The following is a 144,179-nucleotide window of genomic DNA, read 5'->3' on the forward strand; positions in this document are numbered from 1 at the left end:
CTTTGAGCAGTGTTTCTTCACCTTCTTCTAGGTTTGGTCTTTTTTATGGTGTCCCATATTTCCTGGATATTTTGTGTTAGGGATTTGTTGGACTTGAGGTTTTCTTTGGTTGATGAATGTATATCCTCTAGCGAGTCCTCAATAGCTGAGACTCTCTTCCATCTCATGAATTATATTGGTTGTACTCACATCTTTAGTTCCTGATCGTTTATCCAGCCTTTCCATTTCCCGAATCGCCTCATTCTGTGTTTTCTTTATTGTGTCTGTTTCAGCTTTCATGCTTTAAACTGTTTCACGAACTTCCTTCACTTGTTTGGATGTTTTTTCTTGGCTTTCTTTAAATTCTTTAAGAAATTTGTTTATTTCTTGAATTTTTTCGTTAGTCTTTTCCTCCATTTCCTGTAATTTTTTTTTTTTTTGCTTTTTCTTCTATTTCTTTAAGGGATTTTCTTGTTTCCTCTTTAAAGGTCTCTATCATCTTGCTGAGATAATTTTTGAGGTCCATCTCATCTTCATGCTCTGTGTTGGGCTTTTCAGATCTTGCTGGAGTGGAGTCCCTAGATTCTGGTGGTGTCATATTGGTCTTTCTGTTGTTGAGTGAAATCTTATTCTGTCTTCTTCCCATATCTTCTTCTAGTGGGTGCTGGTGGGGTCTCTCTATCTCCTCTTGTGACCCAGTGGTGTGTGCGGGCCAGGAACTCAATGTCCACAACTCTGGATGGTCTTGCCTCTCCTGATAGTCTCCTCACTTGTTGTGGATCGGTTGGCGGAAAGAGATGGAAGAGTGGGGTGTTTCCAGATTCAGGGAGCTCCTCCTTGTCTGTGCGTGTCTACCCCATGCAGGTGGGCGCAGGTCTGGGCAGGTCGGGTGAATGATGGTTTGGGCGGGATTTGGGTAAGGGCAGAGGCTCACTCACCTCGTTCCTGGGTCAGTCGGCGGAAAGGCTAGATGTGTTCTTATATGGTCGTCTTCCCATCTCTTCTTCCAGTGGGTGCAGGTGGTGTCACTTCCTTTCCTGGTGTGTATGGGTCCAGGGGTCTCTTCAGGTGGGTGCAATTTGGCTCCAATACTCTGATGGGTCTCATGGTGGGTGCAGGCAGGTCTGAGGCACTCCCTCTCCAGGTGGGTTAGAGAAGGACTGGAGCAGAGATGTCAGCAGACTCTGGGTTGCTTGGTCCTCAGGGGCCGAGTCGACCTGCCTGCAGAACCCTGGGCAGGATTTCCCAGAGTGGCCAGGTGGAAGTTGGGCCCAAGGCAGGGGCTGAAGCAGCTCACCTCTGCACTCTGTGGGGGCTGGAATAGCCCAGCAATCGCAGCAGAGTCAGGGTCCCTGGGTCTTCAGGGACCAATTCAGTCTGCCTGTAACCCACTTTTTAATTGGATTATTTGGTGCTTTGGTGACTAGCTTCTTGAGTTCTTTGTATATTTTGGAGATCAGCCCTCTGTCAGATGTGGGGTTGGTGAAGATCTTTTCCCATTATGTGGGCTGCTGTTTTTTCTTGTTGACTGTGTCCTTTGCCTTACAGAAGTTTCTCAGTTTCAGGAGGTCCCATTTATTAATTGTCTATCTCAGTGTCTGTGCTACTGGTGTAATGTTTAGGAAGTGGTCTCCTGTACCAATTCATTCAAGTGTACCTCCCACTTTCTCTTCTAAGAGGTTCCTTGTGGCTGGATTTATGTTGAGGTCTTTGATCCATTTGGACTTAAGTTTTGTCCATGGTGATAGACATGGATCTATCTGCAGTTAAAAGTACATTGTAATGGCTCGTGTTACCAACTTAACAGGCCCTAGGGTCACCATTGAGTCAAGATGCTGGACATGTCTGTGAGAATTATCTAGTTCAGGCTAACTGAGGTGAAGGGAAATCATAACTGTGGGCCACACCATCCCCATGTATAGGGTCCCAGACCAAACCAAGAGAAAGCCAGCTGGACATAAGCATCCAACACTCTACCTCCTGACTGTGGAGCAATGTGAGCAGCTGCCTCTTGCTCCTGTCCCCATACCTTCTGTATCCCCAGAACTAAAATTTGAAATTGTATCTTCCTTCAGTAGCTTTTGTCAGGTATTTCGTCAAAAGGAGCCGAGAAACTAAAACACACAGTAAATACATAAACCTGTGAAATAGCTATCACTGTATAAAAGTGTACTACACTTTTATACAACCAACAGTATGGTACATTTTCTAGCACCACAAACATGTAACTTGAGTTACAGTTTTAGGATGGCTAGAGGAATATTTTTCTCTCTATAGTAATCTGGTGGGACCATGATCATGTGTGACATGTTGATGACCAAAATATCATTATGTGGCATATGACTATAATACAGAGTTTAAGATTTCCATTTCTTGAGCTGGAGAGAAGGCTCAGTGGTTAAGTGCATGTGTCGTTCTTACAGGGTACCCAAGTGTGAGTCCAGTGCCCACATCAGGCAGCCCAGAACTGCCTAAATCTCTAGCTCCAGAGGATCTACAACTAGGCATATACATAATCTCACAAATAAATATTAATAAATATATTTTAAAGAGTTCCATTAATTATCCTAAAGGTGCACATTTGCTTAGGTTTACTTTAGTTTGCCCTGTTTCCTGCAATTCCTCAAATATGCGTGTGATTGTTTCCAGACCTCATATAATTTTCACTCCAAAGTCTGAAATGGAAACGACTCATAGTAGATGATGTAATCTGAGCTTGAATTGTTAGAGACTGTCAGAATGTCTCTCTCTATTTGGGAATAGTATTGCTTTCCACAACTGTTTAAACTTCTCCCACAAGTTGGAGTTACTATTTGTGTGGCGATTTCAATATGTATGGCCCCCATAGACTCATGTTTTCAATGCTTCGCCCATAGGGAGTGGCACTATTATGAAGTATGGCTTTGTTGGAGTGGGTGTAGTCTTGTAGTCTTGAAGTATGTCACCATGGGGACAGGCTGTGAGGTCTTACATGCTCAAGCTAGGCTGAGTGACAGTTTCCTTTTGCTGCCTGCAGATCAAAATGTAGAACGTTCATCTTCTTCTCCAGCACCATTTCCACCTGCATTCAGCCATGATGACAATGGACTAAACCTCTGAAACTATAATCCAGCCAAAATTAAATGTTTTCCTTTGTAAGAGTTGCCATGGTCATGGTGTCTTTCACAGCAATACAACTTAGTTAAATAAGACAATTTGTGACCCTGATTCAGTATATTCTTTTTAGGTTTGCAAAGCTTTATGTAGCTCTTCAGAATATTTATTTAGTGTAACCCTTACTTCAACACCCCCATCCTTGTTCCATATGAGATGAGGCTGATGGTCACTAACAGGGAGAAAGCAGATGAGGGGATTTTTTTTTTTGAGACAGGGTTTCTCTGTGGCTTTGGAGGCTGTCCTGGAACTCGCTCTGTAGACCAGGCTGGTCTCAAACTCACAGAGATCTGCCTGCCTCTGCGTCCCGAGTGCTGGGATTAAAGGCATGTGCCATCAATGCCTGGCTGAGGGGAATTTTTTAAACAAATATGTTTTACAACCTTTAGGGAAATTACATTTTTTCTGTAGAAAAAAGCACAGTAAAAGATAATTTCTAGTGAAAAATTTTTTTAATTTTTTATTAGAAACAAGTTTCTTTTACATGTCAATCCCAGTTCCCTCTCCCTCCCTTCCTCCCCTGCCCTCCCAACCCCTTTCTCCTCCCCAGGGAGGGATCAGCCTTCCATGGTGGATTTTCAAAGTCTGTCATATCATTTGGAGCAGGGTCTAGACCCTCCCTCCCCTGTGTGTCTAGGCTGAGACATTCCTCCATGTGGAGAGGGCTCCCAAAGTCCATTTGTATACTAGGGATAAATACTGATCTACTACCAGAGGACCCATAGATTGTCCAGACCTCCAAACTGACATCCTCCCTCAGGGGGTTTGGAATAGTCCTATACTGGTTTCCCAGCTATCAGTCTGGAGTCCATGAGTTCCCCCTTGTTCAGGTCAGCTGTTTCTGTGGGTTTCTCCAGTCTGGTTCTGACCCCTTTGCTCATCACTCTTCCCTCTCTGCAACTGCATTCCAGAATTCAGCTCAGTGTTTAGCTGTGGGTGTCTGCTTCTGCTTCCATCAGCTACTGGATGAAGGCTCTGGGATGGCATATAATGTAGTCATCAATCTCATTATCAGAGAAAGGCATTTAAGGTCACCTCTCAACCACTGCTTAGATTGTTATTTGGGGTCAAACTCATAGATCTCTGGACATTTCCTAGTGCCTGAATTCTCTTTAGACCTACAATGGCTTCCTCTATTGTGGTATCTCTTCTCTTGCTCACCTCAATTCTTCCCTTGACTAAATCTTCCTGCTGTCTCATGTCTTCCTCTCCCCTCCTTTTCTCCCCCTCTTTCTTGTAGCTCCCTTGCCCCTTTCCCCATGCTCCCAATTAGCTCAGGAGATCTTGTCCCTATCCCCTTCTCTGGGAGAACATGGGACTCTTAGGGTCCCCCTTGTTTCCTAGCTTCTCTGGCCGTCTGGATTTTAGGCTGGTACTTCTTTAGTCTATGTCTAACTGATTCAGTATTTTAAATGTGTTGTTTCCATTATTCAGAAAATTCCTATGAGAAATAATATCTCCATCTTATAGATGAGAGGAACACCTATCCAGAATAAAAGTGTTGCCAAATGTCAAAATCACAACAAATTTTCTTAAAGACTAGACTGGCTTTTATAGATGATTCTAAAATTGAGTAGTGACTCATTGTGTAATATAGGTGATACAATAAGCAGGGATGGAGGGGTGGACTCAATAAGCAGAACAAGGCTAAAGACAGTACAAACAGGAATATGACACCAACTGGTCACTGCAAAGTTACTTTCCAAACAGGTTTACAGTGGGGCTTATTCTTTATCATGTGAGCTAAACTAGCTCATTTTGGGGGCAGATGTTGGATGCTTTCAGTTTGGGGACTTTCAGCTTTAGCAGGAGGACCCTGTTTTTATCTGGTTCGTTGGAGTAGTTCAGTTCAAAGCAATGCTTCAATACATTTTAATATTGTGAACAGGAATTAACACCAGGTTCTTAACACCACAAACGCTGGCTTTTTCCCCATGTCAGCATATGCTTCCTTTGTTTCAAATGGAGCAAGACAGGGAGGGAGCTTGCTTTCTCTGTTAGTGCTAAGCCAGTATGAGAAGCTGCACATGGCTTACCCATGATTATCTCCTGGTTTCCAGCAGAATTTGAAAAGATCCATTATTTGTCCTCTCTTAGTTTTTTTTTTTTTTCAAGTCTAACCTCATTTGGGAGCTTTAGGTTCTTAACACCATTCTTTAGTGTTCATGTTACCTTTTTTTAATTATTCTTTGTATGCTATTGCTTTCTCCCAAGGTTTCTGTCACTTTCAATTAGTCAAGCAATTCCTCCTTGTTGGTCAGAGTCAGGTTCCCCAGGTGCTGTGCCAGTATGCTAAATCATAAGAAAGGCAAGTGAAAAACTTCATTTAAAAAAAAATTCCTCAAGGAAACTTTTAAAGGTGTCCAGTTATTTGAACTTTCTTCTCTGAGTATGGCATGGCTACAGGTATTGAAAAATTGCATATGCTGTAAGGTATGGAATCAACAATAAATTATTTTATGATTAATAGCATTGGCAGTAAATGTCTGAAACCAGATAGGCACATATCTTCCACATAAGCCCCAAGCTTCGTCTTGTCTAAATGTGCATTTTGGTTACTCTTATACTCACTTCTCAGCCCACAAGTTCACTAACAAACTAATAAACTCTAACAAACTGAAGGTATTTGCATATCACTTTTTGATTGTAATCTTAAGTCAGAAAGCAGGAGGTTTTGTGAGTATTTTTGAAGTAAAATATGTGTCAAAAAGTCTACAAAGTAAGATTAAAGTCATACCTCAGGACTTAATTAAGTTGAGAAAAATATTAACTGCCTGTGGTCTGCAATTTTATTTATTCCAGGGATTAAAGAGAGGATCTGATACACACTGGCCAAGTACCCTCCCACTGACCTACACCTTCAGTCCCATATCTGCCATTTTCTTTTGCTGAGGATCAAATGCAGGGTCTCAAATGTTCCCACCAAAAGCTCACTTGCTGACACATACACCTGCAGTCTCATGTTTACTAATGTTTTTATTCATGCTGGGGATCCAACACAGGATCTCATGCATGTTAACCAAGTGCTCTTCCAATGACCCCCACCTGTAGTCCTACTATTTCTGCTAGCTTCTCAGTAAAATCTAATGTCTTCCAATAGTGAACTCAGACAATAAATCAACGTTACTACTGTATTGGTGACTTTTTACCTATTAAAAAGTTACAAATATTTTCCTATTACAATATCATATGAGTCTCAAGATGCAACTGATCATTATTATTCCAAAATTTTACAATTACAGCCTCCATTGATTAACGCAGTAACTTAAAAGTACATGCCTACACTGAAAAAAATTTTTTTTGCTGTATCTCATATATATAATCTGATGTAGTATAGTTCATGTAGTTAAAAGCTCTACTCTGCTTGGTGGTGGCAGCGGTGCATACCTTTAATCCCAGCACTTGGGAGGCAGAGGCAGGCAGATCTCAATGAGTTCAAGGCCAGCCTGGTCTGCAGAGTGAGCTCTATGCCTTTAATCCCAAGGCAGAGAGGCAGCAGATCTCAGTGAGTTCAAGGCCAGCCTGGTCTACAGAGTGAGCTCCAGGACAGCCAGGACTGTTAAACCCTGTCTCAAAACAACAAAACAACATTGTTCTAAAGGGGCTCTCTAGACTTTATCAGACTATCCATGGCATGCACAAAAAGCTAAGAATGTATACTATACTTTCTGCTACTATGGCTGAGAACATATAGTCTGGTATCACATTGCTTGAATTTAAACTCTGCTCTGCTACATATGTTATAATTTTAACAAAGTTATTCATATTCTCTGGACATGGATTTTTTTCATATATAAAACAGATATACTAACCACTTAAAGATCTTTCCATAAAGATGTTACAGTTTGTCTAAAAAGTGTAACATAATGCCTGGCACATGTTATTTATAACATCTATGTAGATGATAATTTAGATCATGCTTATATTTATTATATATATATATTTTAAAACTGTAGTGTCACTGGCTATGATCTAGAATTGTATTATTTCAGTGACTAGTTTCAAATGAGTATTTATAAAATACTTCTGTGTAAGATACACAGAAGAGTAATTCAATGAAGAGCTATATACAGTCTATCTAATTTTAGGCCAGAAAATGCTATCTTAAGGATAACTAGGGGCAGGGGAGACAGATCAGTGGTTAAGAGTGCTGACTCTGCAAACAGTAGGACCAGTACCCACACAAACTGCCAGTCTTGGGAGCTTGCACCTGTAACCTCATCCATGGAGGTCAGTGATGGAAGAGGAAACAGGTAAAACCTGGCAGCTCAATGTTCAATAGCCTAGTCAATCTAATAGATATAATTGGATTCAGGAAGAGAACTTGCTCAAAGTTGGAGACCCATTGAGAAAGATACCCAGTGTCCTCTGGCTGTCCATTGCATGGGTGAGAATACACCCACATATGTGCATATACCATACATATGAGGAAAAAAGAAAGAATAAACCCATGATATCGAGTATTTTACTTTTTGTTGCTGTTCTTAAATTTTTAATTATTTATTTATTCCTTATTTATTTGGTTTTTCGAGACAGGGTTTCTCTGTGGCTTTGGAGGCTGTCCTGGAACTAGCACTTGTAGATCAGGTTAGTCTTGAATTCACAGAGATCCTCCTGCCTCTGCCTCTGGAGTGCTGGGATTAAAGGTGTGTGACTAATTTTACTAATGAGGCTCATCCATGTCCATACACTTGTTAATTTTCTCTATTGTTATATTCTACTGTATGAATATCCTCAACATATTTATCTACTTTCCTGTCAAATTTACAGTAGTATTATTTCTAATTTTTGCTGCTTTGTATGTGAATGTTCTTGTTCATCTTGTGGTACGTTTTTCCTGGGCCAGAGATACTGCTCATCTTCAACTTTATTAGTAATGTTAAATTGTTTTCAGAATTGCATCAGTGTCAGCTCCTATTAGAAATGTATAAATGTTCCAAAGATATTGCCAGTTTAAAATTCTTGCCTATTTAGAGTTATGAAATCAAATCCATATGGTTCAGGAACACTTTGGGTTTTGCTATCTACCTGTCTGAAATATTTCAAGTTACATTATGGTTTCATGTTTCATATTGTTGCCTATTCTGCTAATAAGTTTTCCAAGTTTTTGCAAAACTGGGTTCTCTTGTCATTGAAATAGCTTAAATCATACCCTTTTAGTGTTTCTTAATCATGAAATATAAAATCTTGATCAATTTTAATTTTTTAGACTTGTACTTATTATTCCTTATATTTTCATTGTTTATTCAGTTCCAGGCCAAGCCCTTTTTTCTTTCAATTTTTTATTGATTCTTTGTGGATTTCATATTACACATCCTGACCCCATTCATCTCCCTGGCCCTTTGTATCTGCCCTGTTTCCTTGCAACCACCCCCACAAAGTAATAAATTGAAATTTAAAAGAAAAAAAACTCATCATGGAAGTTGTATTGTGACACAGAGAGTCACACAGTATACCCTTTAGTCCATACATCTTTACTTGCAAGTGTTCATTGGAACGAGACATTGGTCTGATTTGAGGCCTTTGGCTTCTGCCACTCTATTGACACTGGGACTCCTCTTGGATATCCTGTTGTTGATTTGTGTCAAGGAGATCCTACAGCTTTGGATTTTCAGGACCAGCCCCTTCATGTGCTCTATCACATCACTGATGGAGTGGATGTTGGTGTGGGCCAACACATAGCCCTGGTTCTGGGCCTAGGTGGTGGCTGGGTTGGTCAGCTCACCAGCTCTCCTTCACCTTCACCAACATAGTAAGCTCTCCAGCACTGCTCCAGCTTGTTCACCCAGTGCACCAGACAGCAAGGGGTGGGCTAGTTCTGCTCTCAAGCCCTTTGGGCTGGCTCACCAGCACCCACACCACCAGGGCCAGCTCTGCTGTGTTGCCCAGGGGCCACTCTATTGAATGCTGGAGCAGGTGAGGGGCAGGACCAGCTTTCCAGCTCATGCTCTATAGGCCAGATCTCCTGCCTCTTGTGGGGGTGAAGGCATCTTTCCTTCTTCCATGCCACCACATGGCAGACAAGAGGGGACAGAGCCATCTCTCCCACTGTCGTGCCCTGTGGGCTGGCTTCCCCACCCCTCACCCCCATCAACAGGGTCAGCTCTACTGGATTGCCCAGGTTACTGGCCATTTCTACTATAAGGATAACTTCTGATCACATCTGGCCACTCCCAGTAGAAGAGTTTCAGATCAGAGTCAGTATTGATATAAATACTTTCTGTTGATATTTATACATATTTGAGAGCAATTCTCAAAGAGGACATTTTAAGTTATCACAAGTCCCAAACGGTAAGAGCCAAGACTTTTCTCATATGGCACTCCTTTGCCAAAAGGTCATTAAATTGTTATCAATCATCGCATCTCTCCTCCCTCCCGTTTTTTTTCATTCTATTTGAATCTTTGTCAAAAACCTCTGTCCATCTAAGAAATGGAAAAGGGGTAAAATCTTTTTAAAAAAATAAACAGGTAATCAATAGAAAATAGTTTTTATAGGATAAAAAGACTTGACATAGCTGTAAATGTAAACACACACACAAACTAATTACTAAAAATACTACTTTTTTGTAATGTTGTGGCAGAGGTAATCATGTGAAAGAAATTAAAGGATTTTAACCAAGGATTTTTAATCAATGTGCCATTCGGAAAATAAAGAGTATAGAATATGACAGACTATTAAAAGTGATGATAGAAAAACCTGACTGATTTCTTACTTTCACTCTGGCAGGAATGGATTCTATCCTGCTACTGATTCCTAGCTTACTGTCATAGGAGGAGATGTTTTGTGAACCTCAGTGAGGCTGCCAGGTTTAGGACAGCTAGAAGACCCACAGTGTCATAAATGAAAGAGTAAGACTTCACAGAATGTGATGTCACTTACAGGCTGGTAGCCACTCTCCTCCTCCACCTCTTCTGCCTCCCCAGACAGACCAGCAGACTACCCCAATCCCTCCATACTGCACTCAACCATCTGCAGTTGTTCTGGGTGGGGCCTGTCTATTTACAACCTTGTTTCTGTAGAGCAAAAACTGAACCCTTGGGGAAGTTCTGTATTGATCATCAGCAGAATCTACTTCACAAACTACGCCTCAAGGCCACTGGATTTGCAGCAGCTTCCGTCATTTCTTGTCTCTACTGCCTGTCACTCTGCTTACCATCCCCCACCCCATTAATGAATTTTGTTTCCGTTCCCAGCTAACTTCTTTAGGTGGCTCAGAACTGAGTCCCAGCGTCCTTGGGCCATTTAGAAGTTGAACATCATTACTTCCAGGTACTTTGTCAGGACGAAACCACATTATGGTAAAAGATATCTCATGGATAAGGGAAATATAAATTTCTGGATCAAGATGCTTTGTATAATTATTTCAAATTTGCCTCCAAGGTAATTCTCATCACAATAAAAAGGCAGAGCTTGCCCGTAGAGATGTTTGGGGGGGGGTCCCAAAACATATGTATGCATGTATATATGAGAATTTCACTTCTTTCCGTGTTATAATGCCTGTTTTGTTCATACTGGAATTAAGTAGGCAGGAAGTGTCCACAATGAATTTTCTTCTCGGTTTCTGTTCTTGGTAGATATCCCCTGGCTCCAGGTGGCATCTGTGGAGAGCTAAGAACTTCTAAATAAAAGTCAACCGACCTAAGTGAGGTCGGCACGACCTGGGATTTTACCTAGACTCCAGGGTACCGCGTAAGGAAAACGAAAGACAGGACGCTGGCTGAGCCTGGACAATTTCTGAGTTAGCTCAGCACGGATCCAGCCTGGGACGCTCGCTCTTCACCCTCACCAAGCCGACAGGGCGCGAGGTCGACTCCCACCCAGCCCATCGAACGCCTCAGACGCCACCGCACCGCCAGCCCAGCATACCTAGGAGCCCCACGGGCGCCACACTCCGCCCCGCCCACCTACCTGCGCGCCTGCGCCCTCGCGCTCTCAAGGTCAGCCCCGCCCCCCAGCCTAGCCTCGCACCCACGGAAGTAGCTGCAGAGGACGCCTTGCGTCTCCTCATCTCTGCGTGGCGTGGGGTCGCTGGCGGTAAGGAGAGGGAGGGACTTCCTGTCCCGCGCGGGCAGGACTTCCGGCAGAGCCGGAAGACCTTTTCCCTCGCGCTTTCTGCAGAACCTGGAGGGGAAACTGAGGACGCTCCCGGCGACTCCAGAGTGTCCGTCTCACGACCTCTTCTCGGCGTTATGGTGAGTCCTTCGGTGAGGAGCAGAGTGACAACCGTCAGGAGGAAAGGGCGGGGAGGTCAGTCTGAGAGGGGCCGGTTGGCGCCCCTGCTCTGAATGGAACCTGCTGGAGCGCTGGGGTGAACCGCACCCCACCTGCTCAGCGTGTGTGGCCGCCTTAGGGACCCGGCTCAGCCGAGGGACAGTGGGGTGCCGGAGGGGTGGGTCTGTCGGAGTATACTGAATAAGTAGCCTGCATTGCCTGTGGCCCCAGGTAGCCCCAGATGACCTTGCTGTCCGCTCATCACCATGGCCAGGAATTTACGGGTGTTGAAGTACCTTTTGAACCCTGCCTGTGTCTTTCTTGGAGACAAGCAACGCTAGGCACTTAAGATAAAATTGGTTTCTCCTAAAACTCCACTATTTCAGAACTGGAAATAATGTCACTTAAAAAAATAGCCAACTTGACTATCAACAGATTTAATCCGAAAGGAACGTTTGTAAAGTTATTGTATTGAGAAGAGAGCAATTTTTGCAGTAGGGAGACTAGCTTCAGTCATATTTGTAAGTGTCTCAAAAGTTAGGTAAGAAGGATTCCATGGAGAGGAGTGAATTTAAAAAGAACCTGGTTTGGGAAGGTAGGATTGAAAGCAGTATGATGGACAGCGAGCAGAGGGTATTTACTGTGAAATCAGTCATCCTGAGAGTTCCTGTGCTGTTTTAGGCTGAAAGTGGAATGAAGTTCAGGGACTTGTAGGAAGAAAATCTTAAACAACTTTAGTGAAGAAGCTGCGACTGATCACACAGTTCAGAAGTTGACTTATGGAAGGGCAAGGTTTAGCTTTATAGGAAAATGGGAGGAGGGCTAGTGGTTGTATAGGGGATGGTGATTGCAGGAAACTTTTCTGGTACATGTTTCCAGTAAAGTTGGACAATTAACCGTATGAAAGATTTCAAACATCATCTACAAGCACTTCTGCCTTCATTTGGTCATGTTATGTTGTCTTCTTTTTATGTACACTAGGCTGTCCTCCAGAAATCTGTCTGCCACTGCTTCTCAGAGTGTTGGGATCAGAGGCAAATGTCACCACTCTCCAATTTGGCCATGCCTGTTTTTTAGGGTCAGATATTGCTAGTTTTAGCTGTTGTGTGTGATGATGTTAGAGGGACTTATGAATTTGAGAATAAAAACTTTCAAACTCATCCAGTAGCGCTCTATCAGGTGACTTGTGTTTCTTTTAGTTTTTTTTTTTAATGTTTTGAACCTCTACATAATATGGCTTACATTCCTTAAGAGAGTTCTGTTTTTATTTGGCATAATGAAATTAAAGAAGAAATATTAGAACTGGAAGGAATCAAAATCTAGTCAACTTTTCCACCCCGTCAAATTTTACAGAAGGAAGAATGTGGAATCTAGAAACAGGCAATGATATACTTGAGGTGACAGCTAATGAACTTGGTCTCAGTTTCTTAAGTGTAAAGTAAGTTTTTGACTTAATGTAGAAAGTTGAAAATAGAATATCAGTAAAATTCTTCAATGCATTATAGTCACCGAGAAGTTGAATTAGAATGTGTTCCCTGCATTCTGAAGTCTGTAAAACAACTCTGGGAGCTCCAACAAAATAGGTATATTTCCAGCTAATCTCATGGTGATTCTCAGTGTCAGGCTGGGTAGTTAACTGTCTCCATTGAGACATTGGTCTTGTTTTTGAGTTACTGGACTGAAGTTGTTCACAGCTATGAAATTGATCATGTTTGTATTTGTAATTGCAGTCAGTGCTTGGAATCCTGAGGGAAAAAATGTCTAAGAATTGAATTTTGTGAGGATGGACTGAATTTAGGATGCAGCTTAGTTGAATTAGCAGTTTCTTTTAAGTTGCTAATCTTACAATGAGGACCATACGTGAACCCTGAAGACCCAGATTCTTCCTATTAGTTACACAAATTTGGTTAGATTACTCAACTCTTTAAGAAGTTCTAGATTTCTGACAAAAGTAGAAGAATTGGTCTTTGAGTCATCTTCTGATTCACATTCAATGACTTAGAACTCTGATACCTACATATTTCTGATTAAGATTTAATTTGGTTTCCTTAGCCCTATATTTTTGTTTGTTTTTGTTTTGTTTTGTTTTGTTTTTTTTGGTTTCGAGACAGGGTTTCTCTGTGTAGCTTTGGAGCCTATCCTGGCACTCACTCTGGAGACCAGGCTGGCCTCGAACTCACAGAGATCCACCTGCTTCTGCCTCCCAAGTGCTGGGATTAAAGGCGTGTGCCACCAACACCCGGCAAGCCCTATAGTTTCTTAAAAAAAAAAAAAAAAATCTCATCCTCTCTTTTTTTTTTTTTTATATTTTTATACATCATATGGGTAGTCTTAGAATCTTTGTCTTTATATTTGGCCAAGTATTTCTCTACTGTCTTATAAATGCTACCCCAGAATGGACATTAGTTTTATAATTGTTTAATTGGTTATAAATTTATCAGTTCAGGGAGCAAGAGTTCCCCGATGTTCAGGTCAACTGTTTCTGTGGGTTTCACCAGCCTGGTCTGGATGGACCCCTTTGCTCTTCACTTGTCCTTCCTGCATCTGGATTCCAGTTCAGTTCAGTGATAGTTGTGGGTATCTGCTTCTACTCCCACCAGCTGCTGGATGAGGGCTATCAGGTGGCATATAAGTCAGTCATCAATCTCATTATCAGGGGAGGGCATTTAAGGTAGCCTCTCCTCTTTTGCTTAGATTGTTAGCTGGTGTCATCTTTGTTGATCTCCAGACATTTCCCTAGTGCGTGATTTCTCTGTAAACCTAAAATGTGTCCCTCTATTATGGTATTTCCATTCTTGTTTTCTTCTGTTCTTCCCCTTACTCAATCTTTCTGCTCCCTCATGTCCTCCTCACCCCCTCCTCTTCTCCCCTTCTCATTATCCTAGCTCCCTCCCCTATCATTTGCTCTTTATATACCACTTGTCTTACTTTGTCTTCCATTGTTAGTAATATGGTACCATGGATTGTGTACATTGTGTAGAAAAGGGTTTGTGGTTTGCAGTTTTGGTCCAAGGTTGATGGATCTCATCTAGTGATGACTTTGCTGGCAGTGGTGAAGTGTTTCAGGTAATCATATGGCAAGAGATGGACGAGATTCCTTTGTGTGGGGGGTGAGTGCTTGGTGTGTGGTGTGTGTGAATGCATGCATACTCTCATTGCTTTTATTTTCCTATGATGACTTTTCTATGATGAACTCCTATGATGACTTTATCTGATTGTAATCATATCCCAATGGCAATGCCCTGAAACATGAGTTATGTTCAGTTTCTATTCTCTTAATGCAAGCTAACTCTAGCATGAATTTTAGTGAGGACAAACTATACTTTACCATCTGCTCTAGAATTATGTTTTAAAAAAAAAACAATTTTCAAGTCCTTGTGAAGTGGATGTTCTCTTTGTTTGCTTGAAATAACTATTTCCTTTGTTTAACCAGACACCTGCTTAAAAAAAAAAAATCCTATTATTTCAAATGATAACTGTTTACTCACTATTTTCAACATTAGTAGGTCAAGGGTATAACTTTTTTTTTTTGATTTTTTTGAGACAGAGCTTCTGTGTGGCTTTGGAGGCTGTCCTGGAACTTGCTCTTGTAGACCAGGCTGGCCTCAAGCTCACATAGATCTTCCTGCCTCTGCTGGGATTAAAGGTGTGTGCCACCACAGCCTGGCCTCTATTGCAGTTTTATGTCACATACTGAAAAAAAGAAGGCTTTTATTGTTTAAAAATTATTTTTATTTTGTGGGTATTAGTGCTTACCTGTGTGTGCGTGTGCGTGTTTGTTTGTTTGTTTGTTTGTTTGTATGTACCATTTGCGTGGCTGGTGCAGAGGCCAGAAGAGGGTGTTGATCCTCTGGAACTGCAGTAATATACACAGAGTCCATATGTGAGTGTTCTGAACCAGTCTATCCTCTGCAAGAGCAGCAGGTGCTTTAAACTTCTCAGCCATCTCCAGCTCCTTGGAGGTTAGGGTTTTCTTTAACACAATTAACTTTTTATTAACTAATTACTTTTTTATGTATATTGGTGTTTTGCCTGCATGTATGTGTGTGCAGTGCCTGAAGAAGCCATAGGCAGGGGACAGATCCTCTGGAACTGGAGTTACAGATGGCTGTTAGTAGTCACATATGTTCTGGGAATTGAATGAGGGTCCCCTGGAAAAACATCTATTGCTCTTACCAGCTAAGCCATCTCTCTGGCCCTTGAAGGTATTTTTTAAAGAGGGGCTTTAGATTAGCTTTGGATTTATGTGCATAAATTTCTGTTGTTCTACATGTCCTCTCCATTATCTATAACGTTCACCAGAGTGGTACATATCCTCATTATTTAAAAAATAATTTATCTTTACTCATTGAGAGTTTCATACAGTGGATTCGGTCATATTCACCCCTTTCCCCCAGCTCTTCTCCAGATCCACCTCCACCTCTCTATCTGCTCATTCCATGTTGTTTGTCTCCTTTTTTAAACCTACAAGTGGAGTCTGATTTGTGTTGTCCAGCTACTCTCTGGTGTGGGTCCTGCTGAAGCGTGTTGCTGACCTACTTCACCTTTAAAAAATATATAAAACTATTCATTTTACTTTTGGAATAGGTTCTGGCTATGTAGCTCACACTAGTCCTGAACTTCTGACTCTTCTGTCTCAGCCTCCACAATGTGGTGATTGTAGGCATGTGCCACTGTGCCCAACTCAGAGTGGTACATTTTGTACAGTTGATACATTGTAATCACCCAAATCTATATTCTGTATTAGGATTTTTTTTAAAAAAATGTTTGTTTGTTGTGTTTGTGTGTGTGAATGTAACACCTTAGCGTGTACATGGAGGTCAGAGACAACTTGTGGGAGTTGATTCTCTTCTTCCATAATATGGTTCAGGGGATGGAACTCAGTTTAACAGTTTTGATGGCAATGGCCAGCACCGGAATCTACTGAGCTATCTCACCAGCCCAGAACTCGTTTTTAATGTACTTTTTGTGGGTTTGGATGAATTCATCATTCTGTGTATTCATCATTGTTGTGTAAGATTATTTAAGTCCCATGAAAGTCTCTATGTTGCTCATACTCATACTTCTTCTTTCCCTTTCTCTAGCAACCACTGATATTTTTCACTGTAATCAAGGCTCTCCTGAATGTCACATAATTGGAACCAGGAAGTATTATAACCCTTGCAGAAATGGCTTCTACTCTGTAGTAACTATTTAAGATTTTTGCAGGTCTTCTAGACTTGATAGTTTTTTTGTTCCTTCCCTACCATCTCATTCCTGTATTCTGAGACAGACCCAGGACTTGTACTTGCCAGGCAAACACTCTGCCATTATGGTACTTGAATTTCAGGTATGTGTTGTGTGTCAAAACTTTTCCCAGGGAGACACAACATACATGTCTACTCATCCCAGATAGGAAGCTCATGACAGACCAAAGTATGGATATCACCAAAGTCCAACTTGGCGAGTTCTCTTGGGGTGACTTAGGGAATATGGGTGAGGGGTTACTTACAGGAGCAGAAATGACTCAAAGACAGCTGGATCACCAAGATCCACCCCCCCCCCACACACACACACAGCATGGGTAACCGCCCACAAAGCTGGGAACCAGGAGCACACTGCACAGCCTGCAGACAGCTCAACAGGATGGAGAGTGCCCTTTCCAGGTGCCTCAGTTGGTCTATACCTTTTCTAGGAATCGTGGCTAGCTTTTGCTTCTTCAGGCAGCTGTTGTAGTCTCAAGTCTTTACAGCTTGGCTGGTCTGAGTCTTCTAGGAAGCCTGGTGTCCTGCCTGAGGAGGACTGACTGTCTGCTTTTATTGCTTACTCAGACAGGGAGAGGCCTAGTGAATCTGGTTAGTTTCAGGGCTGCCATCTTTCCAGCCCCTGGTCTAGAAAGTCAGCTCCCTGGTCTAGAAAGTCAATGTCATACCCAAGGTCAACCAAGTTGTCTCCTATGTTATTTTAAGTTTTGTGTTTTACACCTATGATGTTCTAAGTAAATTTATGTATGAAAGTAAGCTTATGTCATTTTTCAGTGTGAATATTTATTTTAACATCATGTTTTGAAAATACTTTTCTTCTTTGTTTTACTGATACTATTCTCTGCCCAAGTTTAATTAACTAAATCTTGTGGGGTTACATTTGGTCTGTCTACCTTATTGTATTGATTAATTTGTCTTTTTGTCCGTACTGCACAGTTGATTACTCACTATAGCTGTATAGTAAGTCTTGAAATCTATTAATGTCAGTCTTCCAACTTTTATTTTCTTTAGTATTTTCTTTTCTATCCTAGCTGTTTTGCTTGTCTTTATAAATTTGGGGGATCAGTTTTTTAATTTATAGAATAATTTTTCACGATTTTGGAGATTTTTTATTTTTAATTATGTGTTGCTGTGTCTATGTATGCTTTAGTGAAGGTGCCCAAGGAGACTGGAGGGATTAGATACCTTTGTATAAAGTTAAAGGCACTTGTGGTCTGCCTGAAGTGAATTCTGGGAACCAAACTTTGGTCCTCCAGAAGAGCAGTACATATTCTTAACTACAGAGCCACCTCCCCAGCCCTTCTTCCCATGACTTTGCTTGGTAATATACTAATTGGTGTAGATAAGGCTGAAGAGGATCCATGTCATGATAATGTTGAGTCTTGCCTATCCATGACCATGGAGTGTCTTCCATTTATTTTGGTCTGTTTTAGACATGAGTCTTTTATCCTTATCAGGTCTTGCTCATATTTTCTCTTTGTTTTTAAGACAGGGAGGGTCTCACACATAGTCTTGGCTGGCCTGATGCTTGTTATGGAGATAAGGTTGATGTCCGGTTTGTGGTAATTTTCTTCCCACATTCTCTCCAATTGGAATTGGTGTGTGTCATCCTGTCTGGCTATATCTTCTTAGATAAATCTTTCACTTCATTTTGGATGCTGATATAAAAATGGTGTTGTGGGCCAGGAGAGGCAGAGGCAGGTGGATCTCTTTGAGTTTGAGGCCAGCCTGGTCTCCAGAGTGAGTGCCAGGATAGGCTCCAAAGCTACACAGAGAAACCCTGTCTCAAAAAACCAAAACAAACAAACAAACAAAAAAATGGTGTTGTGGGTTGATGCTGAAGAATAAGACTAGGCAAATGCTCCTCCACCATGATATCATTTCAGCAGTTGATGGCTCTTGCCATGTATTCTTAGCACTGTAAGGTTTTGGTTTGCAATGCTGAATGAAGGGCTTAACTATTGAGTTACAACCCTGTGTTTACCTTTTAAAGCAAATTCCACATTTTTATCTCTGTGATAAATAGGAGTCTTTAATAATCTCAGTTATCTGAAATATCTGCTTGTCCTCCACACCATGCTGTGCTCAACTGGTGTTTGTAATCTTTGTTTGCTGATTGCTGCTGTTGGCTCTTAATGCCATGATAGGCTCTGGAAAGCAATGTCACCTTCTGCTTTCTTCTCTGAAGGGATGTCATGCTTGAAGATTTTTTTTCCATCAAAGCCAAAACTCCATTAGCTTAACATATTTAAAGAGTTTTATTCTAAAGACTTCAACCATATTTATGATGATTAAAAGTGATTAATTACAAATGGTTCAGGCTTGTGGAGATGTCTGTGTATCTCATAGGACTTGATTTTTGTTTTTTACCACAGTTTCTTGCCTAGGCTAGCACAGAACACACTCTGTCCTTCATGGTGCCTCGAATTCTTGATCCCTCTGCCACAGCCTTTCAGGAGCTGTAATTATAGATGTATGCTACCACGTCCAGCTAAATTTTGCATTTATTGTGTTAAAGATTGACTTACGTTCTTTAAGACAAAAAAAAAGTAGAAGACTCAGCAACTGGATTTTGGAAGTAATTGTCAGCATATTTTTCTGATCATTAGAGACACAGAAAAAACCCTGACACATTTCACTATAATATAGATTATGACCTTAATTTTAAGACACTTATTTTTCAAGATTGAAACTATTTCCTACTGTAATCTTAATTAATGTTTATTGAGTGCATTCATTTTATTTTTTTATAATTTATCCATTAATCATTTTTACTAGAAGTGTTGGTGGTCATTGGACTTCTTATGTCTTCTTTGTCTCTCCCTCCAGCGTGGACTTCAGGCCATTCTGGGACTTAACTCTGTAAGCCAGGCTGGCCCTGAACCCACTGTCCTGATAAAAATCTCTCCAGGTGCTCAGGTTACAAATGTATTAACCCTCAAATAGGCAATTTTGTTTAAATTTTCCCCAGTGCTAAGTGATACTTCCAACTCTTTTCTCTTAATACCCACTAATTAGAAAAAAAACTGTATCATTCAAACAAACAAGAAACCCAAGTCATTTAAAGAGAGAATTGACTAAATTTCTGAGATAGACTTCGAAGTTTAGGCTTTGCTAAATCGTAAGTCTTTGGAGATCAATTGAATTTTTTAATGAGTTGTGAAAGGCATGCATTGCTGCATTGCAGGTTTAGCTTATAAGAAAATTGCCTTGTGTTTAGGCATTTTCTTGAAAATTTGTACTTTTTAAACATCAGTTTTATTAATTTTTAAGATATTTGTTGCTATTTTAAAATTATGTGTTTGTCGGTGTCTGTGTATGGATATGTTTCCATGAGTTTAGGTTTATAAAGAGGCTAAAAGTACTAGACGCCTTTGGACCTGGATAACAGGCCAGTGTGAGCTTCCTGAAAAGGCTCTGGGAACCTAAGGGAGGCCCTCTGCAAGAGCAGTTTACACTGGTTTTGTTTTGTTTTGTTTTGTTCCTGGCTCAATGCAGAAATAGCTCCTGTAATCAATTCTGGAGTATTGGGGATGGCCTGTGAGAAAGACTTGGCTGTTTATGGTTGTTTTATGTTGCTTTTAGCAGTATTGGAGTATGTAGAGGATTTCTTTTTTGGATTAAGTCTAAACTGTTCTTAATCTCTTGACCTCTTAAAGCAACTATTGACCTCTTAAGGCAACCATCTCAAAAGCCTCCCCGAGGGCTGCAGGTTATTCACCAGTGCCATTTTATCAGATTTTGCCTTTTAGGTTTCTAACCTTCCTTTTAATGACATTGATTTTTGGTGATAATCCTAGTGTTTATTTTGTGACTTATTTTTTTCACCTTCAGAGAACCTGCTGTTGGTGTTGGCTGTTTTTCAAGGACATCTTAAATACTGTCTGGTGCTTTATTTGGCTATTGATAAGCTCTTTCAAGTGTTTTTTTAATTCTCATAACATTTAAAGGTTATAATCCTAATCGTTTTTCTGATAGTGTACCTAAGCTTGTACACTTAGGCAGAGTTACAGAATTATCATCCTGTCAATACCTATGGCTTTTTTGTTTGTTTGTTTTTGACCCAAATTCTCATAATTTGGAGATACTCCACCCTTTTATAGCTTATATCCTCTGCCCATTCTTGATTTTTAGGAGCTAAATTGAAGCCTTTGGAAAAAAAAATCCAAGTTTTCAAAAATAACTACATGGTACCAGCAAAGTATATAGAATCTTGACCTCATTTTCCTGGACCAGGCTCATATTATCTGTAGCGACCACAGGGAACTGTGATGGACATGTAAAAGAAGCTTGTTTCTAATTTAAATAAAAAATGCAAAAAATCATTTTATTGTTACTTTAAAAACTATTTTTTAGACCAGTAGTAGTATTTGTTTTTATCCTAGGTCTCTGAGCTGTCTAGTGTCTGGTTCTTGGTCATCAAACAGTGTTGGTTGTGGGTTTTGTCTTGTGGAGGGGACCTTAAGTCAAATCAGACATTGGTTGGCTACTCCCGTGAGTTCTGTGTCACCATTGCCCTTGCACATTTTGCGGGCAGGACAGATTATAGGACAAAGGTTTTGTGGTGGTTGGTGTTTAGATTTTTCTTTTGATAGCCTGCTGAGTACCTTTCCATATGAAAGACACTAGAACATGGGGGGTGAAGACACTATTTAGGTTCTAGCCCACTTACTCCATGTTCTATCAATTGGCCCCTCAATCAGTTTGCAGAGAGCAACCCTTTTTTTTAGCAACAGCCTAGGTTGTTTCAGGATTTCCATGGGACCCTCTTGGCCAATTGAATGAAACCCAGTTCCATTACTGGAAGACTTGTTTGGTGACAAGAGATGGCCAGTAAGGACTCCATCACCCCATTATTAGGAAACCTTATTAGGATCCCCTTCATATGTTTTAGGGAGTTTCCACTGTAGCAGGTTTCTATACCATACCTCAAACACCCCTTAATTCTAGCTGTCTCTTCCCACATTCTCTTCCTCAATCCTAACTCCCTTCCCCTTCCCCACCATGTCCCCAGTCTACCCATATTTTCCCCTCCCAAGGAGATCCATTTGTCCCCTTTAGTCCCTTCCTCTATACTTATTGTCTCTGTGTTGCTTTTCATTTATTTAATGGCTAATATCCATTTATAAGTGAATACATAGCATATTTACCTTTCTGGATCTGGTTTACCTCACTAAGGATGATTTTTTTGTTGTTGTTGTTCCATTCATTTGCCCACAAAATTGTCTGATGCAATTTTTTTTTTAACAGCTTAGTAATACTTCATTGTGTAAATGTACCACATTTTTTTCTTTTTTCATTCTTCTGTACAGGGACATCTAGGTTGTTCCCAATCTCTCGTTATTATGAATAGAGCAGCAATGAATATGATTGAGTAGGTGTCTTAGTCATAGGATGGAGTATCCTTTGGGTATATGCCCAAAAGTGGTATATCTGGGTCTTGAGGTAGATGGAGTCCCATCTTTCTGAGGAACCAGAATATTCATTTCCATAGTGGCTGTGCAAGTTTGCACTCCCACCAGCACTGAAGTAGTGTTACCCTTATTCCATTTCCTTGCCAGCTTGAGCTGTCATTTGTGTTGTTGATTTTAGCTATTCTGACAGGTGTAATTTGATTTGCATTTCCTTGATAGCTAAGGTTGTTGAGCATTTAAGTGTTTCTCAGCCATTTGAGATTCCTCTACTGAGAATTCTCTGTTTAGATTTATATACCATTTTTAATTGTGTTGTTTTTTAATAATCAAACTTCTTCAGTTCTTTATATATTTTAGATATTTTCCTTCTATCAGAAATGGACTGGTAAAAGTGGACTGGTTAAAAAAAAAAGTTTTCCCATTCTGTAGACTGTTACTATGATGGAGTCCTTATAGATGCTTTTCAGTTTCATGAGGTCACATTTATTAATTGTGATCTTGGTGCTTGTGTTAACAGTGTTTTGTTCAGAAAGTCTTTTCCTGTGCTAGTGAATTCAAAGCTCTTCCCCACTTTCTCTTCTATCAGGTCCAGTGTACCTGGTTTTTTTTATTGAGGTGTTGAGTTCATTTGGAGGTGAATTTTGTGCAGGGATTTGGCCAGACATGCAGCCATCCAGTTTGACCAGCACTATTTTTTGAAGAGTTTGTCTTTTTGATAATGTGTGTTTCTGATTTCTTTATCAAAAATCAGGTGTCCTTAGATATGTAGGTTTATGTCTGGGACTTCAATTTAATTCCATTGATCAATGTGTCTGTTTTATGCCAATACAGTTTTTGTTACTATAGCTTTGTTGTATAACTTGAGGTCAGGAATGATTAGACCTCCCAGAATTCTTTTATTGCTCAGGATTGTTTTAACTATCCTGGGTTTTTGTGTTTTTCCATGTGAAGTTGACAATTGTCATTTCAAGATCTGTGAAGAATTGTTTGTATATGGACTTTTATGGGGATTGCATTGCATATGTAGATTGCTTTAGGTAGGATGGCCATTTTTACTATGTTAATCCATGAACACAGGAAATATTCCTATCTTCTGATATCTTCAGTTTCTTTCTCTAATGTCCTAAATATTTTATTATACAAGTCTTTCACTTGCTTGGTTAGAATTAGCTCCAAGTTATTTTGTTACTTGAGAGGCTCTTGTGAAAGATTGTTTCCCTGATTTCTTTCTCAGTCTGACGATTGTATATAGGAAGTCTACTGAATTTTGTGAACTAATTTTGTATCCAGCTACTTTCCTTAAAGTGCTGGAATTTTTAGGGTCACTTATGTATACTTTATATCATCTGCAAATAATGGTACTTTCTTTGACTTCCTCCTTTCCAATTTATAACCCCTTGATCTCCTGTAGTTGTCTTATTGTTTGTAAGTTAGGATATGCTATGTATTCATTTTCATTCTCAAAAAATCTTTAATTTCCTTATGTTTGCCTTGACCCATTTTTCATTCAGCGGAGAGTTGTTCAGTTTCCATGGGCTTGTAAGCTTTCTGTTGTCCCTGATGTTGATGTCCAGCTTTAATCTGTGAAGTAATACATAGATTACTTCAATTTTCTTGTATGTGTTGACATTTAACATATGTGAATATGTGGTCAATTTTGGGGAAAGTTCCATGAGATGTAGAGAAAAGGGTATATTCTTTTGTTATCTGCTAGCTCTAGGGTTTCTCTGTTTAGGTTTGTCTGGATGGCTGGTATTGAAGTCTCTCAGTCTCTGTCTGTGAGGGTCAGTATGTGATTTAAGCTGCAGTAGTTTCTTTTACAAGCATGGATGCCCAAAATGGTGAATAGATGTTAAGAATTTGAATGTCATCTTGGTATCTTGGTGCATGTTTCCTTTGAGTATGTAGTATGCTTCCCTATTTCTTCTGATTAGTTTTTGGTTTGAAGTCTGTTTTGTTGGATATTAAAATGGCTAGGCCAGCTTGCTTTTTAGGTCCATTTGCTTGGAATATTTTTCCTAACCCTTTACCTTGAAGCAATGTCTATCCTTGATGTTGTGGTATGTTTCTTGGATGCAGCAGTAAGATGGATCCTGTTTCTGCATCCATTTCCTTAGTCTTTGTCTCTTTATTGGGGAATTAAGACCAGTGACAGGGGTTGATTCCTGCTTTTTTTTTTTGTGGTGGTGTCAGGTGTGTGTGTGTGTGTGTGTGTGTGTGTGTGTGTGCACATACACTTCTCTTTTGATTCTGCTAGTGTGAGATTATTTATTCTCTGTGTTTTCATGATTGTAGTTACTTAACCTCTTTAGATTGAAATTTTCCTTCTATCACTTTCTGTAGGGCTGAGATATTGTTTAAATTTGCTTTTATCGTGGGATATCTTACTTTCTCCATCTATGGTGATTGAAAATTTTGCTGGATATAATAGTCTAGACTGGTGTCTGTAGTATCTTAGAGGCTGCAAGACTATCCAAGCCTCTGGCTTTTAGAGTCTCCATTGAGAAGTGGGGTGTAGTTTTAATAGATTTACCATTTTATGTTATTTGGTGTTTTTCCATTGCAGTTTTTAATCATCTTTCTTATGTACATTTAATGCTTTATTATGTGCCAAAGTGACTTTTTTTTTTCCTGGTCCAATCTGTTTGATGGTCTGTATGTTTCTTGTACCTTTTGGTTAGCAAATTTTCTTGTATGATTTTGATGAAAACATTTTTTGGACCTTTGAACTGTATTTCTTTTCCTTCCTATTATCCTTAGATTTGGCTTTTTCATAGTGTCCCAGGTTTCCTGAGTGTCTGCTGTCAGTTTTTTGGATTTTACATTTTCTCTGATGTATCCATTTCCTTTATCATATCTTTAATGCCTGAGATCCTCTCTTTGTCTCTAGTATTCTGTTTGTGAAACTTGCCTCCGTGGTTCCTGTTTCAATTCCTAAAATTTTCATTTCCAGAATTCCCTTAGTGTGTGCTTTCTTTCTTCTTTCCCTATCTTCAGTCCTTTGACAGTTTTATTCATTTCCTTTCACCCCTTGTGTTTTCTGGGTATCTTTAGGGGATTTATTAATTTCTCCTTCTGGACCTTTGTAATCTTCATACAGGTGGTTTTAAGTTTTTTCCTTGTGCTTCTGCTATGCTGGAATATTCAGGGCCTGCTGTGGTAGTATAGCTGGGCTATATTGTGCTGGCTATTATTGACTCTGATTTTACACTGGCATCTAGTTATCTGGGATGATTAGAGATCTGGATGCTGATTTCTGCATTTCTCATTGTTGGGTGGGTGTTTTGTTCCTTGGTTTCTGTTTTATTCTCTGGATTTTGGAGAGTATGGTGCCATGAGTGATGCCTGGTAGGAAATGCTCTATAAACATGATAGTTGTGGCCACTGGCAGTTCCAGGTAAAATGTTGTTTTTGGCTATTAGGAGGTGACACATAGGAATAGGCTAGAGGTCTGAGTGAGTCCACAGGAGGGAGGAGGGCAGGGTGTTCAACAAGTATGTGCTCATTTTGTCTCCTTGGGACTGGGGGAGATGGTGAAGCATGGTCAACACAGAGGGTCTACTGTGGCTCTGAGGATGAGACTGGGGGTTAGATCTAGAGGTGCAGAAGGAGAGGGGGAGATTTACAGACAGCCTCCCTGCTTTCTTGGCAGGAGTGGGCTGTGTGTTAACAGAGAGTGCCGGCTGGAGTTTTGGGGCCTGGGATAAAGCAGCAAGTGGGGAGAGGGAAGTTGGAAGAGGAAGGTCTTTGTGATCCATAGGAGATGTAGGCAGAGGAAGGCTGCAGCAGGTGATGTTACAGAGCTGGGGACAAGACTGGGGTATTGGATCTGTGGGACACAGGGAGAAAAGAGAATCTGCAGGCATCCTACCTGGTTTTCTGGCATGAGTGGTTTGTGCCTGCTGGAGTTGGGGGCTGGGATGCAGTTGAAGAAGAGAGGTTAGAAGGGATCCATAGGACATGGGAGCAGGGGACAAGCATGGTTGACACGGTGTCTGCTGCAGAGTTGGGGATGAGACTGGGGGATTGGATTTTAAGGGGAGGAGGGAGTGATGAAGGTTTTCAGTTTGCTTATCTGTTTCCCTGGCCCTGCTCAGCTGGTGTGTTCCCATTGAAAGCCTGCTGGTGTTAGAGGCTGGGATAATGGGATAAGTTGGAAGAAGGAAGGTTTTAGGAGAAGATCTTTGTGATCCATAGGGAATGGGGACAGAGAGAAAAGGCAGACCTCAGAAAGTGTTCTACTACAGAGATGGGGATGAGACTGGGGGATTGAAGCTGGGAAGAGGAATTGGTATGGAAATGATGTCAGCCTACATGTTGCCCTGACTGGAGCAACCTTTGAGTGGGTGCATTTTTAAACTTGTCAGACTAGGTCAAATGTCATTCCTTGAACCAGGCTTTCCCAGACCACCTTTGTAGGCTTAATTATTCCCTAAATTTGTAGGGTTACCATAACAGTAGATAATGACTTTATCTTACAATTTACCACACTTGTAGGTGATGGGGGGTGGGGTGGTTAGCATTTCCAGAATTGGATGAAATCAGCATACAATAAAAGAAATATCATATCCTTTCACATTGAACTTAGACATGGTTTGGTTCCTTGGCTTGCTAGTTCTAGAGTGTAGCCATATCAGTTGTATTTACATGTCAAAAGGAGTGGTGTTTCATTTTTTTTTATCTAAAGAGCAGGCAGGTTTGTGTTATCAGTTGGACGTCTAAGCCAAATAAAACATACTTATTCAGAACTATTTGGGGTTGAATATATTTTTCACACAACAAAGTTCTGTTGTGTATGCATTTTTCAGCAGTCTTAAACGTTGCCTGAGTGAGTGAAATGTCCTTCAGTGTTATTTGCTGCTTCTGTGCTAAATTCACCAAGCAGCCTGTACTTCTGGTTACTTGTATAACTCATACATTAAGACAGTAATTGAATGGATCCTTAGTAAAATTGATGCATACTAACTTACATTTCCCTGAAATTGAAGTCATAGCACTCTTCCAAACCTGATTTCAGTCAGTCTGTCTTAAGCAGATTGATTATCCTTACCATACCAGTAAACGTGCTTTCTGAAGACCAGGGCTTGTAGCCAGGTGCTGTTCTTAGGAAGCCTCTCAAGACCTGTCACCTACTTCCTGAGATTGCTTCAGCATACCACTTGTACCCACTGCCCACATGGAAACAGCTTGCCATACTGATGAACCTTTCTCAGCTGTATTCTGTTGTTGTTACCCTTTATGATCAACATACTTAGTTATGATCAACGTACTTAGTTTGATTTTTGTCTGGAGTAGTCTCTCTCCATTCATTCCTCCTGGTCTTAACTGCCCTTCTCTATTAGAGTTTCTCTTCGATTAAGCAGTTTACTAATGTGTCTAATTTTGTATATGCAGTGCTCATTGCCCTGTTTCTGACTGTTTAGACTTCCAAAGTGATGTTCTCACCAATCGGGAAATGAAAGTTAAATATTTCCTGTGTTAGATGCTTTGTTGCCATGACAGAATACCTGACAAAAACATTTTAAGAAAGGTTTATTTTGGTTTATAGTTTTAGAGGTGTCAGTCCAGGTCAGCTGCTCCCTTGTTGCAGAAGGAAGATAGAAAGGCAGAGGGGAAGAGGTGAGGAACAAGTTGTAACCCTAGAAACACACCCTCAAGGGACTTACTTCCTCTATTCAGTGCCCACCCACCTCTTAGTTCCAACCACTTCCCAGTATGACATCAAAGCATGCTCCATCAGTGAGTGCATTGTCCACTGAATTAAGTTTGAGCCTTCATTATCCAGTCAACCACCTGGAGATGAATCCTGCACTCAGCACATGACAGTTAACCACCCAGCACTCAGAGCAATATCATTTAGAACACTTTAGAGCACATAGTACAGCACATGATAGCTGGATGAATGAAATGGCTGTAAAGAATATATTCTCAAAACTTATAATGCGAGATTAGCATATAAGGGAACATTGAATAAGATTACATTTGGGCACAAATGATACGTGCCTGTGTTTCTGCTCTCATGTGCTGTACTATGTGCTCTGACTTTTCTCTCTGTGACAGTACAGGTACACAGACACAGACACTAAAGTAAGAGACAGTGCTGAACTGCTTCCTTCTTGAACTTTAGGTCCTCTTCTTGGATTTGGGCCAGTTGTCTTAGTGTTGCCGGGCTCTTCCTTGTTCATTCTTGGTATCCAGAAGAATTTTTCTTAACTGCTCATCATATCATATACCACTTTTCATGGTATTATAGCCTTAAGGTTAAATTTTAAATCTGATAGTCTCACCTTTCAATATCTGGTTTTGCCCTCTGTCTTTCTCTTAAAGCAGTTAGTAGTGCTAATTGACCAAACCACTGCCTCTTGAATAATGTTTAACCTTCCAAAGTGACCTTCCATAGTTTTGTTTTCAATTTCTCTTTCCTTTTCTTGTGTTATCATAGACTTCCTGTGGGCTTATCACTTTTGAATATAATATGTATCTCTCGTCTGAGTATGGGCTAACTGCTCATTAAAGGTCAACACAATGCACATTTCCCTGCTTCTGTAAAGCACCATGCACTAGCTTGTTCCCTAATATATGTTAATTAGGTGAACTCAATAGACTTTAGTAGAAAAATCATTACATTTGAAATTAGGTACCTGGGTTCTACTTGAGTCTATAACCAGGTAGTTGCCTGAATTTGGTCATTTAGATTCTGCTTCCCTTTGTTGATTGTCTAGAGAAGATTTGTTTAAATTCCGAAAGTGTCAGTTCTTAAGATTTTTATCAATCTAGGTTGAAATGATGTTTCCTGTTCTTTTGGAGTAAAAATGGTTTCTGCATGTTTAAGAAATCTGCCTCAGTATGTCTTGGTATCAGTCACTAAAATGTTTTAAACAGCTGAGAAAAAAAGGGGGAAGGTCGATGGGTAATAGCCTTTCTCTTTTTTTGTAAGGGAGATGATAATTGAAACCATTTGGGGTGATCTGAGTCCCAAGTTTATATGCAAATATGTCCTCTAATAGTAAACAATGTGTGTTTCCTTTCAATTTGTTTGTCAGCAGGAGAGCTAGTTTAATGAAACATAACAAAGTGTCAACTCCACTGAGGGTAACATAATTTTCAAAGCTTAAAATTTAAAATTAAAACATGGTTGTATTTTACTATTGAAGTTTTGTTTCCAGTGTTGACAAGCAGAAGAAACTACTGGTATTTGGTATATATTTTATTTATTTGAGAATTACTTAATTTTCATTGGTAGGATTTTTTAAACCTATTATTAATGACAAACCTTGAAATGATCATTCTTCTAAAATACTAAAAATGTAACTTTTTCTTGCTTTTCATGACCTTAGGTTATTAGACTTGGAAAGGTTCACCCCAAGGTATTATAGGCTTTACCCAAGTCTTGGATCCCTAAACTATTTTATAAGTTGATTTTCCCAGTTCCAATTGTCAAGGGAATCTGAACCTAGAGTCAGTGAATCCAGATAGAAACTGTTTGGCTAAGTTATTGTTTTGAAGCATTAATAAAACCATTAAGGCTTTGTGGTAACATGTTTGAGGTTCAACTGTGATAGTTGTTGTAGCTTCAGTGCATCAGTTTAAAAGTTTTATGTTGTGAAATTTGTTTAACTCCAGAGTTAAATTTATTTAAGTATCTTCTGTTAAAGAAATAATGAAAAATATTCAGGATATTTAAGAGACATTAAGATATTCAAATCTGAGAAGAATATTACAATTACTAATGTCTAAGTTAGTACTAGTAAAATAGTAAATTAGTAAAACAGTTCTCTAAAAATTAGAAATTTGACAGTATACTCCAGGTACTCTTCCTGTATGTGTATGAAAAGGAGTAGCTATGGTCAAATATTTTCCACAAATTTTAAAATAACCTTTTTATGTAGATTCCTGTTTTAGGGTAAAAGTTATGTTTCCATTTAGTGTGACATGTGTAGTCATCTAATAGTGACACATTCCAGTAAAGACTTGATTTCTCTTAGAAAGCTGAACTGTTATGGAATAATGTGTTTAGCACAGCAGGTAGATGAGGTTTTGGAAAGCTATTTTCAGCTTCATTTCAGAAGAGGAAAGTGACACAGTAAATTGAACATATTAGAGTTATGCTTTTGCCTTGCTCAGTTTTTAGTCGTACATGAATTAGAATACTGAGAGAACATACCAGCTTTTTTTTTTTTTATAGTATTTGCCTTTCTCAAGGTGAGTTTCTTAATTCTCTCTTGGCTCCATATTTGATCAGTCTCTGAATTTTTCAACATCATCTCTAGGATGCTTTTCTTCCCTGGGTACCAAAGGTACAGCATCATTATCTCCAAATCTTGATCATTGCATCTGTTTCTCTGAATCTTGTTGGATTATTTGTGCCTTACTTACATGGTCTACATCTTTAACAGTAAAGCTTTTAGCAGTATCTCACTATAGTTTGTGGTTTGAAGGAAGAAGAGCAATATCCTTCCCCAGTTTATCACATTCTATCATTTACATCTTCTAGATCAATCTTGCTGGAATAGCTTTTTATAGTGGTGACTTTTATATAATTCGACTAAAATATGGTTTTACAGTTGAGAACAGAAATGACTGAACTGTTAAATTGTCTTTGTGTCTGTGAGAGGCTGTACTGCTCACCTTGATGATGCTGGGCTACTGTCACTATTTCAGAGCCAGGATGAGTGAGACTCACTTTGTCTATACCACTTTACTAACTAAAAGTGCTTTGCCTTTTAAATCTATAATTTCAAATAAAGAAACCTTCTGGCATACTGTTAAAGAGTTTTCTGTGATTATATTCAGGGTATAGAGATTGCAGAACTGTTACAACTTATAGGAAAAAGAGTGGAAAATGTGAAATAAAATAATGTAACCTTGGATGTGAAATGAAATAAAAGATGCTCTATCTATAACCCAGTTGCCAGAATTTAAGACATTAAAATACCTAGAAATAAAGTTGTTGAGTGAGTTGTGTCAGGGATATATATATATCCCTGACACAACATTATGAGACAGGGAATCTCCAAAAATGCCCTTGAGTTCATTTTGTGCTGGCTGTCTGTTGCTGGGCATATAGCCTACCCTTAAGATAGTTTGTTTCCCCCCTTGAGAATCCCTTAGAGAAACCTAAATTTTTATTTGCAAGTGGTTATCACTTAGAGATTGCTTCTGGGTACCAGATAGGGCACGTGTCCACTCTCCTTTCATTTCTAGGACCCTGTCTGGTGTAGACCTGTGCAGGATCACTGCATGCTGCCTCATTCTCCGTGAGTTCATATATGCTTCCATCCTGTTGATGTATACGGACTTGTTTCTATGATGTCCTCCATTCCCCCTGGCTCCTGCACTCTTTATGCCTACCTTGTCTGCAGGGTTTTCTGAACCCTGAGAGAAAGGACTTCATGGAAATATACTGTTTAGGGCTGAATGTTCCAAGGTCTCTGTATAATGTCTGGCTGTGGGTCTCTGTGTTTGTTTCCATCTGCGGTAGGAGGAAGCTTCTCTGATGATGGTTGAACAAGGCACTGATCTATGTATATAACATGGTGTCATTAGGAGTCATTTTAATGCTATGTTCTCTTCCTAGAACAGTAGTATTTTATTTTCCCATAGGTCATTGGGCTATCTAGCCTCAGATTCTTGGTCACCCAGACAGTGCTGGGTAAGGTTTCCATCTCATGGAGTAAGCCTTAAGTCAAATCGGATATTGGTTGGTTGCCCGCACTACACTAACATATCATGTAGGCAGGACACCTTTGTAGATCAGAAGGTTTGTAGCTGGGTTGATGTTTTCATTTCCCCTTTAGTAGCATGAATAGTATCTTCTTTTACTAAAGATACTAGCTAGTATGTAGAAACCGATATGTAGGCAGCAGCTTGACTTCTCCATGTTCAGTGAGTTTTGTATGTGTTATCTTCAGTAATAGGGCCTTGTCATCAGCTTGCAGAAGTCAACCTGTAGTCTTGGCAATAGCCTCGGTTGTTTTCAATCACAATAGATGGAGAAAATAAGGCATTATACAATAAAACCAAATTTAAGCACTATCTATGCATCAAGCCCAACAGAAATTACTAGAAGGAAAAATTCCAACCTGAAGAGGTTAAACACACCCAACAAAACACTAGAAATAATAATCCTGGACCAACAAATCAAAGGGAAAGCACAATCACACAAATTAACAGGAAAAGACAGACACTGCTCATTGATACCTCTCAACACCAGTTGTCTCAATTTTTGAGTAAAACGACACAGATTAACACAATGAAAGCAAAAAACAGAATTCACCCTTCTACTGCATCCAAGAAACACACTTTAACATGAAGGATAGATATCACCCCAGAGTAAAAGGATAGAAAAAGATATTCCAAGCAGATGAATCTAAGCAGCAAAATGGTATAGCCATTTTAATATATGACAAAATAGACTTCAAACAAAAACCAACCAGAAGATACAGGGCAGGACACTACATATTCATTAAGGAAAAATCCACCAAGATGACTTTTATTTAAATTTGCACCAAACACAAGGGCACCCAAGTTAGTAGAAGAAACCCTACTACAGTTTAAATCACATATTAACCTTCACACACTGATTGATTCCCACTGAGAGTGGGAGATTTTACTACCTTGATCCCAACAGTTAGACAGATCATCCAAACTAACACTAAACAGAGAAATTCTGGAGTTAACAGACATTACAAACCAAATGAACCTGACATATTTACAGAACATTTCACACAACACAAGAGAATATACCTTCTCAGCACCTTATAGAATTTTCACCAAAATTGGCCAGATACCCTTAATTTATATAGAGTATTTATTTGGAATAAATTGTGGATGTTTATTTTACTTGTATTCCCATGCATGTGATAATAATTTGAAGAGAGAACTATGTGAGTGACATCTCATTCTGTGCATTAAGTTTAAACTAGGTATGTGGACTTGAATACCTAAATGCTACAAGAATGAGATATTTTATTGTTAAAGTTAATTTTCTTAAGCTACAATTTTCAAAATATATGGAGTTTTCCAGCAACATCCCCACACATTAATTTATTGTTAAATTTATTTGTTTCCTTTTTCACACAGGGTGTGATAGGTATACAGCTGGTTGTTACCATGGTGATGGCCAGTGTCATGCAGAAGATTATACCTCACTATTCTCTTGCTCGTTGGCTACTCTGTAATGGCAGGTAAGTAAGGGATAGGCTGATTATAATGGGCACTCCTTTGATTGTTTTGAGACGAGACTTCATGTAACCCGGGTTGGCCTAGAATTTACTATGTAATTAAGGTACCTTCAGTTCCCCACCTTTCTCTTTCTGCCTCCCAAGTACTAAAATTGTAAGCATATACCACCTCAACTGGACAATGCCTGGCACCTGTCTCCATTCAGCTTACACGGCTGAGTATCTTCCTCTAAGTACTAATTCAAATTTGTTTCTAAAATAACAACAGAGAATTGTAGTGATATTTTGTTTATGATCTAATGTGAGAAAATCTTGCTTTCTCTCGACATGGTGGTTTATTTGTATTGTGCAAGAGCAACTGGGCAAGGGATAAAAATTCAGTTCCTATTCCCATTCTTCCTTTTCTTTCTTCCATGTATTCTCTGGCCACTGAGAATATAATATAATAAAATCAGAAGAAAAGAAATTAGATGATAGAGTTACAGAAAAATTTATACACAGAAATATAAGTCATATGTGGTTAATGAAAGGTCAGTGATAAATTTGGTACCATTACTTCAATAGATGACCAAATGTTGACCATGTTCTTTTGTTTAGACCTTCTGAAATTTGAACACAATAGGTGGTTCTCTTAATAATAATTTCTTATGCAGCAAGACAACTAGACCTTTCATTTAGAAGCCTATTCTCTTAAAAAAAAATCAAATTTCCATCATCTAATTTAATTCCTGTTTTATTTGGTTTTGCTATGTTTCATACTTTTCTCTGTGTGGTAGTTAAATATAGAAAAATATTCAGATTTAAGAGTTTTTAATACTGCACATTTGTATGTATGCTGATGATGTGAAATAAAGTGTTTAAATGTATTTTAAATAAATAATGATGAAATTTTTTGATAAAATTGAGAAGCCCACGTACAGATATGTCATCTATGACTGTAATTTTGTTATGTAGGTTTAGTGTTGTTTACTTATTTTGTATTCCATATCATTAGTTCTAAGTAAATGACTTAAAACTAAACATATAAAACCTTAAAATATATAAAATAAAAAATATAAAATAAAGTTGTTAATATTAGAATAATGTGTTCTAAAGTTTTCTTTTTTGTGGTGCTGGGAATTGAACTAAGGGTATCAGGGTACTATTTATGCTAAGTGCTCTTGCTGAGCTACATCCTGTCACTCAAAGTTTGGTCCTTTACAAGAATGTGTCATATTTCACATTAACTTGTTATGTAAACAGATTGTATCTTGTATTGATACAGGCTGCCTTTAATGCTAAGGAAAGTTCTATTAATAGCCATATATTCTAGTAAATTACTTCTGTTAGTTCATATCCTTACTGTTTTTTTTTTGTTTTGTTTTAATATTGTCTACATTTGTAAAGTTTGATGCTGACATTTTGGACTCACTTCAGCTCTGTCAATCAATTCAGTAGAATAATATCATTGATTTTTATAACATTTAGAATAATTACTGTTTTGTTAACCTTCAGTGATATGAAACCATACTGTGTTAAAATTGAAAAACATTTAGATATTCTTAGTGGCTTATGTACTGTTAATCATAAATGATAGTTTTCATTGGAAGCCATTTGAGCAATTGAAAACTATTATAGAATGACTTGGAAATTACTGTGTTTAATAGAACTGTTTATCGAGATGTTTTTGTGGATGAATACATGTATAGATATCACTAATCAACAGTATGCTAAAGAACTTGGGTCCATTTTTTTCTTAGTTTTTGTGTATATCATCCTACTATTCAATTATTCCTTGATAATATAAATAAATCACGATTTTCTTAAAACTTAGGACTTCAGTTCATGTTAACTTATGTCCTGTATCTCTTTGTGTCTTTGCAGTGCAGTGGTTAATAGTTCAGCCAGTTTTCCAAAGGAGTCAGTACCTTCAAAGAATAAGCAACTGTATCTAACAAAACAAGCAGTTTTTAAAATTAACAAGACTTTTTTTTATTTGAATTAGAAACAAGATTGTTTTACATGTCAATCCCAGTTCCTTCTCCCTCCTCTCCTCCCCTACCACCACCACCACCACCAACTAAAACCCTACCTATCACATATCCTTTCTGCTCTCCAGGGAGGACGAGGCCTTCCATAGGGGTTAGAATTAACAAGTCTTTTAATATTAAAAGTTTATTATTCTTTAGTGTTCACTAAATAACGTTACTGTAATAGTTTTTGTTTGTTAAGGAAAAAAGCCTGTAAAGCCTTTAATGGTTTAATTCCATTAATATTAAAAGGTAATCCTTTGTATTTATGAAAAGCATACTGACAGGTTTTTTTTTTTTTTAAATCTAGTGTCTCATTTGGATACTCTGAGTGAATTTGGAAAAGAGATGCACTGGGACTGGTTATAACCTCCAGAATCCCAGTGCATATGAATTACTGTAGGTTTCCCTTCTGCCAGACAGGAATGGGAAATGGGGAAGCAGTGTGATAGGGCAACTCTGTTGTTTTTGCTTAAAATAGAAGTATTCAGATGGAGGTGGACCATGAACCCTGGTGGGTACATTAAACGTAGAGTTTTATTACAGGGCGGGAGAGCGAGAGGGGGACAGAGAGAAATGTAAAGAACAGAGCAGGGCAGAGAGTAAGGGAGAATTAGTGGTCGACCATCTGAAATAGAGAGGGGGGAGTAGGGAGGGAGAGAGGGAGGGAAAACAAAGAAAAGAGAATTAGTGGTTAACGGTGGGGTGGGGGGAGAGGTGAGGGCATATGCAGAGTTTCTAAGCAGTTATGAGTGACCTGATGTGGGATGTCACAGTGCTCGTCCCACCCATTGTTGGGGGCGGAGTCTGTCTCTTAAAGAGGTACAGGCAGGTCAGCATTAATACCTGAACCTTTCAAGCTCTTCAGGTGAACTCTTCACAAAATAGTGATTAAGGAATTCAGTTATCTTTTAAGTGGTGAAAGATGGGGATTCTAGTTGTCTTGCTTGTTGTGCTTTTTGTGTTCTTTCTATGACCTTAGAGTCTACTGTAAAATGCTGTGCTGGTTGGCAAATGAAAAGGGTGGATTGTGGATCAAGAGATTCTGAGGTATCAAGCTTGGAACTAGACTCATTCATTTTATAAGTTGGGGCTTTTAGACTACAGGTAGCTAAAGGTCAGAAGGAAGGGGCAATACTGTTTTCATTGTACCTCAGTAATAAAAACAAGATGGTATTAATTCCATTTTTTACATGTGGGCAAACAAGTTGGAAGTAGTTTTCTGCGATCCATATAATGAGAAATAAGCAGCTCCAAACCCAAGTCATAGTCTAGCAGTGGTTTTCCCCAAACCTGTGATTTGCTTTCCACTACAGTCCATCTCAGTCTGAAAACACTGAATGGAAGAGACTTCAGAATAAAGAGCTTATCTTTAAACTGGCACACCCACCATTCTGAGTAGCAAAATGAAACTGCACTTTGTTCCTCACTGGCCACACTACAGCTACCTGCCTGATAGGTCACTTAAGACTCGGGTCAGGGGAAGAGGTTTACTTGCTTGCTATCAGAGTGCTGCCTTCAAGTGTCTTTACACCACAGATCAGGTTGCCTAAGCCAATTTACCTCTCACTTCATCTGATCACCCAGGTGTTGTATGACTCGGCTCCATTACATACTTAGGAGAGTACAGTGAAATTATGAGGCAATATTAACAACTCTTATTATAGTATCTTGCTATAATTTGCTGCTTATTATTCATTGTTACTCTAATTTATAAATTAAATTTTACCAATAGGTATATATAAGAAAAAACATAGAATATTAAGGGTTTCAAGAGTACCCGCTAAGTGTTTTTGGTACGAAACACCAAGTATAAGGGGTGAACTCCTGTATTTGCTGGAGTAATAGCAGCTTCTCTTTTACTCTACATCTTGTCTTGGAACTGCCATATGTGAACAGAGTTTTAAATGTGATGTGTTTCTCTAACAGTGGAACTATGATTTCTGTTGGCAGTTGAGTAATTTCGGATTATCTTTGTTGCTTTCTTTTCACGCAGTACTTTTTCCTTTTAGAATGTGGTATATATGTAGTATATACTCACTGGTAGTTACTGCTAGTATATGATTTCTCTTCACTTACTGTGTTCTTAGTGTTATTCTTTGGCACCTAGCCATGTTATATTCTAAATCAAAAGGCACATCAACACTGATTTTGATTACAGAAGCATACTATGAAGTAAAGTTTAATTAGTATCTTACTGCTCATTCTGTACCTCTTACTTTGTCATTTGAAATTAAATTTATTCCATATCTTTTATGTTCCATCCTTCCAATCTATAGTAGGAGAATACATAGTGACCATTCAGAATCTAAAATTATCTAAAGTCTGAAACATTTTTAAACTTCTGTGTAATACCACAAGTAGACAGTTCTATACCTTATGTTCCAGGCAAAAGTGAAAGTGTATGTACATTAAAAACAATGTTTAAAATTGCCTCCAGGTTGTATGTATGTTAAAACAAACAAATTCTGTAATTACATTTGTATCCCAACCCCAGGATACCACTGGTATGCAAATATTCCAAAATCTGAATCCTAAAATCCATCTGGTTGGGTTGCAGGTTTCCTCAGCCATTGTTATCTGAAGTGTTAGTTATACTTTTTTAAAGATTACCAGACTTGGTTGAAGGGATTTCTCTTTTATGAGAAGCTGTGTCGTTTAGTAGTAGCATCTCTTAGGCTGGTATGCCATGAAGTATGCTGCTGAACCTGAAAACCAACTCTTCAGAGGCTGATGCTCTCTTAGACTTCCAGTTTTTACCTTTAGGGCAGTCCTAAGAAGTTGCTTGCTTTGTATAGTTAGAGTAAACAGCTTTCTCTAACCACTCACTTGAGCCAAAGAATTCTCTACTTTCTGTTGTATTAAAAGTTACTTTTTGTTTTGAAGTTTGCTTGGCCCTCTTTGCACAGAGGTAAGTGATAGGTTACAGTCTTCTTACATTTGAATAGTGGGTTTGCATGGACACAGAGTACTGCAGACTCATGGTAGTTTCTTTGCCACCTTGCTTGTTGCTCAGCTTTAACCTCATGCATGCATTTCTCTTTACATTTTCATTTTTCTAATTTCTCATTTTGGTTTGCTGCCTTCCTTCATATGTCCCTCAGCAGAAATATGTTTTGGGGACTCGTGAGATGGCTCAGTGGGTAAAAATGCTTGCCCCATAAACCAGAACTCCTCATAGTAGAAGAAAACTGACTCCCACATTTGTGCCCAGGCATGCATGCTCTTATGTACACACTCTCTCTGACTCTCTCTCTCTGTCTCTCTCTCTCTGTCTCTGTCTCTCTCTCACATCACACACATTAGTAATAGCTTAAAATTCAGTTATAATTTGATCAAATGTATTCTAATATTGTCTCATTCCATATTGAGTAAGTAGGGTGTTATAACAAACACCTCAATATTCAGTTGTTGGGATTCTTTTTGCCTGTTGTTGGTTGCATGTTGTCTGAGTCAACAATCTGGAAGTTCCTTTTTGTAAGAGTAACCAACTATTCAAATGCACAGTAGGTAGGACCTAAGACCTAAGGGAAATATTTAAATCTTCAGATACTGCCTTTATGGAATGTTTGAGTCCTTGCTTTCTGCCTTAATAACTTCCAGGTTTATGATATTCTTTGAAATATTTCAACAAATAGCAAAGGATTATTTATCCCCACCTAATATAGTTATGAACATTTAGAATAAAAACTGAAATTGCCATTAGTTACTGCCTTTGTCAGTTGGACTGCTCTAACAAAGTATCATTGACTTGTGTAAGTGGCTTGTGTAAGCAGAAACCGGTCTCTTCACAGTCCTGGAGCCTGGAATTCATGAGATCAGGATGCTAATGTGACCTGGTTCTTCTGAGTTTTTGCGAGTTTGCAGACTGCTGACTTCTCTGGGTATCTTCAACATGGCAGAAAGAGAAAACCAACTTTCTGATCTGTTTGAAAAGATCTTGGATCCAGTTCATTGAGACTCCTTTTTTTTTTTTTTTTTTTTTTTTTTTTCGGTTTTTCGAGACAGGGTTTCTCTGTATAGCTTTGGAGCCTATCCTGGCACTCGCTCTGGAGACCAAGCTGGCCTCGAACTCACAGAGATTCCCCTGCCTCTGCCTCCCGAGCGCTGGGATTAAAGGCGTGCGCCACCAATGCCTGGCCGAGACTCCATGTGTATGACCCACTTTCCTCCAAAAAGCCCATATCCAGATATTATCACACAGGTTACTAGACTTCAGCAGAAGAGTTTGGAGAGACACAAACATTCTATTTTTAGTAGTGTGTATTATGCCCTGAAATAAAGTTTTGCATAATTATATGATAAAACTATCATAGCTTGCTCTGTTAATACTGTTTTTGTATAGTTATTCATGGTCATTTCCATTTAAAATTTCTAAAGAGGTTTGATGTAAATGACCCAGCTACTTAAATTTTTATAGCCAAGTCCAGACCAATAATTCTACAGTTTCTCCTACTTGATTTTCAGTGTTACTGAATAGTTATAGTGGTCAGATCTTTTATGTAAGTGTCTGATGGGAGAATGACCATTATAAACTTGATTCAGTAATTTAGTAAAGTACAACAGCAGCTTAGCTTTAATATTGTCTGGAATATTGCTACTAATATAAACTCAACATAAGTGGGGAAAAAAAAACACGGAGTACTCAACCAAGCTAACTACTAGCAAATGCACTGAAATTAATATATTTAAACGTGAGAGGTTCAGGTCTTAGTGACAGCCTTTTTTAATTTTTTTTCCTATTATTTAAATTAGAAACAAGCTTGTTTTACATGTCAATCTGAGTTCACTCTCCCTTTTCCTCCTCCCCTGTCTCCCCCCACCAGTCCCCATCCCAGCTCCTTTCTGCTCCCCAGGAAGGGTGAGGCCTTTCATGGGGGAATCTTCAAAGTCTGTCATGTCATTTGGAGTAGGGCCTACGCTCTTCCCATGTGTCTAGGCTGAGAGACTATCCATCTATGTGGAATGGGCTGCCTTTTTAATGTGTATCTTTTGTTGTTTTCCACTTCAAAAAGCTCACCTACTGAGCTTGGCAAACATGGCAAATTGATAAAAGTGTAAAAAAAATTAATGGATTAATTGCCCATGACATAAAGGTAATAATAATGTAAATATTGCATTTCCTCCTAATCTTTTTAATTTCCCCCATTAGTCATGCCATAATATACTAACAAATTACATTATGCTTTTTGCTTAACATAGTTAACAACTTTCCTCTTTATAATTCTTGTAGCCATGTTAGGAAGGCCCAGTACAGCTGTTGCAAACATGTAGTCATTTTCCTAAGACAAAATGTAGAAAGTAGGAACCCTGAAACTGCAAAGTACTGACAGTTATTAAAGGAAATCATGCCAGCATTCATCTGAGTTTTGCCTGGTGATTTGCTGTCCAGAGTACATCTTCCTGCTATTGTTTCTTGCCTCCCACTGATGTACAGAGCAACAAAATAAGTCTTATTTTGTTTGAGACTTCCGAGTTTGAGACTATCATTTTAGCATAATGTCTATACTCCATACTGTCACCTCTAAGGCTTGGCTTGGCACAATCTGATCCTTGCTTACCTTTTGAGTTTACCTCTTAAAGAATTTTTTTGTTGATATTATTGCCTTGTTGGGTTTTTAGTTACTATGTCGTTGTGTATTTCTTTAAGCTCTGTCATTTTGGACATGCTGTTTCTTGCTTGAAATGCTCTTCTCCATTTCCTAACCATTAGGATACTGGTTAAGTACAGATTCAGGAAAGTTTGTTCTTTTTTTTTCTCCCATATATCTAATCATATATCTAATAAGTGAAATCTCATATTTTCACCATTTGTTTTTTATTTTTCATGTGGTATCACAGCTTGGAATTTATTTTTCAATAGATAATTGATTAAATTCTACCATGATTGGAATAGCAGCATCATAAAAAAGCAAGGATTTTGGCTTTATTTAACTTGATTTTTGAATCAAGTATATAACCATGTCAAAGTATCTGGAACATGATGGGCTCTTCATAAATGGTTGAGGAATGAATGAATGAGAGGTAGATTAGAAATAGATGTTCCAGTATCATTAGAGTTCATCTATAAAAATAATCCTAATAAAGTTAATTTAAATTACCTAATAAGAACTATAGATTCTATTCCATTATAGAAAAATGGACTTATAAATATAAGCTAGGGGCTGGGGAGATGGCTCAGTGAGTGAGTGAAACACTTGCTGTGCAACCATGAGAACCTGGGTTTGGATCCTAAGTATCCATAAAACAAACCAAATGTGATCCCATAATGTACCTGTCACCTTATTACAGTAGTGGGCAGAGACAGGAGCAGCTCTGAGGCTTACTGCCTGCCTGACAGAAAGGCAGTAACTCAACGTGTAAGTTCCATCCGGGTTCCAGGAGAGACTATGGCCTCAAAGGAGTAGGGCAGGAGAGTGAGTGATAGAGGACATCCAGTGTTCTGCCCCCTCTGGTTCATGTGTACAGGCAAGCATATACACATGTGCTTACACCACATCCTCCTCTAGTTCATGAGCATGTACATACATTCTTACACCACATCCTCCTCTAGTTCATGTGTGCATGTGAGCATATACACACATGCATACATTACGTATCACACAAATAAGTGTGACCATCCTGAATCAATTTCTAAAGAAACAGTTCTTTTATGATAAAAGTTTTTTAAAGATATTTCATTAATTCTGTGATTTTTCACTCATTATGTTTAATTTCTCAAAGCCAAACAACTAAATTTAGTCTTCTAAATGCGTAGTTGCTTGTATGTTCTTCTGAATACCATGCATTCACCAATATTTCTTCATTCTACACTTGAGATTTTCCCACAAACTAAAATATTTGTAACCCCAGAGCCAGTATGTGGACAGAGCTTTCCTAGTCAGTCATGGACTTCTCCAAGTTGGTAAAAAGTTTGTGTGGACCTACACATGTTTTCCCAGTCGGGACAGTTTGGCTGCTTCTTTTAACTCTTTTAAGTAGGCGTCCTGTTTGTCTAGTCAAAGCTACTTGTATTTCACTTTGACTTTTAAAAAGATGACCTCCAGGCTGGGAGCAGTAGTGCAAGCCTTTAATCCCAGCATTCAGGAAGCAGTTTGAGGCCAGCCTGATCTACATAGTGAGTTCCTGGACATAGTGAGAGCCAGAACTACATAGAGAAATCATGTTACAAAGAAACAAAATAGAATGACCTCCAAACATAAGACTCACACATTGTCTAATATTCATAAGCACAGAAAAACTGTGATGTAGCTTGTGGAAATTATGTTGGAATGATTAGCAGAACATGGGAAAATGCCTTGTTGATGACTGTAGACATTAGAAAGGCTATATTCATGCATGAGATAGTGCTCTTGCTGTGAATTAAATGTTAATAAATCAGCAATCTTAAATAAAGCATTTTATAATAGAAACCCATATAACAAGGTTATGTCTTGATCAGTTGATGAAAGCTGTTGTGACCAGAGGCTCACAGGAACCTAACCCTGTATTTCCCCTAGGAGCAATGGTTCAGTGATTCGCGGCGACTTTATAGAACATAACTACCGCGAATAACGAGAATCAACTGTAAGTTAAGTTCTGGACTTGAATGGAAATAGCAGGAAGTTCCTTCTCATCTGTTAATTGTAATGTAGGGACTTGATGTGTGTGTGTGTGTGTGTGTGTGTGTGTGTGTGTGTGTGTGTGTGTGTGTGTGTGTGTGTATCCATTAAGCTAGGAGGAAAACTGAATTATTTTGGTTCAGTGATCCTTTTTGAGCACTTACTATATGCCAGTAACTATACTAGCTTTGAAGTATACTAAAACAAAAAAATAGTAAAATAGTAAGTCAGCTTCAGGAAAGTCAGAGTACTGTTCTGTTATCTAATCAACTGGCAGCTGGCTGTGCCACAATTCAGTAATTCATAGAGTGATTCATAGAATTCAAAAACTTCTGTACTTATCATTCTGTACAAAATGCACATATGATAAGCTCTGGGGAAAGGCACATACATAGTTTCTGTGTCCTTCGCATGTAGAATTAGTATTACCAGAAAATTTGGGAAGGACCATTAGATTTGCACAAGCAGGCCCCGCCCCCCCTTGGGTTCTTAGTCTCAGTAATAAAGGAATTTAAGCACAGAAATCTTTAGGGCAGGTTTATTGAGTCTTAAAAGAAAAACTCCAGGGCGGGCAAGCTATAAATCTCAGCAGTTGCCTAGAGAAGCAGACTGGAGAAGAGAAAGTGCCTCTTAGAGTTAGGCATTGATTCAGAAGCAGGAAGCCACTGCCAAAAACTGGTTAGAAAACTTGACACAAAGAGTGAGGAAACCCAAAGCATCAGGTACAGAATGTTTTCAAAAGAGATGAAGACAAGGGAAAAGAAAAGAGATCAGCTGCTCTTTGAGCAACTGTACAGAGGGTGGGAATTCTGGGAAGGAAAGGTCTAGTATCTCATTAAAGGAGTAAATATTCCTCCCCTCTTTTTTAACATAAAATTAGGTGAATCTGCCTTCCTAAAGTGTGCCCCCTTAACGTGGTAGTTAACTTGCTCAACTGGATAAACTCCTTAAGGAGGAAACAAAGGCTTGTTTCCACCCAGAGGTAGATTTCATTTCTGTGGCTAGAAGGTAATATCTTTGTTTAAAGAACCTTTTCCTGCGCCTTAACAGTTCTCCTCTAAAGAGGTAACCCTATAACCAGTTAGGAGATGGGCTGAGATTGGGGGAAATATGTAACAACACACTTATGATAAAAATTTAGACACCCAGTTCCAAAGCTGATCACCAGAAGGGATTAATGTAGTTTTAGTTCCCCACCTTCCACCTTCGTGTAGAGCATCAAGGCAAGGGTCTGTAGGGGCAGGAAAGCAGAACTTCCCAGGTGTCCTGGCCAGAGAGCTGAGGTGTGAGTCCAAGTTCCATGACAGTAAAGAATGGGTCATGGGAGGCCTGGAAGTTTAAGAAGATGTCAAGAGTCTGAGGCAGATAGGACATAGGCTGTTCACTCCACACAAAGGTCTCAAGGCACACACAAAGCCATGAACAGGAGGACATAGTCACAGGAAGACAAGCGTGTAGACAGATACATGTCGGCAAAGACCTCTGTCCTCAAGGCCACATTTATACAAAACCCATATGAATGTTGCATTTCGCTAAAAATAGTCATATAAAAGATGACATCACTGTTCACTTGAGGATTCCCTGACCTGTACTGCTTACTTCATAGCCCCTTGCATGTCCAGCATTAATAGTGCTGGACATCCATTATATTTGTAGCAATGCCATGCTATCTAAACATGCATTGTCCTTTTGTGGCCAGCCCTCTGCTGCCTGCACAACGACATTTCAGGACCTGGTGCTTTGGGCTCCCTGTCTCACCTGATCAGTTTTTGGTTCTCACCTTGAAGGTTTCCTCTCTGGGCCTGTCCCTGTGTTAACCAACCAGAAGATTACAGCAAGCTTTGGCATCCAGAGTTTTAGGGTGTTTCATCCATAGATAGAATTTTATGTAGTAGATTTTATATTATTGATTTAAATGACTGAACTCAAACTATAGTCCCTTTCCCACGAAACTGGGGATTAAGTGACTGCAAATTCCAACCCTTTCATCATGTGTTTGGGGTTTCTTGTGATCAGATTCTATCCTGGAGCTAGCATTCCCTCATTAGCATAACAAACTACCCGTCACTTTGAGCTTTTGAAGCATTACCCAGAATGAGCAAATAGGCAATAGATAAATTCTCTATCACTGCCTTGTGAAACAGGAAATAAATTGGAGTGTAGGTGTTTATAGCCAGAGAGAAGAATGTATGTAAAAGCCCCCAAAGAGGAAAGAATTTGTGAGAAATAAAATGTCATTTTAGTCAAGGGAGTGTGTCCTTTCAAAGTAGGAAATGATTGCAAAGGAATCTGGAGATGGGAGCTCTGGGCTCATGCAGGGCTGTGGGAGCAGGAAGTCACAAGTTCTGTTCACACTAAGGCCTTGGGATAGGTCTTAGTAGGGAGTTTCAGACACAGAGCAGACAGACGAATATCATGAATTCCTGTGTCCTCAGACATGTTAATTCTGTTCTTGGCTTCATCTACCCTACCCCAACATATTTTGTTGTAAATTTCAAACATTGCATTATTTTAGCCATAAATATTTCATTATCTTTCTAAATGTAAACTTAAAAATTAACATAATTCCAATTTCATCTCAGAATTTTTATCATGTTCTTTTATATCAAATGTTCAGTCTTTGCTCAAATTGTCAAATCTGTAGTGTTTTAAAAAAAGAGCGAATTAGTTTCTGATATTTCCTTAAATTTGGACATGTCATATTATAATCCAGAGTTTTGTGATTTAAAAAATAGTGTAGGAGCAGAAGCCTTTTATTTATCCTTTTTAACAATGTAGTAGCAAGGACCTGTCATACCCTACCCATCGTGTTGCCTTGGGAAGACTTTAAATGTGCTAATATACATTGAAAAGATATACATTATGGAAAAAGAACTAAGTGGACTCTGAGTGGGTGGATGAGAAGGATGTCCAAGGGAAGGCAGAAGGATCTGGGAGAGAGTTTGATGATAGCCATGGCCACAGAAGACTATGAGTGGAGTTCAGGTTTGAAGTAAACTGTTTGCAGTAAAGTTGGGAGAGTTTAAAGTGTTGGACAAACTGATGGTAACATTTGGATACACTAAGGGTAAGATAAGATTATTAAATTTAAATGATTGGTAAATAGTGAGACTACTCTGTAAAACAGAAAAGTCATAGTGAAGTGGTTGGTGCTTGGGAAGATTAAATGACAAGGATATTTCGTGTGATAAAAAGGAGAAAAAGATAACTTACAAATATGAGGGATAACTCAGTCAGCTCTTTAAAAGCTAACTATCACTTTATTTAAATGAAGGATGGTGTCGAATTAATGTCGTTTATGGAACAGTGCGATATTAGACATCCATTCAGCATAGGAGGACCTGGCATCTAGTAAGTGCATCTAAGTGTTGGCTGGGTATGCATCTGATAAGCTTTATAAGGCTTAAATAGCAATGTCTGTTTGTATTACAGTTGTCACCTGATTATTTCCCTACAGTGTCTTCACAAATTGGAAACTCAGTAAATATTTGTAGAATTATTTGGCAAGTTTAAGTGACTTACTTAAAAGGGCTTTTTTTCTCCCTTAGTTTGAGATGGTATCAGCATCCTTCAGAAGAAGAATTAAGAATCCTTGCAGGGAAGCAGCAGAAAGGAAAGAGCAAAAAGGACAGGTGAGTTCGTTACCTTGATGAATTTCTGACGTTAAATATTTAGCATCATATATGCAGGTATAGTTTATGCTTTGATTAAGGAAATTTCAGATCAGAATCCATGCAGATTCCAGTAAAATAGCAATTCCAATATAAGCAAAAAATAGTAATTATTTTACTCAAAGATTAACTATTCTTGAGTGGTTAATTTTAATTTAACGTCAGAACCAATAAATCTCAGTAAGTGAAAACAATTTGTAAATGTAAGTCGGTTGTTATTTTACTCAAAAGTTGTTAATGTTTTATTTAAGTTATGAAAACAGTATTTTATAGATATTTACTTGGGTTGATTAAGAGAAGAGCTGCAATGATGTCTACTAGTCTTTCAAAGATATTTGGGAATCTTTACTACTATTATTGCTAGATAACATACCACTGCTTTATATTGTGTTTCTGGATAGACTGGCCTATGTATGGACTTAGAGGTAGACAAGGCTTCATTTCATTCAGTCACTGCATTGCTTTTCCTCAATGTGCTACTAAGCAAGAGCTCCCCACTGAGCTTTAGGCTTGCCCCTGCTCTTTATTTGTCTGCTTAATGTTTTAACTATCTTTTAGCAAGCCTCATTGAATGAACCACAGTGACTTCAGGCATAGTCATATTGAAGAACTCCTCTGGCTTTAAGAGTTGTGAACCTGTATTTAATTCTGAGAAAGTCCACATTGGCGTCCTCTCCACATTAGCTTTAGTTTCCTCAGCTGGGAATCCACTCAGGCTTCTTCTTTTTCACTTATTGGTTTATTAAGCATGATCCTTTCCCTTTTTAAATTTCAGTACTCTAATAAAGTGTTCCTAACCATGTTATAGTTTCCAAAATAGTTTATGCAACTTAATATAGGTAGCCACCCTAAATAATTTAATTTTCATTTTACTGTAAAGCTGTTGATTAGAAGTGTTGAATGAGGGCTAAAGTAATAGCTTAGTGATGAAGGACACTGGGTGGTCTTCCAGAGGTCCAGGGTTCAATCCCTAGCACCCACAGGGCAGATCACAAACTGTCTGTAACTCCAGGTTGATTGGGTATGATGCCCCCTTCTGCCCTCCAAGAGCACCGCATGTATGTAGAACAGATTCTGGCAGAAACACAATTAAAAAAGAAATTTAAAAAGTATCAAATGAATTTCCCAAGTTTATATACTTAAGGACCAGGGTTTTAATCCAGGTTAGTTTTAGTTACTTTTTTGTTTTCAACCACTAAAACTCATCTGATGGCCATTGTTACCTTATTAAACAATTGTGGGATTTAATTATGTAGTATACTACTCATTTTGTAAATATGTGAATTCTTTTTGCATGCCTTATAAGCTGTTATTTTCCTTCGTTTAGAGTAGGTTTCATGTAGCCCAGGCTGGTAGCAGAGGAAGACCTTTTACTTTTGATCCTCCTGCTTCCGGTTCCCAATAGCACCGTGTATCGCCACTCCTGGTTATGGCATCCTAGGATCAGATCCAGGGCTTCATGCAAGGCAGGCAAGCAGGCAGTCTTCAGTTGTGCTACACATGCTAACTGTTACAGGAATGTCTCAGTGTTGTAATTGCAGAAAGATGCAGTGGTGATGTTCTCATCTTACTAACAGCAGTAATCAGAGTTTGATTTACTTACAGGAAGTTTGTCGCCGAGATCCCCACATTTTTATATATTCAAGAGTATGTATAATGTTGAAAATAATCTTATTAAAACTGGGCATATTACTTTCTATATTCATGCGATTGTCCTTAAAACTTAAACTTAGGGGTGACACAAGTACACTTAAAGATCATTGCTGGTCTCCTCTGTAAGTCTTTGTAGGTGTCTACATTTGCCTTTCATGTTTCTGAATTTCTTACAAACCTTAATAGATATACTCATTCATCTCTGACATACATATTATTACAGCTGTGTTTGTATGTATATGAGTACATCATTTCAAAGAGAATTTTATTTTCTCTTCCTTTCCTTTAATCTTGTGCCTATGAAACAGATATTAGATTGCTTTTAAATTTGCAATAGAGAGTAGGAAAAATGGATGTAAAACACTATACTAGCAAGCAAGAATTTGTTACTCTTTTTAGTTTAAGTAAGTCTTCCTCTGGTCAGTTATACAGTAATGTAATTACTTCAGCATATTGTTGTCTCTTCTGAAAAACTGTTTTTGAGTATCTGACTTCCTTTAGGATGATGTTAGAATGAAACTTAAAATTTCTTTTGCATTTAGTAGAATATAAGCACTTGGATAACTTAAGTAATTTGGTTTTTGTGTCTCTTGTCTAATTTTTGCAGAAAATATAATGGTCACATTGAAAATAAGCCACTAACCATTCCAAAAGATATTGACCTTCATCTAGAAACCAAGTCTGTTACAGAAGTGGATACTCTAGGTAAGGGAGTCCTGTGAGTGTTCTGCTTACACCAGTCCATGGCAGCAAACACCCTTTGCTTGCTGTGGCTATGCTTTTGTTTGTTTATGGGGTAAAATCTGCATGTTTTCCTAGTCATGAATTCATTCTACAGAGCATGGAGTATAACATGTGTGTTTCTTCAAATGAACTGAACAGTTCCAAATGACTTTACTTAAGTGACATTTTTCTTTTCTCTTTATATGTTATTATTTTCCCCACTTCGGGAAAGCAGCATGCTTACTCTGGTTATTAGGCTGCAATCAGCCTTGTGATCATAACTTCCAAAACTTACTTTCTACAATATACTTTAATAATGCACTTTAAACTACATTTTGCATATTGAGGTATCTAAATTTTAATAGTTCAACTATTCTAATAGTGTTAGGTATTAAGAAGTTGAAAATTATTCACAGATCATCTTTATCTGTTGAGTACATCAAAATAAATAATTTACTTTTCCTCCTCAGTTTCTATAATAATAAGACTATAATGATTTTAAGTTTACAATGAGTTTTATATGAAGCTAATTGACTCCTAGAGGGGAAAGACATCTGATGTTGCTCCTAACACTAGTTTTCAGACCTTATACATTCTTATTATTTGAAGAGATCTTTAAAAATAAAGATTCCTTACTCTCTTTAAAAATCCATTGGCTCTAGAATAGGTTCTGGGAATTTGACTTCAAAAGTGCAACAAGTGATTTTAATATATAATCAGATGTGAGAAACACTAGGTTGCATGAGTAGGAAATAACACATTAATCAATACTTTTTTTTTTTAAAGAAATGTCATACTTCATAATCTAATCAGGGTTTCTCCTCCTCTAAGTCTTCTAGGGCCTCCCCACTTTCCCACCCTCTCAACTCCATGCTCTTCCCCCCTTCTTTACAAAATAAAACAAAACAACAGCAAAAAACAAACCAGAATTAAAAAAAGAAAAGTCACAAGAAACACACACATTCTCCATCACCAAAAACCATAAAAATACAAAATCAGAAACTATAATGAGCAAACAAAAGATAATTGAGACAAAAATGCCCAAAATACTCTGAGACAAAAAGTTTACAATAATACCATTGAATTTGTTTTGTGTTAGACATCTTTGTTTGGCAGAAGGCTTATCCTTAAGTGTGGTTAATATACCCAATGATACTCAATTGTCGAAAACTAATTTTTCCTTTGCAAGCCACTGTCAGTTGGAGATACTTCTTCATTAGGAACGGATCCCCGTATCCACTACCCTTTTTCAACATTGGGACCCTGTTACGATAACTCTTTCCACCAAAAGACGCCGAGCCCCATCGCCACGTACGTGTGTGCTCTACACCAGCCGCCTGCCTGAGTTAGGGCCCAAATTAATACACAGAGAGACTTGTATTAGGTTCAAAGCTGCTTGGCCAATGATTAGGATTTCTCATCTGTAATTATCATAAATCTATATATTTTATAAGACTTATCTTATAGAGGATGCCTTTTGCTAGCACCCTGTCTTGCCAGTGGCTCAATATGGTGCTGCTGGAGGAGGAAGGGGAAAAGAGAACACTTCCTGTTTCCTTTTCTGAAATATGAGTCTCCTTGCTATGTCACTTCCTGCCTGGATCACCACTTCTCTACTACATTTCCCAGAATCCTCTTTGACTCTAGTCCTGTCTAACTTGCTGTCTCATTGGCCAAACAGTATTTTATTCAATAATCAATAAGATAAACATACAAAGAAGTACATTCCCCATCAGGACCCCATCTGATTTAAACCTTTCCAGGTACTGTGCATGTTGCCATAATCTTTGTGTTTTTCTATGTGTTATCAGTGTCAGTCTTGTGTGTCTGGTGACACTATTTCCTTGAAGTCTTCCATCACATCTGACTCTTACAATCTTTCCTCCTCCTCCTCTACCACATGGCTTCCTCAACCCTATAGGGGAGGGATTTAATAGAGAGCAACCAATAGCCTGAGATGTTTAGGGGTTTCCATGAGTTCCCCTTTGACCAACAACACATCTAGATATAACCCATTCCTGGCACTAAAGTCTTTACTTGGTGGCAAAAGATGACTCGTTAGGGCATTGTTATTGGTAGCACCAATTATATTTCCATCATGTATGTATACATGTTAGGAAGCTTCTATAGTTGGAGGCATCCCTATGAACCCTCAACTGGCCCTTAGTGTTAGATGTCCCTCTCAACATTCCCCTTACCTCTCTATTCCATCTTTCTCCCCTGTCTCTTCGTAACTGTGTATTTCATTTCAGTTTCCTTGGGAGATCCTTCCCGCCCTGCTAGTCCCTTATCCTGTACCTAATCTCTGTGGTTATATGGATTGTAGCATGCCAATTGAAGGCTTAAAAGCTAACATCAACATATAAACAAATATATACCATATTTGTCTTTCTGGGTCAGAATTACCTCCCTGTAGATGATTTTTCCTAGCTCTGTCCAGTTACCTGCAAATTTCATATTTTCAGGGTCTTTTTCTTTAACAACTGGGTAATATTTCATTGTGAAATATACCACATTTTCATTATCCATCAGTTGCTGGGTATCTAGGTTGTTTCCTATTTCTGACTGTTTCGAATTGAATAGCAATGAACATGGTTGAGCAAGTAAGGTATAGAATCCTTTGGGTATATGCTTAAGAGTGATATAACTGGATCTTAAGGTATAACTGATTTTCAGCTTCCTGAGTAACTGCCACACTTATTTCATTAGTGACTGTGCAAGTTTGCACTTTCAACAGCTATGAATAGTGTTCCTCTTACCCCACATTTTTGACAGTATGAGCTGTTACTTGTTCTATTGATGTTGGACATTTTACTGGTCTAAGATGAAATCTCCAAGTAAATTTAGTTTGTATTTCCCTGATGAATGTTGAACATTTCTTTGTGGTTCCTCTTGAGAATTCTCTGCTTAAATCTCTACTACATTTTTAAATTGAGCTATTTGTTTCTTGATGTCCATCCAGTATTTTTTCTTTATATAATTTTGTATAATAATCTATTGGTTGTGTAGTTAGTAAAAATCTTTTCCCATTCTGTAGTCTGCCATTTTGTCTGAATGATGGTGTCCTTTGTCATACAGAAGCTTTTCAGTTTCATAAAGTCCCATTTATTAATTGTTCTTTGTATATGTGCTATCATTGTTCTGTTCAGAAAGCCTTTTCCTTTGTCAAGACTATTCTCCACTTTCTTTTCTATCAGATTTAGTGTACCTGGCCTTATATTGAAGGTCTTGATCCATTTAAAGTTGTGTTGTTGTGAAGGGTGATAAATAGGAATCTGTTTTCATTCTGTATATATCCATCCAATTTGACCAGCATTATTTGTTGAAGATGCTGTCTTTTTTACCATTGTATATTACTGGCTTCTGTGTCAAAAATCAGGTGTCCATAGGTGTGTGGACTTCAGTTTGGTTCCAGTGGTCAATATGTCTATTTTATAACAGCACCATGATGTTTTTATTACTTTAGCTCTGTAGTACACCTTGACATAGGGGTATGGTGATGTCTCCAGCAGTTCCTCTAATTTCCATATGCAACTAAAATTTTCCCTTTCAATTTCTGTGAAGAATTGCATTGGAATTTTGATGGAGGTTGCATTGAATCTATAGATTAATTTTTGTAGGATGGCCATTTTCACTCTATTCTTGCCAAACAGCGAGTGTGGGATAGACTTTTTTTCTTCAATTTCTTTTTTCGATGCCTTAAAATTTTTATTATACAAATATTTCACTTACTAGGTTAGAGTTATCCTAAGTGTGTATGGCCATGCAGATGGGTTTGTCTGACCTCTATTCCAAACGCCTCATACAAGCACGAACTCTACAACTGAGCTCTCTGCCCTCTATGAGCTTCTTTTGACTCCCAGTTTTCGATTGAAGAGATGTATATGGTTATATTATTAAGTAGAAATAAGTCATGATCATATGGGTTAAGAATGTCAGTCCTTTGGTTGCCTATGTACATAATTGATAACTATCACATTCTGGAGGATATAAAATACACTATATGATATAAAAAGTTTAAATCAAATGAAATAGAGCAATAGAATTACATGTACTATCAGAGAATTTTCTTTTGAATGTAAGAGCTAAATGATGGAACCATTTGTTGAAGACCTGTGGTTTTATGTAAAATTAGCACTGTATCAGTTTTTTTTCCTAAGAGAGAATATGAAGTGTGTTTGTTCATTTACTGTTGTGTGCAGTAACTTACAAATTACTAGTTCTCCATCAATGATCAATAGCAGAGTTTAACTCTGAAATGATATGTAAACCTTTTGTATTTTAAACCAAGTGTATTCATTGAAGTTAAGGTTAACATAGGTACTTTAGAAAGAAAATTATTCACATAATTTTTATAAAAATAAGCTAATTGCTTAAGGAAATGCCAATATATTTGCATTTGTGTTTTAACAGCAGTTTAAATAATTTGTAGTAATCAGTCCAGGGTTTTCACTACTTAATTTATGAGCTATCAAAATTTAGTGTTAAATGCTAAAATTTGACTGCTTCCTACATGCTTATAGTTCAAGTGTGCATGTGAAATCTCTCATACTTCGAGTTATATGGGTAGACCTCATGAGCTTAACATTTAACTGAGACTTTTCTTGCCCTTTGTTTTTCAGCATTGCATTACTTCCCAGAATACCAGTGGTTGGTTGATTTCACAGTGGCTGCTACCGTTGTGTATTTGATAACTGAAGTCTATTACAGTTTCATGAAGCCTACACAGGAAATGAATATCAGCCTGGTCTGGTGCCTCCTGGTTTTGTCTTTTGCAATGTATCCTTCAAACCATCATTAACAGTGTGAACTTACTGTTTTTTTTTGTACTTAGACCATTAGACCTTGTGTTTAATTTTAAAAGATTTTGCCAGTTGTTAGAGAATTTTCCTTTGTTGAATTCTTTACAGAATTTTTAGGATATATTAAATTTATTCTTCAACAGTTTCTTACATATACAATGTAACTTGTTCATATTCAGTGGAAATTTTTCATTAACTTCTTAAAATTTCAACATAGTTTGGTAGTTTAAAAAGTTCAGTGTAGAGAAAGGTGCCACATCATTTCATTGCCTATTTATCCAAGTAGAGGCAGAAAAGCCAGCAACCTTCTTTAAGGGACCTTCTGTGCCTGGAATACAGGGCAACTTTCTGTCCAGGTGCTAATTTTGATACTGGAACTTTAGAGATACTATTATAATTTTTTCTTTCCATCTTCCATTCCTCCCAATAGAGATAGCATTTTATTAAGTTTCAGTCAGTTTTACAGTGCTACCTATGAAGATATTGTTTGTAGCAAAACATGTTTTATTACCTTTCTTGAATAATTTCTTTTTATTTTATGGAAAAACAGCTTTTCTAGAGCGATGGTACATTAGTAGATTGTAACATCATTTCTGTCTCTTTTCCTGTAGAACTATCTTTCTGGCTCCCTTGTTTCATTATAAACTACACAGTTGTGTTAGTGCTTTACCTTATGTGTGGACAGAGCAAAGGACAGCTTTCAGGAGCCAGTTTTGCCTACCATGTTGCTCTCAAACCAAACTTGGGTCCTCAGGCTGGGTGTCAAGCACCTTCTGCTTGGCCATCCCTAGTTCTGTCTTCATAAACTTTCACATAGCTCTTGTCCTGGAACATTATTCAGTGTTATATTACTAAGAAATTCCATTTCCCTTTTTAGGTATCTTGATCTCTTCCTTTGCTAACTTCCTTTTTGCAAGCACTAACTCTTTGGTGTCTTTAGAAAGGATGGTTTTTGAAGTTTTGTGTGCCTTGAGATGTCTTTATTGATTGATAATTAACTCAGTAGAAAATTCAAAAATAGTTTTTCTTCAGAATTCTGAAGTTTTGAAGAACTCTTGTTGGACTTTCTCCTCCCACCTAAATACAGCCCTCCTGGAACTTGTTTTCTTTGTTTTTGGTATTCTGAAATTTTGCTTTGAAGGGCAGTGTTTACCCTTAGATAAATAAACAAAAAGTAGATACTGTACTTTAGGGAACCGCTGATCTTATTCTAGTAAAGCTGCCAGGTTTGGGAATACATGTTCATGAGTTCTAGGAAGCTTTTTTGTAATTATTTGATGAGTTTCTCTTCATTTGGAACATTTTGGGGATGCTTATTTTGGAGGAGGTAGAAGCTCCTATGTTAGTATCTAGAATTGTCATCTGTATTTCATATGTATGGTCATTATAATTTTAGGTTTCCTGGGAGATATTCTTAACTTTCTCAACTGTTTTATTATGTTTCTTGATTAGACTTTTTTACTAGTTTAAAATGTTCATGAGCTGTTCGTGTTTTTTTTAACCCCTTCTATGAAACTCTGCTTGTTTTATGACTACATTATTTTGTGTCTTAAGGTATTAATGATAAATATTCTTTATGAATGTTTCTTTTGCAACTTTAGTTACAGTAATGCTTATGTGGGAATATAGATGCTTCTTATGCAGATTATTTTATGTGGTATAGCCATTAGTATATAACTACCAGAAACAAACACACATGTTTAACTAGCTACTCACATATTTTCTGTCATTTTTCATTTTCTTTCATTTTTCTTAGCGTGATGGCAGCAATCATACACAATCTTTTGCAATGCACTAGCTCTACTCCATTTAAGTAGTGTTCTAATGAAAGGCACCAAACAATACCATTTTCCCACAGGAATATTGGGGTTTTCTGGAGATAAAGAAAGTGATAGAGTGCAGAGTCTAGGTCTTTTTTTTTTTTTTTTTTAACTTTGACTCTCTGTGAAGAGGTTAGGGAAGAAGGAGGAAGTAGAATTGTATGTATGACTGAGTATGTGAGTTTTGTTTAACTCTGGGTGTGAGATAATAACCTATCGTCGTTATGCACATTCAAGAGGCCAGTATCTGGATTCACAACAAAGAAGAGAGTCTTGACAGCCTGTGCTTGTTCTAGCTGTGCCAACTGTTTTCAGCTTTAACTGTGTAAACGAAGTCTACTAGAAGTAGCTTGTGTCTGGGATTTCTTTATTTCATTATTCTTTGTTTCTACTTATGAATCAAACTTCATGGGACAATAAAGCTGCTGAATTCCAAACACATATACATTAATTGATTCAGAACGTCTCTACAGTTGTTACTAATGAAATAAGAAACATGTAACTTAATTAGCTCAGTGAATAGTCATGAACCAATTGCTTTATTTCCATAATCATTTTAATTCCTTTCTTCCTTCATTATGCTGACATAGTTATATAGGACAGCAGAATTGATTTCTGTAGTATCTTGAGAGTCCTAAAATATATGAGAATAAGATTTTGAATGCATGATACTAAAGCTACAGTATTGGAACCTGGAAGTGTGCCTGCCACCTCTTGTCATCAGTATCCCGTGTCTTTCCTTCTCCCCATCCCCACACACACACCACCCCCAGGCTTTCTTTGTGTAACATCCCTGGCTGTCCTGGAACTACTTCTGTAGACTAAGCTGGCTTCAAACTCAGAGGTCCGTCTGTCTTTGCCTCCCAAGTGTTGTGATTAAAGGTGTGCACCACACCTATCAGTGCACTTTTAAACTCACAGTAAGCCTTAGCTCCCTTTCTCTTTGGTTTGTAGCTCTGAGGACCATCGGTGGCCCATGTTTCAGTCCCATTTATGCCAACTGTTACAGTGTAAGGAAGATAGCCATGAAGCCTTGCAGCACAGGCAAGCAGCTATAGTAACCTTTGTGTTGATGTCTTAGAATCATGGGGAAATGTCTTTTGATCTTATGATTATGAAACTTAGTATTCTCATTTATGAATAAATGAAAAGTAAAAAGGTAAAATTGTCATAGCAAAAACCCAGTGATTCTGTGATACAAATAAAATGTTTAAATGTTAAAGTAGTTTACCACATACAGGTAGGATTTTTAAGAAACTTTTGTGAAAATAAACTGTAACACTGCATAAGGAATTTAAGAAGAAATATATGCTGCAAAGAATGCTAAGGTTTCTCAGACCTATTTTGCTTGGCTAAAGAACTAAATCATTAGTCACATTTACAGTGTCAAAGGTGTAAGCTACTAAAGGCGTAATGCATGTTTTTACACCTGGTTTTTAATTTGCCATGATTGTGGACATGCAAATTTTTATAAAACTGAAAGTTGTAAATAGTTTTAAGTGAAAATGAGTTCTAAGGTTTTCCAGTTGAGTACATTTTATTTATAGATGTGCAAAAATATATAAATTAAACACTACCTATTTGGTGTAGGAAATAGGTAGCAATATCATGGTATACAACTCAGTTGCCATTTCTAAATCCCTTAAAGGTTGCAGATTACTTATTCTTCCTCTGTACAAATGTTTCTCTTCTGAAGTAGCCTTTACAGACTGAGCCAGCTTGGTAATGCCAGGCTTGTTTGTTAAACATTTACAGGCCTTGTGACATTAGTCCTTTCAGGGCATTAAGATTTCTGGTCAGAACTCCAGATGAAATAGGGACCTGAATCTGAATAATAGCACCTTCTTTCTGTCTATTGATTTATAATTAGTATGACTTTCTCCTTTTAGCTGGGAAGTGCTAATTTTCTTTCTGAAACTAAAAATTCAAGGGTGGCCGTCTTTGTTTTATTTTAATCTAGTACCTTGGTCATTTTGTTTTTAAAATAAAGCTCATATTTATTGCTTTCCGATATCTTTAATTAGTATTTTCTTCTATAATCTGGTTAGATTGAGTCTAGCTGACTATAAGCTTGTTTTGTGACATAGTTTAAAACATGCATGATAGAACATCTGGGAGAATTTTATGTTTTTTTCTAAGGTAATAATTAAGCTTGCAATCTAAAATTACAAATAAATTTTAAGGTAATGTTACAAACTTTTTTTACCATTGGAACAATTGTCTTTAAAAGGGTTTTATTAGATACGTCATAAGAATAAATGTGCTTATTGTGCTTATTGTTAGCTCTAAATGAAAATATGTAATAGAATTTTAATATTGTTTCTAGACTATTTGTCTACTTGTTTTATAGTATAGAATGAAAAATGTAATATTTCAAGTATTTTAGTTGCCTTTTCAGCAATAACTTAAACACTTGAATATAAAAAATAGCATTTTTATAATAGTCACAACAAAGTATATAATCTCTCCTTCCATATTTGAACAAATTTCAATTTATATGGGAATCACCTAAGTAGAAACATGATCGTATTTTTAAAAATCTCAAATTTGTTGAAAATGATAGATAATATTTTATGCTTATTCATTAAAATATTAATCACATTTGCATATTGACTAATATTTCTTTATTGCATTTGAATGAATTTAGCTGTCACTACTAGGTATTGGTACACATGCCAGATTTAAGTATTTGATAATCACAATCACAGTTTGCTCTGTTTCTTCCATTCCAAAAAGAAAAATAGTGGTAAAATATATTTGTTTGATTTCAGTATAACAAAAGTCATGTTTTATTGGCATGAGAATTTGTCCTTATTTAACTGTGTATCTGTGTCTGAATCTATGCTATGAAGGTGCAGATTCAGAAGGAGGTAGCTAATCCCTGGGAGCTGAAGGTGTAAGTGGTGTTGATCTGCTTAGTGTGGGTGCTGGAAGCTGAACACAGGTCATCTGCAAATGCTCAGCCACTGAGCCATCTCTTCAGCCCAGAGAATTGGATCTTTAAAACAATGGATCAGTTGAGCTGACTCTTAATAGTATCCCAGAGTACTGAGATTAGAGATGATGTTGAATTTCTATAATTTGCACACATCTCCATGCATACTTTACTTTAAATCTGACCTCTTATGTTTTCTATTTTATCTTCCATTTTTGCTGTTTCTTCTCACTTAAAAATGAACATATTGGGGCTGGAGAGATGGCTCAGCAGTTAAAAGCACCGGCTGTTCTTCCAGAGGACCTGGGTTCAATTCTCAGCACCCACATGGCAGCTCATAACTGTAACTCCAGTTCCAGGGGATCTGACACATTCCACATCAATGCATATAAAATAAATAAATTTTTAAAAATGAACATATTTTAGAAGCCAGTGAGATGGCTTAGCGGGCAAAATTATTTGCTGCTCAAGCTTGACATCTTGCATTCAACCTTTAAAACCCATGTAAAGTGGAAGGAGAGAACCATCTCCACAAAGTTGCCCTCTTACCTTTACATGCATGTGCTGGAATGCATATGCCTACCCCTCCCTCCATCCCTCCCTCCTCTCTGGGCTCGGATCAGGAAGGCAGACACTTCATCCTCTGGAGCAGAAACGCTGCGGTGGTTCTTTATTGTTATCTGCATAAGTTGTTACCCAATAAAACACCCATTTATCGTTTATCTTGGGTCAAATGAACTCATTATCCCCATCTTCATTATAGTCCTAATACTGCTGTCCATGAGTGTAGTTTTGTATGTAGGTTTGTTGTTTTAAGACAGGGTCTCAGTTTTTCCCAAGCTATCTTAAAACTTAAAATTCTTCATCAACCTCAGGCATGTGCTGACATGGCCAGAGGAGCTTTTTTTTTTTCTCATAATATATTATTCCCTCTGCTTTTCCTTTTCTATATTGCTAGTATACTTTGTATAAACTTTGCTGAAATCAGTAGTCACAGATTTTTTTTTATGCCTAAGTATTCCTGTGTGAGCATTTTAAGGCACTCTGGTTTCATTTGTAATTTTTTTCATAAATTACTGTTCTTTGTAAAATTACTTATTCTTTTCATTTCTTAGTAATTCCATTAGCTTTTCAATAGTGGCCTACCAAGTCATTTATAACTGTATTACTTTTTGTTTGTTTGTTTGTTTTGTTTTTGCTTTGGCTTTTAGGATTATTTGCATTTCAGACCAGCTGAGTAACTATTACCTTGGGGCTTAGTTTTGTAAGAATTCCCTTTTCCCTTCTCCCCATCTTGAGATTTTCAGAATTCATTATATTTCTTAGTTTATTCAAATGGTTTGATGGAGTTTTCAGCCATAGTACAAATAGTAACTGGGTTTTGGAATTTGTGATTTGGAAGGTGCCTTACTTTTGTACTGTCATTCAATGGGTAGAACTCTAGGTTTTCAGTATTTCTCTAGTGTTGAAAATATAATTCCACTGTCCATAACTTTCAAAGGTACTATTAAGAATAACATTCTTATTGTGATATACATATGGCTTATTCCCCCACCTCCAGGAAACAATGATTACATGGTTTTTCCTACTTCTGTGAACTAGTTGCCACATACCTTGACTGAGACCTTACTACTTGGTCTAGGCTTCTTGAAGACTCACTAACTTTGGAAACATCAAGCTTGGAAAAGGTTTCTTTTATTGTGTCTTTGAGGTCTTTAAGACCCCACCCCCATTCAATACACAGAAACACATAAGCACACACAATCCCTCTTGTCACTTGTTAGACAGATTATGCACCTCATACATTGATACTCTTTTTTTTGTTTTTCTTGATGAAACTTTCATTTGTCTAATTTTTTGTTTTGTTTATCATATGTTTAATTTTATTAGCTAACCACTTTTCATAACATTTTGTTCTTTGAATGATGCATTTATCTTTGTGTAGCTAATATGTAATACATATATGTATATGTGTACAGAAACATGAATAACTTACATATTTGAAATGTTTCTTGTTGCTGCTTGCATCTTTTTACCAAATTAGTTTTTTCCTCATTGCTAATTGTATCTTTGATTTAATATCAAGTTACTATACAAGTAAACAGGGCAGCTTGTTTTGTATAGCTCTGGGGCTAAGAATAGTTTATTATATTTTTTGAAGAATTCAGGGTAGGGAAAAGCATACAAAATTTATGTACAGAATTAGACTGTATGTTTCTCACAAAGTCCAAAACATTTACTATTTGAAATTTCTTGATCCATGCTTTAATGTCTAAGGATTCCTTTCATATTTAAAAGTGAGAGACTCAAATTCTAAGGGGAAAAATGGAAGTTCTGTATGTAGGTAGGGTGTGGTAGTTTCACTGAAGAATAATATGGTAATATTGAAGCTCATCTTGTAAAAAGCCCATAATGTCATTGACTATTGGTCTTTTCAAGTGACTTGGTTTATGTAGTCCTCAGTCTCTTGCCTTCATGTGCACAAACGGGTCTCCCTTTCCCTTTCCTTTCCTTTTCCCTTTCCCTTTCCTCTTTCCTCTTTCCTCTTTCTCCTTTTCTCTTTCCTCTTTCTCCTCCCCTCCCCTCCCCTCCCTTCCATTTTGTGAACATAACACATTATATGTAAACCCCACCTGTAAGTTTGGTCTTTACTGGGGTTAGTATTATGTAGTACAGTACTCCCAGAGAGCTGGCCAGTTAGACTTGTAAAGATAATTCTTTCCACTAACCGCCCGAGCCCTGCCGCCATGTGGGCGCCCAAATAAACACACAGGGATTGGTATTATTTACAATGCAGCTGGCCAATGACTAGGATTTCTTATCTGCTATCTCAGTCTTAATTATCAACCATAGCCATTAATCTATATATTTATAAAGACTTATCAAGGATGCCGGCGAATGAATGTGTCCTCTTCCTGGGATCACATGGTGACTCCAGAAAAGAGAGGGCGAGGAAGAGAGCTATTTCCTGTTTGTCCCTGCTTATATTCTGAGTCTGCCTGCTATGTCACTTCCTGCCTGGATCACAAGACTTCTGTTTACTACATTTCCCAGAATCCTCCTCGAATCCCTATTGGCCAACAGTGTTTTATTCAACAACCAATAAGATAAACATATACAGAAGGACCTCCCCCATCATCTCCTCTTTTCTCTAAATAAAAAGAAGGGTTTTAACATTAACATAGTAAAACATATAACAAAACAGTTATCAGGAAGAACTATAGATAACAATATTTAGTTCATTAACATTTAGCAAGATTTAAAGAAAATATTCTATTATCCTATCTTTGTGAATCTAAGGTCTTATATATAACTTTTATAATAATTAAGAAAACTATAACCATAACTATCTGTCTTCAACTCTATCAAAGGCCACAGATGGATAATATATAAACTCTAGATCTGACGGAAACATCTTGCTACCTGGACAGTCACCCAAAGTTCCTCTGTAACGTTAGGGCATCTATCTTCAGCCTATAAGCCACAGTGTGTCTGGCAGACTTTTCCATGAATCAGGAATCCTTCAGGACTGTCGTGTTTTGCAAGTTCAGCAGTCAATTTCCTGTGGGTCCTGCATGTCCAGTTTATCTAACAGTCCAGGCAAGAGCAGTTTCTTGCCCAAATGGCTAATCTTGCCATGTTGAGGGCAAACTCCATTTTGAGTTTCTTCAATGCCCATCCTCCTTTCTGATATAATTGGTGTGCCAGGAGCAGTTGTGTCTCACTGTCATGAAAAACCCTAAACCATTTAAATGCCATATATTCTGTAGGTGTGATTCACTTGATTCACAAGATTCACTTGAAGGTGTGAATCAACCAGATCATAACATTACAATGCAGAAGAGTTTATGTGTATTTTATAGCCAGTTATGAGGCAGGTTTATTTTAATCTGGTATAAATAAATACTTGGTTTTACTATTTATCTAGTGTGCAGTATGAATTGGGTCAGGAATTCTGATGTTTTAGGCACCTATGGTTTGGGGTTGTATTAATAGATAATTGTGAAGGCAAGGTCATACTTAATGCAAGGATCATGTTATATCTAGTATTGCTGGCTTTCAGTGTTGGTAGATTTGTTGGTAGATTTGTAGTTTACTCATTTCCATAGTTTAGCATTAGATGTAGTCTTTGGAAACATCATTCTGGTCATTTGACATCACTTTGGCCAAAGACTTTTTTTTTTCCCTCCATGTCAATGGAGGAGTTGAAAATTGTCCCTTTGGAAATTATAGTTTCTATTTTCAATAAAATGAAACTGTTTTTCAAACCAGGTGTTGGGGTCCTGAGCCATTGAAAGATGGCAAAACTGTATCTTGGAAGTAGTTCAGGTGTGGTTTTGGAGATTGTATATTCTGTGTTTTTACCTTTATTTTCTTTTCTTGTGTATTCCAATATAATGTCAAAGAATGGAGTCATAGTGTTTGGTTCTAGTAAAAGAAAGCAATGGGTTTGCTTCTCTAGTTTTGTTTTAGAAAAGATAAGTAAGGGAACCATGGTTTAGAATAGGGTGGAAGGAATAGGGAATAGTTTGACCATCTGTGTTCTGGAATCCTATCATTGCTCTCAAAAAGTGCTTTTGGCTATATTGATTCTAGCTATTGTGTTAATTAGATGGAGATTATTTAATGTGTTAATTAGATAGTTTCTTTTAAGACTTAAAATGTTTCCTAATTTGTTATTGTTTTCTCTTTAACTTGATACTCAAACTCTTAACTTTTAAAGGGAGAATTATGATTCCTATGGATAAAAGTTTCAGTAATCTTAAGTCCTGAAGATTTTTTTTGTTCTTCTCTGTTTGCTTCCATGTTTTCTACCATAAGTTGGCTTTATTCTTTTACTAAGTGGTTAATAATGCCTTAAGATGTATGGTTTAAACTAATTGTGTATGAGACTTTCATATATATTACATTGCCTTCTCCTTGAGAAGCTAGAAAGTAGAAGTAGAGAAAGCTTACTTTACAGTTTTCCATTATTAACCTAGTAAAATAAATGTAAATTACAGCATGTTTGTAATTTGTTAACTATGAAGCAACTCCAAGATCTTAGACCATGCAAGGTGGTTTAAAATTTAGATGAATACATTTAACCTTTCTTTTCTTCTGACACACAGCTAGTTGACTCCAGTCTGTAGGTTGCTGTTTGGAGGATGACCATTTCACAAGATTAGTTGTTCCAGTCCATGAGCATGGAAACTCTTTCAATCTTCTAATATCTTCCTTAATTTCTTTCTTCTCTGTTGTAAAGTTCTCATTGAAGAGTTCTTTTATTTCCCTTGGTTTGGTTTATTCCTAAGCATTTTAATTTTATTTTATTATGGCTGTTGTAAATGGGATTTTCTCTTTCCAATGTGTTTGTCATTGGTATATAGGAGGGCTATTACTTTTTGTGTGTTTTGTATCCTCCCATTTTACTGAAAGTATTTGTCATTTCTAAAAGTTTTTTGGCTGAGTTTTTAGGGTTTCTTAGGACATCTGCAAAAAAAGTATGTTTTGTCCTTTTCCTATTTGTATTTCTTTTAATTCCTTCTTTTGTTTTATTTATCTTGCTAGGACTTCAAACTGTACTGTATAAAAGTGGAAAGAGGGGACATGCTTACCTTATTCCAGATCTTAGTGTGAGTGAGTTTGAGTTTTTCTGCACTTCATATGATGGTAGCAATAGGTTTTTTGAGTATAATTTTTATTATGTTGATATATGTTTCCTCCATGACTGTTTCATGACTTTATCATGAAGGGATGCTGGATTTTGTCAAAGGTTTTCTATTGAGGTGATTATGTTATTTCTGTGTTTTGATCTTAACTACTTGATGAATTGCATTTATCTGTGTATTGCTAAAACTGGAGACTATTCATTGTCAGGGTCATAGTCTGTCAATGTATGTAGTATTTTTAATTAAATTGCTTCCCCATTTTCTTTCCTTCAACCTATTGCATGTTCTAGCTCACTCTCTCTCAAACTGATAGCCTTTTTTTGTTTATTATTGGGGTGTGTGTGTCTGTGTGTCTGTGCATACACATGCATGATTGAGCACTTTCATTTTAATTACATTAAATTTAATTAAATAATTTGGTTTGTTGTGGAAGTTTTCTGGCTCAGCAGGGTTCTGCTGCCCCTGAGAGCCCCAAATAAATACACGAGACTTATTAATTATAAAACTGTTGGCCAGTGGTTTGGGCTTCTTATTGGCTAGCTGTGTCTTAATTATTAATCCATTTCTATTAATCTATATATTTCCACTTTCCACTTGGTCTTAGCTTGCCAGAGAACGCCTTGTGTGCCCTCTCTTCCTGGGCTCTACATGATGACTCCAACTGCCTATGTTTCCCGTAGTTGTCCTCACCTCCTTTCCCTCCCTATACTTCCTGCCTGACCAATCAGCCAATCTGTGTTTTATTCATCAACCAGTAAGAGAAACATATATATAGAATATATATAGAAGTGCATCCCCCATCATTGGTTCCTCGAAGAGTCTTTTCTATAGCTCTAAGTAAAAAAAAAAAAAAAAAAAAAAAAAAAATCATCTTTCTTAACATGGAAATCTGCTTCTGATAAACCTATGACTCATTTTAATTGAAATATGATCATTTGGTTAATCTTGATAGCACAAAATCATGCGTAAGTTTGGAATGCCACTGTATATATACTCTCCCCTGTTTATAAATGATTGAGTAGATGTTAGTCAAAGTAGAAAAACGTTAACTACTATGCTATGCTCAAGTAAGATTTATAAAGTAATAGTAGGGATTTTAGGAGGAATGAAACAGAAGCACCACAAAGTACTGCATTACAAGATATGAGTGTCAATATTGCTCTTTAAAGTCTTTCTGTACTTTGAAGTGATTATCAGCTTTCCAAACTCAGAAGACTTGAAGATTTATTCTGTGATATAAAAATAATGTAGCATAATGTACCTATGTCTTCGTGGCTCAGCACCTACCTAGAAAGCAGAAGGCCCTATGTTGGAACCCAACACCATTTATCCTTTCATTGATGGATTAATTAAAATAAAATGCAAAAAATAGAGCTTGCCACCATTGAAAACTACAACAAGAATGCACACCTAGTTTGAAAAGATTCCATCTTTTATCTCTTAGTGGCTACACATAACTCTTAGGTGCTTTGTATAATTTATGGAGGTAGATAAGGGAGTGTCACTTCCCAGGCTCCCGATTATGACTTTCTAGGCTTAAATCTCAGCCATTTCTAATATGCATAATTTTAAGGTCTTTACTTAACCCCCAGCATGGGTTTCTTTAAATGTGTTTTGTTTTGTACAGGACTCACACTAAATGACAGCTCATTATTTCTAATGCATAACATAACATTCATGTCGATGTTGCTTGTGTCTAGATTTGTTTACTTGCTGCATTATTTTGTGTGTTTGGTTTATCCTTTCAAGAAACATGAGTTGTATACATTAGGTCCAAGTTCTAGCTTTGGGTTATATTTGATTGATCCTAAATTAAATGAGTGAGTGTGTTATGTGGGGCTCAGGTAACATGATCTTTTAGTTTGATTTTCAAGGTGAGCATGTTTAACCCTCATGAATGATGATCCTAAACAGTTTTCATATAACAGGCTACCAGCAGCTATTAGTAATTTTCAAATTTTGGATTGTTAAATGGTTATAAATGAATCCTGTAGTATTGTATTATGTATTTAATTATAAATAATAAATATAAATATGATGTTTGATAAAGATCCCCAGTAAGATTAACTGCCTAAAAATCTCTACCCCTGCTTTTCATGCTACTATTGGTATGAACCTGTTAGCATAAAATTCTGTAGTTATCCACATTAAATTTGGGTCATATAAATAAGAAATACATTCTGTAATTAAAACTTAATTTTAATGTACTTTTCCTTAATGTATCAATATAAACTCATATTAGGTTTCCTCTCTGTTTCTGTCCTATGTCTATTAAGGTTTTCATTATTTCCAGAGTACACCTGGAAGTGGATAATGTTTACTTCTTTGGCATTTTCATCATGTAAAGATGTTTTGCATAGTTCCCACAAGTTATTTGTGGTTTTTCCTGAACTTTTCCTTCTGCAGCAAAGTTCTATTTTCATTAACTACACACTATTTTAAAGTAGAAGATGGTGGTGAAAGGTCAGTTTGTGTCACCTTTGGATTTTTTTTCTTCGTTAAAGCAATGGCAGTTTTGATCGTAACAGAGAATTACCTGGAGTTTGGACTTGAAACAGGTAATAGTTTTACACAACCTTAAAAATCAATTTTATTTCTGTGGTATAATTTTGATTTCAGTACTTAACTTAGTTTTATGTCTACTAAATAACTTAAAATTGAGGTTGATTTTTTTGTTCTAGGTAACCTTTATTAATCTTCAATGAGATCTTTATTGTTGTTGTTTTAGCTAAGATTTTTATTATCCCTTTCCCCAAAATACTTCAGCCTTAGTTTTTTCTTAAAGTTAAATCAATTTATGTAGTGCTAAAGAATTAATTCAACTTTTATGCTCTCATGGAATGCACAAGTATCAAAGGGATATTTTAGAGACTGTTCTTGCTAATAACTGATTTTATTGCATTATAGCATACTAGTTAACACACACACAAACACAAAGCTAGTTACTAACTTACAAGATGCTCTGTTGTAGGAGAGTCTGTATTTCACCCTCATGATAAGAGTAATCTCTTTTTTCCTACAGGGTTTACAAATTTTTCAGACAGTGCGATGCAGTTTCTTGAAAAGCAGGGTTTAGAATCTCAGTAAGTTTTTGAAAAGTTGAGCATTACTTAAATTCTCCATTTTCCATTCTTAAAGAAGTTTTTATATAGTAAATATATATTATAATTAGTTGATTTTAAACAGTAAAATAATTCCTAGTAATATGCACTCTCTCCCTCCCTCATTCAGTTTTGGGATCAAGCACAGGGGCTAATGCATGCAGACAAGCTAGGGCTTCCCCAAACCTACATCTCCAGCCCCAAGTCATCACTTCTAGGGACAGCTTACTCATACTTCTTACAGTTGTGACGTTAGAAGCTTCCATTAATTCTTAGCTGTATTTGCTGTTATAATCCCACTGTCTCCAAAGATGAAAACTAACTTATATTCAAGCCATTTGTCATCTGAATATGTAGCTTGGATTGTTTGCTTATTATTCACCAAAATCTATTATAAGATCAGAATTTTGTACATATATTTTTGATGTACTGATGTTATTGTGATTTGTAAATTAACTGAATGGGGGAAAATGGCTTCTTGGTAAGTTAACTAAAAATTTATCAGCTTTTTTTAAAATTTATTTTTAGGGGTCCTGTTTCAAAACTTACTTTCAAATTTTTCCTGGCTATTTTCTGTTCACTCATTGGGGCTTTTTTGACATTTCCTGGACTACGGCTGGCTCAAATGCATCTGGATGCCCTGAATTTGGCAACAGAAAAAATTACACAGTAAGCGGAAAATGTACATAAACACATGCAGATAAATATATGTTTTCCATCTTAATTAAGGTATATTATTGTGATAAAATAAGTTATCTTACTGAAAATTAATATTAATAAATATTTGATATTACACTACTTCCTCTCAGCTATAAGTAGTTTGTCTTTGAAATTTTAAGCCTGTGTTAAAAATACATTTTTTGTTAAATGTGTTTCTACTTGAAAATACCACTGTTTATATTCTTTTTAATTCACAGATTTTATATTTCAGTCTGTATTGGAACTGAAGATCTGTGGGAATTTCCTTTTTTAATTTTTTTTAAAAATACTTAAAATTTGCATGTTTGTTCAAATATTTTTAATTAAGATATTAAATATTTTAAACCTTAGAGAGTTATATTTGTAAGAAATGTTTTCATCAAGTTGTTGATCTGTGTGTTAGACTAATTCACTATTTTATTTTGAGATTGCAAATAATGTGCCATATCCTACAGCAAATTAGTTTCAACCATCAAATTCTATTTTGATTCTGAAATGCAGAAAACATTAAATTTCTGCCTATCGTTCCAAGCCCTTTGCTATTTTCTTTGTAGTTATTTCAGGGTTTGTTTTTTAGTTTTGTGTTGGGGGGGTGTTTGTTTGTTTATGAACAAAAAAGTGAGCTTGTGTATACTTTTGTTTAGATCCAGATTCTTGTCTTACCTGCAGTGCAAGCCCTTCTTGAAATACTCTATTTTTATATCCACGTGTTCAGGCATTAAGCTTCTCCAAGCAATCATATTTTCTAAACTTACTGTTCTCTCATACACTCTATTTAATGATGCTGATTCTTCTGCCCTTGCATTCTTATTTTTTTACCTATGTTCTTTAATTTTCACGCTTTCTCCTTGACTCCATTTTTCTACATGTTTAGTGTGTGTTTACTTGTCTTAGTCCTCCACCCCATTACACACAACTCCATCCCCCCCCCCAGCATGCTCTTTACTATGTCCTGCCTTTTTCCCACTGCCCATCTCTCTAAAGGCTTCTTTTAGGACAAAACCTGGTTCCCCCCTGCCCCTCTATACACACACTGCAGTCCACTAACCCCAGTGTTATGATTTAAATAAGCTGAAAAGGATGGGTGGAGGGAGCCCTTCTCAAGCTACTGAAACCGCTGTGGGCTCCTCCTTGATACTGGAGTGTTCCCTAGCAACACTGCATACCTAATACTGCTCTTTCTTCCCTGCCCTCGATGGTTTACCAAGGCTGTGGGATGAAAGAACCACTTTATAAAACATAAAGCGTTTAGTGATGGTTGGGGATGGGGGTGGTTACATCTACCTTCAGTAAAATGTGGCTGCTTCTTAAGTGTTTTTCCTTTAGGGATTTGGGGTTTTGTTTTATTTCCAGGTTACTATATCCTCATGCTGTATGTGGTACAGCATTCTGCCATGTTCTAGCAGTTGGGGCCAGCTAGTTCTGTTGTGAGTAACTTGAGTAGCAAGGGAGCAGCAGCATTGTCTACCTCTGTGGCAAGGCTCTAGGACTTGTATATAATAGGGATTGTAACCGCCTTTCCTTCATACTTCACTGTTCCCGACTCAGCCCTGTGTCCTGTATGTAGTAATGTGTTAAAATATGTGTGTTTGTGTGTGTGTTAAAGCCTGTAGTTAAACCCTGTCTGGTGTTAAATTGTATTTCTTGATAATGAAATTAATTAATAATGAAATTAAACTATCATTTCTTGATACTGAAAACAGTATGTTGTAATAAAACATTCTGTCAAGTTTGCCTTTTTCTCCCTAAAACAAAATTTTTAACAGCCATGTGTGTCCGTAGGATACAAATTTAAGTACTAGTTAACAGTGAGGTTGTAGCTCAATCCTGAAATCCCCTTTGCTGCATTAGGAGTGTAGCCTTGTCATGAGTAAAGCAAGGATGGCTGTGGTGGCTCATGTCTGTAATTCCAGCCCTGTGAGACAGAGAGTATCGTGGATGGAGGCCAGGCTAGTCTGGGTAACAATAGCTGTTCCACAAAATTAAAAATAGAAAAAAAGTAGATCGATCATCTTTATTTGAATAAGATAAAGAAGTTAATTTCAGCTGTGTTTGTAACAGTCCAAGAAGAAATATAAATTTTGAATAACATAATTTTGATGGTGTAATTTTAACATTGTAAATGACCATTTCCTTGGAAGGTTTCTCAGTTATAAGTTGTGTTTCATTTGCCGTGTGCCTAGCATGACTTTGCTGATCACTGTCATTTATTTATTAATAATGAGCAAGCATTTTACTCAGCTGTGCTGAAAAATATCAGATGACTTGTGTATCTGCCATTGGAATTGCGGACTACAGGAAGTTAGAGAATCATTAAAATACCTGTTTGTTGAACCACAGATTTAATAAGGGATTGACAAATGCTTCTAGAGTAGAAGTGAACAAACCTCAGTTTTAGTCCTAAGATATCCTTCTGGCCATTTATTTAACTTTCTACATTTACATGTTCTCATCTGAAAAACTGAAAAAAAACTAATTTCTTAAGGACTCAGATTAACAGTAAATGACTAAAACTGTAGTATGCAAGTTACACTTTACTTGCACGTTTTGTTTCTGAATCTTTATGTTTATTTCTTGTATTCTTTCAGAACATTACTTCATATCAACTTCTTAGCACCGTTATTTATGGTTCTGCTCTGGGTAAAGCCAATCACCAAAGACTACATCATGAACCCACCGCTGGGGAAAGAAAGTGTCCCTTTGTAAGTATGGAGACTTGAGCACCGAGTTGTGTTTCATTATAAATCAAAGCTGCTTTACTAAGTGCCGCTTAGCCATAATTTAGATAGGTTTGTTGATTGTTTGCTTTTTGCCCTGGCTGTCCTAGAACTCATCACTATGTAGACCATTCTGGTCTTCGACTCACAGATCTGCCTGCCTCTCTGTCTCCTGAGTACTAGAATTGAAGACATATGCCACTACCAAGCCTGGCTTATAGCTAAGTGTTGTTTATTTGTTTCAATTTTTTTTTTTTTTTTTTGGTAAATTGAGGTACTTTGTTTATAATTTTTTTTTGGTTTTTTTTGAGATAGGGTTTCTTTGTGTGGTCTGGCTGTCCTTTGTAGACCAGGCTGGCCTCAAACTCAAAAAGATCCACCTGCCTCTGCCTCCCAAGTGCTAGGATTAAAGGCATGCGCCACCACTGTCCAACATGGGGTACTTTATTTCTTAATATTAATGAACATGCTGAAAAGTTTTTGAAGTTAAAGCTGCAGGCCATCATGTAACTCATTCCTGATCTTTTTGACATGAATGCTGATGATTACTACTTTAATATTAGCCTGTACACAGCAATTGTCAGCTTAACATTTTTCTTGTTATTTTGCCTACTGTTCTATTGTGAAATTTATGGAGGAAAAGTAATGTCGATGGAAATATAAGTGGTATTCATTTCCTTATCCATGAAATTTTTTACCATTTCCTTTTGCTTCGTGTCTTTTTGGGGGGGGGGGGGTAACTGGGGGAGTAAAATAGTTTTCAAATAAATTAGAGACATATTTTATGCAATAAGTACTGCAATTTCCATCTCTAACAAATGAGAAGTTTTATCTACAACATACTTAGGAAAATTAAAAATAATGTCTTAACATTATGATTAATACTTGTTCAGATATCCTCAGTTAGACAACTATGTTTTAGCAGGATAAGTTGTCAAGGATATAGAAGCAATTTATTGAAAGACATTAATAGCTACTTTGTGTGTTAGGTACAATGTTGTAGAATTATGCTACAGTTCTGGAAAGGTTCACACAGCTAGTTTGAACTCTAGTTTGCCCTTCACTGAAATTTTCACTTGAAGCAGATTTGGATTATGCCTCTGCTGGGGTCTTCTTGCTGAAACTTTTTCCTCCTTTGTCTCATCTTGGCTTCTGCCCTATTTTATAAATAATCAGAATTATAACCATAAGCATGCTCATTCTTCTTTAGTTGTGAGTTAATAATATAGTTTAAAATTTTATTAAATTCCAATGTCCTTGTGGAAAATGATGAAATAATGACTGTCTATCTGTCAAAAAGGAAATGATGGCTGTTTCTGTTACATAAACACATTAGTATATGGAAAAGTATTTGTAGTCAGAAGCAGAGATGTGGTGCTGTGCAATTTGGAAATGGATGTTAATTCATGTATGTATTCTGATACAGTACTGGAAAAGTAAAGCATAGGTATGTGCAGCCTTTTTGTGTTTATAGCCTGAGAAGAAAAAATCAGTAGTTATCATAAAGCTCATTATTACCTTGAAATCTGGGGAGAATCCCTTCTTCCCAATCTCTCTGATTGGTTGATTGAGACAAGGTCTTACTGCTGCCCCAGCTGGCTTGCAGAGATCACCTGTCTCTGCCTCTGCCTCAACTTCATCTCATACCTGGGCTTCTTTTTCTCTTTTTGATAGAGTCTCAGGTGTAGCTCAGGTTTCCCAGGGACGACTGTGTAAGGTGTGAGCTCCCACACTTGGCTTCTGCCTGTTCTTGACCTATTGTTTTACACCAGCTCAGATTTCTTCTTGACATACCCCATCTGATCACATTATCAGACACTTAGTCATTCATACTAAGGTACGTTATATGAATTAGAAGACACTTAGCTGTTATACCAAAGCCTGAACTTATAAAAAGAGTTACTCAGTTTGTTTTTATTCTAGTAACTTTGTTTTCCTTGATGGCTGTGAAATAGCCTTCTTCATTGTGCTACCAGTCATTTCTTGTTCTACACTCCAGGGAACAGATTTTCAGATGTCCCTTGGAAAGCTTCAAGGCTGCAGATACCCTTTCATCCTGTATACTGTTTCTTCTATGTGACTGGTTCATTTGTCTCATATTGTAGTGAAAATGTATTGTTAAATATTATGTGTTTGTTTTCTAGACAACAGTGCCTACACATTCAAGTTTTATATCCATGTACATTCATAACCCCGAAAAAGGAAACAAAAGATTATAGATTAGAAAGCTTTGTCTCATTTCCATTTCTGACAGTTAAACAGAATCACACTTTGATATCTTCCCTGCCTTTTCTTGTCCTTTGCAGTTTAACAGTGTAACCTTGCATAGCACCTATTCTGGGCCTCTACTTTACTTCCCAGGTACTGCTGCTGAACAAAGGGATAGTGTGGTAATGGGGCATGTTTAGGGGAGAACTGTTGTGAGTCATTATAGGGTATTATTATTCTGATCTTTGCAGCCTGGAGAGATAGCTCAGTTGGTAAAGTTGACAGCTGTGTAAGCACAAGACCTGAGTGCAGGTCCCTGGAACCTACATAAAAAGCCAGGCTGACAACCATACTCTTAGGACATTTTTCCAGAAATTAGACTACTAGGAAAAGCTTAAATATTTTGGTATTGAAGGCAGACTTTCTGATGTCCTTCAAGGTTTAAAGGTTTTGTTATTTTGTAAGATTTCTGCTTGAAAGGGACTACCTTGCGAGTAATTTCAGGTAGTGACTGGACAGAGCTTGCTACTGCTCTAATCTGTAGCACGAATCCCAAGGTATGTAGCATGACTGTTGATGAGCACATACTGATGGCCCAAATAGGAGCTGGAACTAAGAAGATGCTTCCTGAAATAGATGGTAGAATGGATAGAAACACACAAAAGTGAAAAGTTGTGTGTGAAGGTGAGAGTATGTGCACGTGTGTGTGGGCTGCATGTGTGTGCATGCATATGGAGTGCCAGTGTCAACATCAGGTGTCTTTCCTAGATCACAATCTATAGCATTTTTCTGGGGCAGAGAATCATTGAAGCTGATTGATTTGGTTGGACTGTGGCCAGTGAGCTTCAGGGATGCACCTGTCCCTGTTTCCCCCAGTCCCCTCTAATCTTGAGCTAAAAGATGTACTAAAATTGTAAACTCAGTTTAAGGCACTACTTAGAACATAATAGGTTAATTAAGTGGCTTTTAGAGAAATTTGAGGGATCTTTGTAATATGTGAAGATTTTTTTAGTTTTCAGTGGTCCTAATTAGAAACTGAATAGGCTGAAATCCCTCCAACCAAATAAGTATATAAACATGCAAAACTTACAGCAAATTATTGTCTTGATTAGTTCCTCCTTGATCACCTATGGTCCCCTTAGGGACTCTCTCTAAGCATTGAGACTCACTACCTGGGTTATAGCGTACATTTCTTCCATAGATAGAGATATAAAGGGGCCTCTGTTGTGACTTGTGCTTTCATTATACATTTATCTGCTTAATTATTTTGCTCATATGAAGAAGCCATTAGATAAGTTATTGGCAGAATAGAACCTTTGTTCGGGTCTACCAGTTGACTAGGAAAGTAGAGGTTTTCTGTACCCTACATTGTGAGCTGCTATGCTAGTATATTGTGGTCCCTGAGAGCATCGTATCGACTTTTTGATCTATAGAATGACAGAAGCCACATTTGATACTCTGCGACTCTGGTTAATAATCTTGTTATGTGCTTTGCGGTTGGCCATGATGCGAAGTCACCTACAAGCATATTTAAACTTGGCCCAGAAATGCGTAGATCAAATGAAGAAAGAAGCAGGCCGAATAAGTACAGTTGAGCTACAGAAAATGGTAAGTTATGTAACAGTCAAAATGAAAACAAAATTGGCACAAGCCAGCTCATATCCTTACAGTAAACAGGTGTAAAAGCTGTAAGCTGATATTTGTCAGAGCTCTTACCTGATTTTGGTGCTGAGCAAGGGTCTGGCTTGTCTTCCTGCCTTTGGTGCTGTTAAGTGTCAATATGGGTGGGTGCTGTAAAGCTGTGGCAAACCCTGTTGCTGGGGACCCATCTAATGATCTGAAAGGTATTATAAAATGTTGTCTAGACCTCATGGCTAGAAGGGTGGGAAATTCAGTGCCTCAGATTGTTGCTTTTAACATTCCTCCATGTGCTTCCATGTGAATTGTATGTACTTAGCAGAGATTTTTAAAGAAGAAAAATGTGAATAATCTATCACCATTATAGTTGGCCCATAATCTAGTCCTTTTTCTTTTTAGACTTACTATAATTTTGGGCCCCTGTGTTTTGTCTTTATGTTTCATATATTATCATGTCATTCAAAACTTGACACCAAGTATGTTCATATAGAATGAAATTTTAGAGTTTTTATTTATCTATAAGTTCATGTTTTACATGCCTTCCTGTCACAGTTGTTTACCTAGATATTTAAGTAGCTCTCCATAGAGATTTTAGTAATTTGTTTTACCTTTGAAATGTTTCTCTAAAAATTTTGTAGTATTTTCAAATTCTAAGAGCTTATCTCTGGGTTGAGCCTTTCTTAAATCAGGGTACCTGTATAATGAATATAAATGAATGATATTTAGCTTTCTTCTCATGAAAGGATTATGTATAAGCATTTCAGCTGGATGATCTTATGAAAGTTTAATTCACTTGTAACATGTCGGTTGTATTAGATACTTAAGCATGTTGTTGGTTGCAGGTGGCTCGAGTCTTTTATTACCTTTGTGTCATTGCCCTGCAGTATGTGGCCCCTCTGGTAATGCTGCTTCACACAACTCTGCTTTTGAAAACACTAGGTAGGCATGTCATGGCAACTGGAAAATACCTATAGTTAATTCCCTTTCTGTTACTGGCAAAGAAATGCAGGTCATGATGTTGCTGCTGTGGTTATTATAGCTTTAGGAGGAATCGGAGGAAAGTTTTATCTGTAGAAGTTGATTTGTCTTGATTTTAGAAGCCCAGCAGTATATGGTTTTCTTATTTTCTGATTGTAAGGGTCATTATTTTAATGTTAATTTCCAGATTTCTCACTTAATGTGGGTAAGCACTTGTTTAGATGTTAGTGTACAAGTAAGTGAATTAAGGTTTGTTAGCGCCTAACATTTAGTTATTACAAAGTCTTTGTAAACTTGACTAGACTGCAGGAATGTGTAGAGAGTTTGACTTTAGGCAACTTAATGTAGGAAGGATGAAGGATTTTCAGGAAGTAAGGGAGGTCTAAACTATCAAGTTTCCTTGTATGTTAATGCCCTGGAACTGCCCGTTGTTACCCTGTTTCTTCTCTTAGATTGGGCAGCCTGCTATTGTGCAGGCTTAGAAGCGCCAAGAAACTCTTAAATATGATCTCAATAGGTTCACTCATAGCACAGAGCTGATGATAAATATACCTGTGCCCTAAAACCTGTGTCCTGTACCAGCCAGGTAGCTCAGTTACATTGTGTGAGTCATATCCTGTGCAAGGTAGAAAAGCTTATGATGAAACCAGTTTGAAAGCCACTAGTAGTTGTTCACATTGACGTCATCCGTAGTTTCTCAGAAAGACATTTGTTGTGATGCTGTAGAGGTAGAAAGGATTTCTAGGAAGTGAATGAGTCTGTTGTCAGGAAAAGCAGTCAATTCATAGCTTAAGGATTTCCAGATTTTACTGCAGTGAACTGAGAGTCTTGTCAGTCTTGGTTTTTAATAATTTTATTTTAAAAACCATTCTGTAATATGGTTCAGTTAATTGTGTTCATATAACAAATAGAAGACTGTTACTTTGTTTTCAACATAAAATGATTTCTAATACGGGTTGGGGATGTAAGGTTTTCTTTTGTTTGTTTGCTTGTTTTATCAAGTTTGTGTCTTGAATATTCTAGGCAATCATTCCTGGGGGATTTATCCAGAAGCTGTCTCTCCCTTGCCAGTGAATAACCTCCCTTCCAACTCTGTGTCTGAACTACCGTCAACTGATGGGAAGATGAAGGTGACTGTTACACAAATCACCGTGGCACTGAGCAGCTTAAAAACCATCTTCACCCCCCTCCTTTTTCGGGGACTTCTGTCATTTTTGACATGGTGGATTGCAGCTTGCCTCTTTTCCACAAGCCTTTTTGGGCTTTTCTATCATCAGTATCTGACAGTGGCATGAATTTCAGTCAAAAATGGATGTCCAAGTCACACTTCAAATTCAAATAGTTGTGCCCTTGAAGGGTTGACAAAAGAAGAATGCAAATACAAAGGAGAAAAAGAATTATTGGAGTGTCTTGTTTTCAGTGCTTCCTCTGTACTCTCAGGGTGAATCCATGTTGTGATATTTAAAAATCCCAGGATAGGTTGTTACACTGTTACACTGTGGCATTGGAATTATAACTCACTGTATTAACTAATGGGAGAGGGCTATCTGCAGGGGTAATCCTTCTGATTACCTTGGTTTACAGTGCAAACCTCCAACAGACTCTTAGGACTCCAGTTACTGGTTACTCTTCATGGTGTTGTGGTACTGTTATTACTTAGTTGCTGCCTATAGAACAATCTTCAAACTGAGCCATGCTCTAGGGGAGGGAAAAGACATAAACTCACTTCTGTTGGTAATCTATTAATCTTCAAACAAACAAAAAATCCAACAGAAAGGAAGAGAATGCTGCTGTATATTACAGTAAGAAAAGCTGCATAGTCATTTTAAATTGAATGGAGATATAAATGCCTAATGTCTACAAGTACTGCTACTTGAGAGTAGCAAAAGTACTGTTTAAAACGTATGCCACCAAGCTTGAAAGTTCTTTTCAAATGATTGGCTATCTGAACATTTGCAGTCTCACTGTTAATTTTGGGTCTGCTGTATTTTATTACTTTGATTCTACATAGTTACGTTTAATCTAAAAATATTTATCAATACTGATCAGATTTAAAAATTACTTTGTAATCCTGCTGACTGTATATGTATTGTGTTCATATTATATATTAAATATATAATATATTGAGGTTATAAAAGATGAAAATATTGAATCCTTATAATATTTTAAGTTGCAGAATGTTCAAAACTGATTTGAATAAGATGTATTTGTATCTAGAAATTTTGTTTGGAATGAGATTAAAATACATTTTTTAAAGCTCAACAGAGTGTGATTTACTTGTTGTGCATATATGATAGTACTTATAATGTTATGGATGATTAGGTGATTTCTTCCAAATTAATTTCTTTTTCTTTTTTGAGGGGGGGTGGATTGTTGCCTTTTTTAAAACATAAATTGTTTCCCACCTGTACTCCCATCCAGATCCACCCTGTTTCTGTCTCTCATTAGAAAAAACAGGCTTCTAGGACACAACAACTAAGTGTAGCAAAATAAGATTTAGTAAGATAAAATAAAAGCAATCACATTGAAGTTGGACAAGCCAAGCCAACAGAAAAATAAAAAGAACACCAAAAGCAGACAAGAATCAGACGCACTTACTCACACATTGAGGAGTCCTATAAAAGTGCTAAACTGAAAGCTGTAGTGTGTGCAGGGGACCTGGAGCAGACCCTTTTAGGCCCTGGGCTTGCTGCTTCAGTCTCTGTGATGATTCCACATGAGCCTTGCTCAAGAAGGACCTTGTCCTGTCCCCTTTGTCTCCCCAACACTATCTGACTCTTCTACAGAGTTCCCTGAGCTCTGAGGAGAGGAATTTGATGATGGAGACATTTTGTTTTAAGTTACATGTTTCAAGGTGCACCCCCCCCCTCTCTCTTTCCCTCCCCTCCCCTTTTCTCCCCTCCTCCCTCTCGTCTCCTCTCCTCTCTGCATAATATGTGACTGTGGGTCTCTATGTTCATTCCCATCTGCTGTAGGAGAAAACTTCTCTGATGATGCCTGAATAAGGCACTGATATGTAAAAATTAATATCGAGGTATAATCGAATACATACCATATTTCTCTTTCTGGGTTTGGATTATTTCACTCAGGATGACTTTTTTCTAATTCCATCCATTTGCCTGCAAATTGCATGTTTTTTTTTTAAATAGTTCATACTCCATTGTATAAATGTACCATATTTTTTTTATCCATTCATCTATTGATGGATATCTAGGCTGTTTCCAATATCTGAGTAGAGTTTCCTGTATGGAAAATTCTGTTTAGATCTGTAACCCGTTTTTTAATTGGACTATTTGGTTTTTTGATATCTTAGTTTCTTAATCCTCTATCAGGTGTGGAGTTGGTGAAGATCTTTTCCCATTCTATAGGCTGCCGCTTTGTCCTACTGACAGTTTACTTTTCCTTACACGAGCTTTTCAGTGTAATGAGGTCCCATTTATGGATTGTTGACCTTAGTGCCTGCGCTATTGGTATTTTGTTCAGGAAGTTGTCTCCTGTGCCAATACATTCAATGCTCTTCCCCACTTTCTCTTCTATCAGGTTTAATGTGTCTGGTTTTGATTCGATTGATCAGTGTGTTTATTTTTATGCCATTACAGTGATATTTTTACTACTCTAGCTTTGTAGTACAACTTGGGATAAGTAATGGTGAGACCTCATATAGGTTTTTGTTGTTCAAGATGTTTTTTTCTAGCCAGAGGTTTTTGTACTTACATATGGAGTTTATTTTAAGGTTTGTGAAGAATTGTGTTGAAATTTTGGTGAGGACTGAATTGAATATGTAGAATTTCTTTTGGTAGGATGACTATTTTTACTATGTTAAACCTACCAATCCATGAACATGGGGGATCTTTCTATCTTCTGATATCTTCTTCAATTTCTTTCTTCAAAGACTTTGAAATTTTTTTAACCATTATGAAGCACTATAGTAAGAAATTACCAATACGGAGTCAGGTAGAAATATAAGGGTATTTAATAGGGAAAAGCCTTACTTACAGAGCGAACCAGCCAGCCGGTGGTAGTCTGTACAGCAAGAAGCAAAGAGAAACCGAAACCGAAAACGCAGTCCCCCTACTCACTCTGACCACGCCCTCACAAGCCCTCAGGTACTCTTGTAGCCAGCCCCTAAGAAGGCGTGGCTACAGCTTCCCCTACAATTCCCCTTTTAGTCTAAAAGAGGATTAAAACTTAAGAAGATAACTATCTAAGTTTAAATAATATATCACCACAAAGCACTGTTTAATTTTATTTTAGAAAGAAAGAGCTGTGATTTTGGGGGAGGCCCTGGCACTGACTGGGACCAGGACCTAACCCAGGGGCTTAAACTGGTTTGTTGGAACCAATTCCCTATGCTGGGATACTTTGCTAAGCCTAGATGCAGGGGGGAGGGGATTGGTCCTGCCTCAACCTGGTATGCCAGATTTTGGGCTCCCCAAGGAAGGGCTTACCCCTGAAGAGTGGATGGGGGTGGAAAGGGGGAAGTAGAAGGGATGGGAGAAGGGGAGGAAGGGAAACAGGTCGGTATGTAAAATGAGAAATAATTTTTTAAATAAAAAATTAATTAAAAATAAAAGAAGGAAAGAGCTGTGATTTAAACTCAAGATAACATTGTTAGAAATGTTATCATCTAAAAGTCAGTGTTCTTTAGTTAATAGAAAAGTTAGATATTTTAGAAGAGCAATTTGGTACTGTGGATATTAGTGGGCAAGAGAAGATCCGAGTTCAAATCCTAGCAACATATAAAAGTCAGGCATGCATGCATGTGTTTGTGCGTGTGTGCATGTGTGTGTGTTTATAACTCAAGTTTTGCATGCCAACTGGGTAGGGCAGGGTGGAGAGACAGGCAGAATTCTTTGGCTAAGCAGCCAAGCCCAAAAAGACTTGAAATTTTTATCAGACAAGTCTTTCATTTGCTTGGTTAGAGTTACCCCAAAATATTTTTCATTATTTAAGGCTATTGTGAAAGGTGTTGTTTCCTAATTTCTCTCTCAGTCCATTTGTTATTTGTATATAGGAGGGCTACCATTTTTTTCTGACTTGTATACAGCCATATTTCAATGAAAAGCTGTTCCCTGATGCAATTTTTAGGGTCACTTATGTATACTATCACATCATCTGCAAATAGTGAAAGGTTGACTTCTTCCTTTTTAATTTGTATCCCCATGGCCTCATTTTGTTGTTGTCTTACTGCTCTAGCTAGAACTTTGAGTACTGTATTAAATAGATATGGAGAGAGTGGATGACAGCCTTGTCTTGATCCCTGATTTTAGTGGAATTGTCTTGTGTTTCTCTCCTTTTAAATTGATGTTGGATATCAGCTTGCTGTATATTGCTGCTATTATGTTTAGGTATGTTCCTTGTATTCCTGATTTCTCCAAGACTTATGACGAAGGGGTTTTGGATTTTGTTAAAGGCTTTGTCTGCATCTAATGAGGTTATCATATGGCTTTTTTTCTTTCAGATTGTTCACATGGTAGATTATATTTATTGTTTTTCATATATCGAACCATCCCTGTACTGCTGTGATGAAGCCCTCTTGATCATGGTGGATGATCAATTTGATGTGTTCTTGGGTTAGGTTTGCAAGTTATTACTGGGTATTTTTGCATCTATATTCGTAAGGGAATTGGTCTGTAATTCTTTATTGGATCTTTATGTAGTTTTCATATCAGGGTACCTGTGGCCTCATAAAATGAATTGGGCAATGGTCCTTCTGTTTCTATTTTCTGGAATGATTTTTTGAGTATTGGTCTTAACTATTTGAAAGTCTGCTAGAATTTTGTGCTAAATACCATCTGGCCCTGAGCTTTTCTGGTTCATAGACTTAGTTATTGCTTCTATTTCACTAGGCATTACAGGTGTGCTTAAATTGCTTCTCTGATCTTGATTTAACTTTAGCATGTGGTATCATTTCTTAAGACTTTCCATTTTGGTACTGTGCAGTTTTAAAGTATGTACCTAAGATTCTCTGGATTTCCTTGGTGTCTGTTGTTATGTCTCCCTTTTCATTTCTTATTTTGTTAATTTGGATATTCTTTCTCTGTCTTTCTCAACCTTCCTAATATTGTGACACTGTGCTACAGAGTGTGCAACACATCTTTCTTTCACCACCTTCTGGCTAGTCGAGTCTCCATTGAGAGGGCAGGTGTAATTCTTAAAGACCTGCCTTTATATGTTAGTTGAACTTTCTCCATTGGAGCTTTTAATATTCTTTCTTGATCTGTACAATTAATGTGTTGATTATAATGTGTCATGGAGACTTTCTTTTCTGGTCCATTTTATTTGGTGAAGTTCTGTATGCTTGTACCTTTTTAGGCATCTCCTTATGTTAGGAAAATTTTCTTCTATGATTCTGTTGAAAATATTTCCTGGTCTCATGAACTAGGTTTCTTCTCCTTCCTCTATTCTCATGCTTAGATTTGTTCTTTTCATAGTGTCCCAGATTTCCTGGATGTTTTGTATCAGGAGATTTTTAAATTTAACATTTCCTTTGACTGATGTGTCCATTTTTTCTGTCATCTCTTCAATGCCTGGGATTCTCTCTTCCATCTCTTGTATTCTGTTGGTTAAGCTTGCCTCTTTAGTTCTTGTTCAAATTCCCCAAATTTTCATTTCCAGAATTCCCTTATTTTGTACTTTTTGTATTGATTCTGTTTCCATTTTCAGATCTTCAAACAGTTTTATTCATTTCCTACAACTCTTTGTTTTCCTGTTTTCTTTAAGGGATTTAATCATCTTCTCTTTTATGGCCTCTATCATTTTCATACAGGCTTTTTTATGGGTGGGTGTGTGTGTGGGTGTGTGTGTGTGGGTGTGGGTGTGTGTGGACTTCGGCTGTCTTGCAGTATTCAGTGCCTGTTGTGGTAGGGTTGCTAGGCTCTAATGGAATCATATTGTCCTGGTTGTTACTAATTATGTTTTTAGGCTGATGTCTAGTCCTATGGGATTAGGATGATTTTAGGTCTGGGTGATGATATCTGGTTTTGTCTTTGTTAGGTGATTGTTTTGTTCTTTGTTTTCTGCTTCTTCCCTGGACCAAGGAGAGTGACTGCTGCCTGGTAGAAAATTTTCTCTGTACCTGTTTCCTTGGTCCTGCTCAGCTCTTGTGTTGCCAGTGAATGGCTGCTGGTTTTGGAGGCTTGGATAATGGATGAGTTGTGGGAAGGAAGGTTGGGGGAACTGTTCCTTGTGATCCTATGTGGATGGGGTCAGAGAGGGAAGGGCGAGCACAGTAGGTTCTCTACTATAGAGCCTTGGAATTAGAGCAGAATAGGTGTAGATCTACCTCAGTCTACTTGTTTCTCTGGCTGGAGGGACCCTTGGGTTAGGATAGGGTGCCTGCTGGGTCTGGGAGCTGGACAAAGCAATGAGTGGGGGAGGGAGGTTAGAAGGGGAAGTCCATGAGATGGGGTCATAGAAGATGGGGACAGGGAAGGCTGCCACAGGTATTTTGCTGTAGAGCTGGGGATGAGACTGGAGAACAGTGGGATAAGAGATCTGTGGTCAGCCTTCCTGTTTTCTGGCAGGTATGGCCTGTAGGTTTTTCTTTCATTTTCCAAAGTTACGTCTCTTTCTGACCAAGTTTACATGTATTATTTAAGCTTTGTTTAATAATACTTTCAAATTTTTAGTGCCTGAAATTTAAAATATTAATTTTACTTAATGGTCCAGAAATGAGGTAATCTGGATTTAAAAAGAATAAATCAAGTAAAACTCAAGATGAAAGATTAAAGTTACAATGGGAATAACTATAAGTAATTAATAGGTTTGAGTTTTGTTTGGGTTTCTTGTTTTTTAATGAGTGAATGTTCATACAGTTGTCCTAGGGAACTGTATATTGTGTTCTGGTATAGTTACCACTCCTGAAAGCAGGTAGTGCTTTGAAGCACTTTTTGCAGTTAATTATCATTTGAATAATCTCAGGGCAGCAAATTCTTGTCTTTAATATAGATCTAAATATTTTGGAAGCAGTTGATATTTTAAGACTAATGAGTTCCTTTTTAAGTCTAAAACTGATTGAAATGAATTTTGCCTACAGTGTAATGAGACTTCGTGTGTATTTCTAAAATGTTTCAAATATATTTCCAGCTGTACCTGCATCACTGAAATAAGTATATAGCTTACAACAAGATTATACCAGAGTTTGATTTATGTTGGATGTGTAGGTTCTGAGATGCTAATCTTGGAGAGAATTGCACCTGGTGTTTATATCTCCTGCTAAAGATAAGCAACTGTAAAAGTTACTGTTTTGTGTTTCACACATTGCACGGTGGCATGTCAGATGAAAGGCACACACTGAAGTTCTGTATAAAATACCGTGTAATTAATGCTTTGTTGGTTCTTTTATTTATAGAACTCTCCCTAAGTATACTATTGACTTGGGCAAAAGGAGCTCTTTTTAAAAGTAAATTTTTTTATTTTCATCTTATTTGAACTAGTATATTTAACTACCTTACCTATATGCAAAGAAATATGTTTTTAATTGAAATTTCATTTACTTATATAAACCAAATAATTTTTTTCTTATTTTCAATTACCATTTTTCGAGACAGGGTTTTTCTGTGTAGTACTGGCTGTGCTAGAACTCACTCTATAGAGGAGGGTAGCCTTGAACTCAGAGATCCCCCTACCTGTACCTCCCAAGTGCTAGAATTAAAGACACACCTTCCTACCAAATAATATTTTTTGCATCCATTAATTAGACCAGTACAGTTCTTTGTGCTTTTTGTATTAGACTAATCCTCAGAATATGTTTCAAAAGCCAAGTATTTTTTTAATCCATATTTGACACATTATGTAGAAACACAACACTGCCTTATATGATTTGTAGAATTCATTTGACAATTTTTGGCCCTAATGCACTATAAAATTCACAACTGAAGGCTCCCTTCTATTACCACATTTCTGAAATGAAAAGAATACAATTTTATCTTATTATTTATATGCATTTTATTACATTTCCTTCAAATCCCAGCTGCTAATGCGTGGAGTGACCAACACATGCAAGCATAATGTGCCCATTGTCTTATTGTTTCTTAAATAAGTATCATTGGTAAAAATATATCCATTTCTTCCTAGAGTCATGATTCAGAAGAGATAATCATCTATTGATGGAATTATTAGATCCAGGAAGCAGGGAGTTGAATTCATTATAAAATACATAATTGGAATATCACTAGATAGTTCCTTCTTTTCAATGGAAACTTTAAATTCTCAGTATCTGGAAGCATAAAATCTCAATGTTCTCTGAATTTGTACACATTTTCTGAACCAGCACATAATTGAAAATACTCTTGTGATATATGACTTTACTCAGCAAAATAAGCTAAGTGACTTTTTAAATGTGGTTCATTCTGCATCTTCACAGAACTTTCATTAGCTTGCAGCATCAGGTTGAAAGACTTGTAGCTCATAGAATCTTACCCTCTACTCTTCTCACTGTGCACTATTCTGCTTCCAAGCAACATAGGCACTGACCAATGCCTAGAGCAGCGAATGTTCTCATTTGTGTTTTTTCCCTGCCGAAGAAAAACAAGGCACAGCCTTTATGACTGCCTTCTGTTTCTATTTTTAGTAAAGCAGATAGTTTTTGCATTTTGAGTTTCTCCCATATAAATCCCATTTAGCAAAAGAGCTTACTTCCTTGAAAGAACTAACATGATTTTGCACAAATACAAATCTAATAATAAAAATAGCTCATTCTATTTCTAGCCTTTTGTAATTAGCCCTTTTTATTTATTTATTTATTTATTTATTTATTTATTTATTTGCATGAACTAGGCCCTCAATTTCTACTAGTTAAATACAGCTAAACTGTCTTGGAGGGAATCTAGTGAGGGAGGCAGAAAATAAAGATGTGTATGTTTCTTACAGGATGTATTAAATATGAATGAAATCCGGAGAGTTCAGGGTCAGAGGATAAATCATGGAGGGGAATGTAGAGTTAGAGAGTTAAGTTTACATCTTAAGCAAGAGGAGTACAGAAAGCATCACTGAGGATGGTTTCTCAGTACTTAAAGGACATGAGTGCAGAGAGGAACATAGATTGTTAGTATCATTATTGCTGTGGCCCGCTCACTTCAGGACAAACAACAGGAGTGCTGGGACTTTGCTTGTTATGAGACTAATAAAATAAGTACTCATATGTCTTAATTTATACACAAAGTGTATTAAGTACCATAAAAATGGGGTGGTGAACAGCTCTGATAGGGAGCTTGTGCAAGTTGGATCACCATCATGATTCTTTTTAAAGAGAAGTTTTATTGTTTTTAATGTTGTCTACAAGAATTAGCTTTAGCACATAATTTTATTTGTAATAGATTTTTTATTCTTAATCATACAGTGAAGTAATTCCTAATGTTGAATACAAATTTCCAAGATTTAGAATATGAAACCACAAGTTAGCAGTGAAAAGATACAGGAATTACTACAATTATTATTACATGAGTGTGTTTGTGCTTACTCTTTCCTTCCTAATTTTAATAGTTTCTTCAAGCATGGAATAAAGTATTTACCAAATGTTCAAATTTCTATCATAATAAGTCCTTATACCCATTTTGAATAAGTGGCTTAAAGTTAATGTTCTATCATGGCTAGACATCAGTGGGCCAGGTTACAAAAAAAGAAAAATTATCTTAAAATTTTAATTATTTTAAAAGCTCAGTCATAAAATTTGAAAAGTGATAACATTGTGGAGGAAAAGGAAAAAATAATTCAATTAACCTTTCTCTATATTTATATTCTTGAATTCATATTCTGAATCCTCACTTTGAGGATTCAGCCAGATGCTAAATACATACACATGCATACATATTTACATATATAGCATGCATATCTCAACTATGTGTTCCAGAAGTGAAGGGGAAAAAACTCAAATGGACTCAGGGACCTCCACTGAACCCAATGCATGACAGATCCGAGTTAAAATTCTACTTTACAATCTCTACTAGCATGGTAGCACTTTGCTGAAGTCCCAGCACTTGGGAGGTGGAGTCAGGAGTTCAAGGTCATTCTCAGCTACAATCTGAATTCAAGACCGACCTGGGCTGCATGAAACCCTGTCTCAGAAGAAATAGGAAGGGAGTTTGGGAGAGAAATGCTCCACTAGAAGAGTGTGAACAAGCAAAGCCAATATCCACAGTGCTTACAGACTGGCTGGCACTTTGAGACCAGTGATTAAGTTAGTGTCTGTATCTCAGATTTTCCATAAGGAGACCTTGACTCTCCATCTAATAAATTGACTGAGGGGCTGTGCTTCTGTGTCAAAGTAAATATGAGAGTTGTGCTGCAGATGCTTTGTCATTTTCCTGGGAACTTCAGAGTTCCTGAGGTAACTTTTACACTAATATTCACAAGGTAAGTGAATTTTTAAATAAGACTCATGGCTTAAATGGAATCCCATGATTAAAGGTCATTTTATTAGTACTTAGGTGCTAGTGTGTCACATGAGCTCACATGTACTAGAAATAAGCACTAGTGTGTAATCCCTCTTGACTATGTCAATAATGTTCTTAAATGTTATCTTCTATGACTTTTTAAAATCCATTAGTTCTTTGAGAATTTTATACAATGTATTTTAGTCATATTTACCTCCTCTTCCTTATTTCTCAGATTCCCCCCCCATACAACTTGTATCTTCTTTTTTGTTTAATTCATCAAATTCAATTAGTGCTTCTCATATACTCTTAGGTGTGTGATCTTCCACTAAAACATGGTTGACCTTTCAGGTGCTATATCCTTCAAAACAACTGACTTCCCTCTCCCAGCCATCAATCAATTGCCAGTAGTCCTTGGCTGTGGGTGAGACTTCGTGCCCAATTGTTTCCTTTCCAAGCTGGAATTTTGTCCTGCTTGAGCAGACCCTGTGCCTTCTATTTCATAGCTATGAGTTGGTATGAGTAGCTGCTCTCCTGTTGTTGGGAAACACTGTTTCTCTGGAGTCATCCACCACCCCTGGCATTCTACCCCTTCTCATGATTCCTGGACCATGGAGAAAGAGTTTCAGTGTCTTTTAGAAATCATTCTCACTGCATGTATTTACAAAATTACTGGTTTTCACACTGGCACTTAACTTTTGTGGAATTTTAATATATAAAGTGCATGAAGTAAGTTTTAGCCTGAAGTTACATGGAGGATATTTTTTTAATTTTATTTTTATAGTAGTAATTAGAACAATTTTAAACTAGAAACAAGCTTCTTTTAGATGTCAATCCCAGTTCCCTCTCTCTCCCCTCCTCCCCTGCCCCCCCCCCCTATCCCACCCCTTTCTGCTCCCCAGGGAGGGTGAGGCCTTCCATGGGGGATTTTTTTTCAAAGTCTGTCATATCATTTGGAGCAGGGCCTAGACCCTCTCCCATTTGTCTAGGCTGACAGAGTGTCCCTCTGTGTGGAGTGGGCTCCCAAAGTCCATTTGTGTACTAGGGGTAAATACTGATCCACTATCAGAGGCCCCATAGATTGCTCAGACCACCAGGGCATCTGGAACAGCAGTCTATGCTGGTTGCCCAGTCTGGGGTCCATAAGGTTAGCTGTTTCTGTGGGTTTCACCAGCCTGGTCTTGACCCCTTTGCTTATCACTCCTCCCTCTCTGCAACTGGATTCCAGAGTTCAGCTCAGTGTTTAGCTGTGAGTGTCTGCTTCTGCTTCCATCAGCTGCTGGATGCAGGCACTAGGATGGCATATTAGGTAGTCATCAATCTCAGTATCGGAGAAGGGCATTTAAGGTAGCCTCTCCACTATTGCTTAAATTGTTAGTTGGGGTCAAACTTGTAGATCTCTGGACATTTCTCTAGTGCCAGAATTCTCTTTAAACCTATAATGACTCCCTCTATTATGGTATCTCTTTTCTTGCTCTCCTCTATTCTTCCCCTGGCTAAATCTTTCTGCTTTCTCATGTCCTCCTTTCCCCTCTTCTTCTCTTTCTTCTAGCTCCATCCCTCCTACCCCCATGTTCCCAATCAGTTCAGGAGATCTTGTCCCTTTCCCCTTCTCCGGGAGACCATGTACATCTCTCTTAGGGTCCTATATGGAAGATATTTTCAAATAAAAAGCCATATGTTACCTGTAAATCCTAAGGTGATGTCTTTTGTGTTTGATAATCACCTACTAGAGTACAAGTGTGAGGCATCCAGTGTCATTGAAGAGGTTTTTAGCAGTTTGTCCTCCAGGGGCACCACAGGCAAATTCAGCTAGTGCAGTCCTTTCCAGCTCCATTTCAAAGATCAAGTGAAAAGATTTCACATAGTGTTTTTAGAATATGGATTTTTAAGTTGATTTATTTTTCAAGTAAAAATGGAATACATGAAAATTTCTTGAGAACAGTAGTAAGAAATGGGGATTTCCAAGGTTTGGAAAGAGCTTATGGTATACCTGGTTGGGTATAAAAAACACCTGTGGCTTTGTTTGTTCCTGAGGTAACATTGCTCCATGGTCTTTTAGCAGTTGCTCAATGAAACACTATTTTGTATATTTTTGCTATAAGATACTGTTACTAGAATGCACATAAATTATGTTATAGATTTTTCTTTATAATTTTCTTATAACTTTGGATAATTTTAAAATAAATATCTGGCCAGCCATTGGTAGAATAGATACAAATGTAACAAATGTTATCACAGTCAAGCATTTGATGTGTCAAAGCTAGTCATTTCACGGTATTAATCAAAATTAAATGAAACATTAAAAATTAAATTATTTGGTCACCTAAAAGGTTTTTACTTAATATACAGATTTATCACAAGTCAGATTGGAAAGGTAAGGTGCTATCAGGTCTCTACATCAAATCAGTGGGTCAGGCTAAAAGCAAAGATTTTACTTGAATAGTTTGTAAATTAAAACATTTGATGGAGCAAGGAGAATCTTGTAAGCTGCTATTGATAACCATTTGTTCCACTATCTATTGCCCCCAAATTATGACAACAAACTTGTGTCTTCAATCAGCTGCTTTATTACCTGTCCTGATGTTCCTAAATTCTGAGCCACCAATTTGTCACGGATAGATTACCACATCAAACAGTGGTGTTATCTTTTAAGACTTCATGGAACTTTGTGAGCACACCTCTGTACTTGGTGATGTTAAGTAATTGAGCCATGGACCCACAGACAGATACTCTACATTTCATTTGTGGTTTCAAGATTTTATGATATCTGGCAGGAGCGTTGCAGAAAAACTGCCCAGAGTAACAAAGAAGGGGGGGAGGGGGAGCAGAGTGAGAAGATGCAGGAAGGGGACTATGAGGGGAAATAGTCTCAGTGCATAGTATATATAGGAATGAAATATCTTTGTGTGACATACTGTCTATAAGGAATAAATACAATGAAAATTCAAAATTCAGCTGAAAGCATGAGGAAGCCCTTTGACATTCTAGAGCTCTGGCTTTGATCTTGAATGGCTCTGTGTTGTGTGGACTCCAGTTCCCTTTTGCATAACAAACATCTTACCTCAGGAGACACTGGGCTGCTTGGGCTCTTCTGGACTGTGGCTTGATACTACAGTTAGTAGTAGCATAATCAAGTGTTGATTTCACTATTTGCTTTTCCAGTACATGACTATAATTCTATAAATTTTTATTTAATATATGTTTGTGGATTTTTGTTTTGAAAAGTAAAAGAGTATATTTGGTTTCCACTAATTTCCTTTTGGATGGAAGAGGAAGATCCTAACTAGCTCCTGGTTTTAATTTTGAGTTGAAGAATATTTGTTTCCCATCACTATTTACAGATAGGCTTCCAGTTCACATGTTATTTTAAAAGATACACCACTTGAAATCATTAATCATCAAAGAAATACCAATTAAAACTACCAGGGATAACCAACAAATTGATGAAAAGTAAGAAGCCTGTCATCCACAAATATTGAAAAGCACACAAAGCAACCAAGACTTTATGGTTTGTTATAGTTGCTTAGGAAATGGTATTCCCCGCTCTAGAAAAGGTACCAGTGGTTTTTGTTTTTATTGGGGTGTATTCATTATACACAGTCGTCAGTATCATAGCTCAAGTATACCATGTACTTTGACTCTATCCTTCCCCTCCTGCTTCTCCAGCTTCTCCTTCTGTGTCAAACAGGCAGAAAAGAACCTTGACTAAATTTAGCATCCCTTCATGATAAAAGTCCCAAAGAAACTATGACAGACAGAAACAGCAAACCTCCACATGATAAATAAACTGATAGCCAACATTTTTTTCTGAATGCAGTAAAACTCACGTATTTTCTCAAAAATCAGAAGTAAGACAAGGATGTTTATTCTTTCCATTTTTATTCATTATGGTGCTTAGAGTCTGCAAGAGAAATAGAGGAGAAGCAGCAAAGGAAGAAGTCAGGTCATCCCTATGTGCACATCATAGGAGCCTAAACCTAAGGAACCCTAAAGCCCTCAACTGGAAACTCTAGAGCTTGTAAACACGCTTCCCTGAAAATATGAATCAAATTTTTTTAAAATGATAGGACAATGGTAAATACACTGGAAAGAAATTAAATATTTCTCTTCAAATGTCCACCTACCTCACAGTGCAGCAATTTTACTGGCATGTGCTTACCTAAGAGAAAAACATCTTTAGAATTTTGAATGATGTTCATAGAAGTGTATTCATGGTAGCCTCATGAAGCAACTGGGGAATCCAGTAGTAATACAATATGTAAAGACACTGATGTATGTCCACAGTAGAATGTATTCAGCCATGAAAACATAATACTGATTCACACAAAGCCTGGATTAATCTTTAAAACAATGTACTGAAAGGTAAAGCCTTTATAGCATAGCATACTGAATATTCCATTATATAAATTCTTAGAATATTTAACCTAATCTACAGTAAAAAGCTACCAAAAAAGAATGGTTGCCTCTGGAGAATATTGTCATTAGACATTGCCAGAGAAGATGTGGGATAGTCTGGGAGGAAAACAATGTTCCTTATTGTGGTAGTTTCACTGAATTGTACTCTATAATCTCATAGGGAGTGGCACTATTAGGAGGTGTGGCTTTATGGAGTGGTATGGCCCTGTTGGAGGAAATGTATCATTGGGGAAGGGCTTTGAGGTTTCCTATGCTCAGGATACCATTCAGTGTGTGTGTCAGTTGACTTCTTGTTGGCTGCAAGCCAAGATGTAGCCAGCACCATGTCTGCCTGCACACTGCCTTGCTCCCTGCCATGATGACCAGACCCAGCAATCAGTAGAATTTGGCAGCTTCAGCCATGTGGTTTGGTGTTTAGAGTTCAGGATAGATAAAAGGAGTTATGGAATAAAGCCACTGAGCCCAGGCATGTGTCAGGAATGTCCCTGAATGGAGGCCTAGAGAGGTCATTGTGTGTGTGAAACTGTGAAATTGAAGCCTGAGTTGCCTTGGAGAACCCAGGATGTTAGAGATGCCAGAGTCATGGGATACTTGCCAAGGAGAGCTAACAAGGAGTAGAACTAGCTCAAGAGAAAGTATGTTGCAGTCAACAAAGCTGAATACAGTCGAAGATCCGAAGAGTGTTTTGACATCTGACATGAAGATGCAGAGTTTGGAGTTTGCTCAGGTGATTTTTGGACATGCTTTAGTCCAGTGTTTCCTCACTGTGCTCGCTTCCCTAAGGTAATATATATTCTGTACCACTATATATTGGAAGTATATGGTGTGCTTTTTTATTTTGAATTTTATAGGTGAGTTAAGATATTGCATAAATCTCAGAAGAGACTTTGAACTTTGGACTTTTAAACATTGTTGAGACTATGATAGACTATGATAGTTCAACTTTTTAAGTTGAACTAAATGCATTTTCGATTTATATTTGTACAAGTTTATGGGGACCAAGGAGTGGAATGTGGTAGTTTGAATGTAATTGGTCTGCATAATCTTATAGGGAGTGGCACTGTTAGGGGGTGTAGCTTTGTTGGAGTGGGTTTGGCCTTGTTGGAGGAAGTGTGTCACAGTGGGGTCAAGCTGTGAGGTTTCCTATGCTCAGGAGACCATCCAGTGTGCCAGTCAACTTCCTGTTGCCTGCATGCCAATTGTATCCAGCACCTCATCTGCCTGTATGCTGCCATGCTCCCCACCATGATCATAGTGGACTGACCCTCTGAAGCTGTAAGTGAGCTACCCAAATTAAATGTTTTCTTCATAAGTGTTGCCATGAAATGAACTGGGGAAGGGGTGGGAACGGAGCGGGGAGGGAGAGGGACTGAGAGGAGAGAAGTAGCGGGAACAGAGGGAGTCTGGGTATAAAATAAGTAAATAAAAAAACAAATAGAGTTGCCATGGCCATAGTATCTCTCCACGGCATTAGAAACCTAAGACACTTTATCTTGATAGAATTTAGATTAAGTGAATGTGTGTATCCATCAGCACTCAATGGTCATTCACTTGTTTATTTCATTGAAAATATTACTCAAAAGGAAAACATCAAACAATAATAGGGGGAAAGCTCATATTTATTCCACTCCAATTAGTGGTATGTGTAGCATATATAAGGGGCCATTTACTGTATGTGTTATCTACTTTAAAGTGAACCAAACATTAGGATAGGTGTCTAGTACCATGAGTGCTAAGTTGACAGATAATGTATTTAACTTGAGATTCTAATGGCACAATCCAGTAGAAAAATACATATGTGTTTACTCAGCCTGTTACAAGAATTTATATTGCTTCAAGTATCCAAAATAAAAATGGTGAAGAAAAAAATATAACATGAATAGCCCTAACTTAGTAAATTTGACAATTTAGATAAAATTAACAACTTACTGAAAAAAAGTAGCCCTCCAAAGCATCAGCAGAAGAAATAAAAGATCCGAATAACTATTAAAGAAGATGAAATTCATTTTTAAGAATTTTCCCAGAAAGAAGACTTCTAGCCTAAATTGCTACAACAGTAAACTTTGCTTAAGAGTTGAAGAAGAAATAGCGATTCTACTCACAGTCTTTAAGAACAACAGAGGGCGATTACCTCCCTTGCTGTAAGGGAGGAGCAAGTTGGTTGCAAATACACACAGTGTTTCAAACTGTTCTGAGACTTTTCTTTTTCTGAGTTGTTAAATCCATCACTTTAAAGTTTTAAAACACATTGATTGCTCCTGAATGTGGTGTGGCTAATGACTTCACTTTTAAGAGATGGCGCTAAATCATCCAGTAACTGTAGGAACAAAGATCAATAATTATTTTAACCTTTTAATTGGTTGGTTGCTTACATGGGCTCTTTTTAGCTTCTTCATGTCATAAACCTAAAGCAACATGAGGCAGTGTGTATCATGACTGATATCATGGAAGAGCAAAACTGCTCACCTCATGACCAGAAAGCAAAGGAGAAGGAGAAAGGACCAAGATTCCATAACCTCTTTGTAGGTCACACCTCCTAGCAACATGTAGGCTGCATTGTCTCCCAATAGTACCGTCCTGGGGATCAAGCTTCAAATGCCTTAGCCTTAGGGACAGTTAAGATTCAACTAGAGCAAATCCAAATTGTTTGCAGAGATGTTTCATTCTCCAGGTGGGGGCCCCAAAAGTGGGACATGAATCCTAACGTCCTTACAAAACATACAGAATAAAGGTGTAACTGTGGTGGCAGTACCTGAAAAAAAAAATGTCACTTTAGTAATAGCATGTACCCTTGGTGTGGTGTGATGGGAGCAAAGATTTACCTCTGGGGTCTTCCTTCTAAACCCCATAACACCAGCTTCATCATGAAGAAGAGGTCTAGGTTATTTTTCATCTCAACCAGTGGCTCAAGAGTTATCATTTAATGGCATGTTCTACTCTTGGAGAGGAACTGAGGTTTTTTTTTTTTTTTTTTTTTTTTCGGGGGGGGGGGGTGTTTTGAGACAGGGTTTCTCTGTGGCTTTGGAGGCTGTCCTGGAACTAGCTCTTGTAGACCAGGCTGGTCTCGAATTCACAGAGATCCGCCTGCCTCTGCCTTGTGAGTGCTGGGATTAAGGGAATGTGCTACCACACCGCCTGGCGTGAACTAGTTTTTATACTAGTATCCACACTGAGTAGCTCACAACTTCCTATAACTCCAACTTTGGATATGTTGCCTTCCTCTGGTACCCACAGGCATCTCTCGCTCGTATGCACATGCCCACAAACAAACATACACATGTACACATAAATAAAAATAAGCCATTAAAATCCCATGTGAGGGACATTTAAAAGAAAACAATCTAACCAATCTATATAGAAATTATGAGTATGTTTCCCAGACAATGCAGCCTGCCACATTTGAGCAGGGCGGTTACTGGCACATGCTACTTCTGGCTTCTTTTTCAGAAATCAGGTGTTCATAGGTGTGTGGATTAATATCAGGGTTTTCAATTTGATTCCATTAATCCACATGTATGTTTTTATGACAATACCAATCTGTTTTTGTTACTGTAGCTCTATAGTACAGCTTGAAGTTAGAGATGGTGATGCCCTTATTGTACAGGATTGTTTTTGCTATCCTGCTTTCTTTTGTCTTTCCATATGAAGTTGAATATTGGTTTTTTGAGGTCTGTGAAGAATTGTATTGGGATTTTGAAGGAGTTTGCTGAATCTGTAGATTGCTTTTGGCAAGATTGCCATTTTTACTATGTTGATTCTACCTATCCAAGAGCATGGGAGATATTTCCATTTTCTGAAATCTTCAATTTCTTTCTTCAAAGACTTACAATTCTTGTCATATAGGTCTTTCATTTGTTTGGTTAGAGTTACCCCCAAGATATTTTATGTTATTTTTGACTATTGTAAAGGGTGATGTTTCTCAGATTTCTTTCTCAGCCCATTTATCATTTGTATATAGGAGAGCTACTGATTTTTTAAGTTAATCTTGTAATCTTGTATTCTGGGTAGAGCACATGTTTAACACTAGCAGTTGGAAAGTAGTATCATTCAGATCTTGTTGAGTTTGAGACCAGTCTGGTCTATAGAGCTAGTTCCAGACCAGCCAAGGCTACACATGAAAACCCTGTCTTGAAAAACAAACAAAAACTGAAAATTTAGGTATATATGTGTATATATGTATATACATGAACACACACACACACACACACACACACACACACATATGTGTATTGTATGTCATTGTCTCAGTTTCTCCCCAAGTCTTGAATAGATATGAGAAGCTACTTTTCCTCATTTGTCATTGCTGAGGATTGAACCCAGTACCTTGTGTGTAGCAGGTAAGTGTTGTACTGCTGAACTGCACTGAGCCTCAATTTAACACTGATGCCTTAAGAATGGACATTTAGGAGCTGGGCATGGTGGCCTACCCCTTCGTCCTAGTACTCAGGAGGCAGAGTCATGTAGAGTATCTGATACCAGCTGGGTTTACAGAATGCATTTTCAGACATCCAGGACTACACAGAGAAACCCTGTCTCTAAAATGAAACAAAACAACAGAAAAAGGAGTTTTAAGTCAAAATGGTTTTAATTTCCCTGAGTGAAGGAGCTATTTAAAAATCAAGATATTGCTGGGCAGTGGTGGTGTCCACCTTCAATCCCAGCACTCGGGAGGCAGAGGCAGGCAGATCTCTGTGAGTTTGAGGCCAGCCTGGCCTATAGAACAAGTTACAGGTACCAAAGCTACAGAGAAACCCTATCTCAAAAACAAATCAAGATATTACAGTACCTTTCACAATTTTAATATCAGTAATGGTATTATTGATAATGTTTAAACTACTTATCAAGAAACTGGGACTTCTGTTATTTACTGAGACGTGACATCTGCATTTTAGTATCCTTTGGGGTTGATACTGGTCATCATACATGGTCAGTTTCTTTGTACATCTACTGTTTGGGTTTTTTCTTTTGTTGTTTAGTTTTTGTTTGTTTTTTGTTTTGTTTTATTTTTGACAGTTTCTTTCTGTAACCCAAACTGGCTTAGGAGTCACTGTGTCATGCAAGCTGGCTTTAAATTTTCAGCAATCCTGTTGTCTCTGTTTCCCCAGTGTTGAGATGTACAGGGGTGAGTCATCATGTCCAGTTTTTCTACTGGATTTTACAGTTATTAGCAATGATGTCTGCTGCTTCTCCCATCCCTGACCAGTTCTATGCATCTCTGCATTCTCAGTATAAAGATGTTCCCAGGGTGGCTTCCTTTGGACTTTACCTCCTGAATATAACAAGTACTTATTTCAACTCCTGTTTTCCATGTAGACTAAAGAACTTGAAACTGGGTTTTTCTAATGCCACATCTCAATGATATCATTAATAGCCTAATTTATAGCAAGGATTAAAGAAATGGTTGTTACTATTACTTATTTTGAAAGTATCTTAAAACAAAGTTGCAAGCATAATATGAAGGATATTTAAAAAAAATGTGTTGATCTGGTAGTAAATTGCCTACAAACTCATTTGACTCACTGATATTTTAGTGTGATTGTTAACAAAGTAGGATGTTCTCCATTGTATTTACATTGCAACCATTGATATCTGATTTCCATCTAAGTTTTAAGCCATATCGAATTTTTGCCAATTGTCCCAATAGTGTCCTTTGCAGGTTCGGTGTAGAATTGAATTTAGTTTTTATGTTTCCTCTGTCTTGAATTATCTGTTCTTGATTTTCAGGGCTTTAACCATTTTTGAAGACTATCTACTAATTGTAGGATGATCTTTAGATTAGATTTACTGGATGTTTCCTTGTGTGTATGTTCAAGTTGCTCAGTAGGGATGATTATTACATGAATGACTGTGCTGCTCTCATTTCGTCCTAGTAACTGGCAAACAATTGCTGGTGATATTCACTTTAATCTTGATTAAAATAGTGTGTTTGCTTCCTAGTTCCTCTGGTGATGTGGATTGCAGGCTGGTAATCCTTTGCTCTATGTCTAAACTCCATATATGAGTGAATGCATACCATGTTTGTCATTTTGTGACTGGGTTACCTCACTCAGGATGGTTTCTTCTAGTTCCATCCATTTGCCTGCAAATTTCAAGATTCCATTGCTTTTTTCCGCTGAGTAGTACTCCATTGTGTAACTGTACCACATTTTCTCTATCCATTCTTCAGTTGAGGGACATCTAGTTGTTTCCAGTTGTTTCCAGGCTCTAGCTATTACAAACAACGCTGCTATGAACATAGTTGAGCATATGTCTTTGTTGTATGAATGTGCATTATTTGGGTATATGCCCAAGAGAGGAATTGCTGGATCTTGAGGTAGACTGATTCCCATTTTCCTGAGGAACTGCCTTACTGATTTCCAAAGTGATTGTACAAGTTTGCATTCCTACCATATTTTTCTACCTTTCTGCAAGCTGACTCCTGTGACCTTGGACATGATCAGTTATTGCTGCCTTAGTACTACCTTAGTCCATTGTACTGCTACTAAAAAATACTGCACAGAAAGTGTATAAAGAACATAAATTTAACTGGGTGATGGTGGTGCACACCTTTAATTCCATCACGTGAGAGGCAGAGGCAGGCAGATCTCTGTGAATCCCAGGCCAGCCAGGATAGGCTTCAAAGCTACACAGAGAAACCCTGTCTCCAAAAAAAAGAAAACATAAATTTATTGCTCATTGTAGGAACTTGGTGTCTGAGTGAACCCTAGGTATCCATTTCTGAAACAATGGTCTTACTGCTGTCCCCTCCCGTGATGAAAAATCAAAGGGAAAAGAACCTGATTCATTTAATTAAGACTTCATCTGTGAGAATGGAACTCTCATGACTTAGTCACCTTTCAAAGTCCCAGCTCTTAATGTGTCACACAGGGTCTTAGGTTCCAACCTGTGAATCCGACTTGATGCATCTCTTCAAACTGTTCAGGAGCTTTCTCCCCCAACATGGGCACTTGCCTTGCACAGCCCATCTAATGTCCTTAAGACTACATTTCCCAAAAAAGGAAGGAGCAAAAAATTACTCCCTAAATATCTAAATAAAAATTCAAACAAAATACTGTTGATTTTAGTCGATTTTCCTTCAATTTCTAGGTGCTTTATCTCTTTTTCACAGAAGAATCTGCATTTGCCTGAGTTTTTGATAGAGAGAGGTTTTTTTTTTTTTGAAAGAATAATGTAACAAAGCATTGGTTCTTTTTCATTTTCCTCTAAGTATTTGTACCATGTTTATGCATCTGAGTAGTTCTCCATGAAGCACTCTTAGTAGCCTCAAGTCCTTATGATAGGACTGCGCTAACATTGGCAAGTATTTTGTAACCCACATTCCCCTTCACTGTTGCCATCAAGTAGCTGCCTCTTTTTATACCTCCCCTCTCCAAAATCCTGGCAAAACAGAAAAATAAAGATAACCATAAAGTACTCTTCTATTTCCAGGTACCCCATAATAAGATAATCCCCTGAGTTGAGAACCCTTGGAACTCATTGCAGTTCATACAGTAGTTATGCCTAGTACATTCTTAGGCTCAAATTGATTCACAAGGCAACCCACATTGGTCTATTACCAATTTTTCCTTCTACATAAGCTTCTAAATTTGAAGAATTAAAAGATATATTTTTTTGAATTAAGAAATATCACACCCTTATTGCCCTGGTAAATGTTCCCTATTGATCTTATTTGGGATTCAGAGGCTCCAAACCAGATGCTGCTTTTAAATAGAGTTTCACTGTGAATGAAGTGTGCCTCAAATGAACTGAAACATAAAACCTGCAGATACATGATCATCTGAAGAAGCTGTATGGAAAACGTTAATTGGAGGCTCCAGTTCTATTGACTTCTTACTTATATGAATATTTTTATAGAAATTTAAGATAATATCTGCTTAGACAAACCAAATTCTTGTTTTAAGATCTGAACTAAAAATAACAGGAGAGAAAATCCCCAGCTAGACATCTTTCACCATCACATGAAACTTCCAGGGCTGGAAATGAGTTATATTTTATTTGAGTTGTTGAACAAAGGGGCCCCAATGGAAAAGCCCAAACAACTCAGACTATTGCCAAAGCTATTGTTGGTTCTCCAGAAACTGATGGTTAGACCCTATTGCTGAAGACAACACTTGCGTATCTCATTGAATGTGGAGAAGTTGAGCTGATGCTTAGCTAGAGCCTTCACCACCTACTGACTAATGCTCATAGTTCAAGAAAGTACCCTATATGCTACCAGAGGAAAAATGTAAACACCAACTCAACTATAAACAATGAAATTTACAGTGGTGCTCTGTCTGCATGTTGTAGGAGTAACCAACTACTATCTAATGGGCTTTAAGGCCCACCCCGAGATAGAAGCCATCCCTAACACAGGTTGAGGCCTCGACGCTGGGCATCTGTGTGGTCGTTGATGGCAACATGACCCATAGACATCAATTCAGACCATGACTAAATTGGATCCTGGCTGTGGTAGGACCACAAACCCAGACATGGTCATTGGCAGCAGGGTGGACTCTGATGTCACCATGTTCTCAAGTGGGAGTGCAGGCCACTCAGATTAGTGTGGCCTCCTGAAGCAGCATAGCTTTCGGATACCAACATGGTGCCAGGTGTTGGCCCAGACATCTGGCATTGGCATGACCTTCTGTAACATCAGGAGTAGTTTGAATATATGTGACCCCCATAATCTTATAGGGAGTGGCACTATTAGGAGGTGTGGTTTTGTTGGCATTGACATGGGTTTGGCCTTGTTAGAGGAAGTGTATCATTGTGAGGGTGGTCTTTTAGGTTTCTTATGCTCAGGATACGGCCCAGTGAGTCAATTGACTTCCTGTTGTCTGCAAGATGTAGCACTTTCAGGCTTCCACACCATGCCTGCCTACGAGCTGCTCTGCTCCCCTTCATAATGATAATGGACTGAACCTCTGAAACTGTAAGTGAGCATCCCCAATTAAATGTTTTCTTCATAAGTGTTGCTTCACAGCAATAGAACCCTAACTAAGACAAGGAGCTACTGACATCAACACAGACCCTGGCTGAAGGCACCCTCCATCTTGTCAAGTATATGGGAAGCAATATGACTGACTGTGCCAACCACAGGTGAGAACAGAAATAGTGTGTGTCCCTACAACCTCAACTTTGGAAGACCATTTTTATTTTTACACATGCTTTTAAGTACGTTTAACTTTTAAAAGTAATTTACATGTATGAGTGTTTTGTCTGCATGCATGTGTGTGTACCACATATGTACCTGGTGCCCATAGAGACCAGAGAATGACACTGGAACTGGAATTACAGACAGGTGTAAGCCCCAACATGGGAGCTGGAAACCAAACTTGGATCCTCTGTAAGAGCAAGAAGTGCTTTTAACAGCTGAGCCATCTCTCCAGCCCTATAAATTATACTTAAATTGTGCTCAAAATGGATATAGAATGCTTTTATTAGAATATTTTCAGATATCCTGGAAATGGAAGGCAGTTATTAAACAAGTTGCCCATGAAACTTTCATTAAAAAACCAATGGTTGGTTTTATTTATATATTTTTGGTTGTGAACAAGAGTTGATAGGATGCATTAGCTAAAAGAATATAACCTGAGTAAATCCACTCAATAATTTAAAGACAAAGGAGAAATGGGATGCTCTGAGCTGGACAGTACTGCTGTTCCAGTCAGGAAGAAAGCAAACTCCTGCCACTGCACTCTCCACTTCCATCTCCAGCACTAATTCTCCTCCTGCTGGCATGATACCATTTCAAGGATATTCTTAAAGACCTACATTAGTAGTTTTTGTATCTTTAGATGGCTTCTTCCAGATTATGTAGATCCTGAACAGACATGTGTGCACATTCAAGTGACACCCATGTGCATGCACAGAGAGAGGGTTGGGGCAGAAAGGCAGAGACACAGAGAGACACAAAGATTGAGCAAGGTACACCTTTCTTTGAGATATCAAAAAGAAATACGTTTGTTCATCTCAGAACTTTCTGGAATTTGATCACTTAATATGGCTGAAAAATGGAGATTTTATGTGTTGTGGCCTTATGACCAGTTTTGTTGTTGTTTTATTTTGGTTTTGTTTTACTTTTTGGGTTTTTTTTTTTTTCACTTGATAAACAACAAAAGCCAGGAGAGAAAGAGAAAGGGAGAGAAAGCTAGAAAATTTTCATACCTAATATTGAGTAGTTGATTATTGTCATTTTGATGATGTGCCTTTTGTACATTTGCAGTGGTTAAGAAAAGACTTTAGAGTTTGGAGCATGAGCACTTTAAGGTGATTCAAAGTTATCGAAGAGCCATAAATTTTACAAAGTGCTTCAATTTATGACAGACTACAACAGTATCAGAAAGCCTCAACAGAGCTTTTAGGTCTACGAACAGCCTGCAAATGCTCTCATAGTCTCCCCAGGTGTCTCTCCCTTTATACCCGGGAATGGGGACATAGAAGGGACTGCACAGGGACTCCCATCAGTAGCGGTAGTGGAGTGTCTGTTCTCAGAGCTGGGATAAAGCAAAAGCTCTACTCTCACACAGGTCTAGTTTGGACTAATGGTGTAAACTCCAAGGTAACATTTAACTGTGCCTGTTACTGCCTGCATGCTGCCATGTTCCCCACCACAATGATAATGAAGTAAAACTCTGAAACTGTAAGCCCCAGTTAAATGTTTTCCGTTATAAAAGTTGCTGTGATTATGGTGTCTCTTATCAAATTCGTTCTGTTTTGCAATTGTCAGATGTTTGGCCTTTGAATTAAATGTTTAAGCAACAATAAGCCCCACTTTTATAAGTTGGAAAAAATAAGACATAATCTTTTACATTTAAAATGAACAGCTGATTTAAGTATTAACTTGTAATGTGGAATTCAACTTTTGTGCTTCTTCATATGGTTTTACGAAGCTGAGACACATCCTGAGTTCTGTGTGACCTCTTGGTATGATAATTGTAAGCAGGACATTTTATTCTGTAGAATGACAATTGTGGGGCTTAGCTAGTTTCAATCAGAACAAAACCAAAGTCATCAAAGTTCCTAAATGTAGCCTATCAGGAGGGATCTCCCAGATCTCTAGTATGGACGTATCTAGTAATGTCACAAATGTCTGGGAAACTTTTCTGTGTGTGATTGCCACACTTGATGAGTATTTTCTCAGCTGAGGCTGGAGTCCACATGTTCCAACACTTATCTATGTGTTTTTTTTAAACCAAGATATTTGCCCATTCTTTCCATTTAAAGTTCAGAATGTACCACTGTAAAATAAGACCTATGTTGTAACAACATTTATAACTAATTTTAAAAATGCCACCCTAGATTGTATTCATTATAGAGAAATTATTTGCATTAAGATTATTAATATAACGTATCCAAGTGTCCACAGCCCAAACTTTAAAGCTCCTAAACATTTCCCCCTATTTAGCTGTCTCAGTTGCATTTCTAGTCCATATCTATGTATATGCTTTCTCTATCCTAAACTGTAAAGTTGGATGCTGTTTCACAAGATCTAAGACTTAAGAGGCAAAATAGATAAGGCAGAGAAACCAACTCATTATGCTTCCTCGGAGACAACAAATGGAAGGTCATGTGTTACTTTACGGAAATACAACACTCTAGGAAAATAAATTCACTACTCCCAACCCTCTATAGACTATTTTCTTATTAATCTTTGTCTTTTTAGATGACATGAAGAACCTAGGGCAACTGAACCTTATTACCATCAGTACTTTCTCCCTTTCCTTCTTTGGCCAGTTATCTCTGTTCTTGTTGAGATGCTGTTTTCTCATGTCAGAAAAACTGAAATTGATGGTGACTTCCCTTGTAAACAGAGTTTCTGTCCCGCCTAGTCCCGTAGCCTTTTAGCCCCAAATAAACATACAGAGGCTTATATTAATTATAAACTGGCCGATGGCTTAGGCTTCTTACTGGCTAGCTTTCTCTTAATTATCAACCCATAACTATTAATCTATGTATTTCTACATGCCCTTTTCTTAGTGGAGAATGCCCAAAGTCTATCTTCCCCATAGTTATATGGTGTCTCTCTCAAGGCTTCTCTCTGCATCCTCTGCCCAGGATTCTCCTTGTCTGGTAGCCCTGACTATACTATCTGCCTGGCTACTGGCCAACCAGTGTTTTATTCATTAACCAATAAGAGAAGAATATATACAGAAGGGCATCCCGCATCATTCCATCCCTGTTTGGAAGGCAGTCCCATTGCAAGTATGTGTGGAAACCCACATCCAGAGTCAAAATCTGTACAAGTCAGCTCAGTTATTGAATTTCAGCGAGATTCATTTGCCTCTGCCAAATTCACCCTTTAGTTCATTTGATAAAAGTGAAATGAAAGCACCTGGATGTTCGTAAAATATCTAGGCATTTTGTTTTTAGTTAAGGAAAATCTAGAGCCATGAGCTGAAATTGTGAAAACTTCACAAACTAATCAGTAATTGTATTATCCTTGCTTCCTGAGCAATCAACCACAAATAAGGAATTTTAATATTGAGCTAATTGTATATTTTGCCCCCAAACAAGCATATACAGTATGAAACTCTTCTACTCTGCCATAAGAACATGGTTTCATGTGACATTATAGATATGGCTTTGTTTCTCTTTAAACTCTTCATATAACAGATTGAGAAGAAAAGCAAACTTCTATTGTCAGTGATGTGTAAAGGAACTGTTTCATTAAAGCTTGTTCCTGTTTGTTACATTAAGTACAGTGAGTGAGTACAGACATTTCACATGCTGGGTCATACTTTGATTTAAGACCTTCATAAGCTGCAAACCTCTTCTCTGCTCCTTTCTACTTACCCAAATTCTATCCCTTGTTTTTCTACTGGATATTCAGTAATTTTGGTTTAATGCACTCATTTGGCTTTTGAATGCCTATTATTGCATACACCTCATCTTAGGTGACCCATATGACACTCAAGTGCCACAAATGCTTATTTCTCAGTTCCTCATGCATCACATTTCTAATCCTTACATATCCATTTCTGAACCTTGTCAGGATGTGTGTTTATTCAGCATCTACTAGGCATGTGTTTTCCATTGACCACAATATGCAACAGTTTTGCTAGGCACTGAAGGTACAATAGTGAGAAGTGGAGGTGGGACCTGTGAAGTTGATCCATAGATGAATATATTAGTCAGTCAAAGAACACATGCAATTTACAGTGTTATATATGATGCATTGTGCATTGTATGGCACTGGTGGTACTGTTGAGGAAGAATGAAGACCACATTTTTCTTGTAAGCAAACTGACATTTACTGTTAGATCGCTATTTGTTGGCCTGAATGATTGTGGCGCGATCAGGATTTCCTAGTTTCTTAAGTTGCTTTTGAAAAGATGTGAGATATAAATACATTACAATAAATTTAAAAATTTTCCTCTAGGCTTTCAGCACAAATGCGGGGCCCTAGGAAATGAAAAGTTTCACATTTATTTCATGTTCTAAACATAAATTTGAAAATCATGTGTAATCACTAAAATAACCAAAGACTATCTTAGAACAAAAGAATATTCCAAGTTATACAGTAAATTAATTTCAGGTTCACGACTGGCTATCATTTTCAATTGAAATCAATTAAAGGTGTTGTATTAAATAAGAGACAACTATATTTAATGCTTTAAAAACTTTAAGACAAATTTCTGCTTAAACATAGTTCAATAGGACTTTCCTAAAACATGAATAAATTATCAGAAACCATATAAAAATTCATAAAACACTCAACACCGCAAAAACGATAAAAGCAAGAGAAAGACTTTGAAAAGTTCTCAAGTTAAAAAGGCAGTGTATGAGGGGCTTGAGGAAGAACTCAGCAGGTAAGTGCTGCACTTGCAGAGGACCTGAGTTCAGTTCCCAGGAGACCACTCACCAAACCTGCAACTCCAGCTCCCCTCCCTGGATTCAAACAACCTTTTCTTGCTGCCAAGAGCTCTTCACTAACAATACCCCTCCAGTGCACATAATGAAACAAAATAAAATAAGTCTTCTTTAAAAATGGATGTGAAAGTGGAACTGAGAACGAGGGCTGAAGCGACTGCTCTGTAGAGCTTGTCCCCAGTTGGCCACAGTGGGTGAAGTGTGCTCCATAGAATATTCCAAGGCTCACAGCTCAGGCTAGAGAAAGTTGTGAGGAAAGTCTGTCTTTTAAGATTGATTTTATGTGAAGTGTCAATGCCCCTTGCTGTGTATGATATATATTACCATACAACATCCTGAGCAAATAGAAAGGTCTTCTGTAACTTGACAAAGTGGGTCCAGGGCAGCTTGCACAAGTATGGGTACTGCAGAGCAAAGACTTCCAACTTATGGCACATATGGTGTTTCATACATAGAATACTTGCCAGTCACGGTTCACTGCCTGAACTGCCAGTGAATCCCCACGAACACTCAGAGAGCTATTAGTCAGGATTATATTATTATTATTGTTATTATTATTATTATTATTATTTTATTAATGTATATATTGTTTTACTATAACAATGTTTCATGTGTAGTCTGGCTGGCTTCACAGAAATCAACCTGCCTTTGTCTTGTCAGTGCTGGGCTTAAAAGTGTGCACCACCACACCTAAGCTTTTCGTTATTTTTTTGCAGATTTTTTTAAATTTGAATTAGAAACAGGATTGTTTTACATGACAATTCCAGTTCCCTTCTCCCTCCCATCTTCCCCTACCACCCACCCCCAACTAAAACCCTACCTATCAAATACCTTTCTGCTCCCCCTGGATGGTGAGGCCTTCCATAGGGGGTCTTCTTGTCTGTCATAGCCTTTGGGATAGGGCCTAGCTTCCCCTCCCCCATGTGTCTTGGCTCAGGAAGTATTCCTCTCTGTGGAATGGGCTCCCAAAGTCCACACATATGCACTGCCATGCAGGGAACAAACACAGTGCAGCACTGCCATGCAGGAAACAGACAACTAGGGAATTACAACAAAATTAGGTAGAAATAGTGCTTTGCAATGTGAGACAAGTCACCAGAAGAAAAGTCATATGCAGCTTATAATTTTTAAGTTACTCTTGCAAAGGTTTGTAATAGAGGTGAAGAAAGTTATAACAAGAAACTAAAATTACCAGCTGGTTAGTTGGTGGCCCATGCGTTTAATCCCAGTGCTTGGGAGGTAGAGGCAGGCAGATCTCTGAGTTCAGGGCCAGCCTGGTCTACAGAGTGAGCTCCAGGACAGCCAGGGACACACAGAGAAACCCTGTCTTGAAAAACAAAACAGGGTGGGGGAGGGGAGGGTGGCTAAAGGTTTCTGAAGGTTCTCATTATGTCATTCTTCAATGTTTTAAAGCTATGCATATGCTTTATCTTAATACAATTTAAAATGTTAAACATGTAAAGCATCATGAACATGGAAATCTCCTCCCACAAGAAAACAAATGATTAGAAAGTCTGTCAAGTTGGATCTCAAGCTAGTCTACCACAGGCCCCCTCCAGCTGGGCTACCACAGAAGGAGGTACCTTCTGAGAAGTGAAAAGAATGCAAGTTTACCTCTGAAATACAAGACACTCTAGCTGCTTGGTTTCATATTGAGTGTAACAGAAAATTCTCTCAAAATAAATGAAAGATGGAATCAGCAAGTTGTTGAAGCAGCCTGGGGAAAGCTGGCCTAACCCACTAAATGCTGGCCTTTAAATCTTCAAATTAATATCAATCTAGATAGCCTCTATCTCATGTAATAATAGCTAATAATAATATTTTAAAATATATACATATAATATATATACATATATATTATGTATATATATATAGTAATTTTAAGTCCGTAGAGCTAGCATTTTTACTGCCAGTGAATAATTGAAGAATTGAGGCTTAGGAAAGCCAGACTTTTCCAAGGCCTCATTGTCAATACAGGGGTAGTTATGGATATAAATGCAGCTCAGTAAACTTTCAGCCCATGCCACCATGCCATGCTGCTTCCCTCTTCTTCCCCCCTTCCCCTTATCTCCCTACTAGCAGTACAACTGTTCTCTTTGAATTCTTGGAAGCAATAGCCAATTCTTTGAATATTATGTTCACACACTTTTTTCAACAAATTATGTAGTCATCAGTTTAATGTAGAGCCCTGTCTCTGGAGCCGGGATGCATCCATATAGTCTTAACACCCTTATATTTGAGCCAACAGCATCATATGGTACTGAACATGGAGTTACCCTCTCAGCATTGGCTTCTTATAAAATGGTCACAGTCTATGCCTCAGAAGATACTCCTGAGGGATGGAATTAGATGAATTACACAAAGCACGAAAACATTGGCCAATGCTGAGGCTTTCTGGATTTCACTAGTTAATTTAGTTTTCACTCCTCCCATTTTGCTGAGCTGAACAAGTTCTAGGAATTTTATGATAATGAATGGCTCAACAATCTAAGTTCAGTTTCCATAACTGTGTTAAGTTATTCAGTTTCTATTTTGAAATTTAAGAACCCTTCTAACATAGAACCATGCCACTAACCTTGGTCCAAATTGACAAGCAGATGTATAGACCTTGGTGCCCTGCATATTTTCATTCCCTTGTTAATTCACTCCCTTCCCCAGCCATGTGTCTGGTGTTCTGGGAGGAGTAAGTCATTGCCAACACAGTGCTGGTGCTCTGTGACTGGTACAAGGCAGGCAAAATTGGCATTGGAGCTTCTTGTGTGAATACTAGGTGATGTAAAACCCGGACTGGTGCCTGGAATTCTGTCTATGAAGACTAAGTCTCTAGTCACATGTTAACATTTAAGTTGAGGATGTAGATAGGTATAGCAGAATGAATCAATCTCCTGTCAACGAATGGACGAGGGTCTTTAGCAATTTACTGAAGGGAAACAAAGACGCATGCATGAGTGAGCAAATGTGTGTATGCTGTGTGTGTGGGGGGCGGGGGTAAAGTTTCAAAACCACTGTTCAGCATTTATTCTGTGATGGGATGGAAAGCACCAGTGTATTAGCTGCAAATGTGATTTTCGACAGCATTCCCCCCTCTCATTGGAGAGTTTCAGAGCCAGAAATCCACTATTCTTGTGTCTGCTTGTATAACAAAAAAGAAAAAGAAGGGCTTGATACAAGTGCCATGTCTGCTGGCATAGTTTAGTCACTTAATACCTTGTTCCAATTGAAACCATACCCTGATCATATTCACACAATGGAGCACCTCCTCACTTGATCTGTCTGTGACTTGTGTAGTCACTGATATTTCCACGGGAAGCCTTTTGATTATCGAAATGGAAATTGATTTCATAGACTTGGGACTGAACTGGGGAAAAGAGTTCATTGTCATCTGTCGCTGAATCCTGAGTTACTTAAGGTAAATAAGGTTGGCGTGCAAGCATGGGCCTTGGTGAGGGCTGTGCCTGGGGAACAGAGGCGGCTAGGGACTAGGAAACAGAAAAGATTCTGTTACTGGAGAAAAAGACAACCTCAAGGACATTATCAGAGAGCATATTTGCAATATAACTTTTGATTCTTATAATTGTGGAGGTGAACCAGCTGTCTCCTAAAGAAAGTTATAAAATTACCAAAGAGACTGATTCACCAACTTCAACAGCTTAAGGGAAAATTCAAGCTCTTTTTAGATTCTCGGAATTCTTATAGATAACATCATTCCTGAGAACTTCATTTCCTCCAACTAAAAGTAGCACTATTGGAGAAGTTCACGTAGCATTTGGTGCCCTTAAATTACTTTAAGAGACAACCTTTTTATCTGTGCAAAAGAAAAGCTATATCAAGGAGCAATGCCAGTCATGAAGAAGTGAAGCCCACAGCATGGAATTCTTGCCTAAATTAGGGACTTATGCTAGTTGCTCTGAAAACAACTGCCTGCAGACCTTAGTGACTCATCACAGAATGCAAACCTATGGACTGTTTGCACTAGGTGGCATGTGGACCTTGTCTGATTTGTTCATAGATAAAATAGGGCTCATAGGAATAAGGTGTCTCTCGAGGTCACTAGATATTTAGAGGAGGACTTGGGACTCCAGATTCAAATTCTCTAATGTTCAATTTAGTGACCATGTGCTTTCCAAGGTATTTCGAATAGTGATCACTTGTATCTAAATAGTGAATCTAAGAGTGCTGTGGCCCTTCCTATGTTTTGGTCTAGGAATGCCCCAAGTACTGTAAAATGTTTCTTAAACACTCCCTTTATATGCAAGTAGGTGTGTGTAAAGATACTGAAGTCTTCTTTGTCCATGTGTGTGTACATAGACTCATAGAGTGATGGGGTGACAGGTCTAGTTAGGAAGTCCTGGTGAAGAGCTAACACACAGAGAATGACTGCTGCTAATTACGTAAAGATGTAAAAAATGTTAATTTTTTAGTGTTATTACCTTTTATGTAATTGAAAAATTTACTTAAATAAACTTTTAAAACTTCAAACTTTCAAGGTGTAGCTTTTGTTTAGTTCAAACTCTTAAATGAACAAAACTGGGGTCCCTGGAAGATAAAAGATTGTGTAGCTCATCAGTAATGTCCACTCTGATTTGCATACCAATATAGTAAGCATTATGAAGAAACCACAATTAAATTATATTTAGAATTGCTTATCTCTTTTGAATCAGAACATTTCATTACCATAAATATTATATATGCATGCATATATTTAGATATCCACTACTTCTAATTCAATTTTGTAAAAAAAAAAATGTGGTCTATTTACTTTTTAAAAGAACTTTTCTTTTTTTAATATTCATTGTATTTTATTAAAGTTCTCTCTTTCTTTCTTTCTTTCTTTTAATTTTATTTTAATTAGAAAGAAAATTATTTTACATGTCAATCCCAGGTCCCTTTCCCTCCCCTCCTCCCCTGACCCCCCAACTGACACCTTACGTATCCCATACCCTTTCTGATCCCCAGGGAGGGTAAGACCTTCCATAGGGGGGTCTTCAAAGTCTGTCATATTCTTTGGGATAGGGCCTTAGGCCAACTCCCTTGTGTCTAGGCTCAGGGAGTATCCCTCCATTTGGCATGAGCTCCCAAAGCCCATTCCAATGCTAGGGATAAGTACTGATCCACTACAAAAGGCCCCATAGATTTCCAAGGTCTCCTCACTGACACTGATTCAGGGGGTCTGGATCAGTCCCATGCTAGTGTCCCAGGTTTCAGTCTGGGGACCAAGAGCTCTCCCTTGGTCAGGTCAGCTGTTTCTGTGGGTTTCACCAGCCTGGTCTGGACCCCTTTGCTCATCAGTCCTCCTCTGCAACTGTGTTTCAGTTCAGTTCAGTGTTTAGTTGTGGGTGTCTGCTTCTACTTCCACCAGCTGCCGGATGAAGGCTATACTATGGCATATGAATTAGTCATCAATCACATTATCAGGAGAGGGCATTTAAGGTAGCATCTCCTCTGTTGCTTAGATTGTTAGTTGGTGTCATCTTTGTAGCTCTCCAGACATTTCGCTAGTGCCTGATTTCTCTTTAAACCTATAATGTCTCCCTCTATATTATCTCTTATCTTGCTGTCTTCTGTTCTTCCCCCAACTCAACCTCCCTCCCGATCATGCCTTCCTCACCTCTCCTCTTCTCCCCTTCTCATTCTCCTAGTTCCCTCTCCCGCCCCCCATGCTCCCAATTTGCTCAGGAGATCTTGTCCCTTTCCCCTTCTCTAGGGGACCATGCATGTCTCTCTTAGGGTCCTCCTTGTTTACTAGGTTCTCTGGCAGTGTGGATTGTAGAACTTTTCAAGGAGAAATTTTATTATTTTCAGGGAAAATTATTTGGCAATGGAAATATTTTTGAATTGATAAATTTGTTAACAATCAAATGGTTTCAATTCCTGTGTCAGGCACAAACAAGCAGAGCAAATGGTGTCTAGATCAGGTGCCCTTAGGATGGATTTTTCCGATTGCCATCTGAGACACTGCAGCCTGGGGTGGGGCTGTGGCATCTGCCTGTGCTTGGGGGCAGTTCATCTCCAGACCAGGTCTTCAGTGGTCCTGTGGAGGCATGGCTGCCTCCTCTGGAGACTCTTTTGTTTTGAAACAACAGTGGTATGCACAAGTCGCTCTTGAAGAACTGTCCCCACCTCTGCACTCCTCCTTCATTCCTTAGAAGGGAATGGTACTGCTTTGACTTTAAATTCTGTGTGTAGGGCTGGCTTCTGGAAAGGGGTCACTGTAGAATCCTGTTCTGGAAGGTGTCTGCCTCTCTAGCTGGCTGTGGTCCACTCACTGGGGCTGGGGACTGCCTGCCTGCCTGTCTGCCTGTCTGTCTGGGTGTGATCTTACTTTCTGGACCCAGGGCTCGACTCAATATACAACTTCCTCCACGTCCACCAACCTCGTCCAGGAGCCTCAAGGTTCAGGGATGCTGACTTTTGAATACTACTCACTTCCGGGGAATTTGGATCAAGAGGCTAAAGGGATTAAAGGTCCACGGCTTCCCCCAACCACCTACCTACCCATCCCCCTTCCTAGGCTGGGTAGTCACTGCACCACTTTCTAGAAGTTCAATCAATTTCATTCTGGTTGCTTTCTGGACCAGCTCTCTTATGAGAGCCCAGGGGGAAAATTTAAAATTGCCTGGGAGCTGGACACGCAGGCTTGGTGCAAAGAAGAATGTGCCTAAGTCCACCAGTGAGTTTCAGTCCCCTGGGTTCCCGCTCTCAGCCCACAGACAGCTCAGACTGGGAAAGTGCGGAAAACACAGGGGCCAAGTTACACCTCTAAGTTTCACATTCTCTTGTCCTCTGGAGGAAGGACATCACTTGGATTCATTTTTTCTCTTTTCTTTCTTATCTTTTAATTTTGCTTTCCCCCTTCTCTTTGGACACGTGCACCTGTATTTGCTACCCCCTTTCTCTCAGTACATCGTCTTCACTTTTTTTTTTTTTTTTTTTTGCACTTCTAACCCCAAGACAGTTCCCAGGGCTGGTGGTGTTCATGACTTTCCTCTCATGGCTAGAACATACCTTCCTAGTGTTCTTCTCCTGACTGACTAGGGCCAGGGAGGGACTCTAAACCCGGGCCCCCCCAAAAGGAATCCCTTGGACTCCCCACACTCCTCAGGACTTCCCTGCCCGGCGCAGATGGAGTCAGGAAACCAATGTCTAGGACATGGCCACAGCAAAAAGCCTAGGAAAAGCTACACCAAGTCCTACTGAGATCTTTGTGGTCGTTTAGAGACCCCAGGCCTTTTTTTCAACTGAGCTTTGCATTTCCCTTCTATTATGAATACCCCCAAACCAGTCAGGCATGGAGAGAGGGACCCCGAGGGAAAAAGGAACAAGAGACACCCAGATTATGTATTTATTTTATGTAAAGAAACGTTACATATGTAATTTTAGATTTTCCTCCAAATTAGAGTTCTGAAGCTTTAGAAAACCTATTTTTAACACCTTCTCTCCTACGGTCTTGATTGCCTAAATTGCTTCTAATTGGGTTGCACACATTACTGAAAACGAAGGACGCATGACAAGCAGCCTTCATTCTTAGGCAGATTTAGATAGCGTGTCCAGATGAATATCTTATCTGATAAGAGAAACTAGAATACTAGCCACTGCCGTAGCTTTCTTAGGGGCTTGAGCAATAGGGGGACAATCATACACTCCTGTAAACCACACTTTTTAAAGGCTGTACCCACGATACAGTACCAGTGTTCTCCCACCTCTAATGTGGCACACAAAGGAAACAGCTTTCCATCTTCTTCAGCAAGCGTAAACGTTTTTTTGTTTTGTTTTGGGGTTTTTGTTTGTTTGTTTGTTTGTTTGTTTGTAAACAATTAAAAATATATGTTATCCCTTTGCTCAAGGATTCGGTGGCCCTGGAAGATGTTGATACGGGAGTGCTAGCTCCGACAGCAGCGAGCAAAGTTCATTGCCACACAGAAGGGAGCTTTTCAGTACTCAAACCAGCTGCTGGGGGGTTTCTGGGGGCGAGAATTTCTTGGACCACTGACAGGTGTGATCCCAACTTGAGTTTGCTGAGTGCAAGAGTCAGGTGAAGACTGTCTCTAAAAGGCTTGCGGGCTGGATCACCTAGCAGACTGAGGGACCTCCGAAGTTATTGGAAGCTGGTATGCACCAACCATTGAACAAAGGGAATGGGAACTCATCTGTCTCGGAGAAACTGCACTTTTATTGTTTCGACGTCTATGAAATGAAGCAGGCAACAGATTATGAATAAAGGTATTCTTTTTAGGCCAGATGAAATTCGCCGAGTGTCAATCTCTTTTCGTGTGTCAACTTTACAGGCTCGGGGTCTTGCAATTCTTTGAGACTCCCTCCTCTCAGTGACATGGGGGAAGCACCGTCAGGTCACTTTAAATGGTGTCACTAGAGAGAGTCCCAGGTGAAGCAGGATCACCCTGGGGGGAATGTGTCTGTGGGTAGATCAAAGGGAATCCTCTCGTGGACAGCTGCCTGTGGAACTGGGTGCAGGCAATGGCCCAGAAGGTGAGGATCAGATCAGCTCTATCTATACTCTGCTATGACCATGCTGTACCCAGCAACATAAGGACACCTCCTTGCCTAGGCCCACCACTAAATACCTTCGCATTTTGCTCTGCCCCTTAAAATGCATTATTTGACCTACAAAGGAAGATATAGGCAGAAAGAAACTTCTTGGTGGTGGCAGTCCCATTAGGTCCCAGCCACAGATGTGCGCCTCGCCCCTGGCCTGGTAGGTCACCACACACTGGCAAAATTATCAGACTATCTTTGGAAGGTCTCTTCTTGTGTATTTGGCCCTCTACTCGTCCCTTGGTCCCTTGACGGGAAAGAGGTGGACCAAAGATAGGTATAATACTGGTGGAGAGGGTGGGGATGGAGACAGAGGTCAGTAAACTCTCTCGGATTTAGGCAAAGCCTTTCTGAGGAGCACAGCAAGCTAGGGGGCTACCTCAGTGCTTCTACTTTAAAAAAGAAATGTAACTGATGAGTCAAACCGCTCTTTGGAATGGCAAGAAATCTCCACAGGACACGAAATCGATAGTGAAACCGTGTCAGGTAGAGCCTGTGTCCCATCAACACGGGGGACTCCAGAACCGGTTTTCTACACCTTGCCTTTTTAGAAAGAGAAAGGAATGGGAGAGACAGACAGGGGGTTAGAAGGGAGAGCGAAGGGGAGAAGGAAAGAAGGGGGGGTTATTTAGCAAGTTAAGAGGTTAAATATTTGAACAGATTCGTAAATATATAGACAGCCCTTGCAATTTGGGGTGTGTAATAATGCCTTTTGTGGCGCTGTCTGGCTGGGAGGCTGAGGAGAGGACCCTCCCTGCCGCCTTCTTCACTGGGCAACCAACTGGAAAGCTCCTGGGTTCAAAAAACAAAACAAAACAAAAAGCTCCCCTCCTTTGGAGGGAAAAATGCTGGCCCCTCTGTCAAAAATAAGAAGGAAAAAATAATAAACCGAGAGAAATCATGACAAATGGAAGTCGTATTTCTTTGATTTTTTTTTTTTTTTCAGAAGCGTTTCGGAAAGCTATCTTCAGGCTGAAGTCATTTCGAAGTATTGTTTGAGCGAATATGTTCCAGCACTTAATTATCTGAGACGCATCAATTTTTTCTTTGAATCCAACTCACTTTTGTAACAAGAGTGTATTGGTGTGGGCATTAGGAACCCTTGGCGCTCTAACATGTTTCGTAGCTGAGCAAGGTGGGTTTCTTTTTCCGACAATTGTACTGAGCGCTGATGGCATCTGTGCCCATGGGCGGAGGACACAAGCTGTGGGTGTGTCCCGCCTGCAGACGCGCGTGCGTATGTGTGTGTGTGTGTGTGTGTGTGTGTGTGTGTGTGTGTACGTACGAGTTCTCTAGTGTGTGCCTCAAATGGAGCCATTTTTCCCCTTATGGCGCCTTGTGTATATTACTATTATGCAAATAAAATTCTGCTTGAGTATATTTTAGAGGGGGAGGGGATGAACCATTTTAATTCTGCTCCAGTATCTTCTCTGCAGTCTTTTCACCGTGTGTGAATTCGTGTGAATGCTTTTTCTGAAGTGTGTGTGTGTGTGTGTGTGTGTGTGTGTGTGTGTGTGTGTGTGGGGAAGAGCGTGGGATTGTCAGTGGTGTGTGCCTCTGCATGTGTGCCTCTGCGGACCTTGGGAGCAGCTCATGTTCTCCTCGGGTGTCCTGCCTGTTTCTGCCCTCGTGTTTTGTGTTCTTGATGTGATTATGTGCGTTATTTACATAGGTGCGCCTATTCTCTTGCCTTCGCGACTCGCCTTTCTCTACAGTCCACACATTTCACATATATTCTTTTATCTTTTGGCAAAGTGCCTTTTTTGTTCCTCGAAGAATATTTATTGATGTGATAATCTGAAATGAAAAGTGGTCTCCCATGAAAGAGATGGAAGAGAAAGGAGCGTTCATCTTTCTTAATAGACGGGGCAGTGCCAGTTGACTGGATCACAGGGTTTCTCTTCACTTTCTGCGTGTGAGTGTGCGTGTTGGGGTGGGGGCGGGGACGGCTGAAGGAGGACAGAAAAAGAGCCTGTAAGCAGAACAAAGATAGGACATCGCGCCTCCTTGCGGCCTGATTGCATACTGCATCGACCCAGCTGTCCGGACTTTCAGAAATTAGAATTCAGAGATTTCCTTGTTGAACCATTCAGGGGCTGCCTCACAGACCCAGCCCCCAGACCTCAGCCAATCACCGGGCGCCATGCAAATCACCTCTTGGTCTTCCAAACCCGAGTCCAGTTTAGCAGCAGTTCCTGTGGCTCCGCCCCATGTTAGTCCTTCCTTTCCCCTCCCCCTTCCTCCTCCTCCGCCTCCGCCAGAGCAGCTGCTTGGGAAGAGGGCAGTGCTGGGTGCTCATGCATATGCAGACAGATCCATCCACCCCCTCCCCCGCAGCACCCTCCTCCCGCCTTGCTCTGCCGGGCTCCCCAGCCCCCACCCCCATCCCGCCGCCCACTAGTGTCTGCCCGCCTGGTCCGGGAGCCTAGACATGCAGCTCCCAGGTCTGGTTCAGGCAGCTGCTTCCCACAAGGATGCCCAGCGGAGCCTGCAAGAGAGAGGGACGAAACCTTCGCCTTTGAAATCCTCTCGAAGGTCAAGTTTGGGGCTTGCGGTGCTCGAGCCCGAGGCGTTGAAAATGCTCTGCAGGGTTTGCAGGAAGGTGGTGCATGCAGCCTGGTTTTGCCTCCGCTTTCTCCCACTAAACACCAGATTAATTTCTCTGAAACACACAAAGTACTAGCCACGTCCAGAGGCAGGGTGATGATAGATGTTTCTGCATGCCCACAGCTACAGTGTGTATTTGTCTTGCACATCAACGTTTCTTAAGTCACAAAGCACTGGAGAGGAGCTCAAAGGGCATTGTATCTTCTTAGGAGCAGGAAGCGTGGGAAGTGGGGCTAGCCGGGCGAGGAGTGCTGCTAGACCTGCTCGAGGTGGGTAGTTAAATGGCATCTCTGGATTCGTGACCTGGGACCCACGTAAAGGAAAAAACAATAATTCTGTGAGAAAGGCAATTTGTTTCTATTATGTACACTCAGACTGCGACCCCAGCCCTTCTGAGACACCTTAAAATGTATTCAAGTTTTGAATACTGCTCTGAGCTGCATTCAAACGTCCTTTAAAAAGTCGGGGAAAATGTCACCTCGGAAACTGCGCATGTAGAGCGCTTGCACATCCTGTAAGGAGGAAGAGGAAGCCTCACTGCGAGGTGACCTTGTTTTAAAGATCTAACTCGGTCCCGAAATACCTCAGGACTTTCTAGAGGGAATTGCAGCGGTTTCCCCTCAAATCTTACTCCGTGGAGAAGTGGGGGCACAGTGAATTTACAAGCACACTTTGCTAAGATTATTTACGGAACACATTTTTAGGGAGGGCGTATTGTGTGCCGGGCACACAACAACATCTTCCATGAGAAGCACATCACGTGCCTGGGCAATTCTCAGGTGCCATGGCAATTGGGCAAAGGAACAGCAGCTCTGAACGGTTTCTGCCCTTGAGTTGCTCATGCACTAGCTGGAGGGGAAAGGTGTAGATGATGCTTCACAACCCTACAGGAAACAGCCCAGAGAGCACTCAGATGGCAGTGAAACTGGGTTGGTACATTTCTACAGTGAAATACAGTGCAGCAATTAAAAGTGAATGCGCTATCTTGAAGGCAATGTTGGATGAAAAAGCGAATCGAAAGAGAATGTGATATTAATGCAATGTTAATGTCTATTAACATAACACAGTGACAAACTACAAAATCACAGAAGGTACATGATAGGAGGTATAAAAACTTGTCGGGGAATGAGGTATGCAAACTGCAGGAGGGGAGAGGACATGTTTTAGTCATAAAGATTTTAGCTCTATGAGTAATGCTTATTCCTTTTTAAAGAATTGGAATAAGAGGAAACATACTCATGGGAAGGCCTTATGGAAAGACTGGTACTGATGCTAAATTTAAAATCTTGAATACGATAAGCAGAAGGAATAGGAATACCCAGAAGACAATTTCCCTGAATGGGGGAAAGAAAAGTGTAGCCCTCAAGCAGCTTTTATAGTCTTGAATTAAAATTTCAATCTAAATACAGTGAAAGCCACTCTTTTGGGTGCACAGTTCCCCAAGCTTTATGCATTCATGGGCCGGAAACTGTCATAGATGCAGGAAGCAGCTGCTCCCTAGTTCCTTTCAGTCATCTTTGTGGTTGCTCCTTCTCTGCCCTTGAGCCCTGAGACCATTGACCTTGACTTCATCCCTACACTTCTTTCCCCGGATGTAATATAAATGGAATCCTATATGTTGCTTTTCTCATGTGCTGTCTTTCAGTAGCATAATGAGCTTCATCATCATCTGTATTGTTGGCTGTACCAATAGTTTGCTCCTCCTGTTTCCTGTATTTTTTTTTCATTGCTAGGATGTACCAGACTGTTTATCCTTTTACCAAGTCAGGCCATTTAAGTTTCCAATGCAGTTTTTAAAATTTTTTATTATTGTGTATAGGTGGGTCCTCAAGTGTGTATGTTGGTGTCAGAGTGTGGGAGGAAATATTCCAGAGAACTCATGAAGAGGTCTGAACTTTGTGGGATCAGTTCTCTCCTTCCACCTTTAAGTGGGTTCTGGGAATTAGGTTCAGCCTGCCAGATTTCTGCAACAAATGTCTGCTAAGCTATCTCACTCCCCTGAGCTATCTCACCCCCCTGAGCTATCTCACCCCCCTGAGCTATCTCACTCCCCTGAGCTATCTCACCCACCTGAGCTATCTCACCCACCTGAGCTATCTCAATCCCCTAAGCTATCTCACCCACCTGAGATATCTCACCCACCTGAGCTATCTCAACCACCTGAGCTAACACACCCACCCTAGCTATCTCACTCACCTGAGCTATCTCACCCACCTGAGCTATCTCACTCACCTGAGCTATCTCACTCACCTGAGCTATCTCAACCACCTGAGCTATCACACCCACCCTAGCTATCTCACTCACCTGAGCTATCTCAACCACCTGAGCTGTCACACCCAACCTAGCTATCTCACTCACCTGAGCTATCTCACCCCCTGAGCTATCTCACTCACCTGAGCTATCTCACTCACCTGAGCTATCTCACTCACCTGAGCTATCTCACCCACCTCATGTCATGGTGGGCACATATTTTCTTGTGTACCCATTTGTGCCATGTGTAATGTGAATTTCATGTAAGTAATTGTGTTGTTTTATGTGATAAACATGTTCAGATATTTCGGCCCAGATGCTCAGTTGAAAATCCGGTATTAAATACTGTCTAGTGTTGAAATCTGCAACCAAATGTATAAGAAAATGCACAGGTTCCCAGTTTTGTTTTTTTTTGGGGGGGGGTGCAGAAGGGAGAACAGAAAGAATAACTAGTGATACTGGTTGGAGATCATCATGGTTCACATGTCTAGGTCTAAGCCTTGTTGCCAAATGTTTTCCAAACCTCTATTGAAAGATTGGCCTTTGACTTCAGAGGTTCATTGAGCTCTACTGATGGTTCCTACAAGTTCCATCCAGGACAACTGCATCCACCAGCAAAGGCATCCTGAACACTTGGGAGGATTCACAGTAACAACATCTATACCTAGTCTACAGGGCCAGCCTTTAGGGTTCCTTTTGCTTATTCTCCATGGAACCCCAAGAAGTTGACAGTTGGGCTGCTGCATTTACCCAGAGTTATTTAAATACTTAGTAACGTCTGCCTCAGAGTTCCAAAGTAAGGTAGAGATGAATTACTTGCTGCTAAGAGCTCCATGTGGATTTATTTTAAAGGGCTCTCATCTTTTCTTGGCTACTTGCCAGCTCTTTCTGCCTTGGTAACATGTGTCAGGTAGAAAGGAAAGCCAAGAACAAATGTGGACGACCTTCCCTGTGTGCTTCCTAGTGGACCGGAAGACAAACCTAGCTGTGAAATGGAACTAACACTGAGATTCAGGGAGTGCTGTGGTCTGGTGGTAGTTAGCAGTAAAACAGGCTTTAGCTTTACTTTAGATTTGTATCCATTTGCCATCCAGGGGCCTTGGAATGTCATCCCTAGTCTTAGCTCTTAATGACATCACCTTGAGGAGGTGAGTCTCGGAACTGAAGTGTCCACCCATTCAATTTCAGGCATATTTAGAAAAGAAACACTAGGAGTTGACTTTGGGTAAATTCTTAAGTAAAGGTTATACAGTCTGTAAACCAAGAGTTGTAAATGTCGAATTTTGGCTTTAAGGCTCTAGGCCACCTTGGGAATAAAGGCCACCTGTAGTATAATTTTACCCCCTAGTAAGTGGCAGATGAGTACACACACTGCTGTTTGTGCTTTGAAGATTTCCCCTGTAAGAAGCACTTTATGAACTCTAGGCTTTTGGCTGTCACAAATTTCACTCATTAATCATGCCAAAGGTGTTGGTCTTAGCATCTACGTTCTTCCCGGTTAAGCTGATTATAGCATATCCAGACTACTGTTTCCTAGAGGGCTTTGACATTTAGAGAAAGTGCTAATTTCCCCCCACAGGTTAATTTACAACCCTTCATTCAAATGGGTAATTTAGAACTACCCCCACTATTGTACTTAATGCTGCAGTTGTCTTTCATAAGCTTGTCCAAGCTAAGTAACATACCAGTGACTTAGTAGTAGCTCTCTCATTAAGAGATCTGCTTTATGCTATGAATAAGCTTATACAATCTTAGTGCCAACACTTGATCCCTAATGAAAAACAAAAAGATTTACAAAAGAAGAGCAGACACATCTTTTAGAGGCCTACCAATTCCATGATCGTGGATTAGGTGTTTTTCTCCTAGGCAGTGTCTTTTAAAGTGAGATTCTATTCCAGAGTGTTACAATAGCCCGATACAAATTGGTGGCTCTGGCTTTTTAAACTCTGTAAGGCAGTAATCGAGAGCCTCATCATCACAGTGGAGTAATGACATCTCTGGACCAGGACTGCATCCACCGGAGGAACATCCCAGAATGGGGTTGACTCAGCACTACAAGACCAGGCTGCTTAATGTACCGATGAATGCCATTGCCCCTAGGAATTACATGTAGAGGTGCCCAGAGCTTGTGTAAAGTTCTCTGTGCCATTTGAAAAAGGTACTTGGAGAAAAGAGAGGCTGCTTTTTAATTTTAATGTTTTACTCATTGGTTTAAGTACATTTATGGTTTGCTTTGCAAAATGTCAACAGACATCCCAAGTGGATAACATTTAAAAGAGATTGAATTTCCTGTATTTACTCTAATATCATGTAAAAAAAATGTGGTCATCAAGGCCTACAGGTTCATCGGTTAAGATAGCTCAGTCAAATGATTATTCAAAGCAATGAGCTGCCTCTTCTGCTGTTTCTCTCTTTGTGTCACCTTTTCACTGACTGGGATTCCAGCAAGGTATAGCTGACAGTTTTATGAATGTAGGATAGGCTCTAAATGGAGCTTCCTTCTATAAGGTATCTAAATGATACAATGAGGAGGTACTTGCTACCTGCTGACTGACTTAAAGTTCATGAAAACAAACAAACAAAAAAGAGTTTTAACACTGGGCACTTGGATATTATATAATAAATAATTAAAAACACTTTTCTATAAAGAATCTCATTTTTTTTATAAGTCCTCACCACAATCTTCTTACTCAGGTCAGTGTGACAATTACTGTCTTTATTTTATACTGAAGGATACTTAGGATTAGAAACATTTTAGGTGACAAGCATCTTAACAAGTGCTTCTTTCAAGCTAAATAGTGTGTGCTCTAAGCACTTCACATATTTTGATTCATGTAATCTATACAACATCTATAGGAAACAGATACTATTATTGTGATCTTTGTTTGGTAGGTGAAGCTCACTACTGAAGCTACTGAGCAGTAAATTAGTCTGCACCAAGTTCACAGTAAGTGATAGACTGAGACAAGAATGTCACTGCCTAGCATCCATGCCTTCCTGCTGATCAAAAGGTTCATCAGCTTGTCCCAAGAAATTTGGGCAGCAAGTATTAGCACATGAGTTTCCTAGCACCCTGCAAATCTTTTCTGTTTTGAATTTTGTCTCTCATATCTTTTGTTTTGTTTCCTATTATATTTTACAGTGTTGTGTATATATCATCTTCCCCATAATGTAATCTGAATTTTCATAGGGCAGGGAAGAGAAGGCAATTCTTTATATGCACGGACTATACTATATCTCAAAAAATTTCAAACGTAACAGGAACTAGTTAAAATGTATTGAGTTGAATCAAATTTACAAGCCTAAAAATGTATAGAGTTTTGTTAATAAAGAATTGGTTTGGGAAGGAGAGACTAGTTATAAAAAAAGGAGGGAGAGAAGGAAGGATTACTCATTTGGTGAAAAGCAAGACAAGCTCAACAATACTTCTACAGTTCTTTCCACCTACCAGATACTATTCATGGTTCAACCCACTTTGTCCTTACAACATGCTGTCATTAGCACCATTCAGTGACTGGGGAGATAGAGCAGTCATCTAAACTGGAGTTTATGTGACCAACTGAATAATAAATATGCAGGCTTAGTGTATGTGGAAGGGAGGAAAGGAAGTGATATGTGCTGTCATGCCCGCTCCAGCCCAGAAACTACAGTTTTTCTAGTTTATGTTAAGATTCTTTTCAGATATTTTCTTGTTTTCGTTCTTTGCGCCTCACCATACCTAATTGTTTTCTTCCTAAAGTGGTGTGTGCATGCTACCATGAAGATCTCTCTCAGCCGTTCATCTGCTATGGTTTGGATGTTTTCAGTGTTCCCCAAGTATTCATATGTTGAGTCTTAATCTCCATATTAACATGCTGAGAAGGAGGAAACATAATTTGACTGCGGTGATTGAAGATGCTTTCTTTCAAAGGTGTTTAGGACTAGATATCAGGATGGAATCCCCACTACTGAACTGTTGTGACTTTGGAAGGAGACCAGAAAACATGCCCGCCTCTCCTATCTCTTGACTTGTAATACTGTGAATCTTGGCAGGATTCCTCCAACAATAAAATATTACCATATGCAGCCCCTTAACCTTACACCTTTAGGACTGTAAGCCAGAATAAATTTATTTCTTCATGAAGTATCCTGATAAAAGTGTTTCTTGATACTAACAAATAAAAACTAATACACCCTTCTTCCTCAAGCATTCAACAGCTGCTCATTGTTTAAAAGTTATGTGGTCTTCTACACTAAAGCCCGTTTTACATTTTATAATTTTGGCCTCCTTCCCAATACCTTAGTGTCTTTGTGAATTTCTTTACCCATGTTGTTCATTGCTTGGAATCCTGTTTCTCTCCATTCTATCTGGGGAATCATATTCATCCCGCAAAATAAAATTCAAATGCATTTCTTCTTGAAGCTTTCTGTAACCACACAGATAGAATTAATCATCTCATGAATATATACTTTATTTTTAATGGCAGCAACAACTAACATCTACTGAGTGTTTATATACTACAATTCAGCTATCACTGATAAGAAAACAAGATTCAAAAGCTTTTATAAGACTCTCGCAAGAATACAGGATAATACAATTCTAGATGGACTTGGCTTGCAAATCCATAAAGTTACTCAACATACTTTAACATCCTCAACTGATCTACACAGTTTGCATGTTTTAAAAAATCTCTTTCTCTTCAATGCTGTGAAGCAGATAGATGCCGATAAGTGCATTTTGCATTCTTAATATGTAGCACAGTATGTGAAATGAAAAAAAAAAGTGAATTCAGTAAAATGACTTAATGGGTACCACACACTGTCTATTCCTTGGACTGCACATGCCTCACCAGGCTGTTGTATTCTACACCACAGATCAATGGTATGCTACTTTACTCTATCCTCACACTTTATTGACTTCTAGAGTTGTTACTTGTGAAACCTTGACAATTGTTGGCTGTAAAAGTCTTTACTTGGCAACATGACTGGAAAATGTCAGTCATGATGTGTGCCGTAACACTTGGGATGGAGGCACATCATTTGTTATCAGTTTCTGAGTTGCTTCAGAATTGGCTGAAATTTGATCTTTTCAATGGGCTTGAACTTCAATATCACAAGCTCAGAATGCTTCCTTCCCTTTTCAGAAGAACTCCAAAGCTCCACAGAAGTCCTTTGTAGGAAGTCCCTTCGTAGGAAGTTTCCTTTCTTACAAGGACCCCTCATGTTCTCTGTGCTTTGGGACTGTTATCTGTCACCGTGTCTGGGATGATCCTTAGGGTTAATAATGGTTTTCCCATAACTCCTATCTTGATTCTCATCCTTGGATTTCATACACTGTCCTCTCCCCAGCATGTGCTGGAGAATATCCTCTCCTCTTAGAATCCACTGTCCTGCATTTGACCCCTGGGGATTCCCCTGAAGAGGCCAGGCATCCTCTCTTTCCCTTGCCCCAAACAAAAGATCTATTCTTTTTTTACTCTGGTAATAGAGCTTGTTATTGAAGGGCCAGGACCATAAACAAGTGAAGTCTGCTTCCTTTCAGGGTCTGGCAGGAGAAGCATCTCCCTTTCTTCATGAAGGCTTCTCCAGAGGACAGAATAGGAAACTTCTTGGCATCTTTCAGTTAAAGTGGCAGTAACAAAGTTTCCAGCAGGCCCTTCTGCTGGACCCATCCTGTTTAAAAAACACCCAAGCTTAACTTAATTGTGTACATAAGTGAGAGTTTTTCTCTTTAAACTAATCACTCCCTAGAATATCATAGTGCTGCCATCATTTAAATGTTATTGAATTCTTCAGTTTTTTTCCGAGCCTTCAGCCCAATCTTTATACTATTCCCAAAGAGAGCAAATATTTATACTTGAAAATAGATTTGATTTTGGAAAGATCCCAATGCTATTTGGCTTAATGTTCTGAGTAAAATCAGTGTAAAACCTGGGCTTGGTCCAAAAGAGGTGACACTATCAAGTAATGACATTGATTTTGTGAGTTGTACTGAGTCTAAAAAGGGATTTCCAAATACAGTGTCAGTGAATGAATATTAGGGAGTAAATGTGTCTCTCCAAAGTGTGATTACATTAAAAATGACACAAAATTGAGCACAGATATTGGAGTCTATCTGTGACCAGTCAGTCTTGCTCCTAATCTGGGAAGGCAGAGCTTGCATAGTGTACTCAAGAATCTTGCAGAAAATATCTAGTAGTAGACTAACGATTCTCAAATGTGTTACCAGCACAATCCTCCAAAGCTGTTAAAACCAGATTTGAGAATACCAGTGTGGTCCTTGAAAATTAGCATGTTACACTGGCCCCAGGTGATGAGCCAGAACCTCTGGCTCTGGACTCTCTGAACAGGCTTGCTAAGCAAGGTAGTTTGGTTTGTACCTTGAGCTTTATGTGAGTAGTGTGTTAGGTTACTTGTGCTTGTGTGTATATGAACTTCAGTTTAGGAGAAGGGTATTCATGGATGAATAAGGAGCAAAATTATGCACCATTTCCTTTACATTGGGTGTTTTCTGTTGTTGTTCAGAATATAACTGAGATTGCTAAGGAGAAAATGATAAACTAATTTAAATGTTTAATATAACTAATTATTACATGGACCATATCACATGAAAAAGAGTAAAGGACATTTTGAGGTATTTAAGGCTGTTATTTCTGATGTGACAATTTTTGAAATTGATGTAACAGAAGTTCTCTTGTTAGCTAGCTAAAAACAAAATCCTATTTCACAGCTAAAATGTAAACAGCTAAGATGTAATCAGAGAACTAAATTTCACAGCTACAAAAACACAGCTGTGAAACATAACTTTGGAGTGTAATAAAGCCAAATAGCTTTGCATGCTAATGGCGGATATTACAAATAAAGATGAGAAAGATTTTGTCAGACTTTTTAAGTGTCTAAATGCCTTCATTAAGTTTACCTTTTATCTGAGAATTTTTTCAGCTATTTTGCCACATGTGCATTTATTGAATGACTACTATGATTATCTTGAGAGAAAATGCTGGGACAGAGACAATTTTGTGCTGTTAAATTAATATAAGGAGATTATGAAAAGTCACATAGGTTAGGTAAATTTTAGAGAAATTGATTACATTTTAATTAGTGTGTGCATGTGTGTCTGTGTGCCCATGAGTGCATACACAAAGGTGGAGATCAGAAGACAACTTCAAGACTCAGTTCTCTCCTTCCACCAGGGGATCAAACTCAGGCCACTAGGCTGGCATCAAGAGCCTTTAGCTGGTGAGCCATCTCCATCTCACTGGCTCCTTTGGATGGATTTTTTTTTTTGAGTGAATTCTTTTCAGATTGGAAATTAGTACATGCAAATTGGAAAACTGCTGAAAAATTAGAGACTCAAAAATATCACCACTGTTGGCTCACGCCTTTAATCCAAGCACTTGGGAGGTAGAGGCAGTTGGATCTCTGTGAGTTCGAGACCAGCCTGGTCTACAAGAGCTAGTTCCAGGACAGCCTCCAAAGCCACAGAGAAACCCTGTCTCAAACTCCCCTCCCCCACCAAAAAAAAAAGTTCCCACTCTATATCCTAGGCTGGCCTTAAACTAAAATTGCTCATGCTTCAGCAGACCTAATTCCTAGCCTGTAGGATTAAAGGCATGAGCTGCCATACCCAACTAAGGTGTGACTCAGGAAACCTTGTGTGGAGATTTGCTTGGGGAGATTGTCCACAGACTTAATTCAATCTTTCATCCATTTAGAACAATGCTGTTTATAGGAGGTCACCTATTAGAATTCTGCATTAATAAGAGCAAGCTTGAGCCCGTCGTTGGTGGCACATGCCTTTAATCCCAGCACTCAGGAGGCAGAGGCAGGTGGATCTCTGTGAGCTCGAGACCAGCCTGGTCTACAAGAGCTAGTTCCAGGACAGCCTCCAAAGCCACAGAGAAACCCTGCCTCGATTAAAAAAAAAAAATCAAAGCAAGCTTGGGAGGAATTGGGCGTGGTAGTTATGACTATGTAAAGATACTCCAGGAACCAGCCAATTTCATTCTTCTCTAGACCATACAGAGTGAGTTTCCATACCCTCTGCCTCGGGAGACTGCTACATCTATCACCTCCAGGCCTTTAGGATTGGACTCCAAAGCTGAACTGAGCTGGTGCTGTTGTGTCCCCGCTAAACACTGCTGAGGCCATAGACGATTCCTTGGAAAATGGAGTCAGACATCTCCCAGGCCTTCCAGGAAGAACTCACTTGCCTCATCTACTTGAGCTACTTCACAGACCCAGTCACCATAAGCTGTGGCCACAGCTTCTGCCTCCACCTTTCCTGGGAAGACATCGAAGTTCCTGTCCGTTGCCCTATGTGTAGGGAACCATCCCAGCAGAAGGACTTCAGAACAAACGTTGTTCTGAGGAAGTCGATGTCCATTGCCAGACAAGCCAGCCTCATGAAGTCCCTAAGCTCCAAGGAACAAAAGTGTGTGACCAATAAGGAGACCAAGAGGATCTTCTATGTGGAGAACAGGATCTACCTCTGTCAACTGTGCTCTGACTCCCATGAGCACAGTGCTCACACACACTGTCCCATTGAAACAGCTGCTGAGGGCCAAGTGGAGAAACTTAAAAAAAATGGCATCTTTACGGGGGAAGATAGAAGAAAATCAGAAGAATCTAGAGGCAGAGGATAGTATGATAATTCAGTGGAGAGAGTACTTGACTTAGCGGGAAGAAATGATCAGGATAGAGGATCAGAAGTGGTATCCAGTCCCCTGTGAAGAGGAAAAGCAACACATTGAGAATATGAAAAACGAAGGCCAATGTGTTTTCAAGAAACTCAGGGAAAGGAGATCCATGATGCTCCTAAAGAGCATGGAACTAAGAGAAATGTATGAGGAGCTGATGGCAGTGTCCCAGAAACCATACTTCGTACTTCTCCAGGGTTTTGATGACATGTTACAAAGTAGTGAGTCAATGCAGCTCAGCATGCCCCAGGCTATGAAACCAGAGCTCAGTGCCTTTACCCATCACTGGACTGACTGAAAGTTTCCAGTCCTTCCAAGGACAAGTTTTCTTTCCAGAAAAAAATGCCACCACTTGCGAGATGACCTTATTTAATTTCATGAGAAGAGTCAGCTTCAGACCTCACCTTCAGGATCCATCTGTTGATCTTCCTGGATGCTATACGGTCTTCTGGGGGATCACAGGGGTGCATCTCAGGGAAATATTACTGGGAGGTTGTAATGAGGGATTCTTTGGACTGGGTTGTAGGAGTCTGTATAGATTCCTCATTTAGGAAGAAAAACCTATGTGTTGGATGTATGCTTATACTTCTTGCTTGTGTGAAGGAGGGTAATCATTGCAATCTTCTTACATCATGGCCAGTTATCCATCTCTATATAGAGAAGCCAGTGGGCTGGGTTGGTGTGCTCCTTGATTGTGATGATGGATGTTTAAGGCTCCTGGATGTTGCCAGGAGTTCCCTCATATACAAGTTTCCTTCTGGAACCATCAATTTCCCTGTCCAGCCTTTCTTCTGCACTGACAAGACAATATAATAGGAAGGTGTAGTGCAGCATTTTAGTGTATTTTAAGTATTTCCTGCTGTAATGTTCCATCTTTTATTGCTGTTAAATATTAAAATGCCATTAAATGAAGAGTATGATTGACAAAAATATCACCACTGCTAATGTTGTATGTTTACATTTCCATGGCATTAATTCTGACTCCTGCCAACTTAGGTATTTTGGTACACTTTTTTAAACTATAGGCATATCTCCTGCTCACTGAAATGTTTAGTTGATTTTGGAGTGTCAGGGAGGGGAGAGTTAAGGCAGAGTGTCAGTATACAACTAGCCTTGAACTCACCTATGTAGAACTAGCTCACTTTGCACCCACAGAGCTTCTCTTGTTGTAGCCTCCTGAGCACTAGGGTACAGGTATGGGCAACCACTTACAGCTTACAGGGCTTTCTTTTTTCAAGGGCTCTGTTGGCCTGGCCTGAATTTTGGAAGTCCATAATTGTGTATGACTCTGTGTGTGTGTATATGGGCATGTTCATGTACATTTGTGTCTTGAATAGAGAATGGGGATTTTCTATGGACTAGGCTTTTGGTTAATGTCGAAAACCTCTTTTTACTGCAGTAAGGAATTAGAGAAGTAGCTAGATTTTGTAAGCCCATTATTCTTCATGACTTGATTGACAGTGTTATATCTCCAGAGTTACTAATGTACACAATGTGCTTTTCTTTTTGAGTTATATAATCAAATTTTTGGGTTGTGATAATTTGGGGTAGAAGTTAGGGGAACTGTCTCTTAAACATTTGCTGACCTATAAAATAAGGTACATGAACTACAAATTTTGGAAGTTTTCTTGCTATTTAGAAATTCGATTTAAAAAAACATATTCATGTGTATATATGTGTGTCTGTGTATATGTACATGTGTATCAGTGGATGCGTACATGTGTGTGCACGCATATGTGTGTATATGTATATATGCATATGTGTGTATTTGTGTATATGAAAATGTGTCTCTGTGTATATAAACATATACATGTTTATGTATGTGGATATAGACATGTGTGTCCATGTCTGTATATGTGTATGTGTGTACACATATGTTTATGTGTATATGTGTGTGCGTGTCTGTGTGTATATATATATATATATACATATATGCATGTGTGTATATATGAATAAGTTTGTCTGTGTATATATATGTGTGTGTGTATGAACATGTGTTTGTCTGAGTATATATGTTTGTGTGTGTCTGCACATGTGTATGTGTGTGTGCCGAGGACAGAAGATGGCTTTGGATCAGCTTTGAATCTTCTGAAGCTAGAGTTACAGGAGATTGAGTGGGTGCTGGAAACTGAACTCCAGTTCTTTGCAAAGTGGCAAGAGATTCTAGTTGCTGAGCCATCTCTTCAGTTCCTGAAATTCTGTTTTTAAAGAATTCATATTTTATGAATGAGTACATCTATCCTTGTAGGTACCTTCATAGGCTCTCTCTTTAAAAATATTTATTTTTATTTATGTGTAAGTGTGTGTGTATCTATACCTGTCGTGTGTGTGTGTGTGTGTGTGTGTGTGTGCTTGTTGGGCGGTGGTGTGGGTAGCCACAGAGGACAGAAGAGGGCATGAGACCACCTGGATTTAGAATTACAGGCAGTTATGGTACACTGGGTGTTGGTGCTAAGACTGACATGTGGGTTCTCTGGAAGAGAAGCCCTTTACTATAGAACCGCCTCTCCAGCCCCTCCATAGTATTTTAATAATGGACCTTGAATATTAACATATGTAAATCTAAAATTTCATAAAACTCTAGGATATAGAATAACAGTCTAAAGCACTTTTGCAAACTATAGCCCACATGCATAAACAGACCTAATGCCTGCTCTTGTAAATAAAATTTCATTTGATTATACAATACAGTCATATGTATTAGCTTACATACTGCCTTTTAAAAAAAAGTCAATTCATTTCTTTATTCTGTGTTTGAGATTATAATTTATTTACATCAATTCTCGCTTCCCTTTCTTCTTCCCAAATTTGTCCTATACTCCTGCCTACTCTCTTTCAAATCTATGGCTCCGTCTCCTCCTCCCCTTCTCTTTTCAAGACAAGGCTCCTCTGCATAGCCTTGTAGACCAGGTTGGTTTTGTGCTCAGAGATTCAACTGCCTCTGCCTCCGAAGTGCTGGGATTAATGGTGTGTGCCACCATTCTCAGCTTTTTACTTATTGCATGCATGTAAGTGTATGTATATGTATATATTTCTGAATATTGCCTGTTCTGTGTAACATTACTTGTATGCATCTTTTCATGACTGTTTGGTACTGCACAATGAACTGGTGTGTTCTTCCCTGAAGAGGCCCACTTTTCCTGTTTCCAGCTTTCCTCAGTTGCCTGTAGCTTTTTGTGAAGGGTTTTGGCCTCAGGAGCTTTTCTCTGTCCGGTTGGGCATGTTCATTACTATCATCCCTGTTCATGTCATGTTTGGGTGGCCAAGTTGGTGATACTTTATGGATATAACTTTTGTATTTTCAGGAGATTCAATATCACAGCAAACTCCTGATCCTCTGGCTCTTGCCATCTTTCCTCCCCTTCTTCTGTAAAGTTCCCTAAGCCTTAGGTGAGGGAATGTTTTGTAGATGAATCCATTGAGATTGTTCTGAAACTGCATTTTCATTGGTTGTGATTTTCTCTATCTGTTGCAAAGAAGTTTCTGTTATAAGGAGTGAAGACTACACTTGTCTGTGGGTATAAAGGCAAATGTTTACAGATTGTTCTTCAGGATTGTAATCTACTAAGCCAGCCTTTTAAAAGGCTGGCTTAGTAGATTAGTAGTTGTACATTCTTTGTAATAAGCATGACTTCACTAACACCTAGTAGTTAGATAGGTTTCCAGTACTAGGCATAGTTTCCTTCTTGTTGATCAGGCCTGAAGTCCATTGAGAGAGCTTCTGGTTACTGCCAAAGTATTTGCCATTATTGCACCCTTAGAATTACCCTTCCATGCTGTGGTCAGAGAAGGACCTGAAGTCTTTTAGACCATAGAATCACTGCTTTTGAGTCACTTTAAGGTGGGAGTTTAAGCCTTGGGATCATTAACATACTTGAGTGGTGGTCTCTCTCAGATTTCTGTGCTGTGATGACTCAAGGAAGGTCTAATTAGGATTTTTATCTGAACTTTCCTTAATGTCAACAGATGTCGGTATAGACAATATTATTACATACATACATGCATACATGCATGCATGCATACATACATGGATACCTATGAATCTCAGAGGAATTCATAATTTTGATCTAAATTTGTTATAACTCAGAGCAACTGAGTAGGCCTTTTACTTGCCTTTTGGTTACTTTGTTTCATGGAGACACAAATGGTACCCATGTTTCCTGTGCTTTTCCCAGCTGTGGATTACATGATGTTGATTAAAATGTCTCATTCTCCTCTTCCTCACTAAAAAGTGTGGAGTAAAAAGGAGGTGAAAATATACTTTGAGTTGGCAAATGCTGAGTATGCAAGGAGCCAACCAAAAGATTCCGTGAATGACAGAAGGGAAAAGACGTGATTATGTTTCATCAACCTGTGAAGCACACGGACTCAATCCACAGAGTCTGAAGCAGAGGGAGGGACATGTGCCAGGGCATTTAACATTACACCTGTTTCAAGGCAAAAAAACTGGAAAGTGATAACACTATTTTACAAGTGAAACATGAATTCACATTATTTTCTGTTATTATGTGAAGTCTTCATTCATTCCCTGGGGAGAAGAGGATGACCTTGAGTTCCTGATCCCCCTGTCTCTACCTCCAGAGTGCTGAGACTACAGGTGGGTGGAACATTGCCCAGCACAGCACATGCAGTGTTGGGGATTGAACCCAAGATATCATGAATTCCCTACACTCTACCAATGGAGCTACATACCTTGCACCAAAATTCCTTTTACTAGAGCTCAAAGAGTTTTTCTTTGATATGAGAGATGTACCACAGTTGATGGAAAATATCTATATAACTTTTCTTAGATACTTAAATGCTTTTTCCAGCATTGGCATGGTAGATATATTTACAGAATCCTGCTCTTACATTACCCAAATCTTCCAAAACTTCATTGTTGTTTATTTAACTACTTTCAAATGTCTGTTTCAAATTTCCTGGCCTTAAAGTTGTACACATGCAAATGCTTATTTTTATCTTTCAAATTTCTATAATCCAATCAGCAGCTACTATCACATTTATTAAAGAGTAATTTATAATATTATAGAAAGAAGCCACACTTTTCCTCTTTAAAAAAATATTTGTCTGGTGGGAAATACCCTTGTTTTAGTGTTTCAATTTCTGTAAAGAGACACCATGACCATGGCAACTCTTAGAAAGGAAAGTATTTAATTGGGGATGGCTTACAGTTTCAGAGATTTAGTCCATTTTTATCATGGTGTGAAGCATGGGTGCATTCAGGCAGACGTGACACTGGAGAGTCTCAGACATGAAGCGTAGAGTTCTAGATCCAGATCTGCAGGCAGCAGGAAGAGAGAATGACACTGGGCCTGGCTTGAGCATTTGAAACCTCAGATTCTATCCCCAGTGACCTACTTCCTCCAACAGAGCCACTCCTCCTAATAGTGCCACTACTTAAGAGCCTATGTGACCTTTTTTTTTTATTATATCACAATGCAAAACTACATTCAGTCCAAAAGTTCTCATAGTCTGTCAAAGTCTCAACAATGTTTAAAAGTCCAAAGTTCAAAGTCTCTTCTGAAAATTAAGGCAATCCCTTAACTATAATCCTCTGTAAAATCAAAGTTGAAAAGCACTTCACATATATAAAAAATACAAATGTCTAGTTCTAATAGCTTATCATATACTGCCAAGTATTGTTAGATTTTAGAATCTATGCCCTGTATTTCTCTGTCTGTCTGTATTTCTGGCAGTCATTCTCTCTGGGCTTTTCGAGATTTTCTTCTTCACACACAATAAGGGTCCAGTAATACTGAGTTATTGTTGGTTCATGACTTACTGAGTAATTTTTTTAACCTTCTGAAGGTTTCAAAAAATCTAAAATGATAACTTTTCTGTGATCATTACAAAAACTATATATTTATGCTTTGATTCTTACATTATTCTGTTATACTAAAAATTAAAATAAGAAATGCATCTTACAAGTTTTAAAACGAAACCTTTTTTATTCTTTTTTTGTTTTCAAGACAGGGATTCTCTGTTCAATGGCTCTGGCTGTCTTGGAACTTTCTTTGTAGACCATGCTGGCCTTGAATTCACAGAGCTCCAACTGCCTCTGTCTCTTGAGTGCTGGGATTAAAGGTATGCACCACCACTGCCTGGCTTAAAAGTAAATTTAAATTCCTATTTGAAAGCTTCACTCATAAAGGCTCATAGTTTTTTACTGATATTTCAGTACTGATTGTGCCTATCATTTGGACTTTAAGACTCATCAGAAACCCACCCCCACTTTTCTTTTTGCTTTCATACAAGTGGAATTTGTAGACTTTTCGTCCTAGTATTGTGGTGATGTTGAATTTAACAATCAGTTCCCAAGGCTTTGACCAAAATATGGTGGATACAAATTTGAGCTTCTAGCACACCTTGGTTTTCTTCCAGCTCTTATGGCAACATGCAGTATTTTACAGATCCCAATAAAATATGTATTTAATCAGTTTTCCTCAGTGAGCTTCAGGCCTTTTTGATGCATTCTGAAGATTTACACACTTAGTACTCTCTCTTGCTCTTAACATTTGGTGTGTCTCAACACAAGTTAGCTTCTTAGCCCCCAACACCCCCACTGATTCAGAAATCTATTTGTTACTAAATCTACCACCATTCTGAAGTAATTATCCAAAAGTGTATAGGACAAGATTTTACTACCTTTTTATTTTTGTTTCTGAGACAGAGGCTCATGTAGCCCAGGCTGGCCTTGAGTTCTCTACATAGCAGAGACTTGCCTTGAACTCCTGGTCCTCTTGCCTCCACATACCAAGTGCTGACTGTGTTTTTCCCTCTCGTGTGCTCTGTTTTTATGTTGCTGATATTTTGGAGAACTGACTTGTAGATTAAATTGGAACACAGACTGTCCTGACCAGCCCCAAACTTGTTTAAAGCATAATGAATGTAGTGGGAGGCATTAGACCTGACCATAGAGCTCAGGTTTGACACCTGGTCCAGAGTCCTCAGGAACACAGCCTCCCTCTTCACTTCAAATAAAAACAAAGTTTTATAAAATAGACAGGTAAAATCTAATTATCAAGTTAAGTCAGTCTCTCTCTCTCTCTCCTCCCTCCCTCTCTCTCTCTCTCTCTCTCTCTCTCTCTCTCTCTCTCTCCCTCTCTCTCTTAAATAATTCTATCCTGGGCTTGCCTTCTGGGTTAGCATTGTGGGCTAGACTAATTCTGAGCTGGGTTGTCATTCTGGGCTAGACTGGGTGAGGCTCCCAGGTCTTTTCATCCATACATTTATATAAATTTATTTTATTTGCTAAGATTAAAAAACAAAATTACCTGTTACAAGTTGATGATTCTTTATTTCAGTATGAGATAACTTTTATGAATAATGATGCCAACCCGTCCATGGGTTTCTGTTGATTTGACCTGTTCTACTTGTCCTGTGTACATGCATGACCTTTGGACCCATTGACACCATGCTGAAATTTGCCACATCGCACTAGTATCACTGCATTATTCTGATACCAGCTTCTTATGAACAGTAGTAAAAGAAAAATAAACCCAGAGTAGCTCAGGGGCAGAAAGTTAGTTTTCTTTCCATCTCAAGGAGCTCACAAGGAGAGGTTTCAGGGGTTTTTTGAAAAGTTCTGCAATATCATTGTATTGAACTGCCTGTCTGTGGACCTTTCCTCTTGGACACAATGTGGTAGTAACATCTCTAAGGTTTTCACCACGTAGCAGAAAAGAGTGGGAGAATATACTAGGCTTCTTTTTTTTCATCACAGAAGATAGGCTTTCCCAGGTAAGTGACAAAACTTTACTTTTTACCTTATTAACCAGGTCTCAGTCACTTAGGTCCTGGTATAAGTACAGTCAGGACAGCAAATAGCTGCTGTTTCTAGTCTTTGTACTTGTTTAGTGAAAAAGAGGAAGACAGAAAATTCTCAGATACTTTTCTGCCAAATGCACTCCCACACAGCCCTGGTTTTAAACATAACATGGTGTTCATGGGGTAGTAAATGAAGTTAATGTCATTCTACTTTTGTCCCGGACCCCGTTCTCCAAGGACTCCTTAGTTAATCCACAGCAGACCTAGATGACCCTTACATTCCTGCCCCTGCACAAGGAGGAGGAAATGCCCTCTCTTCCCGCCAATTCTCCCAATATCAACGTGGACATCAGTGTTCAGTTCTAAAGCTCTTTGTCCATGAAGCCTTCTTCATTCCCCGCCATCAGCTACAGTTTACTTTCATGATTCTTTTCATTTCCACAGGACTTTCAGTTTATTACAGAGGCTTACCATTTGTGGCTATACCATTTGAAGTTGATTACTCATAAGACACAGATGCGCAATTCAAAGGCATCTTCAACATTTCTGAGGTGCAATCCAAATCTTGTCTGCTGAAAAGCCGGCAGGCCAAACAGTGAATTTTCTCATTGCTAAGTGAGTCATGGTCTACTTAGGATTTAGACTTTAGTGGGGCTTAACTGTTCTTCTGTGTAACATAGGCAGTAACTTTTGTGGTCTCATTAAAAGCTGTGTTTCATTGTGAAAATGGCTATAAATTGAGAGATAAAACTCAAGATTAAGGTTGAAATTTGGTTTGAGGAAAGGCAGTGGGTAGAGAGAGGTAATTCCCCAGAAAATGTGATTTGTCAGATATTCAGGTGCTTGGAAAGATACCTACATATTCTTGAGTTAATGGTATTATACATATTATAATTATTCATATTTTACAATTATTTATGCACAATGATTTGAAGATAATAAGCTTCCAGAAGCCAGGAAAGAAATCATATTACATGGTGTTGCTTTAGAGACAGGAAATTGAGAAGGAGTGACTCTTCTATCTGTTCCCAAGAGGATGGAATCGTGGGAAGATTCTTGATAATTTGGACCTCTTATTTTTTTGGCTGTGAAGTGGTGATGAAAATGCCCATCTCACAGGCTTTGTGGAGCTATTTAATAGAATGGCACCTGGAATAGTGTCATGGAAGCTGTTATACTGTGGATGTCTGAGTGATTAGCATTATTTATACCCCTACAGCATCTATTATGAGAGAAGAGACTCAGTTAAGATTTATTTAATGAGCAACAAAATGAATAAGTGTAAAGCTATTCTAATAGCATACTTTGTTGGAAAAAATACTTTTCTTTTCATAAGTGTGTCTCTGAGGTTCAAAGGCATTTATTTGCACATGCTACTACAACATGGAGATCAATAAAAATCATTGCTAAGAATTAAGTACCAGTGGATGATATCGTCTTTAATACAAAGCTGAATGTCGTCCCTAAATACATTGTCTGTTCATAAACTACTGACACTACATGTTCACTGTTTATGGTCCTGGTAGACCCCTTATGTGTATCTCCATTTGTAGCTCCTCTGGGACTGTCTATTATATCATAGATCCATTTATCATCTATAATTCTCTTTAAAAGCCTAATAAAGTTTATGATAAGATGCTGTGCTGTATCTTGTCATCAAACAACCCTTTGCTTGTCTTTCTTGAGTGTTGAGCTTTTTAAAGGGTCTGATGTTATTGGGATTCAGGCACAATGTTAGGTTTGTATTTCTTCATGGTAAAGGAATACAGGACCACTTCACTGCTACAAAGAGATTCAAGAACCATGGGAATCTACAAATAGTTTGACACTGTGGTGGGGCAACCAAAGCTAAAGTGTAGTAATGCCATAAACAGACATGATTGTGTGATTTTTTCCAAGGTTAACCACAGTAAAATAAAATTTTATTTTCTGTGTACAGCATGCATTTTCCCAGTTAAATAATTTGCAGGTATTGAAATTAGTTATTGATATACTTGAATTGCCCACCAGGATCTTTCTCATAAATTACTTTAATCATTGACTATTATTAGAGGTTTTTTGTTTGTTAATTTGACTCACATTTTAAATTTCGTGCACGTGCGTGTGTGCATGCCTGCCTGCTTGCTTGTCTGTATCTTCACCACATTCATACAGGAGCCTGCCAAGGCCAGAAGACAGAGTCAGGTCCTCTGGGGATAGAGTAACAGGGAGTTGTTAATATCTTTATGTGGGTGCTAAGAACCAAACTCAGGTCCTCTATAAAAACAGGAAGAACTCTTAAACACTGGGCTATCTTTACAGCCCCAGTTTTTCTTTGTTTCTCTTGCACATAGTTAATGATGTTAAATTAGTGAGCTCACTAACTATTGTCTATGCTCAGGAATCTTAAACTTGTCTTACTCTGTGTTTTCTCTAGTAGACAAATAACTTTCTCTCTACTACTCTACTGTCCCCGTTCTTTCTATGATGGATGCATGAATATTGAGCACATGGTGTGTTGAAGACAGTTATAATAACATTGTGGATACATGAGGAAACTGCCATCACTTCAGCTGGGATATGATTTGGTAAGGGTGTCTATAAGAGAAAGTGAATGTTCTTTTCCTGTTGCTGTGATAACACATGCTGACAAATGCAATTTAGGGGAGAAAAAGTTTACTTTGGTTTATAGTTCAAGGGTACAGTTCTTTATGGGCCACAGTTGACTAAAGCAACTGATCACTTAACATACACAATCAGAAGCAATGAATGAATCCTATTGCTTAGCTTCCTTTCTATAGATAAAAGTTTCTGTCCTGCCTGGTCCTGCAGCCATTTAGTTCCCAATAAACATATACAAACTTATATTAAGGATAAACTGTTTGGTCAATGGCTCAGGCTTCTTATTGACTAGCTCTCTCCTAATTATTAACCCATTTCTATTAATCTGTGTATCTCCACATGGTCTTGGCTTACAGGTGATGTCCAGATCTCTTGCTCCCTCAGCAGCTACATGGCATCTCACTCAAGACTGCTTCTTTGCCTTTCCCCTTTCTCCTAGTCTGGTGGCCCCACCTATACCTCCTTCCTGGCTACTTGCCAATCTTCATTTATTCACCAACCAATAAGAGAAACATATATTCACAGCATACAGAAGGACATTCCCCATCATCTCCTCTTTTATGTCTAAATAAAAAGTAAGGTTTTAACTTTAACACAGTAAAATTATATATAACAAAACAGTTATCAAGCAAGAACTATAGTTAACAATATTTAGTTGATTTACGTTTGGCAAAATTTAAAGAGCTTACCATCTATTCTATCTTTGTGAGTCTAAAGTTTCATATGTAACTTATCTTTTATTATAACCAAGGAAAACCATAACCATAACTGTCTTCAATTCTATCAAAGACCCCAGAAGGATAACATATAAACTATAGAATTGACAGAGACATCTCTCTGCCTGGACAGTCACCTAGAGATCCTCTGTAACATTGAGGCATCCCTCTTCAGCCATAGGCTCAGAATGTCTGGCAGACTTTTTTGATTAAGCAGGAACCTTGAAGGACCATTCTGTCCCTTGGCAAGTTCAGCAGTCACATTTCTTTGTAACTTGCTTGTCCAGTTTGGACAGTATGCTGTCAATCATTCCAGGCAAGAGCAGTTTCTTGTCCTAATGGCTATCTCTGCCATGTTGAAAGCAAACTTCATAACAACTTTCTTCAATGCCAGTCTTCTTCTCTGATGTAATTGGTATTGCCAGGAGCAGTTGTGTCTCATTGTCAAGAAAATATCTAATAAACCATTTTATTTATTTGTTTTTTTTGTAGATTTTTTATTTGAATTAGAAACAAGATTGATTTACATGACAATCCCAGTTCCCTTGTCCCTTCGGTCCTCCCCTACCACCCTCCCCCAACTAAAACCCTATCATATATCCTTTCTGCTTCCCCTGGATGGTGAGGCCTTCCATAGGGTGTCTTCAGAATCTATTGTATCCTTCAGGATAGGGCCTAGGCCCACCCCCCCACTCCCCCGTGTATCTTGGCTCAGGGAGTATTTCTCTATGTGGAAAGGGCTCCCAAAGTCCACACCTGTGCTAGGGATAAGTACTGAACAACTACAGGAGATCCCGTAGATTTCCGAGGTTTCCTCAGTGAAATCCATGTTCCTGGGGTCTGGATCAGTCCCATGCTGGTATACCAGCTATCAGTCTGGGAAGCAAGAGTTCCCCTATGTTCAGGTCAGCTGTTTCTGTGGATTTCACCAGCCTGGTCTGGACCCTTTTGCTCTTCATTCATCCTTCTCTGCATCTGGATTCCAGTTCAGTTCAGTGATTAGTTGTGGGTATCTGTTTCTACTTCCACCAGCTGCTGAATGAGGGTTATCGGGTAGCATATAAGTCAGTCATTAATCTCATTATCAGAGGAGGGCAGTTAAGGTAGCCTCTCCTCTGTTGCTTAGGTTGTTAGCTGGTGTCATCTTTGTAGCTCTCCAGACATTTCCCTAATGTGTGATTTCTCTGTAAACCTAAAATGTCTCCCTCTATTATGGTATCTCCATTCTTGTTATCTTCTATTCTTCCCGACTCACCCTCTCTGCTCCCTCATGTCCTCTGCATTCCTCCTCTTCTCCCCTTCTCATTCTCCTAGCTCCCTCCCCCCTCTTCCCATGCTTCCAATTTGCTCAGGGGATTTTGACCCTTTCCCCTTCTCCAGGAGACCATGTATGTCTCGCTTAGGGTCCTCCTTGTATACTAGGTTCTCTGGCAGTGTGGATTGTAGGCTGGTAATCCTTTACTCTATGTCTAAAATCCACATATGAGTGAGTATATGCCATGTTTGTCTTTTTGAGATTGGGTTACCTCGCCGCTCAGAATGGTTTCTTCGAGTTCCATCCATTTTCTTGCAAATTTCAAGATTCCATTGTTTTTTTTTCTGCTGAGTAGTACTCCATTGTGTAAATGTACCACATTTTCTCTATCCATTCTTCAGTTGAGTGGCATCTAGACTGCTTCCAGTTTCTGGCTCTTACAAATAATGCTGCTATGAACATCGCTGAACAGATGTCCTTGTTGTATGAATGTGCTTCTTTTAGGTATATGCCTAAGAGTGGAATTGCTGGATCTTGTGGTAGACTGAGTCCCATTTTCTTGAGGAGTTGCCATACTGATTTCCAAAATGGCTGTACAAGTTGGCACTCCCCCCAGCAGTGGAGAAGTGTTCCCCTTTCTCCACAACCTCTCCAGCGTAAACTGTCATTGGTGTCTTTGATTTTGGCCATTCTGACAGGAGAAAGATGGTTTCTCAGAGTTGTTTTGATTTGCATTTCCCTGATGGCTAAGGATGTTGAACACTTCCTTATGTGTCTTTCAGCCATTTTAGATTCCTATATTGAGAATTGTCTATTTAGTTCTGAACCCCACTTTTTTAATTGGGTTGTTTGGTGTAATGAACCATTTTAAATGCCATATTTGTAGGTTTTTGAAAGGTTTTGAAGAATACCTATCCATTTGAAATATATCTCTGTACATCTAGAAAACCTAATTAACAAGACTATAAGTTTTGACTATTATAGGTGATCATCTATAATCTGTATTTAGTTAAACATTAGATTTTAAATGAGCTGTATAAGCACAATATGTAAACACGAGTAGAAATAAACATATAACAAAATTGACCTTAAATTTTTTTCAATAAACCAAAATACATACCAATGCAAAGGACTCATTTCTATATCATATTCCCTTTTTAGCAAGAGATTGACTGTGATCACTAACCGTTTATAACCAACCCCATTTAAATGAAAACAAACATTTATAAACAATATTTGGGAATTTGGGTGTAGCTTATTCCAAACTGCTTCCTGCTGTTTGTGGATCCTGAGAGAACCCAGACCATGGCCAGATCCTGGCTGTAGTGGCCTGTGAGGCTGCATGGACTCACCTGTTTTGGAAGTTGGATCACCTGGGCCACTGCTTCAGGGGGTCTTTCTTGGTCAAACCTTATCAGTCTGGAAGGAATGCACATCTTTTCACCTTCTGTGGAAATAAAAGCAGAATATATTTTCCAAAGTCCTTAGACTTAAATATGAAGTCAACGTGTTTTCAAAATATATAGGTTGGATTAATCCAGCAGCATTTATAATCAAATGTCTTTTAGTGGCTGTTGTTCTTTCCTTAGCAATCAAGCAATTTAAAGACAACACAATAATGTACAATATCCAGACTGTCTATGTATTTTCCATGTTTATGTGGCCTTATTATTATTCCATTTATTTTATTTTTTATTAATTAATTTATTTTTATTACATATAGTATTCTGTTTGCATATTCACCTGCCAGCCAGAAGGGGGCACCAGATCTCATTACAGATGGTTGTGAGCTACCATGTGGTTGCTGGGAATTGAACTCAGGATCTCTGGAAGAGCAGCCAGTGCTCTTAACCTCTGAGCCATCTCTCCAGCCCTATTTTTTTGTTTTTCGAGACAGGGTTTCTCTATGTATCTTTTGCTCTCTTGGAACTCTGTAGATCAAGCTGGCCTTGAAATCACAGAGATCCACCTGCCTCTGCTGCTGGAGTGCTGGGAGTAAAGGCCTGTGCCACCATGCTCAGCTACTCTATTACTTTTTAAAGAACTTTCCCTATCCTTTTTCTTTTCTCCCTCAAGCCTATGTATATTTTAAAACACAATATAAACCATTTAGAGGTTTTTCTTCATCTGAGTTAGATCACAGGAGTCTTTAATCTGCTAGACTGCATGGCTAGAATTAAAGGTGGGCTTTGGTGGCTGGCTCTGCCCCATTCATTGGCTTCCTGAGATTCTAGTTTCATGGCAGAAGTACTGGTGGGAGCCATGTTTATTGCCACAACTCTGCAGAGTATCTAGGTCCATGTCACCACCAGGAAGTTTGCTGCTGGCTACTCATAAACACCATATAAATGTTTGGCATCAGGACCTCTTAAAAGAGTCATGCAGTTTTTGCTGCTAACACTGAGTCAGGAAGCCTCTCTTAAAGTAGCCATGCCTCTCCTGCCTCTAGCAAACAGAGCTCACCTGAGAAAATTCTGCTACCAAAAAGCCATGCTTCATTTTGTTCTTTTGTGTTTAGAACCCCCTTTTTAGCTTTTGTCAGGTTTTACATGGAAATTCTTGCCAAACATTTGCGTGCCACATGTTGATGAAAGTTTTTGTCCTTCCAGGTCCTGTAACTGTTCAGTCCCAAATAAACACACGAGGCTATGGTAATTATAAACTGTTTGGCCTATTGCTCAGGCTTATTAATACCAAACTCTTACAACTTAAATTAGCCCAAATTCTTATCTCTGTTTAGCCATGTGGCTTGGTACCTTTTCTTAGTATGGCATTCTCATCTTGCTTCCTCTGCATCCAACTGGAAATTCTTCTTTGCCTTTCCTCTTCCAGGAATTCTCCTAGTCTGGTAGCCCCACCTATACTTCCTCCCTGGCTAATTGGCCAATGAGCATTTTATTAAAACAATATAGTGTCAAATCTTTATAGTAACCAAGAACAGAGAACCATCCAATAGGCAGAAAATCATCCTGTAGTCAGGGAACCATCTGATAGACAGAGAACCATCTTAAATCCTTCTGTTTAAGCCACAAGCCTCATGATCATTTTGTACCAAACACTGATTCATCTGGATAATGTGGAATGAGTTCTGGCAGCAGGTGTTGTCCCTTTCAGAGTCAGTGCATCTTAGCAAGGAACTTTTCAGTCCTCCTCTATGGTCTCAAGCAGCAGACTGTCTCCCCACAGGCTAACTTTAAGAAAAGGCCCTGGGCCAGATGGTTTCAGAACAGAATTATACCAGTCCATCAAAGAAGAGCTAATACCAATACTCCTCAAATTGTTCCACAAAATAGAAACAGAAGGAACATTGCCAAATTCATTTTATGAGGCCACAGTCAGCTTGATACCCAAACCCCGCAAAGACTTAACAAAGAAAGAATTATAGGCGAATTTTCCCTATGAATATTGGTTAAAAATACTCAATAAAATACTTGTAAACCAAATCCAAGAACAAATAAAAAAGATCATCCACCATTACCAAGTAGGTTCCATCAGAGAAATGCAGGTTGGTTTAACAAATGAAAATTTATCAATGTAACCTACCAGATAAACAAAAAGATAAACAACACATGATCATCTCACTAAATGGTGAAAAAAACCATTGACAAAATCAAATACCCCTTCATGATAGAAGTCTTGGAACAATCAGGGATACAAAGGTACATAACTAAATATAATAAAGGAAATATACAGCAATCTGATAGCCAACATCAAATTAAATGACAAGAAACTTAAAATAATTTCACTAAAATTAGGTACAAGACAAGGTTGTCCACTCTTTCCATATCTATTCAATATAGCACTTGAAGTTTTAGTTATAGCAGCAGTTTATATGGAGAAACAAAAGACCCATGATAGCCAAAACAACCCTGTACAATAAAGGAACTTCTGGAGGCATCACCATCCCTGACTTCAAGCTCTATAGTCCTGAAAACAGCTTGGTATTGGCACAAAAATAGACAGGTAGACCAATCTATTGGAATCAAATTGAAAATCCTGATATTAATACACTTGATTTTTGACAAAGAATCTAAACCTATACAATGGAATAAAGAAAGCATCTTCAACAAATGGTGCTGGCATAAATGGATGCTGGCATGTAGAAGACTGCAGAAAGATCCATGTCTATCTCCATGCACAAAACTTAAGTCCAAATGGATGAAAGACCTCCACATAAATCCAGCCATACTGAACCTCTTAGAAGAGAAAGTGGCAAGTACCCTTGAATGAATTGGTACAGGAGACAGCTTCCTGAACACTACACCTGTAACACAGAGACTGAAATTCGCAATTAATAAATGGGACCTTCTGAAACTGAGACGCTTCTGTAAGGCAAAGGATCAGTCAGCAAGACAAAATGGCAGCCCACAGAATGGGAAAAGATATTCAGCAACTCCATAGCTGATAGAGGGTTGATCTCCAAAATTTGCAAAAAACTAAAGAAGCTAGTTTTGAAAACACCAAATAATCCAATTAAAAAGTGGGGTACAGAACTAAATAGAGAATTCTCAACAGAGGAATCTAAAATGGCTGAAAGACACATAAGAAAGTGGTCAACATCCTTATCCATCAGGAAAATGCAAATCAAAACAACTCTGAGATACCATCTTATAGCTGTCAGAATGGCTAAAATCAAAAACATCAATGATGGTTTATGCTGGTGAGGATGTGGAGAAAGCAGAACACTTCTCCACTGCTGGTGGGAGTGCCAACT

At 38.5% G+C, this 144,179-nt stretch overlaps 1 protein-coding gene and 1 long non-coding RNA gene across 4 annotated transcripts; one reads left to right on the forward strand and one right to left on the reverse strand.

Moving 5' to 3' along the window:
- Positions 1–4,052: 4,052 nt before the first annotated feature.
- Positions 4,053–11,183, reverse strand: LOC118238383. Its single transcript, XR_004768507.1, has 3 exons — positions 11,042–11,183; positions 5,305–5,424; positions 4,053–4,107 (listed from the first exon to the last, which is right to left on the reverse strand). It is a non-coding gene; the product is annotated as an uncharacterized LOC118238383 (long non-coding RNA).
- Positions 11,180–77,652, forward strand: Tmem161b (transmembrane protein 161B). Of its 3 annotated transcripts, none has more exons than XM_027401782.2 (12): positions 11,180–11,325; positions 33,084–33,187; positions 46,343–46,426; positions 48,726–48,823; positions 53,464–53,620; positions 66,456–66,607; positions 67,072–67,132; positions 67,679–67,819; positions 70,438–70,551; positions 74,208–74,382; positions 75,255–75,351; positions 76,414–77,652. In XM_027401782.2, exons 1-12 carry the CDS (start codon positions 11,323–11,325, stop codon positions 76,683–76,685), a joined length of 1,458 nt encoding a protein of 485 aa, XP_027257583.1. In that variant the 5' UTR covers positions 11,180–11,322; the 3' UTR covers positions 76,686–77,652. The 3 variants fall into 3 exon arrangements, with proteins under 3 accessions (XP_027257583.1, XP_035296374.1, XP_027257584.1); XM_035440483.1 differs by lacking the exon at positions 11,180–11,325 and adding an exon at positions 42,693–42,759 and having other exon boundaries at positions 76,414–76,685; XM_027401783.2 differs by lacking the exons at positions 11,180–11,325; positions 33,084–33,187; positions 46,343–46,426; positions 48,726–48,823 and having other exon boundaries at positions 53,482–53,620; positions 66,494–66,607; positions 76,414–76,685.
- Positions 77,653–144,179: the final 66,527 nt, after the last annotated feature.

This window comes from Cricetulus griseus, chromosome 2 (genome assembly GCF_003668045.3).
Source record: "Cricetulus griseus strain 17A/GY chromosome 2, alternate assembly CriGri-PICRH-1.0, whole genome shotgun sequence".
In the NCBI taxonomy this organism is placed as follows: domain Eukaryota; kingdom Metazoa; phylum Chordata; class Mammalia; order Rodentia; family Cricetidae; genus Cricetulus; species Cricetulus griseus.

What these genes read in the sequence shown, in the direction of transcription:
- Tmem161b (XM_027401782.2), top strand. An exon ending in GGAAAGAGCAAAAAGGACAG is followed by an intron (nt 46,427 to 48,725) that starts GTGAGTTCGTTA and finishes TAATTTTTGCAG; the next exon opens with AAAATATAATGGTCACATTG. An exon ending in AAGCAGGGTTTAGAATCTCA is followed by an intron (nt 67,133 to 67,678) that starts GTAAGTTTTTGA and finishes ATTTATTTTTAG; the next exon opens with GGGTCCTGTTTCAAAACTTA.